Genomic DNA, 135,146 nt, shown 5'->3' with positions numbered 1-135,146 from the left:
CCACAACTACTGAGCCCGCATGCCGCAGCTACTGAAGCCTGTGCGCCTAGAGCCTGTGCTCCGCAACGAGAGAAGCCACCACAGTAAGAAGCCGCACACTGCAATGAAGAGTAGCCCAGGCTCGCCGCAACTAGAGAAAGCCCACGTGCAGCAATGAAAACCCAACACAGCCAAAATAAATAAATATTTTTAAATGAATAAATAAATAATAAAAAGAGAAAACAATAAAATTAATGGTTCTTGGAAAACAATGTGAAATGCCTCTATCTTGGGAGTGGTGAGTTTTATCATCCAGAGGATTTAGGAAGACAGAGTATAAGGAACATGGAATATGGAAGAAAATGTAGGTTCCAGTCCTGGTCTGCTCACCAGCTGTTTGGCTTTAGATACGTCACTCAACCTCTCTGAGCCTCAGTTTTCTCATCTTGAAAATTATTCCTATCTCACAGACTTGGTGTGAAGGTCAAATAAGAAGATAAATGATAATACTTCTTGGGCTGTAGAAGGCAACCTGGATCTTAATATAAGTATTAAGTCTATCAGATTTGATGAAGCTACTCTTTTGCTGCAAGAAAGGGGACCCCCTTTGGCCACTTCCTGGACACAGTTTCTGTGGAAGCAGGAGTCAGAGGCCTTTAGCCAAGTTAAATGAATGATGGTTGATCCTGCGAATTTATTTCCTACTCCAAGTTTTATTTCCTCTTATCTACACATCTACATGTCAGGAATAAATTTTTTTCCCTACAATATCATTTTTTGATGGAAACTTCCAGACTTACTCAGATGGGAAAAAGGAGGGGGGAGAATAAAAGCCCACATTTCTTCAGGATTTCAATCAACAACCTCATTTTCTTCTAACAGTTGAAGTGAACTTCTTATGAATAATGGATGATAACCTGATGAATATGCACACAGCCTATTATGCCTGTGAGGTTTGGTGAATAATTTATGAGCTAAAATGTTCCTCACCTTGTTACTGTACAAAAATTACGGAAAAAAAAACCTTATTTACCCTTTGGGCTGGTAGGGTGATCTGTCAGAGTGACAGCAGCCCAGCAATAATTTTACATCATTGCTAAAATTAAAGTAAATAGAATATATGCATTTCAGGGTGGGAAGTCTATAAAAAATGGAGCATGCCCAGCCACGCTCCTTGCCACATGCAAATTTTTCAGAACTCTGGCTTCTCACCTTAAATAGCCCTGTATTGTTAACAGCACCTTTTCTTTGATGGCCCATTCTTCTCATAAGGACTTCAATATAACCAGTCAAGGTGGACAATAGCTTCCTTGTTTTAGGAAAGCTGGCTAACCACAAACTATTGACATTGTAAAATTAAAGACATTAGAGATTTTTAAAAAAGAAAGTCCTAAAAGCTTTCAGAGAACAAGCAGATAAACACATGGCGGGCGGGGGTGGGGGTCGGGGGGCGGGTGGAGGCTGGGCGGGACCCGGCCCAGAAGCACTTGAAAATGCATTTGCATTGCTGTCTTTCCTCACAGCTGAGAGGTTTTTTTCCCTGCTGACCAACCTGACTCCCTGCTGTATCATCCTTCAACTCACTCCCACCACCTGCCCAAGCCTCCTTCCCTTAGCAACAGCAGAGATGCCTTTAATCTGGTGATTGGAGGGGGGAGGGGCAAGATTAACTACGCAGTTAAGGAAGGTGTTTGGAAAAATATGCCTGGATCCTGGAGAAATGTGGTTGCTCCAGGGCAAGTGTTGAAGATTTGAAATTGGGTCAGTTCTCAAACCAGGTAAAACAGGATCCTGAGGATTATCTACTTAGATTCCAAGAGCTTTCTAGGAATAGAGTACGGGGCCAAGGGAGATTCTTACTGTCAACAGAGCATCCGTGATATGCTAGGTGCTTGGAGGAGACTGGGTAAAAGAGGAAACATAAGGCCCTGTCCTATATCTGTTGGGTAAACCAATATAGTCTCAGGAAACAGAATGAAAGGCCTATTAACTACAAATTATATAATGAAGTTATTGGAGCAATGATGTAATTAAAATAATAATATTAATTAGAACAATTCAGTATTATTCAAGAAGACCTCTTGAATAGAGTTTGCAAAGAAAGAAAGAAAGAAAGAAAGAAAGGACCCAGGGCTTCCCTGGTGGCGCAGTGGTTGAGAGTACGCCTGCCGATGCAGGGGACACGGGTTCGTGCCCCGGTCCAGGAAGATCCCACATGCCGCGGAGCGGCTGGGCCCGTGAGCCATGGCCGCTGAGCCTGCGCGTCCGGAGCCTGTGCTCCGCAACGGGAGAGGCCACAGCAGTGAGAGACCCGCGTACCGCAAAAAAAAAAAAAAAAAAGGACCCAACTGAATGGAAAAATTGGAGGTGTACATGGCCAGGCTTTCCTGATCTGGGCCCTGCCTATCTTTCCAACTGCATTTTGTGCAATTCTCCCCTGTCACTTGCTGTGTTCCAGCCACATTGATCCTCTTTCAGTTTCTTGAACAGCAAATTTATTCCTGCCTCATTGCCTCTGCTGTTCCTTCGGTCTCCTGCTTATTACATCTTTTAAACTTTGCCTTATATATGACTTCCTCAGGGAGGCCTTCCCTGCCCCCAGTGTTATTCTCTCTCATATCACCTTCTGGTTTTCTTAATCATCACGTGTAATGATATATTTCTGTGTTTATTTTTTGTTTAACATCTATTTCCCCGGAAGACCATAAATTCCAAGAAAGCTGTCTGTTTTGTTTACCACTGGACACTTAGCATCCAGCCCAGTGTTTGGCACATAGTAGACAATAAATATTTGTTGAATAACTGTAGGCTCAGAGGCATGGGAAGTGGAGTGAAGGAGAAAAAAAGAAAATGTGCTGGGCTGAGGATACTGTTCATGAGTTTTCTTTGGCATGGCATATCACTAGTGACATCTTCTCCCAACTCAGCCATGGAAATATCTGTACTGTTGACATTTTTTTCTGATTATAAAATATATACTTATTCTAAAAATCTTATATTTCAATATTGCAAAAAACAGAGACTGTATTGCAAGTATTGGTGAGGGTGTGGAACAACTAGAATTCTCATACATTACTAGTAAGGATATAAATTGGTTCAAACATTTTGGAAAAGTATTTAGCAGTATCTACAAAAGTTAAACATATACCACAAACCTAGCAATCCCACTCCTCAGTATCTACCCAGGAGAAATATGTGCGTACATTCACTAAAAGACTTATGCAAGAATGTTCACAGCAGCTTTATTCATAAAAGACAAAAAGAAACAACCCGAATGCCCATCAGTAGTAGAATGGATAAACTGTGGTATAATTATACAATGGAATATATGCAGCGATAAAAAAGAACAAATAATACTGTTAGACACAACAACATGGGTGAATCTCAAAAACATATGCTGAGTAACAGAAGCCAGACACAAAAGAGTACACATGCTGTCTGATTCCATTTATATGAAGTTCAAGAACCAGCAAAATTAAGCTATGGTGATCACTGGAAGTTTACTTAACAAGGAATACAGGGGAGTCTTCTCAGCTGTTGGAAATGCTCTACATCATGTCGTGGGTGGTGATTTTGTATATATATATATATATATATATATATATAGTGTGTGTGGGGGGGGTACGTGGGCCTCTCACCGCTGCGGCCTCTCCTGTTGCGGAGCACAGGCTCCGGACGCGCAGGCTCAGCGGCCATGGCTCACGGGCCCAGCCGCTCCGCGGCATGTGGGATCTTCCCGGACCGGGGCACGAACCCGTGTCCCCTGCATCGGCAGGTGGACTCTCAACCACTGCGCCACCTGGGAAGCCCGATTTTGTATATATTTATAAAATATATATATGTGTGTGATATAATAAAATATAATGATTATAATAAATATATAAATAATATATGTAATCTATTATATATGTAGATGTATGCAAGTAATATATGTAGATAATATTTTATATATATATAAATAATTCATCAAGATGTACATTTAAGATTTGTGTACTTTGCTGTGTGCATGTTATACCCCAATAAAAAATTTCAACAAAAACGTAGTATATGTTCAGCATCAAAAATTTAAGCAGAAGTGTATACAATATAAAATTAAGGCTTCCTTTTCCCAAAGAAAACCACAATTAACATTTAAAAAAATAATCAATTTATTTACTTTTGGCTGTGTTGGGTCTCCGTTGCTATGCGTGGGCTTCTTAGTTGTGGCGAGCGAGCGGGGGCTACTGTTTGTTGCGGCGCGTGGGCTTCTCTTTGCGGTCTTGTTGCGGAGCGTGGGCTCTAGGTGCGTGGGCTTCAGTAGTTGTGGCTCACCAGCTCTAGAGCGCAGCCTCAACAGATGTGGCACATGGGCTTAGTTGATCCACGGCATGTGGGATCTTCCCGGACCAGGGCTCGAACCTGTGTCTGCTGCATTGGCAGGAGGATTCTTAACCACTGCGCCACCAGGGAAGCCCCACAATTAACATTTTGATGTATGTGTCCATGAACCCCTTTGATCACATCCATTTCTTCCTTCATACTATCCCTGATGTTCGTGTCATCCAAAGCATTTGATTTATCTGTGTGTAGCACCAAACCAAGTCACATAGACTAAGAGTTTTTGTCTTCGTGTGACAACATTCAGTAACAATACTGAGCCTCTTCTTCACATAAAGAGCAGTAGGAAATCCGAAAATTAGTAAGTCACAATCTGTGCTCTTGAGGAATTTACAGTCTGAGAGGAAGGACCATAGGGACTACAGACCAAACAAAAACGCCCAAGAGCTATACCACCATGTCATGTATTAGTTTCACAAGGCCAGTTATAACAGGTTAAAACTGAGGCTTCCCTGGTGGTGCAGTGGTTGAGAGTCTGCCTGCTGATGCAGGGGACATAGGTTCGTGCCCCGGTCCGGGAAGATCCCACATGCTGCGGAGCGGCTGGACCCGTGAGCCATGGCCGCTGAGCCTGCGCGTCTAGAGCCTAAAAAACAGATTAAAACTGTTGTACAGATATTTCCAAAGTTTTTTCACATACAGGCTCACAATTAAACTTCTTAACTTTGTGAAGTAATGATTATAGGTATCACCCTCTTTATGTTAAAAGTAATGAAGAAGTTAAACTACCTGCCTGAACTTCTAGTGGAAGAGCTCTCTTCTCCTCTCCCCTCCCAGTGCCCTTCCATGGGAGGAGGCGTTAAGCAGCAGTGGGCTGAGGGCTCCACCTCTATTCCCACACTACCTCTAACTCATCTATGCTTAGCTCATCACAAGGGGGGAGGGGTGGCAGTGGATGAAGGGGCAAAGGGGAAGCAGCCCAGGCTGATGGCAGGCTGCCTCAACGTTGGGATCCACAGCTTACTGGATTTACAGTGCTCCCTCCTCCCCAACTCGCCTCCCCTCATTCTTTCTCTTCCCCTTTGTTCTTCCAACTCCTTCTTCTTCTTCTTTTTTTTTTTTTTATTTTTTTTGCGGTACGCGGGCCTCTCACTGTTGTAGCCTCTCCCGTGGCGGAGCACAGGCTTCTTTGTCAACTACTTCTCCGTCCATTTGCCCTCAGCCCCAAACGGTGCCTCGTCTTATTCCTTCCCCTTTCCATACCTTCAAGAGCCTCTATTAAATAAACCAAACCCTCCTCGCCATCACCACCACCAAAGCAGAAACTTGTTTTTTCTCCGTGCCACAGAACTTTGTCTATATTTTACATTTCCTAGTCTACTTGGTCAAGAAAGCAGGAAAGCTGTCTTTAGTCAAGACAGCCCACAACTGCTCTTGAGGTGGGGGTGAGGGAGCTTTCAGGCCCAGGGTCCCCTCCGTGAGATGGAGCTGGGGCACAGCTGCTCAAAAGGTTGGTTAGGCCCTGGCTGAGCGATGTCTGCGTTCCCTCCCTTTTCTCGCAGTGAGGTTCCGGCCTGGGGCTTGGGAATGGACATGGACTTGACTTTCAACGTTGAGGAGGGCAACTGACTAACCCAGAGAGGAAAGGCGGCCGCTGGGAGTCACGGCCCCAATCCTAGGCTGACGGGAATGTGGCACAGGGTCCCCAGTCCGGACTCCTGTGCTCCCGCGCCCACTCCCGCACCTTCCAAAATGGAACGACCTGAAGCGGCACCTCGGACGGGGCTGCGTGACCCGCCCCACCGGCCTTCCACTCCTGTCCGGGGAGGGCGCCTCTGGGGCCTCCGGGGTGGCAAGGGTCTGAGCCCCCCGGCTCCCCGCCCCAATCGCTCGTTCTCGCCTCCCCAGATCCCCTCCCTTCTTCGCCGTCCCGCCCAGCCCGCCGCCCCCGGCGGCTGGCGCGCGCGGTGCAGCATGCGGTAAAGCTCTTTGCATAAATTATGCTCATGACGCAGCAGCTAAAAAAATCCAAGTAGCAGAAGGAGGGAAAAAAGGGGGGGGGGGGAGAAAAAGGAGGGGGGGCCGTGGAAGGGGGGGAGAGGAGAAAAATATATATATATACCTGACCGCCCCCCACACTGCTCCCCCTTCTCGCTTCCCGCCCGTCCCCTCTCCGCCCAGCGCAGCCCGCGGGGTCCCCTTCGGCTCTGCCCAGCCCGGGCTGGGGGCCCGGGGGCGGCGGCGGGTCCAGACCGGCTCCCGGGCCGAGCCGAGCCCAGCCAAGCCGCACTGGCTTCTTTGTCTGAGGGCGGCGGCTGCCCCGGCCCCGGCCCCCGGCCCCCTGGCTCGAGCTGTGAGATGAATCTCTAATCGGTTGACGCCGGGCACCCGGGGCGAAGGCGGCTCGGGCTCCGGTAAGTAGCGGGGTCCGGGGCGGGGAGGGGTTTGCACGGAGGGGGAGGGGGCCGGGCAGGGGAGGTTTCGGGTTTGGTTAATATGCAATGCCCGTAATTAGCATAATTTATATATTTATGATAAAGAGAAAAAATGCCGCGGGGCCGCGGCTCCTGGATGCTGGGCCGGAGCGGCGGGGAGCTCTGGGAGTGGGATGGCTAGCGGCCGCCTGCTGTGGACCGGAGACCCCGGGGGTCGCGCCCTCGCCTGCCTGCCTGGGCTGGTCTGGACTGAGGAGAGGAGGGGGCAGCCGCCAGGTGGACCCCGTGGGGAGCTTGGACCTGGCCCCTCCCCATTTCTGCTCCTGGAGCCCAGGTGGGGTACGGACCAAGGGGACGTTTTTACAAGACCCCGTGGCGACCGCGAATGGATTCTCGCGCCACTGGAGGACCTGGACGCCTGGGTTCCCAGCAGTTAAGGTCAACTGAGGCGGCCAGAGCTACCTGTCACAATTCTCTCCAACCACAGTGCACCGGGAGGACTGTGGGTCTCGGGGTTAGGGAGCTGGGTGCTGCGGGAAGGGTGGCGGAGTGGTGGGAGTGTCACCGTATAGCTGAGCATGAGCACTTCATAAATATTTAGTGACAATATTATTATTAACAAATAGTCATCATAATGGACCTGATATGTGCTTCCCTGGGCATTCTCACCTGGCAAGGCCGGGGGAGCCCCAGGGTGCCTTGTAACCTCCATTTTAGCGTTGGGATCCCCTACTTATTTGTCATTGGAAGCCCCAAATCTTCACAGAACAGCCTCATGTGCGGGCGCGTGGGGGGGAAATAAAACGCGGTCGGGCAGCCTTCGTGGGCAAATGAAAAGAAGCTCTTTGCAGAGAGCTAGAATCTGCTCTTCCATATTCCTTGTTCCAAAAGTAGAAGGCTGGTCTTCAATTGTTCATAGGCAATATCCCACCTCCCTTTTCTTGATAATCTAAGGCAGCCACCATTGACCAGCAGGGCCTTCTGAGGAATAATTTTGTATATTCCTTTTTTTTTTTTTTTTTTAGCGGTACGCGGGCCTCTCACTGTTGTGGCCTCTCCCGTTGCGGAGCACAGGCTCCGGACGCGCAGGCTCAGCGGCCATGGCTCACGGGCCCAGCCGCTCCGCGGCACGTGGGATCTTCCCGGACCAGGGGACGAACCCGTATCCCCTGCATTGGCAGGCGGACTCTCAACCACTGCGCCACCAGGGAAGCCCTGTATATTCCATTTTGATTGAAGTCCGGGTTGGTTCTCAGCGTGGTATTTCTGTGACCTGGTACTTCTTTGCATATCTGCGGTATACCTTCATCCATTTGTTCATTAGTGCAACAAAAATATCCACTCTGTGCCAGTTCTGAACAATACAGACAGAACTTCCCCTGTCTTGGAGTTTTAATTCCGGTTTGGGAGTGGAGGTGGGGACAGGCAGATCATAAATGTGAAAACAAACAAGATAATATAGAGTGATACTGTGTGTGTGTGTGTGTGTGTGTGTGTGTGTGTGAGAGAGAGAGAGAGAGAGAGAGAGAGAGAGAGAGAGAGAGAGAGAGTGAGAGAGAATGAGAGTGAGAGAGAGAGAGAGAGAGATGGGCTATTCTCTTCTTGGAGTTACTACCTAGCAATTAAGAAATGAGTCAGGGCTTCCCTGGTGGCTCAGTAGTTGAGAGTCTGCCTGCCGATGCAGGGGACACGTGTTCGTGCCCCGGTCCGGGAAGATCCCACATACCGCGAGGCGGCTGGGCCCGTGAGCCATGGCCGCTGAACCTGCGCGTCTGGAGCCTGTGCTCCGCAGCGGGAGAGGCCACAGCAGTGAGAGGCCCGCGTACCGCAAAAAAAAAAAAAGAAATAGAAGAAATTTGCTTCTCTAAGGTTTCTCTGCATTGTGAAGGAACTTGGGACAAGATCATATCCCCCCCTCCCAAAGATTTACTCACTATAAAGTCATAGTAGTAATCTTACACATTTTTTATAACACTTTACAATTAAAAACATTTTATATGCATGCTTTACTTCAATTTAAAGCAATTACATAGTGTTTGCTGTGTGCCAGGCCCTGTTCTAAGAGCCTTCCATAAATGTTATCGATTTAACAATAGCCAATGGGGTAGGTACTATAATTTAGCCCCATTTCATAGATAACGAAACTGAGGCTTTGAGGGGTTACCTGAAACAGAAGCAGTACTCAATGTGGGTCTTCTGCCTTTAAACCCCAAGCTCCTTCTGTGTCAAAATGAGGGTCAGTCAGGCCACAGATGGAGTGGGACTCGGGAGAAACTGGACAAATGACGGAAGGCTTGGGAATGAGGAGCTGGACCGGCACGTTAGGAAGGGGCGAGTGTGACTGGGGTTCTCCAGAACTTAATACTACTTTGAAATCGTTTTTAAGCAGCCCTAGCATTGGGAACGAGGGCACAAAATTTGAAATAGGCTGTGTGTTTTGAGGAGGAGGTAGGAAATATGAGCAGGCTAAATGATATGATCCGACATCATAATTTATGTTTTCCTCTCATATTCATTAACCTCTGTTGTGTACCAGGAATTATACTAGACTCTGGGATATGATGATAAGTGGATATGCCTTCTTGGTCCTTACAGTCTAGTGGGGGAACATACCTACTTGTTATTGTTCACGTTTCATTTGCCCCCTCCCTTCCCCCTGCCTGGGTGAATCAAGTTTGGGCACAAGGGGATGGGGGCAGAAACTAAATCTATCCTATTAAACTAGACTTTACTGTTTGACTATATATGTGTAAGATTACAAATGGTAGGTTGGGAAAGGAGAAGTAAGGTTGTTCACGACTTTCCTATCTTTTGCCCTTTCCTCCCCTTCTGGCCCATGTGTGTGCCTAGCCGGTCTACCAATAGCTTGGCAAGTCATTTATCTCTGTCCATGAATCGGGGTGTGGGGAGGGAAGTTAATAAATTAAGCCTGGAGCAGAACTGAGAGCTTCCATTTTCCAGTGTGTCCTGATCCTTGGGGGCCAGAGCAGCCCCCGTCAGCCTTCCTCCCATTTCCTGAATGGAGGCTTAGTGTGGTGTCAGGAGGACAGGAATCTGGAGCAGGTGGATGTGGCCTTGAAGTTTGAATCTGCCACAGACTCTCTGTGCCCTTGGGCAAGTCACCTGACCTCTCTCAACCTCCATCTTCCTGTAGATAAAAATGAGAGTCATAGTAAGAATACCATGTTAAGCATTTTACTTACAGATCTCATATCATCATCATAACAACCCCACAAGTCTTGCCCATTTAATCAGCATTTTAAAGATAAGGAAATTAAACTTCAAAGAGATTAAATCATTTGCCCAGGATGGCACAGCTATTTCATGACCAAGCTGGGATTTGTTTTAGGTTTTTATCCTAAGCCTATGCCCTTACCTCTCTTTGATCATCAGCTTTCTCATCAATAAAAATGGGGATCGTAATAGCTAATTTTTATTTGTGCTTTGTACGATATAATTCCAAGATAAGCTCTCTTATTATTTATCCCTGAAAAAACAGAGAGTAATCCGCCCACCTGCAGACAGTGACACAATTGGTCAAGCTTCACTATGTGTTTGCTCTGCGGTCTCATGGGGCTGGTGTCAAAACTGAATGACAATAGTTAACATTTATTGAACCCTTATACAATTTACTACAATGCTAGCTATCCCCGTTTCAAATATGGTAACTGAGGCATGGAGAGGCTAGGTCCTTGTCCAAGGCCTCACAGCTAAGAAATGGTGAAACTGAGAGGTGAACCTAGGTTCCTAACTGCTATACTAAATTTAAATGAGATAATGTATGTAAATTTTTATAATACCTACCATCTTCTGAGCACTTACTGTGTGCCAGGGATGGATCTAAACTTTTTACATGCATTAATTTATTCAGTCCTCATAATAGCCCTATGAAGTAGGTGTTATTACTCTCATTTTTACAGATGAGGAAACTGAGGCAGAGAGGTTAAATCATCTGACCCGAGTCCCACAGCTAGTGAATATCAAAGCTGAGATGGTGAACCCAGAAGTCTGTCTCCAAAGAGTGCTCACTGTAATACTATGTGTAAAGGGACTGGGTTCCAATAAACTATTTTTTAAATTTATTTTTTAATTGAAGTATAGTTGATTTACAATGTTGTGTTAATTTCTGTTGTACGGCAAAGTGACTCAGTTACACACACATATACATTCTGTTTTATATTCTTTCCATTATGGTTTATCCCAAGACCAATAAACTATTGATGATGATTATTTTTCAGCAAGTGGGAAGGGAAATCTATGTCCTGGGGCCAGAAATGGAGAAGGGTGGGAGGATAGGCAGAAAATCCATCAGACAATGAAAACCTGAAAGAGGTAGCAACCTGCCTGGAGACTCACGACTTAAGAACAAGGCAGACGATGCTTGCCAAGCAGGAGGGGAGGCCGTCTCATGTTTCTTTACACCAGCTACTACATCCGCATGGACCATGGTGGTAGTGATAAGAAGTGGGGGGATTCTGGGCGCACTGGAAGAGACAGCCAACACGATTTGAAGGAGTTACTATTAGATGTATAGGTAGATGTAAGAGAGAAGGCAAGGATGATGGCAAGGCTTGGGGCCTGAGCGTCTGTGGAAGGATGAAGCTGCCGTTTGCTGAGATGGGGAAGGGTACAGGCAGATGGAGCAGGTCTGGGGTAGAAATCAGGAGTTTGGTTTTGAACATGTTGAGTAGGAGATGATGTGAGCAGTCAGTAGGTAGTTGGATATATGAGTCTGAAGTTCCCAGGTGAGGTCTAAGCTGGAGAGTTAGACTTGGTGGTTGTCAGACTGGGTGAGACCGTCTTGGGAGCCCAGCTACCAATCTATACTAATCTCCTGCTTCCTGTCCTTGTGGCCTTTTTAGATGGCAGCTCTGCAGGAGGTAAGTAGGTGCACAATTTAAATATAAATGTGGTGTAGAGCTGGAGATGCTGATGTCAACAAACAACCTTGCTGGAGAGGATTATGTCAAAAATTTGAAAGGTAATTTCCCATAACAAATGTGACTTTCTTTCCCGTGAATACCAGTAAAACTCATTCCAGCTTAACCAGCCATTCTTTCAATACAAGCAGAGTGCTCTTCACCCCCAAAAATGATTATAATGAGAAGGTACTTTACACCTTGAAAACCTCAGACACAGTAAGTGTAAAGTGATTAAAAGCACAGAAATGAGTCTGAGTTAAAAGTCTGAATCCCGGGACCGCCTTGGTGGCACAGTGGTTAAGAATCCGCCTGCCAATGCAGGGGACACGGGTTCAAGCCCTGATCCGGGAAGATCCCACATGCCGCGGAGCAACTAGGCCCGTGCCACAACTACTGAGCCTGCGCTTTAGAGCTCACGAGCCACAACTACTGAAGCTCACACGCCTAGAGCCCGTGCTCCACAGCAAGAGAAGCCACCGCAATGAGAAGCCTGCGCACCACAAGGAAGAGTATCCCCCGCTCGCCGCAACTAGAGAAAGCCCGCGCGCAGCAACGAAGACCCAATGCAGCCAAAAATAAATTAAAAATTAAAAAAAAAAAAAAAGAAGGCAAAGGAGGAGGCTCTGTCTGGGCACTGCTTCCTGTCCTAGCTTTAACCATGATCTATGTGTGTACTGGAGTTCTACTGCTGGGGTGATCATAAGAGCCCCTTCTCTTAAAACAGACAGTCGATCATCTCTCTTCACTGCTGTCAGGCTGTGGGCACTGCATGGCATCATGAGCTCAAAGGAGGCCATCCAGACGTACTATTTACCACAGTCATTGGGGTGGAAACCCTAAAACCCCTAGGGTGAGCCAGCAATTGCACTCCTAGGTATATACCCCAAAATTGAAAACAGGTGTTGCAACAAACACTTGTACACAAAGTTTCATAGATGCCCTATTCACAGTAGCCAAAAGGTAGAAGCAACCCAAACGTCCATCAGCAGATGAATGGATAAACAAAATAGGGCATATCTATACGTTGGAATTTTTTTTTGACATATGAGTTTATCTACTAGACCAGCCAGATGGAAATATGTGATAAATGGATGGAAACAAGGGTCATAAAATGAGAGAGGCAGGCATTTTTAGACCCATTTTGGTTTAGACATTCACCTGGTTGGACTGTTTTTTAACATTTACAATAAAACTTTTTTTTTTTTACCACAATAAACAATGTATTAAAACTACTTCCAGGATTGTCCAAATTATTTTTTAATCATTATTAACATTTTTCATATTTATTTAAATGTTGTTTCCTTTAGCAAATTTATCCAAAATACTGAATTTTCATTTTAGAACTTGGTTTATATTTAGATAATAACAGAGTTCCCAAATTGGCTTTCATCAGGATACCTTTCTCTAAGCTCTAGTGGTTGATACCTTCTCTTTAAAATATATAAGCATCTTTTTTATTATGTTGTCATTCTCAAAGATACTCTGGAGAAAAAAATATGAATGAAACTCGTAGGAATTCTTCTTCATTTCTGTTAGAGTGTAGCAATTTATCATCTTACACACAGTGATCTATCAAATGGGTGAGGCTCAGTTTCTTGTTCTTTTCAGACATAGTTGATTGCAGCTCACAGAGTAACACCTGCCTACAACTTCTTCACTTCCTTATTAACAGCTGTAACTGGGACAGGTCATTCTTTGAGTGATACATTTTGACTAGTTTTAGCCTGTGAAGAAGGTCTTCTTTCTCCCGAATCTCCACCTATTTTGCTTTTTCTTCATTTAATCCTTGTTTGGGAAGAATTCTCATTCACAAAATCATTTTGGAGACCTCTGCGTGACCCAGTATCCAGTGATTTAGATTCACTTGCATCGATATTCTTAAAAGTATTTTTCAAATGTGTATTTTCTTCTACCTCACTATGTGTTTAAAATTTTCTTGAAATTCCAGTTTTCTTCTGCTAAAGATGCTGGCTTCTCTGAAAAGATCTGATTTTTTAAAATTTTTATGTATTTATTTATTTATTTTTATATAGCAGGTTCTTATTAGTTATCCATTTTATACATATTAATGTATACATGTCAATCCCAATCTCCCAGTTCATCGCACCACCACCACCCCCCCACACTTTCCCCCCTTGGTGTCCATACATTTGTTCTCTACATCTGTGTCTCTATTTCTGCCCCGCAAACCAGTTCATCTGTACCATTTTTCTAGGTTCCACATATATGCGTTAATATACGATATTGTTTTTCTCTTTCTGACTTACTTCACTCTGTATGACAGTCTCTAAGTTCATCCACATCTCTACAAATGACGCAATTTCGTTCCTTTTTATGGCTGAGTAATATTCCATTGTATATATGTACCACATCTTCTATATCCATTCATCAGTTGATGGGCATTTACGTTGCTTCCATGACCTGGCTATTGTAAATAGTGCTGCAATGAACATTGGGGTGTATGTGTCTTTTTGAATTATGGTTTTCTCTGGGTATATGCCCAGTAGTGGGATTGCTGGGTCATATGGTAATTGTATTTTTAGTTGTTTTTTTTTTTATAGTGGAACTCTTTTTTAAATTTATTTTATTTTTGGCTGCGTTGGGTCTTTGTTGCTGCGCACAGGCTTTCTCTAGTTGTGGCGAGCAGGGGCTACTCTTCTTTGCGGTGCGTGGGCTTCTCATAGCGGTGACTTCTCTTGTTGCAGAGCACAGGCTCTGGGCACGCGGGCTTCGGTAGTTGTGGCGCACGGGCTTAGTTGCTCCAAGGCATGTGAGATCTTCCCGGACCAGGGCTCGAACCTGTGTCCCCTGCATTGGCAGGCAGGTTCTTAACCACTGTGCCACAAGGGAAGCCCTATTTTTAGTTTTTTAAGGAACCTCCATACTGTTCTCCATAGTGGCTGTGTAAATTTACATTCCCACCAACAGTGCAAGAGGGTTCCCTTTTCTTCATACCCTCTCTAGCATTTGTTGTTTGTAGATTTTCTGGTGATGCCCATTCTAACCAGTGTGAGGTGATACCTCATTGTAGTTTTGATTTGCGTTTCTCTAATAATTAGTGATGTTGAGCAGCTTTTCATGTGCCTCTTGGCCATATGTATGTCATCTTTGGAGAAATGTCTATTTAGGTCTTCTGCCCATTTTTTGATTGGGTTGTTTGTTTTTTTAATATTGAGCTGCATGGGCTGTTTATGTATTTTGGAGATTAATCCTTTGTCCCTTGATTCATTTGCAAATATTTTCTCCCATTCTGAGGGTTGTCTTTTCGTCTTGTTTATAGTTTCCTTTGCTGTGCAAAAGCTTTTAAGTTTCATTAGGTCCCATTTGTTTATTTTTGGTTTTATTTCCATTACTCTAGGAGGTGGGTCAAAATGATTGTTTTTTTCATTCTTGACCTTAAGACACTTTACCACGCCATTTAATTATGGGAATTAAATGAAGATCTTGTTTTCCTTAATCGTTCTCTAAGTGTTGCACTCACAGATTGTTTTCTTGAACTATTCGTGTGGGGGAGGTGTTGGATTGGCACAGACCTGTGGAGCGCTGGGTAAAGTCACAGCTGAGTCTGATGGACTTTCCATCTTGGAAATGAAATCTTGGTTTACCTGTGCTTCCGCCTTCCCCAGAGAGTGCGGAGAGCCCATACAATGGAATTTTTTCACAGTTCTTTTCTGTGAAAAGAAATGAAGCACTGATACATGCTGCATCACAGATGAACCTTGAAAACCTTCTGCAAAGTAAAAGAAGCCAGACACAAAACGGCCCCATATTGTATGATTCCGTTTATATGAAATATTGGGAATAGGCAAATCCACAGAGACAAAGCAGATTCGTGGTTGCCAGGGGCTGGGGGTTGGCAGGGGAAGCACTGCTCATGAGTATGGGATTTCCTTTTGGATGATGAAAATGTTCTGGAACTAAATAGTGGTGATCGTTGCACAACATTGTAAATGTACTGAATTCCATTGAGTCATACACTTTAAAATGGTAAATTTGATGTTATGTGAATTTTACCTCAATTAATAAGATAACAAAAAAAAAAAAAAAAAAAGGAAAAGAAACGAAGCAGACCCAGGGATAGAAGAGGAAGAGGAAGAGAAAGGTGAGGAATCCGGAACACTTCTCCGAGCTTCGTGTCCTCATCCATAACATGGCGATACTAATGCTCCCATCCCCCAGCTGGCACGAGTAATGATGTGAATTAGTGTTCCGTAAAATGCTTAGCACAGTGGGCACCCAGAATAGAGGTTAACTTACTCTTTTCTATATAAGTGCCTAAAACTAGTTGTCCCCTTGATTACCTCTGTTTCTTGTGACTGTGGTTTGTGGCTCCAGCACGACCGCCTGTTTCTCACAAGGGCTTGTTTCACTCTGTCTCACTGCATGTGGCAGCTGCTGCACCATCTGGGATGTTGTTCTGCCTCCCATGTCAAGGCCAGTATGGTTCTCGGACCACTGCCACAGAATCCCCTGAGTGCTGATTTTGGGGCACCCACCTACTAAATCAGACTCTGGGGATGTTTGGTCTGGGGAAATCGGGGTGGGGGGGTCCTGCATTTTTGATGTGTTCCAGGTGATAATCAGACACATTCGTCTGAGACAACTGTTGTAATTTATTCCTATCTTTACCATCTCTTCCAGGAAGTCCACTCAGACCCCTCCCCTGAGACATGCCCTGATACCCAGTGTGCTCCTTACTTGTGTCTGGTTCTGAGAGTCTGGGTCAAAGTCACCTTGGGCTCTACTGGGTCTGCTCTTTCCCACTGGACTGGGGAACTCCCAGGGAAAGATGCCTGGCCCCCTCTTTCCTCTTGTCACACTCGCTCCTCTTGAGTGTATGTTCTCCTAGGATGCTGTAGGAAGTGAGACACTTTAGTTTTAAAGTCCTTAGAATCCTATTTCCTTTACTTCTACACATACCTGGGAGACCTTAGCTTCTCTCTCTTCCTTCCATTCTACTTCTGACTTTCTGAGATGGCATGGAACTTTTATTACTATGTCGCATCAGCCTTTGCTTTTCCCATCCCATCTCACCCTGCAGGATGTGTAGGTGTGGGCCAGCCCCACCCCACCCTGACAAGTGACCATGGATCCTGGAGCCGGGCCAGACTCATCTCTGACTGTCAATGAGCAGGTATCTTCTGGGGCAGGAAGAGGTGGGGGAGTGAGGGTAATGGACCAAGGAGGAAAACTCCATAGAGCCCCTCGTCTGTTTCTTACCAGAAACACCCGTCCAGATCGTCACTTTACCTATCCAGATGTAGTTGCCAGCTAGGATTTCTCAGGGGCTGGGTTTGAGGACTTAAGCTGTGACTTTAAAAAGTGAAGTTAAAATGTGAAAATATGTATAAGTTAACATGGGGAAAGATTTGGATATCAGGGAATTAATTTTTTTTCTTGCTTATATATCATTTTCTAATTTTTCTTGCAATGACCTTTTATTACTTATGTAATTTTTTTTTTCTTTGGAGAGCGTGGTTTATGGAATCTTAGTTCCCTAACCAGGGATCGAACCCAGGCCCCTGGCAGTGAGATGCCAGGGAATTTCCGACTTATGTAATTTTTAAAAGGAGAAAAAAGATTAACTAACATGTCTTAAAATGTGATGGGAGTAAAGTCCTTCACAGGCCAAGTTTGAGTCAGAAAGGGAACTGCTGGGGGGGGGGGGCGGTTATTGCACTCTTACTCCCCTGATGGGTCACAGTGTTGCTTTTTTCCAGCAGTCTCTGGCTGGATCCAGTTTTCAGGCCTAAGGAGCGTGTTGTGGGAGTGTCTTCAGGCCTAGGCGGAGCAAGGCCTGACACAGAGCTTTTTAATGTACCGGGTGTCCCTGACTCTTGAATGGCCCAGTTGGAAGCATGTCAGTGCTGGAGGTAAAGCACTGAGTGCTGGCTCTTTCAGCAGGAAAGGGGACCCAGTGTTCCGAGGAGGCCCAGGGGCTGCCTGCATTGCTGGGCGTGGGGGCTCTGCTCCAGGTCGGAGCACGCCCACAGCAGAAGGCACACTGGAGCTGCAGGCCCACAGGGTACAAAGCTCCAGTCCAGGAGGGCCAGTGAGAGGCCACGTCTTCAGGATTCCTGACCCTCACTTCAGGAAGTTGGCTTGGAGGGAAATCTTGGCCCGTACCCCAGAGTTTTGGAAATAAAGGAACCATGAGCTTAAAAAGTTACTCAGTATCGTGGAGCATTCATTTTCCACTCCTATAATAACTCAAGGGACGTGAAGAGGGATTTGCTTCTTGTCCCAGCGTAAGCTGTGGATATGGTGTTAGGGGCCATCGTAATCACACTCCAATATCCTAGCAGCCAAGAAGACAACCTTGCAAGGCTGTGGGAGAGGACTTTACCACTCCCTGAACTGAACCCAAGAGAGGAAACAAACAGAAATGTCCCCAAGTGGTCTGGCTCTGTGGGACTTTTCCTAGCTTGTGTCAGGCCCTTCTCCCTGTCACCAGGGCCTACTTTCTCCTAGTACCTCCTTCCCTGGAATCAGGGAGCTGCAGTCTGCTCCAGGCTCTGGAATTCTCACAGGGCACACAGTCCTTGAGCCAGGAGGTCTGCATCCTGACATGCTCTCTCCTCTCTCCCTCAGCCATACCCAGAGCTCCGGTTCCCCAGGGCTGATCCGTCCCTCCCCCCAGCAGTGTCCCCGTCCTCTGTTTGCAGGTCATCGTGATGTCAGGCCATGAGACCATCCGAGTTCTGGAGGTTGGAGTGGATGCCCAGATCCCTGCTGAGGAGGAGGGCAAAGCACTGGAAGGTGTGGCCGCCGAGGGCTCCCAGAGCGGAGGCCCCACCAAAGCCGGTGAAGCTGCTGGTGAAGCTGGGCCAGACAACCCAGACTCCTCCGCAGAGGCAACTGGTACGAGGCTACCTGCTCCCATGTGGCATTGCTCCGCCTGAGTCCCCTCCTGTGTTCCCCCCTGGAGAGCCAGCACGAAGCCGGAGGGGGCTAGGTGGCTTTAGGGTCTCACTGTCATCCTGTCCACTGGACAGCCCCTGGTCACAATCTGTACTGTTGGTCAGCTCCTAGGCCACTCCTTGTCCCTGGAACTTTAGCTCTGGTTTCAGTCACTTACAGACCTAAACTGAGATGGGTCAGGGTGAGGGGATTGAATTAACCTCAGAGAGGGCTGCCGGGTCTAAACCAGACCCTCAAGCTCAAGGCGGAGAGGACTAAGCCTTCAGGATCCTGACGGCCCTTCCAAATCAGTACCTTTTGTGGTAGAGCTGGGTGGTGCCAGGAGTTGGGGATGGGAGGCCATCACACCCACCTTGGACTAAGGATGTGTGTGTTAGGGAGGGCCTTGTAGAATCCCAGCCCCTCACTCCCAGCTGGGCTGGCATGAGTCTAGCCTGGTGGGCTTATTTGTGCTCTTATTCTCCAAAGATGACTTCAGGGCATGAGTTTGATTCTCCTGCATGTGGAATGTATGTGGCTGATTGACTCACGCTGTCTCCCCTGATGACCCTGCAGTACAGCTGTGAGACCGCCTGGGCTGTTCTAGAAGCTGGGGCTGGTCCTAGGCACTGCTCTCTGGGCACAGGGCACCCTTTCATTGACTTTCCTCATTAACACCTTATTAACACCTTTTGCAGGAAGCCTGGGGCCTCTCTTGCCAATTCCCCCAGAAAGCCATGATTCATCTCCCCTTGCTTTCTGCTGAACTTCGCCCCTTCCCTAGATTGGAGATGTGGTTGGGGGAGAGGGTGTGGGCCAAGAGGGGGAGACAAGAAGAGAGCAAAGAGAACAGGCAACTCTTTAACAAAACCCCTGCCAGATCTCACCTCCCTCGTTCTACTCGCAAATCAGTGTGCAGATCCATTTGGGACCCTGGTAACCCGGGTTATCTTTTCTCCTTTTGAGTAAAGGAATGACAAGAGAGGTGACCATTTTCCCCTAGCCTGGAAAGGTTCTGCTTCCTTGTTGAGGCCAGGATGAGCCACCACCTGCTCCCATGGGCCAGTGCCCTGGTGAGCAGACAGGAAAGACAAGGATTCTCCATCTCGGCCACCCTTTCCATTTCTTTCCGGGTTTATCCACAGTGCCTTAACTTCTTTTTACCCTTTCATCCATCTTCCGTATCTCTGGCGCCTTAATTCTGCTCCTTATCCAAAACCTGCTCTCAGGAATTGATCAGAGATCAATTATTTACAACTTAGCATGAGCGTTCATGATAGTGTGCATCTTCTTCCAGAGGTTTGTATACTTAAGCTTTTCACCAAAGTCTTCTTTATAAAGGAATTTCAGCCATTGTCAAGCAGGGAAGGGTGGTATGTTGATGGTACCTCCTAAGGAGCTGCCAGCTTAAACTGTGGCTTTGATGGGACGTTTCTGTGTATGTAATATTGAGAAGTGTTTCCTCTTAAAACAAAATAAAACTAAGTAATAGGAAACTTTCAGGATGAAAAAAGAATCTAGTGATTTGTGTCACTCTAAATTATTACCCAAACTTTGTCACACATACACATTTTTATAGGTGTGGCCCCTGAGGGCAGGCTAAGTAGCATGACACTTACCACCATATTATTTCATATTCCACGTCCTTTATTGACAGATTCACTCATCTGATTCTGGTTTTGGCTATTATCAAACTGTCTGATTTTTCATTGTCATAAACAGTGCTGCTTTGAATGGCCCTTTAATTTTATTTTTCTTTGAGGTGTAGTCCACCCAAATTCCTTTTGAAGAGAAGCCAATTGTTTACATAGGAGGAAGTCATCACACGGAAAAATACAAAATCTTGCCGTCAATGAGGGAAAAAGTAATTGGCTATGAGGTACCACCTATGCCTATTAAGCCAGAAAAATAAATAAACAGTGATAAAACCTAAATTGGGTGGTGCTGTGAGAAACAGGTACATTGTTGATGGTGCTATAAACTTGTTCAGTCTTCCTGAAAAGCAGTCTAGCAGGAAGCTACAAAAACCCTAAATGTAGGCAGACCCTAGGGCCCATGGTCCTACTCTGGAAATACAGCATATCCTAACGAAATGACTGTACACATGGTAAGCTTTCATCACTCGTGTCTATCACATTCCCATTTCCTCACTTTCCTTTTTAGGTTTCATTACACTTTGTCAAGCAAAATATTTTTTAAATTTCCAGACGTTCAGATTATCCTTCTCTGATTTTTTTTTTTCAATAGTTAGAAATGTATCTCCCCTTCACAGTGGAGATAAATCTGCCATTTTGTTTTCTTTAGTATTTTATAAGGCTTTTGTGGTCGTTGCTTGTCTCTTTCATTCTTTAAGCAATCTGGATTTTTAAATTATATACTGTAAACAGTCTAGTCCTTAGTTAGGTTGGTGCCTTTCCAGATTAAAACACAGGCTGGGAATGCAGCCTTGGAAGGTTATCTAGTTCAGTGGTTCCCACTTTGTCTGTGTGCTGTATCACAAGGGAGCTTAAAAGAAAAAGAGAGAGATGAAAGGTTCCTGGCCTCCACTCCTGGACATTCTGACTCAGTAGGCCTAGACTAGGGCCTGGAAACCTATACCCAGTCAGTATTTAGAAGCCACTGGTGTGATGAATTGGGAGATCGGGATTGACATATATACACTAATATGTATAAAATGGATAACTAATGAGAACCTGCTGTATAAAAAAAAAAAATTAAAAAAGAAACCGCTGATCTGGTCGAACACACAACACCTAGATTCTCTTTAATGTCTCACCATATATTAAATAATAACCCCTCTCCGCATTGTTGTGTGGCTTTAAAGAGGTTTCCTGGTACGGGTCCCAGTACCTAACTAAATCCAGGTGGCAAGAGGAAGCTCTCACCTGGGTGAAAAGTTCCAATGCATAGGAAGTTCCTTTAGAACTTCCTAGAAGCTCTCACCCAGACTTCAGACCTCAGGGAATGGCAAGAAGAAAAGCTGCCTGGCCCGGAGAGCCCCGTTAATCCTGAGTGTATCCAAGACATGTCACTTCCAAGACTTCACCCTACAGGAGTCCTGCCCCTTCCCCAAGCCAGCACCTGCGTCCAAAAAGTAGCCTGAAGGTTGAACAATGATCCAGTTGCTGGATGAGCCAGTCGATCCCATTGATTCTAGCTCCTTCTCTCCCTGACACGTGTTCCTTTCTACTACTGATTATGTGATAGGTCCTAGCATCCTACAGAGCCAGGAGATGAGAGACTGATACCCAGCTGTGCCTGGGTCTGCATTTTCTTCATCCACCTGTGAGAAGAGGGTGGCCTACCTTCCAGGTCTGGCACCGGGCTCTCCAGCCTCCTATTCTCACTACCCATAGCTTTTGGGAAGCTGCCTCTGTGGGCCAGGGAAGGCCAGTGATTGGCCTCGGGTTATGCAGAAATACAAGGTAGGGCTGAGGGTCCTCACGCTCACCCAGGCTCACTCCTTGTCCCTCTTTGTCCCAATGCCACGTGAAGTGAAGTCACTCCCGGGGATGCCTCCGAGCCCTGCCCCTGCCGTTGCCACCTTCAGCCAAGCCCCATGCCAGCCTCAGGCATCGCAGACCCTGACGCCACTGGCTGTACAAGCTGCCCCCCAGGTAAGGGCCACCCCAGGGAGCTGGACAGAGGGCAGTGGGCAGGAGCAAGGCATGGGATAGCCAACATGGGCTGGCCGTGGGATCTGGGAACTTCATGAGGCAGGACGGGGAAGGGGCTGTGGCTCGAGGGAGGGAGTCTCCTACTAGGTACCCCTGGCCTCTCCCCTGCCCCAGGTCAGGCCCCCTGGGAAAAGTAGATCTGCATTTGCCAGGTAATCTCCTTGGGTTCAGGAAGGATTATAGAGATTACATTAACTCCTTCAAGTCATCTAATGACTAAGTGAGTGAATACCCTTGTCAGCCCCTCTAGGGGATGCCTAGAAGAGTTCATGGCTTTTTGGTCCTCATTTAGAGCCAGGGGCAGCCCCAGCTCAGTGAGAAGCTGTCTCCAGGGGCCTCCAGGCATGCTGAGCTCCCTGTGACCTTTCACTGCAAGCACAGTTCTCCAAGGCATCCGTCAGGATTGTCCTCCATCAGAACCTCCCGGAGGCCCCTGTGGGTCTTGACCACTTGGTTCCACCAGCCCCTGCCCCCTGCTTCCTGGCCACAAAGCATTGGTCCTGTGGGCAAGGGCCTGGGGAAGGCTTGGGAGGCACCAGACCGTGGTGGGAGAGGCCTGTGACCCTTCCTGGCCCTTGAGCAGGGCTAGGCCCTGTCCCTGATATGAGCTGCTTCTCTGAAGGCGGTATAGTCCAGTCCAGGTGCCCCCTTGGGCGGGGTTGGGCCTCCAGCTAGGGCTTGTCTCTTCCCCGCCCTCATGCGGCCTTTTCCCACTGCCCTCAGAATGCTTTGTGTGTGCTCAGCTGGGTCTGAGAGACCCAGTGTTTGCGCTGTCGATGTTGATTTTGTATTTTTTCTTTTCTTTCTGAAATCTCGTTTGCTTTTGCAGGTCTTGACTCAGGAAAACTTAGCCACAGTTCTGACAGGAGTTATGGTTCCAGCAGGGGCAGTTACTCAACCTCTTCTTATCCCCATCAGTATTGCAGGTCAAGTGGCTGGTCAGCAGGGGCTGGCCGTGTGGACAATTCCTACAGCAACCGTGGCTGCCCTCCCAGGACTGACCGCTGCTTCTCCCACGGGGGGAATTTTCAAGCCACCTTTAGCCGGTCTCCAAGGTAACGGCAACTCTCCCCAGGACTGCACCAGGCTCCCCACCACCTTACACTACCATCCCTGCACGTGTGCTTGCCATGTTGGACTCCAAACCCGCGGCCCTCCCAGGGCGACAGCCCTGGAGTCTGGATCTGGTGTCCCAGGCACCCAGCCACAGAGCTGCTGCACCACCTTGGGACTCTAGGCCATGGTACCCTGCTGGCCCAGCAGGCCTCTCTTCCTTCAGCCAACTGTCTGAGACTACCCCTCCCCCCTACGCCAGAACTCACCCCGTGACCAGCCTCCTGAGAAGGACTGCAAGAAGATTCAACTTCTGGTTTTCAATCTACACCTCTCCAGGCCCAAGGGAGGGGGGATGAGAGAAGTTGGCGTGTGCCGCCCCCGCCAAGATCAAGTGAATCACAGCTGCCTGTCCCCCCTGCCCCAACCCCCCCTCGTTCTCGTGCCAGATCCCTTGGGATTGGAGCCTCCCTGGGCTACGGCTAGGCGTTTGAGCACCTCTGTCTCTGCCTTGCTCCGTAGCAGCTGCCGTGCTGAACGCCGCTCTCCCGGCACCTGTACAAGCTGCCCCACCGGCCCAGGCCTCCTCGCCCACCCGGCCCCGACCGCCAGCCCAGCCCCAGACGCTGATCCAGACCCAGCCGCTGCTGCAGACCACACCTGCCATTCTGCCGCAGCCCACTGCTGCCACCGCGACTGCCCCCACCCCCAAGCCAGTGGACAGCCCCCCACAGATCACCGTTCAGCCTGCAGGCTTCGCGTTTAGCCCAGGAATCGTAAGCTGCTGCCCCCACCAGGGGCTAAACGGGGATGGACCGAATCTCTGGCCAAGGGTGAACCTGACCCTTCCCTCGGGGGAGGAAGGAGGTAGAGGACCAGCCCCCTGAACACGGCTCTCTTGCAACACTTCGGCACAGATGGGCTCCTTCTGAGGCCTTCCCCTGCAGCTGCCAGCCCATCCGTCCCAGACAAGAGCAGACAACCTCTGCCAAGAGGGCTGGGCAAATCCTCCAGAACCTGAACCACTGGACCAGCCTTGGAGGGTGGGATGATGTCTGGGGATTGCAAACTTGTGAGCTGTCGCTAAGGTGGAGTTAGAGGCTGTTAGATGTGACTAGAGTCACATCAGCCCCTCCAGTCTGGCCTTTCTACTCTCCCAGGGCTAGCCCAAAAGATCAGCCAGAGTTACTCCTCCATGACTGCGACCCCGCCCTTCCCTGCTCACCCCCTGCAGCCCCTGGCCCTGGACACTGTTCAGCTGGTGGACTTGGGCCTGCAGCCCACATTTACCTCTGCCCAGCATCCATCCCCCCTGCCCCAGTACCCTCGGCCCTCTTCCCTCTGCCTTGGGCTCTTTCTCGCCCCATCGCCTCTGAGCAAGGCTCTTCCTCCACCCACAGATCAGTGCTGCTTCCCTCGGGGGACAGACCCAGATCCTGGGCTCCCTCACTGCAACTCCGGTCATTGCCAACGCCGTTCCCAGCATGCCGGGGATCAGCAGTCAGATCCTCACCAACGCTCAGGGACAGGCAAGTGGTCAAAGCCAGGCCGAGGGGTGGGGACTGGTGGAGATGCTGGCTGTGGACGAGGGGCAGGACGTGGGCTGAGGGTCATGGGAGCTCAACTAGGGTGACGAGCTGCTGTTCATACCTCTTGTGTGACAGCTCTCTGCTGATGCTGAGGCCAGGCAGGGGCGTAGCCCCCATCCAGCCCTGGTGGTACTCACTCTAGCTGGGGGTTTTCGTTTACGGAACACTCACTTTGTGACCAGCCTCTGTGCTAGGTGCTTTCTCGTACATTATCCCACTTCTTGTTGAGTACACACCTACTGGGTGGAGATTTTTATTCCCGTTTTACAGGGGAGAAGGCTGAGGTTCAGAGAAATTAAGCCGCACCGTTAAAATGTGGCAGAGCAGGGATTCACATCCAGATCTGTCTGAATGCACATGCAAACCTACTCCTGCCCCACCACGGCTCTGGAGAGAGAATAAAGGAAGCGGCCCCTAGAGTGGGAATCCTTCACTTTCTGTGAGGACACAGGCCCAGAGGGGTTAAGTGATTTGTCTCAGTCCCTTCCTGCCAATGTGGGGATTTGGGTTGGGGGTGGACCTGGACGCTGCCCTCACACTTGGGGTCCCTATGTTTCCCCCCAGGTTATTGGAACACTTCCGTGGGTAGTGAACTCGGCCAGCATGGCGGCCCCAGCACCAGCCCAAAGCCTGCAGGTCCAGGCTGTGACCCCCCAGCTGTTGTTGAACGCCCAGGGCCAGGTGATCGCAGCCCTGGCCAGCAGCCCCCTGCCTTCTCCCGTGGCTGTCCGGAAGCCAAGCACTCCTGAGTCCCCCGCTAAGAGTGAGGTACAAGGGCTGGGTTGGGGGATGGGGGCAGGCAGTGCCGTCTGGCATGGGTGGCCTCCCTCCAGGCTGTGAGCGGGACGACACTATTTCCTGAAGCCCCTGGGAAAGCAGGGCACCTCCCCAAAGCCGGGGGAGATTCCAGGGTAGAAGGTTCACACGAGTCCACGCATTCTCTGCCTGGGAAAACAGCACCACCGTCCCCTGACCCCTTACCTACACACACCCAGCATGTGTATATGTGCCCTCAGAGGTCAATAGCACTCTGAGAAAGCCAGGCAGGGGTGGTCAAAGTAAACTGGGCCTCGGCCAGCTCCAGGGTGAACAAATCGCTCGAAAGGCCCTGGGAGGTTCGTTCTGTACCCTCTCCCCCTTCACCCCTTCATCCCTCCACCCCTCCGCCCTGCACTGTGGCATTGATTATTCATTTATGTGTTCATTCTAGGAGCAGTTTTTGAGTGCCTACTATATTCCAGGTGCCGAAGATGTAGAGCTGAATAAGATGCCCTTCCTAACCTTAGGTAGCCCAGCATCAGAGACAATTATAAGTCAGCGTGGCAAAGGCTGTGATAGGGTCAGGACAAGGTGCTTTGGGAACCCCGAGAAGGGAGCTCTCAGCAGACTGGGGAGTTTGACAAGGCTTCGTAGAGTAGGACACTGAACGAATCTAAAGGGATGAGTTGGATGAGAGAGTGTTCTACCTCCAGAGAATTGCAGGAAGTACAGTGTGCCAGAGCAGAGGTTCTCAAACGGGAGTGTGCGGCAGAACCAACTGGAGGGCTTGCTGGGATGCAGATTCCCGGGCCCGACCCCAGAGCCTCTGAGTTAGTAGGTCTGGAGTGGCGTCCAAGAATTCACATCCCTAACGAGTTAGTGGTATGTAGCTTCCCAGCTTCATTGAATAACCTCTTAGCCTCATCTATAAAATGGAGGTGATAAGAGTACCAACTTCAGAAGGTTATGAATGTTAAAGGATAGATTACACATAAGGCAGTTTATACTCTGGTACACAGAGAGCACTTGAAAAATGGTGCTTTTATTGTCATCACTCATATTAGGTAGTGGGGAGGCGCGGGAGGGTTTTTAGCAGGGAAGTGGCTGATTAGATTTGCATTTAAAAAATTCCCTCCGTTATCCAGGTGGAGTCAAGAATTGGACTGTGGTGAGACTTGAATCATCGTCCCTGTTAGGAGACAGCTTAAACAATTCTAGCCAGAGACAAGGAGCTCTGAACAAGGCCCTGGGGATGACGAGGGAATGACTTGAAGCTACCAGGAGGTAGAATTCAGGGAACAGGACCCATCCTAAAGGAATCTGCACTTTCAGGAAGCTTTAAAAAAAATCATACTAGGGCTTCCCTGGTGGCGCAGAGGTTGAGAGTCCGCCTGCCGATGACTCAGGGGACACGGGTTCGTGCCCCAGTCCGGGAAGATCCCACATGCCGCGGAGCGGCTGGGCCCGTGAGCCATGGCCGCTGAGCCTGCGCGTCCGGAGCCTGTGCTCCATAGTGGGAGAGGCCACAACAGTGAAAGGCCCGCATACCGCAAAAACAAAACAAAACAAAAAAGAATCATACTAAAAATACTAATTTCATATATTTATAGTTTCTCCTGATTATAAAATCATTACATGTTATTTATAAAAATTCTAACATTATGTGTGATGTCAAAAGGTAAAAATCCCTTCTAACTCTACTTCCAGAGATGACTTCTGTTGACAGTTTGCTTTATATGCCTCAAGATTTTTTTTCCGGGTAATTCATATGTCTTTTTAAAGGAATTATTCCATAAAAACTGTTTTTCATCTTACTTTTTTTTCTTTCACTTAGCACTGTGACTCGGAGCTCTTTCCATGGCAGCAGTTAAGAGACAAACCTTATTCTTTGTCATGGCTGCACAGTATCTTAATGTAGAGAGGTCTCAGAAGTCATTTGCCAGTTCCCTATTAATGGATATTTGGGGCCTGGAGGCTCTAGAATCAGGTTTAGGTTTCTCCTTTTTTTTTTTTTTTTTTTTCAGTACGCGGGCCTCTCACTGTTGTGGCCTCTCCCGTTGCGGAGCACAGGCTCCGGACGCGCAGGCTCAGCGGCCATGGCTCACGGGCCCAGCCGCTCCGCGGCATGTGGGATCCTCCCGGACCGGGGCACACCCTGCATCGGCAGGCGGACTCTCAACCACTGCGCCACCAGGGAAGCCCCGAGGTTTCTCCTTTGAGGGCAGAGATTTGAGAGCAGTGATCTCAAGGGCGGACACTTGTTGGGGCTTTGACCAGGTGTGCTGAACCTTTCTGAGCCTCTGACCTGCCCGGGTCATAGACAGCAACAAGGCCCCGGCTTGGTGGGGCACGTTCTATGCTTATTTTGGAGGTCATTATCATTGGGTGGGTGCCAATGCGTAGCTTCTAGTCTTGCTTTTTGTGGGGCACAGGTAGGAGTGTGCTGGGTGAGTGAGGATTCCATGCCCACTTTTTTAAAAAAATTAATTTATTTATTTTTGGCTGTGTTGGGTCTTCGTTGCTGCATGTGGGCTTTCTCTAGTTGCGGCGAGCGGGGGCTACTCTTCGTTACGGTGCGCAGGCTTCTCATTGTGGTGACTTCTCTTGTTGCAGAGCACAGGCTCTAGGTGCACGGCTTCAGTAGTTGTGGCACCCGGGCTCAGTAGTTGTGTGGCTCGCAGGCTTAGTTGCTCCACGGCATGTGGGATCTTCCCGGACCAGGGCTCGAACCCGTGTCCCCTGCATTGGCAGCCGGGTTCTTAACCACTGCTCCACCAGGGAAGTCCCTCCATGCCCACTTTTGCCCTGCCTCTGGCCCCACCAGAGACTCCACCCCCTGAAACAGGCAGGCGGGCAGTGGGATTTGTTGGCGCTTCTCCTCGCAGGTGCAGCCCATCCAGCCCCCGGCAGCCATGCCCCAGCCAGCTGTGGTCATCGCCAGCCCAGCCCCAGCGGCCAAGCCAGCTGCCTCTGCTCCTATCCCGATCACCTGCTCAGAGACCCCTACTGTCAGCCAGCTGGTGTCCAGTAAGTGGCTTCTAGAGAGGCTGTGGAGAAGGGGAGAGGCATTTATTTGACCTCATTAGATGACCTCATCAGATGACGCTCTCCTTAATAAACTTCCTTGAGTCCACAGGGGAAGGGCACAGGCCCATTGCCAGGAACTGGCTTTCTTATTCTCATTCTGTGGAGCTGCATTCTATGCATGATGATGGTGGAGGCTGCTTAGCCAGCTGTCTGGCTGCTTCTCTGAGAAGCCAAGCCATTGGCTGTCTCCCTTATGGTCTCTCACCCAGCATTTGAGGAATGTGGATGGCCAACAGGTGTGCTTGGGGCCAGGCTGGGGAGAATGGGGGAGGGTCAACAGTGAGAGCTGGAAGAACTTGAAAATAGGCCTCTACCTCTATACACATTGGTCCTGGCCCCTTACCCCCAAGGTTTATATGTCTTGGGGACAGGGGTGATGAGGGTCTTAAGGGTACATAGGTCTTTTGTCAAATGTCCTTATCCCTCACTACAGCACCAGGCTAGGCCAATGGGCAAGATAAGCAGTGAAGGTTGTCTGTCTTACACACACCCCTGCCCCCTTCCTCTGGCCTAGAGCCACATACCCCGAGTCTGGATGAGGACGGGATCAACTTAGAAGAGATCCGGGAGTTTGCCAAGAACTTTAAGATCCGGCGGCTATCCCTGGGCCTCACGCAGACCCAGGTGGGTCAGGCTCTGACCGCGACGGAAGGCCCAGCCTACAGCCAGTCAGCCATCTGCCGGTGAGTAAGGCTGCCTTGGACAAGGTCAGGGCACTCACAGAGGCCCAGGTGATCCGGCCCTTTTCCATATTCTCCCTGGCTTCTGCCCTCTTCCGGACAAGGAAAGCTGTTCTAAGGGTAGACGTGAACACCTCGAGTAGCCAAAGTCTTTCTGGGGGCCCTCTGAAGTTTAGCCCCAAATCCTGAGCATTTATATTGTCTTTTATGGGAAAGCCAGGATCATAATCCACTTAGGAATCCTAGAGGGACAGGAGAACAACTTACGAAATTAGTCACAAAAGCGGGAACTTCAGTTCTGGCTTGGTTCTCAACTCTAACCCACTATCACCCCATCATGCTCCCATCTCCCCCTCTTTTGAGGCATGACTATAAAGTGATGTAGCTGATTTTTCTGTGTGCAGCGTACAGACCGGTTCTGGTGCCGGTATTAAAGGAGGGGTAGGGAATTCCCTGCCGGTCTAGTGGTTAGGACACTGCTAGGGTCCCAGGTTCAATCCCTGTTTGGGGAACTAAGATCCCGCAAGCCACATTACATGGCCCAAACCAAACAAACAAACAGAGAAAAGAAATGAAGGATAGCCGAGGGTTTCAAACACGAAAAAACACACGGTTCAGGGATGGCCAAGAGGTTTCATCTGCCCGCCAATTATATAGATTAGACTAGAGTGACTATTAGACTACCGTGGCATGTTGGGAATTCTGTAGTCGCATCGGGGCTCAGCCAGAAAGAGTATTCTGTCTTAGAGATGCTGCAGTTGGAGGAGGACAGTACTTGCAACATCCGTTTGGCATCTCTGGAGGCCTCTCGAGATGACTCCTTAGAGGGCCTCACCAATTTGGATACGAAAGTTCTGGAATGGTGCTCACTAAAGCAGTTGCCCTGTTATCATCGCACTACTGAACCGAGGCCATGGGAATGGTCTCCCTGTTATGACCTGGGATACAAGACAGTCTGAGGAGTCTGGGCTTGGCCGAGCCAGGGCGTTTTAGTGGGGGTGGTGAGGGGAACACTGAGCACAGCCCCACCAGCCCCAAGAGGAGCAGCCCCTTGTGGACAGCGCTCACGCCCGGTGTGGGGAGTAAGACACTCTCACTGTTCCTTCCTGGGCTTGGGTCACCTACAGGTTTGAGAAGCTGGACATCACGCCCAAGAGCGCGCAGAAGCTGAAGCCAGTGCTGGAGAAGTGGCTGAATGAAGCCGAACTCCGGAACCAGGAAGGCCAGCAGAACCTGATGGAATTTGTGGGAGGCGAGCCCTCCAAGAAACGCAAGCGCCGCACCTCCTTTACCCCCCAGGCCATAGAGGCTCTTAACGCCTACTTCGAGAAGAACCCGCTGCCCACAGGCCAGGAGATCACCGAGATTGCTAAGGAGCTCAACTATGACCGGGAGGTCGTGCGGGTCTGGTTCTGCAACCGGCGTCAGACGCTCAAGAACACCAGCAAGCTGAATGTCTTTCAGATCCCTTAGGGCTGAGCCCCCAGCCCTGTGTTCCAGCACTTTGTACCTTCCCTTGGCACCCGGCTGCAGCCACCGCCCTGCGGCATCTGTCATTCTGCCACACGTGGCTGTGTTTGCCCTGGGTCGTGAGACTACACTGTGCGCCTGTGTTTCAGCCCCCTCCCCCTCCCCCCATATCGTCCACATCCTGGGGAGGGCAGTGGGGCCCGTCTGAGACCTCCAGGCTTGGGCATGGTCACGCCAAGGGAGGGGATTTGTGGTGTCACTTGAAGAAGCACTTTGCTAATGTGGTTTTTGAAGGGTGAATTCTGGTTGGGAACCGGAAACTCCCCTCTCTGGGGCAGGGCTGCTGCAGCCTCTGAGGACGACTGGCCATTAGCTCTTGTTTCCGACAGCATTCTCTTTCCACTCTCCCTCCTCCTTTGCTCCTCTGGCAGGTACGGTGGCTAGTCCAGCAGAAACACAGCCTCACACCCCCCCCCCCCGTCCCCAACCCTCTGCCTGCAGGTACACTGTCCCCTGAAAGAACCCAACACATACAATTCTGAAAAGGGTGATGCGCTGCTCAGAAGGTCAGATGCCATGTCTGCCTCGACCTCAAGGTCAGAAGGTTTCCACAGCCCTGGGGCCAGAACATGTGATCTCCTCTCCCCATCTCTCCCTGGTTCCTTTGGGAGGGTGGAAAATTGCCCTAAAACAGAATCTTTTCTTTTGTAAATCATGTTGGAAGGAAGCAACAGTGAACTCTAGCTGTCCTGGAGTTGACCTGGGTCTATAGCAGGTTGGGAACTTAGTAAATAAGGCCATCTGCCCAGATTTTAATCTGATCTCTGTCCCTGGCCATCTCCACATCAGAATGGTGTGGTTAAGAGAGCTTGCAGCCTGGAAAATCCTCCGGCCCAGCTAAGCAGGCACTGGGTTGGGGGGTGGGGGGGTGGAAATGAGGAAAGGAATGCTGACTCTCTCTTGTCCTCACACTCACCGCCCCCCCAGTCCTGGGCCCTTCTCAGAAGCAGCAAATTAAACAAGAAGCCAGACAGCAAGGCCCTGGGGAAAAAAAGCCAAGATCCAGAAAGAGCTGATGGCAGCCCTGGAAGGTCTCTTTGTGGAAAGTGACTTAACTCTAATTTTCTTTGGAACTTGAAGTCTTGGATACTGGAGGAGAAATCTAACTTTGTCCAGAGTCTTAGACCACGTGTTTGTGTAAGCAGTCCCCACAGTGTGCTTCTAAGCTAAGAATACCCCTGGAGCAGGCTGGGGTTTGCCTTCAGAGAGGGTAGCTATGGTACATTGGGGGTTGGCATCTCATCCGAGCTGTTAAGTGAGTTTCCCAGCCTCACTGTGGCTGGGCCTCCCGTGGAATTCAGTAGGGGATCAGGAGAGCACTGCAAGGTTTACTGAGATGAGCCCAGACTTGCTGTGTAGACTAGACTTAAAGGGTCACACACAAGTCACAGGGGTGAGCCGCCCCCTCCTTTCACAACTCCTGTCCTTACAGAGCCAGGTCTCTAGGTCTCTACAATAAACCCTGAAGAGGTGACTGCCAGGCGAGGGCACATCACCACCTCTGTCAGACACTGGTGCAGAGCCTAGCCTCGCTTCCTCTGGCATGCTGTATTTCCTTTCCTGCCTGCAGCTGCTCCCTCCCAGGCCCTACAAAGCCACTGTGGCCACCCTCTTGGTAGCTCTGCCAGTGAGAAGGCAGTTGTGTGTCCAATGGCCCGCTCCCGCCTACCCCACGCCACTGCATCCTGACCAACGAAACGTGCTCGAGTGTGGTGGAGGATGAGGAAGCAGGTGGGCACCTTGTCTGCCCCAGCCTCCCGGGAGAGACTACGTCTCCAAGGGTAAGGTTCCGCACTCAAGTTCAGGGTTATCAACCTGTCTCAATGAGATGACGAGCTCACTTGAGAGGGGTGTTGTAAACAAGGTTTCAGTAAGAATAAAGTAGCGCCAGAGTTTGTAAAGGATTCGATCACTTACAGTTCAATAAATTAGACAGATATAGGTCTTTACCCTCAAGCCCTTGTGTTCAGATATGCTTTCTTTTTTGGGAGAGACAGGTGGGTCGTGGCTGGTGCCCTGGGAGTAGCATATAGCCCAGGGCGTGTCCGTGGCAGTGGATATGCGGGAGGACACCATCTGTCCTGTGACACGGCAGGAAAAAGCGGATGCACTGCTGCTCTAAATTAGGCCTGGCCATGCTTTCTTAGCTCCTCCCGCATCTAAATGTGTCTTCCCAAGGCTGGGCTAGAACTAAAGCATTTTTTCCTCTGCTGGAATGACGAGTCGGTCTTTCAGAGGAACAAGTCCAGGGGCAGAATGTTTGCAGGCTGAATTCCCCAGGCAGGGGGGTACAGGATGCCCCTGAAGTGTGCCCAAACCAGAGCTCACCGGCCTGATCTCTGCTCTTGTTTCCCCTACCACAGGGCCCCCAGAGAGCAGCAGTGGCCCTGAGGTGGGTTTTTTGTTTTGTTTATATTTTTGTTTTGAGTAGCATCAGGTTCTGAAGGGAGTTGCTATCAATTTTGTTTTGAAAGCACCTTTCTGGTTATCAGCCAGATCTCAGTGGCTCCTTTACCATGGAAAGGCAGGAGAAAGGGCAGAAATGGCTTAACTGTTTGCATGTGTTTTGTTTGTTATTGTTTCAAAGACCAAAAATTTCTATGGCTTAATGAATTGGCTGGGGCCTTTGACCCTGCACTAATCAAGGCATTTTATCCAGGTGGGGTCCAGGGAAAGAATTCAGTCCAATGGGTTAAGGAACCCATTTGACTTTGGAATGAGAGACCCTGACATTTTTGTGTCCTTGGAAATCCAATCACCTTCCGATGCCTAGATTCCCTTCCTGTCTCCTAGGCCAGGCTCTGACGCTGAGGTTCTGACTGATCCCGGACGTGGGACAAAGTCTGCTGAGAACTGGAGTGAGGGGTCAGGAGGGGAGAATGGGGGAGAAGCACTTGATGTAGTTGTGTGGAATAAACGGTATTTTTTCTTTTGTACTGGTCTGCTTGTTTCTCTTCTACCTCTCAGGGTGATGTGAGGGAATCAGTGTCAGAGACCAGGGGAGGAGCTGGCTTTGCTGTCAGAGTCTGTGGCCGGGAAAATCCCATTGCAAGAGGATCAGTGCCCTGAACTCCTACTTCCCCGCCCAGGCCCTCCAGCCGGGACTCTCCTCATTGGGTGCAGGGTCAAGGGGATATGCCCTTTTTTTTTTTTTGCGGTATGTGGTCCTCTCACTGTTGTGGCCTCTCCCGTTGCGGACGCGCAGGCTCAGCAGCCATGGCTCACGGGCCCAGCCGCTCCGCGGCATGTGGGATCTTCCCGGACCGGGGCACGAACCCGTGTCCCCTGCATCGGCAGGCGGACTCTCAACCACTGCGCCACCAGGGAAGGCTGGGGATGTGCCCTTTTTCCTTCTAGATCACCCCCTGATACCTAGGACCCCACAATTCCCTGCCAAGCCCACTTTCTAGCCCCTCTTCCCTGGGTAATAGTAATAGATAATAGATTGTGCTGTTGGTGTATACACTCCTGGCCCAAGATGTGACCGAGAGGCAGCTGTTTGTCAGAAAGCTGGGTGGATGGAGCTTGGCTGTGCAGACTGAATGCTGATACGTATACACAAAGCCCTTTTAAATGTGAGGGGGTGCTGCGAGGGGGAAGAGAAGGCAGGCTGCAGGCTGGGGGCCAGGACTGGGTCACATTCTAGCACAGAACATCAAGGAGTCTTAGAAGTCCAAATTCAAACCTGGCCTTCCCGGTCATTATGAAGGTATGCTTATCATGATAGGAGGCGAGAACAGTCACAATTAGGTTGATTATGCTTTATAAAAATTTAGATATATGGTAAGTGGGTCTTCCTTTGTGCTTTTCCCCAGGCCTGCAAATGTTATGGGCAGGCCTGCCACCTGAGCTCAGGGCTGGGAGAGCATGGCTGTAAAAAGGGTCTCTCCCTCCTAGGAGTAGGGTTCATGCCATGCTCCCCTGCAACCCTCCCTCCTCCCCCCTCCATCTCCTTGGTACTGATGAGGTCTGGGCTACATAATCTAAACTGGTGACGACAAGGCATCACCTTTGATTCCACCCAACCGGCATTCCTGGGCCAGGCACTGTGCTGGGCTCTAGATCATGCTCCGCCCCCCTCCCCAACCCAAGGGACAAGAGATGCCTAAGACGCTGACATCAGGCTTGGGGATCAGAGGGGCTTTACAGCACTCGACATAATGAGGCCCAAAATGACACAGAAGCCAGCACTCACCTCTGCATAGATCTCACAACCCTAATATTGGCTGTCCACACTAGACTGCAACCCCTCAGGACCGAGGCCAAGGGCACAGAGCAGGTGCTTGATAAATATCAGATAGATGACTGAATGCATTTGTACCCTCCCTTTCAAGGAAACAACAGGAGCTGAGTCCCTGACTTCAAGCTACTGGGAGAAAGCAGGTACAGAGGCTTCAGCATCAGCGCTGCAAGGTTTGGACTGTGATGTGTGGGAGTGAATGGAATCTGGGCCGCAACTGGCCCTGAATGGAGAGAGGCATCTCCCAACAGCTCCCAGCAGAAGAGTCAGTGGAAGCTGTTACCACTGGCTCAGACCAGTTTGAGTGTGGTTCTTGGCAAACTGGCCCAGGAAATCTTTAAAGGAAGAGGGGTGGGTTTGTGGAGGGACTGCAGTTTCTATTCCCAAGTCTGGGATGTTCCTCTGGGCTCCTGAACCCAACTCCAATGGGTGTGTGTGCAGGCTTCCCCACACCAAAAAGCATTTCTCAGGCACTAGCAGTGTGTCTGAGAGCTCAGTTCAATTCTGACATTACCTACCCAGAGATGGCATCAGATTCCACAGGTAAAGGGCTCAGTCCCAAAAGACTGCCTTATACTTCAGATGCCTTTTCTCTTAACTGCAGGGTCCATCAAAAAAGCCAGACTGGGCCTCAAAGGCTTGCTGTCTGGAGTGTAGGAAGATGTGAAGAGTTAAAACTAGATAGTCACACATGAAAAGATGCTTAACATCACTAATTATTAGAGAAATGCACATTAAAACTACAGTAAGGTATCACCTGACACCGGTCACAATGGCCATCACCAAAAAATCTACAAACAATAAATACTGGAGAGGGTGTGGAGAAAAGGAAACCCTCCTACACTGTTGGTGGGAATGTAAATTGGTACAACCATTATGGAGAACAGTATGGAGTTTCCTTAAAAAACTAAAAATGGAACTACCATATGATCCAGCAATCCCACTCCTGGGCATATACCTGGAGAAAACCGTAATTTGAAAAGATACATCCACCCCAATGTTCATTGCAGCACTATTTACAATAGCCAGGACATGGAAGCAACCTAAATGTCCATCAACAGAGGAATGGATAAATAAGATGTGATACAGGGATTCCCCGGTGGCACAGTGGTTGAGAGACCGCCTGCCGGTGCAGGGGACACGGATTCGTGCCCCGGTCCGGGAGTCTCCCACATGCCGCGGAGCGGCTGGGCCCGTGAGCCATGGCCGCTGAGCCTGCGCGTCCGGAGCCCGTGCTCCGCAACGGGAGAGGCCACAACAGTGAGACGCCCGCGTACCGCAAAAAAAAAAAAGAAAGACTATCCAGGGAAGTGGGACTGAAGCAGTCTTGACCCCGTTAAGAGGTGAGTTTTATGAGACAGTATTCCACGAGCAAACAAACGCTTGTTAGGAGCGTTTAGGTAAGTCAGCCAGGGTGTGGGTGTGGGTTCAATAAGACTAGAGCCAAAGCTCCACCCACGCCGTAGGGTGCTGACTCGCTTACTTAGCGGACGCCAGAACTCAGGTAGCCCCAAGGAGGGACGTTTGAACGCACGCCGTTTCCTCTGCCAGATCCCCCCGCCCATCTCCCGCGGGCAGAGAGCCGTGGCGTAGCTAGCCTATCATCACTGCCGAGGCCGGCGAAGTCGCTTCTTCATTGGCTAGCGTCAGGGTGATACACGTTCTTCGGACCCGAGAAGGAAGAGGGCGCCATGATTGGCTGGCGCTGGGGCGGTGGGCGGTGGAGGAACCTGGCGAGTCTGGGATTCAAGCCGGTGCTGAGCTTTCTCCACCCATGCTTTGAGGCCGTGGGGGGCTGCAGAGGGCTGGGAGTCGACTCAGCGGAAACCTGGATTTGGTTCTAAGAGCCGTGGGATTGAGAAGGGGTGACCGGAAGTGATTTTGGGACTGACCGGAAGCGAGGCCTGGAGGGGAAAGGGAGACTGGTTCCCGGGAGGGAGGGGGGGTTTCCCGCAGAAAGGGGCGGGGGGAAAAGGTGGGAAAGCGGCGTGGGCGCGCAGGGTAGGTAGCGGGTCGCTGCTGCTGGTCTGTTTAGAAAGCAGCGAGTGACCACCACGAGTTCAAGGAGAGAGCCCAAAGAGTGGGAGTGCGAGGAGTCCAGGGTTGCCTTTGGGCAGTCAGGAAGAGTGAAGCCAAAGGACCCTCGCGCGGCTCCGGAGAGCTGGGCGGGGGTGGAGGTGAGGGTGGGGGTGGGGGTAGGGATTTTTGGAAGTCAGGGCAGCCAAGAGCGAGGAGACAAGGGTGCGGGAGATTAGTTGTGTGGGCAGTGCGGGTGGGGCTTGGGGGCGGCTGGTGAGTACTGCGGGGGAGATCTTGGTTTGGAGTTTTCTACAGTCTTGCAGTCTTGCCCCCGTTGGGTAGAATCACACTGCTCGCCTTTGTACGAGAAACGGTGTCTCCTGAGGCAAGGAAGGAGCCAGGATGGCCTGGGCTCTGAAGCTGCCTCTGGCCGATGAGGTGATTGAATCCGGGCTGGTGCAGGACTTTGATGCTAGTCTTTCCGGGATCGGCCAGGAACTGGGTGCTGGTGCCTATAGCATGAGGTGAGTGAGATTTTCCCAGACCCTGCACCTTCTGAATAACAAAGGCAGGATAGAGAATAAGGGGGGAAAAGAGAGAGAGGTGTATAGAGTTAGAGAAGCTCTCAGTGGTTAGAGAAAACGAACTTGTTTCTTTTGTTGTTTTGAGTAGTGAGTATTGCGGTAGAAAGGGAAAAAGAGATAACAGGCAGTGTCAAGAATAGCCCTTGATTAGCAACCAGATGAATGTTGAGAGGCTTTTGTGCCAGTGTGGGTGACTTGGAGACTGTTGGTGTGTGTGCGCGTGTGGATAGGTTGCACTGGACTTGTGTGAAGAAGAGGCCACGTTGAACATGTGAGAGGTGTTCAGGGAGTTGGGGCTTAATGATGAATGTTGGTTGACTGCTTATTGGGAGGAAATGTGAAACCTTTAATGAAGAAGTCCACACATCTGTATCTTAACCTGCTTTGAGGCTTTACTCAATTCTAGGGTTTCTGACTTTTGAAACATAAGCTGTGAAATGAAAAAGTGTCAAAAAGAGCTCTTAGATGCTTCTAGACCTTCATGTATCAAGCCAAATGTTGATAAGAAATAAAAATCTCCTTTGAAAGCAACATAACCTCCCATGTAATATATTTTCATGTGTTACCTACTTCATTCCCCCAGTATAGTTTGTTTCATTTACAAGGTGTGTAAGAGCCATGTCTGGAAATGTTGAAACATCTGCTTCTTAATGTTTGATGGAATATAATTGGGTTTCCAGATACACTGTAAGGCTTAATCTAAATGAGTCAAAGAGACTTTAGAATTTAGCACTTTAATTAGGTTTATGAATTTATAGTGGGAGGATGCCTTTTATGGGGAAAATGGACAAATTTTGCATTCTGTTAGTGAGCTCCTTTGAGTTATAAAAGTGAACTTCCTTTCTTTAACTCTGCTAAGCCAAAGTGGAATTTCCTCACTGAAGTAAAATTATGAATTAGAACTTAATACTTCATCTTCAGGAATCTTTGCTTACAGTTAAAATAATAAAGGCTATCCTTGAATGCATATTTTAGTGATTTTCAGGGAAATTTGAGTTCTATCATGCAGTGCTCTTAGCCTTGAGAAATTTAACTCTAATTTTGTCTGTCCTTGTTTACATAAGTCTTACCATAAAAACAGAGATTAACTTGGTCTGAAAGTAAATGTCTTGACCCTGAACTTGCACGTCAGTATGTGACATAATAGTTGACAATTTATGCTGTTGTTCGTGTAAAGATTACTGCTGCAAAAAGTTTAGTTTTGTCTAGGTTATCAGAGTTAAGAATGGAGATAATTAAATGTAACAGTACTTGCTATAAAAATAGTCTGACATCAACAAACATTTGGGTATCAACTATGTGCTCTCTCTGCCATGCAACTTTACATTTATGAGTGCCTTCCTATTCATATCCTGAGTGGTCCTCACAAGTATTAGTAGAATGGCTTGCATATTTACACATTTGGAATTTTTTTCCAAGATCAAATCAACAAGAGTTTTCAAACATCACTTTACGTTTTCTCAACAGCGCAATGTGCAAAAATTTTTTTTCTTTGCTCTCTTTCACCTTGCTCTTTTTCATGCACTTTACTGCTGTCATGATTCTCTTGTCTCTTACACACATTTAATTATTTGCATTAATTTGTGTTAATTAGATATTAAGTTAGTTCTCAAACTTTAGTGTTTATGAGAGTCATCTGGAAACTTATAAAAAATAGTTTACAGCGTCCCATCTTTGGTGATTGTCTGGGGCACAGACCAGAAATATAATTTCTTTTTAAAATAAATTATTTTTGGCTGCATTGGCTCTTCGTTGCTGCACGTGGGCTTTTCTCTAGTTGTGGCGAGCGGGGGCTACTCTTCGCTGCGGTGTGCAGGCTTCTCATTGAGGTGGCTTCTCTTGTTGTGGAGCGTGGGCTGTAGGTGCACGGACTTCAGGAGTTGTGGTTCGCGGGCTCAGTAGTTGTGGCTTGAGGGCTCTAGAATGCAGGCTCAGTAGTTGTGGTGCACGGGTTTAGTTGTTCCGCGGCAAGTAGGATCTTCCCGGACCAGGGCTCAAACCCACGTCCCTTGCATTGGCAGGCGGATTCCCAGCCACTGCGCCACAAGGGAACCCCTGATATTTTAAAAACAAGTTCTTAGATGATTTTGATGCACATAGTCCAGGGACCACATTTTGAGAAACACTGATTGGAGGAGTTTTTATACTCAAAGACAATGATTCTTTGCTCTCCCTGTTTCTTTTTTTAACTAAACCTGTGATTACTTTTCCTAAACCTTTTTTAGGGAAAATTTTCTCTTTTGGACAGCAATTTGTTTTGTAAAATATTTTCCCTAATGTATTTGTTTTACCTTGATTTGCTTCTACTGCATCTTATAATGGTTTTGCTTCACATCTATTGGTCTATATTTTATAAAAATTCATCTTAGCTGGATTCCTGTTTTTGATTCTTGATCTGCCATTGCATTCAGTGATTGTATTCTTTTCATAAGTGGTCCTTTAATAGTCTCCTTACTTTTATCCTTACGTTTTAATACATGGCACAAACTTTATATTTAAAATAAAGCAAATTCCATGAAAATATGCTGAGTGAAAGAAGCCAGTCACGAAAGACTACATATGATTCTGTTTCTTAGAAGTGTACAAAATAGGCAAATCTATAGAGACAGAAAGTAGATTAGTGGTTGACTGTAGGAGAGGAGGGAATGGGGAGTGACTGCTAATAGGTACCGGGGTTTTTTTTGTGGGGGGGGGGGCTGATAAAAATTTTTTAAATTTAAAGATTGCATAACTCTGACTACAGTAAAGACAATTAAATTGTACATTATAAATGGGTGAATTGTATGGTATATGAATTGTATCTCAATAAAGCTATTATTGAAAGAGTAAACATTAAAATTTTCTTAAAACTTTTTTCTTTCATTTTTTTAAGGTTGAGGCGGAATTCATATTACAAAAAGTTAACCATTTTAAAGCGAACAATTCAGTGGCATTTAGTATGTTCACAGTGTTGCACAACCACCACCTCTGTCTAGTTCCAAAACATTTTCATCACCCCAGAAGAAAGCCGTATACCTGTTAAACAATTGCTCCCCATTTCTCCCTCCCTCCTCTCCTTGGTGCCCAGTAACATGCGTTCTGTCTCTATGCGTTTACCTATTCTGGATTTCACATAAATGGAATCATGTAATGTGTGACTTTTTGTGTCTGGCTTCTTTCACTGAGCCTAATGTTTCCAGGGTTCATCCGTGTTGTAGCATGTATCAATACTTCAGTAATTTGTTCCTTTTTGTGGCTGAATAATATGCCATCGTATGTATATATCACAATTTGTTTAACCATTCATCCACTGATGGACGACTATTACAAATAATGCTAACATAGCACTATGTTTATAAAGAAAATGTTTATAAACATTTGTGTTCAAGTTTCTGTGTAGACATTTTTTAATCTAAGTATAATTGACGCATAGCATTGTATTAGTTTCAGGTGTGCAACATAATGATTCCACGTTTGTATATGTTGCGAAATGATCACCACAATAAGTCTAGTTAACATTCATTACCATACATAGTTATAAAATTTTTTTTTCCTACGATGTGAACTTTTAAGGTTTAGTCTCTTAGCAGCTTTAAAATATGCAATACAATATTGTTTTTGTTTGTTTGTTTGTTTTGTTTGTTTGTTTTTGCGATATGCGGGCCTCTCACTGCTGTGGCCTCTCCCGCTGTGCTCCGGATGCGCAGGCTCAGCGGCCATGGCTCACGGGCCCAGCCGCTCCGTGGCATGTGGGATCCTCCCGGACCGGGGCACGAACCCGTGTCCCCTGCATCGGCAGGCGGACTCTCAACCACTGTGCCACCAGGGAAGCCCAATATTGTTAACTATATTCACCATGCTGTACTAGACGTATGTTTTCATTTCTTTTGGGTATATACCTAGGATTGGAATTTTTGAGCCATATGATAATGCTACACTTAACTTTTTAAATTTTATGTAACTTAAAGAGGTTTTTTTTTTTTGTTTGTTTGTTTTTAAAGAGCAGTTTTCGGATCATAGCAATATTGAAAGGAAGGTATAGAAATTTCCTATATACCCCCAGCCTCTACACATGCATAGCCTCCCCTATTATCAACATCTTCCACCAGAGTGGTACACACTCTGTACCTACATTGGCACAGCATAATCACCCAAAATCCGTAGTTTATCTTAGGGTTCACTCTTGGTATTGAATGTTCTGTAGGTTTGGACAAATATATGATGACATGTATCCATCAATGCAGTATCATCCAAAGTATTTTCACTGCCCTAAGAATCCTCTGTGCTCTGCTGATTCATTCACCCACCACTACCCCAACCCCTTGCTACCATTGATCTTTTTATTGTCTCCATAGTTTTGCCTGTCTGGAATGTCATATAACTGAAATCATACAGTATGTAGCCCTTTTCATATCTGCTTCTTTCACTTAGTAATATGCATTTGACGTTCCTTCATGTCTTTTTCATGGCTTGATAGCTCATTTCTTCTTTTTTTTTTTTAGCACTGAATAATATATCATTGTCTGTATGTATCAGTTTATTTATCCATTCACCACTGAAGGACATCTTTTTTTCTTTTAATAAATTTCTTTCTTTATTTTTGGCTGCATCAGGTCTTTGTTGCTGTGTGTGGGATTCCTCTAGTTGCGGCGAGTGGGGGCTACTCTTCGTTGCAGTGTGCGGGCTTCTCATTGCAGTGGCTTCTCTTGTTGCGGAGCATGGGCTCTAGGAGCATGGGCTTCAGTAGTTGTGGAGCACGGGCTTAGTTGCTCCGTGGCATGTGGCATCTTCCCGGACCAGGGCTTGAAGCCATGTCCCCTGCATTGGCAGGTGGATTCTTAACCACTGTACCACCAGGGAAACCCTGAAGGACATCTTGGTTGCTTCCAAGTTTTGGCATTATAAATAAAGCTGTTATAAACATCTCTGTGCAGATTTTTGTGTGCAGATACTTTTCATCTTCTTTGGGTAAATACCAAGAAATGGCATTGCTGGATCATATGGTATGAGTATGTTTAGTTTTGTAGAAAACTGCCAAACTGTCCTCCAAAGTGGCTGTACCATTTTGCATTCCTACCAGCAATGAGTGAGAGTTCCTGTGTTACTCCACATCTTCTCAGGATGTGGTGGTGTCACTGTTCTGGATTTTGGCCATTGTAAAAGGTGTGTAGTGTATGCTTAACTTTTTCAAGAACTGCCAAGCAGTTTTGCACAGCAGCTGAGCCATGTTACATTCTCACCAGCAATGTACAAGGGTTCATACTTCTCTACTTCCTTACCAACATTTGTTGTTTTCTGTTTTTTATTAAAGTCATCCTAGTGAGTGTGAAGTAGTATCTGTTATTATTTGTTCTACATTTCCTTGATGACCATGATGTTGACATCTTTTCATCTGCTTGTTGGCTATTTGTATATCTTCTTTGGAGAAGTGTCTCTTCAAGTCCTTTGCCCGGTTTTAAATTGGGTTGTTGTCTGTTGTTGAGCTGTAAGGGTTTTTTATATATTCTGGTTACTAGATCATTATCAGATATATGGTTTGTAGATACTTTCTCCCATTCTGCAGGTTGTCTTTTCACATTCTTGATAATGTCCTTTGTTTGATTCACAAAAGTTTAATTTTGATGAAGTCCAATTTATCTATTCTTTTTGTTGCTTGTGCTTTTGATGTCAAATTCAAGAATCTGTTGCCAAATTCAAGTCATGGTGATTGACCCTGTGGTTTCTTCTAAGAGTTTATAGTGTAAGCTCTTATGTTTAGGTCATTGATCCATTTTGAGTTAATTTTTGTATCTAAAATGAGGTAGAGTTCCAACATCATTTGTATGTGGATATCCAGTTGTCCCAGCCGTATGTTCGTTTCTCATTGAATGTTCTTTGTAGCCTCATTGAAAATCAATTGGCCATACATGTAAAGATTTATTTGTGGACTCTGTTCTGTTCCATTGGTTGATATGTCTATTTTGCCAGTACCACACTGTTTTGATTACCATAGCTTTGTAATAAGCTCTGAAATTGGGAAATGTGATTCCTCTTATTTTGTTTTTCTTTTCCAATATTGTTTTTTGCTATTTAGGGCCTCTTGTAGTTCCATACAAATTTGAGGGTAAGCTTTTCTGTTTCTGCAAAACATATCATTGGAATTTTGATAGGGATTTCATTGAATCTGTAAATAGCTTTGGGAGTATTGCCATCTTAACAATATCGAGTTTATCAATCCATGAACGTGGGATGTCTTTCCATTTATTTAGGTCATCTTTAATTTCTTTAAGCAGTGTTTTGTAGTTTTTAATGTACAAGTCTTTCACATCCTTGGTTAAATTTATTCCTACATATTTTATTCTTTTGGATGTTACTGGGACTGCTTTTTTCACTTAGCATAGTGTCTTCAAGGTTTTGCTCAGTGTTTGTTTCATAAAATGGTGTTAAATTTTGTCCAGTGCCTTTTCTATTGAGATGATTGTGTGGGGTATTGCATTGAGTGATTTCCTTATCTGAACTACCCTTACATTCCTGGGATAAATCCCACTTGGTCATAGTTTAGAATCATTTTAATGTGCTGTTGGATTCAGTTTGCCAGTATTTTGTTGAGGATTTTGTTTCTTTATTCATAAGGGATATTGGTCTGTAGTGTTCTTTTCTTGTATCTTTTTCTGGCTTTGGTATTAGGATAATGTGGCTTCATAGAATCTTAGGAAGTGTTCCTCCTCTTACCTCTTTCTCTTTTTTTGGAAGAGCTTGAGTAAGAATGGTGTTAAGCCTTTATTTACTTATTATTTTTTTTAAAGTTTATTTATTTATTTATTTGGCTGTGTTGGGTGTTTTGTTGCTGTGTGTGGGCTTTCTGTAGTTGTGGCGAGCGGGGGCTACTCTTTGTTGTGCGCAGCCTTCTCATTGCGGTGGCTTCTCTTGTTGTGGAGCACGGGCTCTAGGCACGCAGGCCTCAGTAGTTGTGGCATGCAGGCTCACTAGTTGTGGCTCGCAGGGTCTAGAGTGCAGGCTCAGTAGTTGTGGTGCATGAGCTTCATTGCTCTGTAGCATGTGGGATCTTCCTGGACCAGGGCTTGAACCTGTGTCCCTTGCAATGACAGACAGATTCTTAACTACTGTGCCACCAGGGAAGTCCGTTGTTAATTCTTTAAATGTTTGGTAGAATTTACCAATGAAGTCATCTGGTCCTAGACTTTTCTTTGTTGAGAGGTTTTTTATTATTGATTCCATTGCTTGTTAACAGGTCTATTGAGATTTTTAAATTTCTTCTTGAGTCAGTTTTGGTACTTTGTGTGTTTCTAGAAATCTGTTTTATCTAGATTATCTAATTTGTGTGTATATAATTATTGTGTTTTCTTATAATCCTTTAATCTCTACAAGGTTGGTAGTAATATCCCACTTTCATTTCTGATTTTATTTATGTGTGTCTTCTCTCTTTTTTTCATTGGACAGTGTAGCTAAAAGTTTTTCAATTTTGTTTATCTTTTTAAGGAACTGACTTTTGGTTTTGATCCTCTGCTATTTAAAAAACAATATTTATTTACTTATTTGGCTGTGTTAGGTCTTAGTTGTGGCACATGGGATCCTCGTTGAGGCATGCGGCATCTTTTGTTGTGGTGTGTGGGTTCCAGAGCACACAGGCTCAGTAGTTGCAGCGTGTGGGCTCTCTGGTTGTGGTGTGCAGGCTCTAGAGTGTGCAGGCTCAGTAGTTGTGACACATGGGCTTAGTTGCCCTGCAGCATGTGGGATCTTAGTGCCCCAACCAGGGATCAAACCTGTGTTCCCTGCATTGGAAGGTGGATTCTCAACCACTGGACCACCAGGGAAGTCCCCTCTACTATCTTTTAAATTCTCTATTTTTTCCTGCTTATCTTTGTTATTTCCTTCTTTCTGCTAGTTTTGGATTTAGTTTGCTCTTTTTCTAGTCCCTTAAGATGTAAAGTTAGTTTATTTGATTTGAGGTCTTTCTTCCTTTTTTATGTGGGCATTTACAGCTATAAAATTCCCCTTAAGTACTGCTTTCACTGTGTCCCATAAGTTTTAGTATGTTGTGATTTCATTTTCATTTGTCTCAAAGTATTTTTAAATTTCCCTAGTGATTTCTTCTTTCATCCATTAGTTGTTTAAGAGTGATCTTAAAAAAAAAAAAAAAACTGAGCTAATTTCCATGTATTTGCAAAATTTCCAGCTTTCCTTATTTTACTGATTTCTAGCTTTCTTCCATTATGTTCAGAGAAGATAGTTTGTATGATTTTGATCTTTTTAAACTTACTGAAAAGTGGTTTATGGCCTAACGTGGTCTCTCCTGGAGAATGTTTTATGTGTCCTTGAGAAGATAATATATTCTGCTATTGTTGGGTGGAGTGTTCTGTATATGTCTGTTAGGCCTGATTGGTTTATAGTGTTGTTCAAATCTTTTGTTACCTTATTGATATTCTGTCCAGATGTCCCACTCATTATTTAAAGTAGGGTATTGAAGTCCTCAATGATAGAAATGTCTATTTATCTCTTCAATTCTATCAGTGTTTTAGATTCTTATTTTGGGGGGCTCTGTTGTTTGGGTGTGTACATGTTTATAGTTATTCTGTCTTCTTGATAAATTGGCCTTTTAAATCAATATAAAATGTCTTTTGTGTGTGTCTCTCTTTTTTTTTCTTTGTGTGTCTTGTAACAATTTATGACTTAAGTTCTATTTTGTCTGATACTTGTATAGTCACTCCAGCTCTCTTTTGTTTACTATTTGCATGGAATATTTTCATTTTTTTTTCATTTTCACCCTATTGTGTGTTGTATCTAAAGTGAGTCTTTGTAAGCAGCATGTGGTTGGCCTTTTTTTCTTACATCTTTTCTGCCAATCTGTGTCTTTAATTGGTCAGTTAATCCATTTGTACTTAAAGTGATTAGTGATAATGAAGGACTTATTTCTGCCATTGATAGTTTTCTATATGTCATATCTTTTTTTGTTTCTCAATTCCTCCAATATGGCCTTCTTTTGTGTTCGATTTTTTTCTATTGTACCATTTTGTTTCCCTCTTCATTTTCTTTTTTGTATATTTTTAAAGTTACTTTCTTAGTGATTACTCTGGGAATTACAGTTAATATCTTGAGTTTATAGCAATCTAATTTGAAATGATGTCAACTTAGCTTCATGAGCATACATTAAACTACATTTATTGTGGTGATCATTTTGCAGTATATATGAATATCAAATCATTATGTTGTATACCTGAAACTAATATAATGTTGTATATCAGTTATATCTCAATTAATAAAAAAGCATACATTAATTCCATTTCCCCTCTTTATGTTGTTATTGTCACAAATTACATCTTTATGCATCATGTACCTGTTACTGTAGATTTATAATTATTATTTTATGCATTTGTCTTTTAAATCATATAAGAAACAAATAGAGGAGTTACATACCGAAAATACGGTATACTATCTTGTGTATTTATCTATATAAACTTTGTAATGATCTTTTTAAAAATATGAAATCATTAAATTTAATTTTATTTTATATTGGGGTACGGTTGACTTACAGTGTTGTGTTTCAGGTGTACAGCAAAGTAGTTCAGTTATACATATACATATATCCATTCTTTTTCAGATTCTTTTCCCATATAAGTTATTACAGAATATCGAATAGAGTTCTCTGTGCTATACAGTAGGTCCTTGCTGATTATCTGTTTTATATATAGTAGTATATATATGTTAATCTGAAACTCCTAATTTATCCCTCCCCCCACTTTTCCCCTTTGGTCACCATAAGTTTGTTTTTGAAGTCTGGGAGTCTGTTTCTGTTTTGTAAATAAGTTCATTTGTGTCATCTTTCTAGATATCATATGATATTTGTCTTTCTCTGTCTGACTTACTTTGCTTAGTATGGTAATCTCTAGGTCCATTCATGTTGCTGCAGATGGCATTATTTCATTCTGTATTATGGCTGAGTAATATTCCATTGTGTATATGTACCACATCTTCTTTAACTATTCCTCTGTTGCTTCCATGTCCTGGCTATTGTAAATAGTGCTGCAGTGAACATTAGGGTGCATGTGTCTTTTTGAATTATGGTTTCCTCTGGATATATGCCCAGGAGTGGGATTGCTGGATCACATGACAGTTCTATTTTTAGTTTGTTCAGGAACCTCCATAGTATTCTCCATAGTGATTGTACCAATTTACATTCCCACCAACAGTGTAGGAGGGTTCCCTTTTCTCCACACCCTCTCTAGCATTTATTGTTTGTATACTTTTGATGATATAATGATCTTTATTTTTTTGTATGACTTTGAGTTACCACTTAGTATTCTTTCATTTTAGCCTTTCCCTTTCGTTTCCCTTTAGTATTTCTTATAGGGCAGGTGAACTGGTGATGAATTCCCTTAGCTTTTGTTGAGGAATGTCTTGATTTCTCTTTTATTTTAGAATTCTTTTTTTTTTTTAAACATTTCCCACGTATGGCTATTTATTTATTGGGTCTTTATTGCTGCATTGGGTCTTTGTTGCTGTGTGCGGGCTTTCTCTAGTTGCAGCGAGCGGGGGCTACTCTTCTTTGTAGTGCACGGGCTTCTCATTGTGGGCTGGCTTCTCTTGTTGCGGAGCACGGGCTCTAGATGCACGGGCTTTAGGCACATGGGCTTCAGGTGCATGGGCTTCAGGCACACGGGCTTCAGTAGTTGTGGCATGTGGGCTCAGTAGTTGTGGCTCGCAGTTTGTAGAGTGCAGGCTCAGCAGCTGTGGTGCACAGGCTTAGTTGGTCTGCAGCATGTGGGATCTTCCCAGACCAGGGCTCAAACCTGTGTCCCCTGCACAGGTGGATTGGCAAGTGGATTCTTAACCACTGCACCACCAGGTAAGTCCTATTTTAGAATTTTCGGTTGATAGTTTTTACCTTCAGCACTTTAAATGTATCATCCCCGGCCTTCTGGCCTCTATGGTTTCTGATGAGATATTGGCTGTTAATCTCATTGAGGGTCCCTCATATATGATGAGTTACTTCCTTTCTGTTGCTTTGAATATTCTCTTTGTTTTTCACCAGTTTGAATATAATGCACTCGGTGTGGAATTCTTTAGATTTATCCTGTTGAAGTTTGTTGAGCTTCTTGGATGTGTAGATTCATGTCTTTCATCTATTTGGACTGTTTTTGATGATTTTTTTCTTTAAATTTTTTTTTTCCTCTTTTCTTCCTGGGACTCCCAGAATATGTGTGTTCATACATATGATGGTGTACCATAGGCCCTTTACACTCTGTTCATTTTTCTTTTTCTTTGTTTCTTTTTTGGTCATGCCACATGGCATACAAGATCCTAGTTCCCCAACCAGGGATTGAACCTGCACCCGCTGCCTTGGGAGCATGGAGTCTTAACCACTGGACTGCCAGGGAAGGCCCTCTTCATTCTTTTTTTAAAAATTTATTTAATTTTATTTAATTTTAATTATTTAAAAAATATTTATATATTTATTTATTTTGGCTGCACTGGGTCTTAGTTGTGGCATGTGGGATCTTTTAGTTGCAACATGCAGACTTCTTAGCTGCAGCATGCAGACTCTTAGTTGCTGCGCGTGGGCTTCTTAGTTGCAGCATGCGGACTTCTTAGTTGTGGCATGGGAACTCTTAGTTGCAGCATGCATGCGGGATCTAGTTCCCCAACCAGGGATCAAACCTGGGTCCCCTGCATTGGGAGCGTGGAGTCTTACCCACTGGGCCACCAGGGAAGTCCCTTCATTTTTCTTTGTGCTCCTCAGCCTGAGTAATTTCTTTCTTTCTTTTTTTTTTTTAAACAGAGTCTCAAAGAGATATTTATACACCCATGTTCATGACAGCACTATTCGCAATAGCCAAATATCAGAAGTTACCCAAGGCTCCATGGACAGATGAATGGATAAACAAAATGTGATATATACACACTACTATATATAAAATAGATAACTAATAAGGACCTATGGTATAGCACAGGGAACTCTGCTCAATACTCTATAATTCAGTCTGAGTAATTTCAATTTTCCTGTCTTCAAGTTCACTAACTCTTTCTTTTGCCTGGTTGAATCTGATATTGAACCCCTCTAATGAATTTTTAATTCCAGCTATTGTACTTTTTTGTACAGAATTTCTGTTTGGTTCCTTTTTATACTTCCTGTCTTTCTGTTGCTATTTTGTACTTATTCATACATTGTTCTCCTGGTTTCCTTTAGTTATTTGTCCATGGTTTCCTTCAGCTCTTTGAACATATTAAAGACAGTTAACTTAAATCTTTGTCTAGTAAGTCTAGTATCTGGGCTTGCTAGAGGATGGTTTCAGTCAATTTCTTTTTACCTGTGAATAGGCTGTATTTTCCTTTGTCTTTGTATGCTTCGTAATTTTTCTTAATTGAAGTATAGTTAAGTCCCTGTGTTATGCAGTAAATCCTTGTTGCTTATCTATTTTATTTATAGTAGTTTGTATCTGTTAATTGCATACTCCTAATTTATCCCTCCTTACTCCCTTTACCTTTTGCAAACTGTGAGTTTGTTTTCTATGTCTGAGTCTGTTTCTGTTTTGCCTATAGATTCATTTGTATTATTTTTTTAGATTCCACGTATAAGTGATATCATATAATATTTGTCTTTCTCTGTCTGATTTACTTCACTTAGTATAATTTTCTCCAGGTCCATTCATGTAGCTGCAAATGGCAATATTTAATTCTTTTTTATGACTGAGTAGTATTCCATTGTGTGTGTGTGTGTGTGTGTGTGTGTGTGTGTGTGTATCTACATATATCACATCTTCTTAAACCAATCATTTGTTGATGAGTACTTGGGTCCTTTCCATGTCTTGACTATTGTAAATAGTGCTGCATGTATCTTTTCGAATAATAGTTTTTGTCTTTTCTGGATATATGCCCAGGAGCAGGATTGCTGGATCTTTTGGTAGCTCTATTTTTAGTTTTTTGAGGAAGCTCCATAATTTTTTCCACAGTGGCTGCACCATTTACATTCCCACCAACAGTGTAGGAGGGTTCCTTTTTCTCCATACCCTCTCCAGCATTTATTGTTTGTAGACTTTTTGATGATAGCCATTTTTACTGGTGTGAGGTGATACCTCATAGTGGTTTTGATTTTCATATCTCTAATAATTGGCAACATTGAGTATTTTTTCATGTGCTTGTATGCTTTGTAATTTTTTGTTGAGAACTGGACATTTTGAGTATTGTAATGTGGTAACTCTGGAAATCAGATTCTACTCCCTTCTTAGAGATTACTGTCATTACTGGATGAAAGCTGCAGTTGTCTCTAAGTTTAGTGACTCTTCCAAACTAGTTTTGCAAAGACTATATTCCTTGCTGTATATGGTCACTAAAGTCGCTTCTGTTATCTCCACCCCATCAGTGACTTGAAAGAGATTTCCTTAAATGCCTGGATCCAATAAGAAAAGACAAGGAAAAAAGAGAGTGTTCTCTTTTTTTGAATCTCTTCATCTCACTTTGTTAGGGAAGCCACTTCAGCCATGGGGGTTGAAACAATGGTGAGCCTCTTTGCCAGCTCCTCAGCAGTCAAAAGCAGTGATCAAGACACATAACCTTGGGAGTTCCCTGGTGGCCTAGTGGTTAGGATTCTGGGCTTTCACTGCTGTAGCCTGGGTTCAGTTCCTGGTTGGGGAACTGAGATCCTTCAAGCTGTGTAGTGTGGCCAAAAAAAAAAAGAAGGAAAGAAAGAAAGACACATAACCTTTATTTTTGGAGGACAAGATCCCTATTGCCCACCCTAGCACCAGCAAGCTGCAACAGGATCTTGGGCTGTTGTTCCCACTGCTGCCTCCCATGGGACTGGGAGCTGGAGGATGATAGGTGCTATGCCAAATGCTGAAATTAAATAAAATTTACCAGCCTCTTTCTTCATCAGGCACTCCCTTGGATGCTGAAAGTGTTGGACTGGATTCCAGAGTTTCAAAGTAATTAAGCATTTCTTGCCAGCTCAATAGTTCTTTTGGTGAAAGGACCAATTCCTAGAGCTTCCTACTCTGCTATCTTCCATGACCTCTGTCCTTAATCTACAATAGCCTTTTAAATGGTCCAACCCTGCTTTTAACTCTGCACGCACCACCCCCCACCCAGTCTATTGTCTACACTGAAACCTTTGTGTGTGGATATTTTGTTCATTTAAATAAAAAATAATTTCAGACTTGTGGAAGATTTGCAAAAATAATCTGAAGAATTTCTGCATACCCTTCATCCGGATTCCTTAAATGTTAACTTTTACTAAGTTTGCTTTAGCTTTCTGCCTATCTCTTTTCAGACACCTAGAATTATTCTTTTTCTGAACTATTAAAGAGTAAGTTGCAGATATGATGCCCCTTAACACCTAAATACTTCAATGTGCCTTTTTTTGAAACAAGAAATTCTCTTAATGCAACCACAGTACGATGATCAAAATCAGGAACTCGACACTGACACAATACCATTATCGAGCTATGGAACTTATCCACATTTCGCTAGTCATTCATGTCAGTCATCTGACATGTCTTTCTTGTCCTTTAATCTAGAATAGTTCCTGAGTCTTTCTTTGTATTTTCATGGCATTGACAGTTCGATGAATACAGGGCAGTTATTTTGTAGAATATCCCTCACTTTGGGTTTGTTGTTTTCTCATGATTAAATTCAGTTGATGCACTTTGGGTAGTAATACCTAAGAAGTGATACTGAATTCTTCTCTGTGTATCATATTAGGATGCACATGCTATTGATTGGTTCCATTACTGGCAATGTTAACTTTGGCCATTTAGTGAAAGTGGCATATGCCAGTTTTCTCCCTTGTAAATTTGTCTTTTGTAATTGATAAGTATCTTGTGGGGAGATACTTCAAGACTATGTAAATATCCTATTACTTTTCAAACTTTTACCTATCAGTTTTAGTGTTTATTGATGATTCTTGCCCTAATCAGTTATCATTATGATGGTTGCTAACAGATGATTTTCTAATTATATCCTTCCTTCTAAATTGGTTAGTTGGCTTTATACTGTATGAAAGAGCTTTTCCAAATACGTGCATCCCTATCTTCATAGCAGCCCTATTTACAATAGCCAAGACTTGGAAACAACCTAAATGTCCATCAACAAAGGAATGGATAAAGAAGATGTCGTATACATATACAATGGAATATTACTCAGCAATAAAAAAAGAATGAAATAATGCCATTTGCAGCAACATGGATGGACCTAGAGATTATCATACTAAGCAAAGTAAGTCAGAAAGAGAAAGACAAATATCACAAATAAGTGATATCACTTATATGTAGAATCTAAAATACAACATAAATGAACATATCTACGAAACTGAAATAGACTCACAGACTTAGAGAACAGACTTGTGGTTGCCAAGGGGGAGAGGGAGGTGGGGGAGGGAAGTATTGGGAGTTTGGGGTTAGCAGATGCAAACTATTATATATAGGATGGGGGAACTGTATTCAATATCCTGTGATAAACCATAATGGAAAAGAATATGAAAAAAAAATTTATATATATATGTGTGTGTGTATATATATATATATATAACTGAATCACTTTTTTAAAAAAAGAGCTTTTCCTTCTTATTTATTTTTATCAGTGTAGCCTCATAGATTCTTACTTTATTCAATAGATTGCAGTCTTTTACTATTTACCTGTATATTTTGATCAATTGTTCCAGATTTGGCCAGAGGAACCCCTTCAGGCTGGCTCCACACAGCAGCCTGTAAAAATTAAAGTCTTCTTAATGCCTTTTGTCCTAACATAACTATCAATAGCACCCTCCTTCACTCACCAGTGTCCCTGTTTGAGTGATAAATTATATGATTATCTTACTTAAAATGTAAACCAGATCATGTTACTTTTCTCTTGGAAACGCTCCAGTGATTTTGCATCTCACTTTGAATAAAAGCTTCAGTTCTGGCATTGCTCCACATGTGGTGGTGCCTCTGTGACCATCTTGTCCATGTCTACCCTTCTCCTTGCTGCTGACCCCAGCCACATCTAGCCTTCTTTCGGTTCCTCAAATGCTATGCACACCCCCACCTCAGGGCCTTTGTATTTGCTGTAACTCTTCCTGAGATAGTCTTCTACATTCCTCACTTCCTTTAGGTTTCTGCCTAAATGTCACTTTATCAGAGAGGCCTTCTCTAACTACCTTCACATAAAATAGCAAGCATGTCCTTCCGCTCACACCAGCACTCTGCCTTCTCTGTTCTTTATCTTTTCTGCAGTATTTGATGTGTTATTCATTTGTTTGCCTCTTTCCCCAACTAGAATAAATGTTCCTTGAAGGCAGAGACTTTGTTCTGTTCTCTGTTATATCCCTAGTACCTTAGAAGAGTGTCTAGTAAATAGTTTGTGCTGATTTGTTGAGTGAATGAACTGAACTCACTCTCACTCTGTTTTGTTTCAAAGGCAAGTACAATAGTATAGCATTTTCTGAGGCAGCTGTTTCTCTCCATTCACACTGATTTTTGTTCTTTTTTGGTGTTTCTTTTTTGCTGTGCTACTTTTTCAGTACTGTTTACTTTCCTTTTTTGCCCCTTCAGCTGTCACCTATCCATCTTCCAAAGCTTCATCTTTTTGTCCTGAGTTAATCAGTCGTTACTAACTGTTCCTTTTCTTTCCCTTTCATTCAGAGTCTCTTATGATGGACAGATGAAATTCCTCCCTTTGTCACAAAATTTATCCACTACTTTTAAAAAAAATGGCACTGCTGTAAAAATATAAAGAAGTGAATAAGAATGTTTAACTCCAAATTCAGGATACTGTTGCCTCTGAGAGTTGAGGGGGGCTATAACTGAGGAAGTATACAGAGGGCTTTAACTGTTAATGCTCTGTTTCTTAAGCTGAGTGGAGTATACACAGGTATTTGTTATACTTTTTTTTTTTAAACCTTTTTATATGTCTGAAATACTGCATAATAAATTTAAGTAAAAAAGTCTCTACTGCATGATCTATTGCTGGCTAGCTTTCCTCATCTTTAAAATCATCCTATCCCATTTGTTGTTTTGTTACTAAAGGTCTATAAATGTTTCTTTTTATATATATATATAAATTTATTTTATTTATTTATTTTTGGCCGTGTTGGGTCTTCGTTGCTGCGCATGGGCTTTCTCTAGTTGCGGGAGTGGGAGCTACTCTTCGTTGCAGTGTGCGGGTTTCTCATTGCGGTGGCTTCTCTTGTTGTGGAGCAGAGGCTCTAGGAGTGAGGGCTTCAGTAGTTGTGGCACACAGGCTCAGTAGTTGTGGTGCACGGGCTTAGTTGGTCCGCGGCATGTGGGATCTTCCCGGACCAGGGCTTGAACCCGTATCCCCTGCACTGGCAGGCGGATTCTCAACCACTGTGCCACCAGGGAAGCCCCTATAAATATTTCTTTGCTTTCTTAGTTTTCTTGCCCTCTTATAATTCTTATGGAAGATGACCTACAATCCAATAATGTTGCCATTCCTTACTTATTCTACTTTATTACCTTCTTTTTCTTTTTTCCACCTCCTCCTATCCTGCCCTCATTCTTTATCTGCCTTGTTGGCAGTAGTTTCCAGTTGTAGCTGGTAGTTGACTCTCACTATGCATCATCAGGCTAGAATCTGGGAGAAAAATTCATTTGGGACTTTGGATACACGAATCAGCGTTCTCATTTTTATTTCACCACTAGTTCATGTTTGGTATGCACAGCAATTCCTGGTTGATTCAGTTAGTCACTAAGCAAATTTTTATTCACCCATTTAACAAATATTTGAGTGCCTTCTATGTGCTAGATTTTGTACAGCTTGATTCTGTAGCTTTGAGTCTTTATCATATGCTCCCTTATGCAGGTGCTGTGTCTAGTGCTATGGTGATTAAAAGACAAATCAAGCAGGTTCTTGTTCTCTATTTGCTTACAATTTGGTAGAGAAGATAAGCCTTGAATATAAATATGTATGATGCAGGCTAGAAATTGGTATGCCAGAAACACTTATAAAATGCTATAGGAGTTCAGAACATAGAAATACTACTTCTACCTTCTGAAGGTGGTATCTCAAGAGTAAGATTTGGTCATGCAAAGTTAGAGAATCTATTCCAGGCAGAGGGATTGTAGGAATAATGGAATTGCTGGATTATGAAGTTTGTGCCTCTTCATAAAAAATAATACTAAATTGTTTTTCCTGGTATACTTTAAGTGTTTTGGTTGTTCCGTATCCTAGCCAATACTTTATTTAGTCAGAATTTTAATTTTTGTCAATCTAGTGGGTGTGGATTTTATTGTGGTTTTAATTTCTATTCTCCTGATTTCCTGTGAGTCTGAGCACCTTTTCATATGTTATGTTATTTATGTTGTCTCCTGAGAAGTAAATATTCAAGTTTTTATTTGTGGGGAGCAGAGGGGTTGGTCTTTTGTATATTAATTTATAGGAATTTAAAATATATTTTGGATCCTCATCTTTTATCATTTATGTGTATAGCTGGTATCTTCTGGTTTATGGCTTATCATTTCATTTTATGTGTCACTGGTTCCAAAGTTATTAATTTAGTGTATTATAATTTATCAGTCTTCTCTTTTATGGTATATGACATTAATGTCTAAGAAATTCTTGCCTACTCTAAGGCCATAGAATTATTCCTTTTTTTTTTTTTTTTTTTTGTGGTACGCGGGCCTCTCACTGTTGTGGCCTGTCCCGTTGTGGAGCACAAGCTCCGGACGCACAGGCTCAGCGGCCATGGCTCATGGGCCCAGCCGCTCCGCGGCATGTGGGATCTTCCCGGACCGGGGCACGAACCTGCGTCCCCTGCATCGGCAGGCGGACTCTCAACCACTGCGCCACCAGGGAAGCCCCCAGAATTATTCTTTTATATTGTCTTCTAAAAGTTTTACAGTTTTGCTTTTCACACTTAAATCTTTAATCCACTTAGTTTTTTTGTTTTTGTTTTTGTTTTGAGTGCACCATGCAGCTTGTGGGATCTTATTTCCCCAACCAGGGATTGAGTCCGGGGCATGGCAGTGAAAGAGCCAAGTCCTAACCACTGGACCTCTAGAGAACTCCCAGAATTGTTTTTTTTTTTGGCTGTGTTGGGACTTTGTTGCTGCGCGGGGGCTTTTCTCTAGTTGCGGAAAGCGGGGGCTACTCTTCATTGCGGTGCGTGGGCCTCTCATTGAGTGGCTTCTCTTGTTGCAGAGCACGGGCTCTAGGTGCAGGCTTCAGTAGCTGTGGCTTGTGGACTCTAGAGCCCGGGCTCAGTAGTTGTGGCGCACGGGCTTAGTTGCTCCGTGGCATGTGGAATCTTCCCGGACCAGGGCTCAAACCCGTGTCCCCTGCATTGGCAGGCGGACTCTTAACCACTGCACCACCAGGGAAGCCCCCAGAATTGTTTTTTTTACTTGAATTTTGTATTGGGTATTGTTAAGGATCCAGTTTCATGTTTCCCCATATAGATATCCAGTTTTTCCAACATTGTTAATTAAAAAGTCAGTCCTTTTTTCACTGACCAGTGATAATCAGCTCTGTCATAAATCAAATTTTTGTATATGTGGGGTCAGTTTATGGGTTCTGTATTCGTGAAATAGTTTAATTTGTCTATCTGAGTCAATACCATTCTGTCTTAATTACTAAAAACTTCGAAATAATATTTGATATCTGACAGGGTAAATTTCTTATGTTTTTTCTTCTTAAGGAGTATCTTGGCTATTCTTGGTTTTGTTAATTGATAAAATTTTAGAATCAACTTGTCAAGTTGAATCTGTTGGGATATTGAGTGGGATAGAATCTGCAGATCAGTTTGGGAAAAATTGACATCTTTATAATATTCAGTCTTTCAGTCCTTGAACATGATATAACTCTCTATTTAAGACTTACCTGAATATTTCATAAATTTGTCCCTACTTTCATTACTCATTCAGATTCTCATTATTTCTTACCCAGACTGTTGCCTTAGCTTTAAACTGATCTCCCCCTATCTTTTGTCTCCTTTTTCCAAGAGGCAACCTAGCATAGTGAGATCTGGAGCTAGATTTAGGAGTATGAATTCTGGTTCTATCAGGATTAGACAAGTTCCTTAACCTCTGCTGCTTTAATTTAAAATAGAAATAATAATAATAGTACCCACCTCATGAGGTTCTTATGAAAATTAAATGAGTTAATATACGTATTATAAAACAATTAGGACAGTGTTAGGCAAAGAGTAAATGCTCAGTAAATGCTAGCTGTTATTATTGCTGTGATTTAAATTCTAGTAGTCTAACTCCAGTGCCTACACTCTGAATTCCTATACTTTACTGAAAGGAAGATGAGTTCAAGATACATTTTTCAGATAAAAATTCATAGGACTTGTTAATGGGCATGAGATAAGGGAAAAGTATCAATCTAGGATTCCTTCAAGGGTTCTAGTTTGAGCATTCTGATGAATCGTTTGGCATCCAGTACAAGGGTGGGAGGACTAGGGGGAGGGGAGTTAGGCTGAGCAGGTTTGGAGGAAGATTGAGAGTTCTCTTTTGGACCTGGCCCATTTGATATCCTTGAGAGACATCAAAGAGGCAATGTTAGATAGGTATTTAAATATGGAATTTGGAGTTCAAAATAGAAGTCTGGACCTAGTAGATATGTTTGGGAGTCATCAGAATAAGGTATTATTTAAGTGTATGGGAATTAATGAGATCATCTGGGAGTGTAGAAAGAGAAGAGCCAAAATCAACTCCTGAGGTTTTATGGAGGAAGAGGGGTTGCCACAAGGGAGTTGAGGAGGCATTGCTGGTGAGGTAGGAAGAAAATTAGGAGAGGATATTCAGGAGGCCAGAGAGGAGAATAGCCAGTGTAGGAGTTACAACTATGGTTTTTGGTTTTGTTTTTTAATATTTATTTAGGCTGCACCGGGTCTTAGTTGGGCACGCGGGATCTTCGTCGTGGCATGCGGGATCTTTAGTTGTGGCATGCGGACTTCTTAGTTGCGGCATGCGACCAGGGATCGAATCTGGGCCCCCTGCTTTGGGAGCTCGGAATCTTACCCACTGGACCACCGGGGAAGCCCCAGTTATAGCTCTGTTGAATGCTGCTGAGAGTCGAAGTAAGATGAGCCCAGAGAAGTGACTTTTAGTTTGGCTACATGGAAGTCATTGGTGACCAAGACAAGCCTTTCCATGGGGAGTGAAAGCCTGTCATGGTTTGAGGAATGAATCAGAGATGAGGAAATGGACACTCAATACATATAGATAATTTTAGTTATGAAAGATACAAAGTGTAGTAGTAGTTGAAGGGAGATGTGAGAAGAGTTTTTTTTGTTAAAGATGGGAGATACTCAAATGTGAATATATGCTAATGGGTATAATCCAATAAAGGGAGATTGATGGTACATGCATGGAGACAAACAAGGGAATAAAGTTCTTGGGAATTGAGAATGCATGGATTGTAAGTCTGTGGGTAAGGATTAGCCTTTCCTAGGAGGAGGAATTTTGCGTTCATTGTATCAGGAGCAAAAGAAAAGATGCTTTCAAGGCTTGTAGGTTTGGTAGTGAAAGATGCTTAGAAATATCGTATGAAAGATTTAATTAGTAAAATTGTATGTGGGGAGGCAGTTGTAAGTAACATGCAAATACTCAGAAGCTCTTCACAGGGGTGGTAGACAGCCAAGTGCTCACTAGAGATTTGATAATAAATGATAGCAGCATTTTCTGGACTATTCATCCACAAGTATAACCCAGTCATTGCTGAGTAACCTAATTATGATGACCTGGATTTTCTAATGGGATTATTACTATTCCTATTATTACTGTTGTTGTAATTATTTAAACAGTATTTATTGAGTGCCTACTACGGCCAGGCTTTGTTAATACTAGGATGACAAGACAGATGAGGTCCTTGCACTCTTTGGAGTTTGCATTCTTATGGAGGGAGGAGTAGTAAATAGATAGGTAGGTAGATAGATAGATAGACGGATATATAGACAAGGAAATTTCAGAAAAAAGTGCCCTGATGAAAATGCGTACAATCTGCTTTAGGTAGAGTGACCAGGAATGTCTCTGTGTAGACCTGACAGTATAGCAGAGACCTGAAGGATGAAAACGAACCAGGCAGGCAGAATTCTGGAAGTTCAGCTTCTGGACAGAGGAATCAACCATTGCAAAAGCTTTGAGCCCTTTTTGTGAAATCAGTTAATTGACACTATCGTTCTGTTAGTGTGAATTGCACAGATAGCCATGTGCGGAGTATTAGCGTGCCTCACCTTTAGAAGTATCTTCGGAGCGTTGCACAGGAGCTCTCGATCACATTTTTTCCTCAGGAATGTTTTGAACAGGTGCTGCTTTATGCCAGGCATTGAGTGATAATAAAGAAGGATAAAACTTGGATAAAATTTGTTTACTGTTTCCTCTCTGCCTAAAACAGTGCCAGGCCCATAAGTGCACACAAAATATTGAGTGAATGGATAAATAAACTTGGATTTATATTTGCTATTTACTAGCCGTTTAACCATGGGCAAATTATTTAACATCTCAAATTACTAGATCCTCAGTTTCTTCAACTGGCAAATAAGGAGGGGAGACAGTTGCTCCTACCCCACAGTGTTATTGTGTGGATTAAGTGCTAGTTTACATGTAAAAAATCAATGGTAGTAGTTGAGTGGGAGTGGAGGGGAGCAAGGGAAGAGAGCTACAGTTTGTCAGCTGAAACTTTTAAAGAGGGAAAAGAGAGGTGGGGAGTATAATGAGAGATGAGACTGAACAAGTAACCTGGGTCGTTTGGAAGGGCCTTGAGTGCTGTGTTGAGGAGCTAGTGCTTTATCACGATTTCATTGGGAAGCCACTGAAGCATTGTAAACAGAGTAGGGACATTTTAGATTTACATTTTTAAAGGTTACTCTGGCTGTAGATTGGAGGATAATGATAAAAAGCTAGTTATCATTCCTGAGAAGGGTTGAAGCTTAGTGAACTGGGTGTCTTTTGCTCTGCATATCCTTAGAAATGCAAATTAATTCTCTATCATCTGTTTATTCATCTATCTACCTACCTACCTATCTGCCTTCTGTCTACAAGAGGAGGGGAGCAAATAACAGATCTGCTTTGACTGCATCATCTCCAGGGAATATGTTGGCCATTTTAGAAGAAAGGACCTTCCTCAAAGATGTGGTCTGAAGGAGGAGAAATTTTCATAAGCCCTGCCACTGTGAGCATAAAGGGGAGAGGGATAGCTAAAGTCTTTTTACCATTTCATGGGACTGGTATTCTGATACTTCTAGGATTTCCCCAAAAGTCATTAGTGGTTAAAGCGTTAACAAACAGAAAAATGTCTGTGTTTGTCTTTCACTGCAGGGAGGAATGGGGGACTAGGGAGATTGTCCAGCTTTGAAGCTAGCTAGCTGGGCTTGGTAGCGGGGATGGAATGAGCGAGGCAGAAGAACCTCAAAGGTGGTGAGTGATTCTTGCTAGTGAAGAGGGAGGGAAGCTTAACTGCAAAACAAAGACAAAAACACAAACAAAAACAAAAGAACTGGTAGACATTTTGGACCTGAAAAGAAGCTTTGAGGTTCGGCAATATAGGGGCTAAGCGTGGTTTCCCTTAGTCACAGGAAAACAAGAACAAAAAACTATTGTTGTTTTCCCAGATAGGTCATAATATGATGCTGGATATCAGATCTTTGAATACTGAAATGGGAGCTCTATTTTTTTTATCTCAAAACTGCCAGATTCCCTGGAATATAGAACCCATGGTTGTCAGCCATCACCTAAATGGGAAGAGTCGGTGATTTCAGAAATTTAATGAAAGAGCCTGGTACTAATGATGCCACAGGTGATGTTTTCAATTAGCAGTGTTTTAATGAGATTTGTAGGCTGTAGGAGCTAATCCTGTAATGTTGGAAAAAAACAGAAAGCAGGCCTATATCTGGCAAATCTCCTGAGGTCGGGCTTTGCTGATTCAGGTTGCTTTGACTAAACTTTTAATATCTCACAAGCTCTCTGGAAGTAAATTTGTATCTGATATTGGTCAGATACTTTTCAGCTTCCAAAGTAAGTAAGGCTTCTACACAGATTTGAAATGAGAAGTTTTTAGTGACTTTCTAAGTTAAAGGAAAATAAAAAACATTGCTTATAGAAGGAAATAAGTGGTAATTGGCAAATAATTCAGCATGGTAGAAATGAGGGAGATTCAAGAACTTGGAGGGGGACTTCCCTGGTGGTCCAGTTGCTAAGACTCCACACTCCCAATGCAGGGGGCCCGAGTTCGATCCCTGGTCAGGGAACTAGATCCCACATTCTGCAACTACAGATCCCGCGTGCTGCAACTAAAAAGATCCCGTGTGCCGCAACCAAGACCCAGTGCAGCCAAATAAATAAATATTTAAAACGACAACAACAACAACAAAGACTTGGAGGGAAAAAAGAAATTAGCTTCATTTTTGGGTAAACTTTGAGATGTACATAATAAATGACAACAATTCAAATTTCTGGTCTCCTAACTGCTGAAGAATGGTTTATACCTAGAAGCATTTCTTAAAGTGTTTAAAGAACATTAAGCCCAGTATTGAGATCTGGGAAAAAGTGCCAGAAACAGTATTCATAAAGAAAGACTGTCAGATGACCAATATCTCTTTAAAGGACATCATCAGCATAAAATCCAGATGTGTTGTTTTATCTACTGCTTCCTTGTGTTTGGAGGTCATACCGAACAGTCCCTTTTCCAGGTTTGAAGTTGAAGTTTGAAGTTCCAGGGGAGTAGAGTTAAGCTACTCAGGGTAGAGTTGTATAAAGCACCTACCATAAATGTAGTAGGCCCTGTTGAGTTACGTAATCTTTACTATTTTTAAATAATTCATTTATGCTTCCTCAAGTATGAGTAATACTGTAAGGACAATGAACTGGAATGTAGGAAAACACTAGGTGTTTGTAGAATAATTTAATAAGATTTGTTGCTGTGCAGAGATAGAAATTTAGATGACAGTGATGCTCTGTGCTCTGTAAGGGGATCTTATCTATAACTTTTTTTTTTTGCGGTACGCGGGCCTCTCACTGTTGTGGCCTCTCCCGTTGCGGAGCACAGGCTCCGGACGCGCAGGCTCAGCGGCCATGGCTCATGGGCCCAGCCGCATCGCGGCATGTGGGATCTTCCCGGACCGGGGCACGAACCCGTGTCCCCTGCATTGGCAGGCAGACTCTCAACCACTGCGCCACCAGGGAAGCCCTATAACTTTTTTATTTAAATTAATTAATTAATTTATGTTTGGCTACATTGGGCTTTGTTGCTGTGCATGGGCTTCTCTCTAGTTGTGGTGAGTGGGGGCTACTCTTTGTTGCGGTGCGTGGGCTTTTCATTGCGGTGGCTTCTCTTGTGGAGCACGGGCTCTAGATGCATGGTCTTCAGTAGTTGTGTCATGCAGGCTCAGTAATTGTGGCTCACGGGCTCTAGAACACAGACTCATAGTCGTGGTGCACGGGCTTAGTTGCTCCACGGCATGTGGCATCTTCCCGGAGCAGGGCTCGAACCTGTGTCCCCTGCATTGGCAGGTGGATTCTTAACCACTGTGCCACCAGGAAAGCCCCTCAGACTTCACTTTTGATGAAACCTGGTATCAGCATTTTTGGCAGCCATGTTACATTGCTTGTCTCACAGATAATTTTTTTTTTTTAAGTCCTGGTCTTTCTCACATATATTGGGCCATTTTGTTGTTGCTGTTGTTAGTACCAAGTGCATGACTTTATATTTATCCTTATTACATTTTATCCTGTTAGATTTAGCCTCCTATTCCAGCCAATTAGAATTACTTTAAAAGTTGATCCTATCATATATGAAATTGCTTTCCCTTCCCAGATTCCTGTCATTTGCATATTTGATCATCGTCCTCTTTAGTGTCCTCATCGAAGTCATTTATTTCTAAAACATGTTGCAGGGGACAGGTTTCTCTGGGGTCCTGTGGCGTATCACTAAACCTTCTTCTAGACTTACCTGCACTCTAGGTGCAGTTGTGTAGTTATCTTAAAGCCACTTAACTTATAGAATTCATATTTTTCACCTTCAACAAGGATATCAAGAGAGACTGGTTTATGCATTGCTGAAATCCAGATATATTTATGCTTATAGCATTCCCTGGTCAAACCATATTCAAAAAGGAAAATGAGATAGTTTGGTTATGGCTTCCAGTGATTCTTGGTGCCCTGCCTAAATAACTCATAAACTATTCTTTGAATAACCTTTTCTGCAGTCTTGCCTTGGACTTCATATCAGATCGCTCTGGTATAAGGTAGGAAGAATATACTCTTTTTTCATTTTGAAAATTGCTACTACAGACATAAAAAGCTAATATGATATTTGGCATTATCAGAATCATGAGATTTGTCTGAGTTTACACACAGAGTGTCACCAATGGATCTCATCTGCACATTCTTTGATTCTCCTGGTATATAATTTCATCCAGGTATATAATTTCATTCCAGGTACTTTTTGATAGTCTTATGTATCATGATCTATTAATCCCATATTTGGTGGTCTTTTTCTACTCTCAAGATGGTTTTTCTTTACAGAAAAGATAGAAGAAAAAAAAGGAATTGAGATGTTCTTCTGTCTCTGCTTTATATTAATTAGTAATATGCCATTTACATCAAAGAGTGTACCTGTGCCTTCTCTGATTTGCAAGCCTCAGCACATTCTGGGCTTCAGCTCCAGCTTGCTTCTTATATATATTGTTGCCACTTTCTAAAAAATGGTTTCTTTCCTTTTATATATTTAGTTTTCTTGTGCATGTCCTTCTAAGTCTGAGTTGATTGGTGACCTTTCCATCCAGTCTCTTGAGATACCTCCCTTCTTTTCTCCCTCTATCTCAGATAATGTGGGATTGGCAGATTTCATTTTTGAGAACTTTTTCCCATCTCAGACCTTGAGCTTGAGTCCTGTCTTCTTCACTGTTTGAAGCCTGCTCTCACTGTGCTCCTTCTTCTTCCAGCCTACCTGGTTTGGTTGCTTTCTTTTGAGCCTCTCACCACTTCCTCTTTTCTGATCAGTTTCTCTTTCTGAACCTAAGTTGATTGGTCAAACTTAGGTTCAGAATTATAATTCTACTTATTCTGCCATCTGGGTGATAGAACAATTAGCAAGGCAAATTTTTTACTATATATGCTGCTTTCTAGTTGAATGAGATTTTTCACCAGATGTTCAGGTAGCAAAAATCTTTTACCACTTTGTGACAGAGGGCTCCTACCAAGAAAGTCAGTTTAATTTCACCATTACTCGGTAGTTAGGGCATCTCACTGGCTTCATGTTAAAACTTGCAGGGCTATCTTTCCTGGCCAGGTATCCTCCCTGATCTGCCCTTCCATCCTTCCCACAAATCCAAGGAAATCAGTCTGCTGTCCTCTCCTCTTTAAAAGTGTTATTACCAATTATTTACTGGATGTTTTTTTCTTTTGAAGCTGACCCCAGTGTAGGGTGTAGTCTTTTCAGTTCTTGCCTTTTCATTCTGTAACTAACATAGGGATATTGACATGTTTTATTTCATGTTTTATTTTCATAGTGGTGGAGTCTAAATAAGTGTTATAAATAGGGAAGTTAGAAGTTCATGGCATTTTTTTAAAAAATAAATTTATTTATTTATTTTTGGCTGAATTGGGTCTTTGTTGCTGCGCGTGGGCTTTCTCTAGTTGCAGTGAGCAGGGGCTACTCTTCATTGTGGGGCTACTTCTCATTGCTGTGGCTTTGCTGTAGAGCACGGGCTCTAGGTGTGCAGGCTTCAGTAGCTGTGGCTTGCAGGCTCTAGAGCACAGGCTCAAGGCACACGGGTTTAGTTACTCTGCGGCACGTGGGATCTTCCCAGACCAGGTCTCGAACCCGTGTCCCCGGCGTTGGCAGACGGATTCTTAACCACTGCGCCATCAGGGAAGCCCAGAAGTTCATGGCATCTTATTGTCCCAAGTTAGTTTCTAATTTCCTTAGGTGCTGTGGACATCTGTCTGTTTGCCTCTTACTCAAGGTAAAGTTCATCAAACCTCACCCTCTCTTTACTCCAGGCTCTCTAGAAGAGGGTTTCAAGAAATGGTAAGCCTGGGGGAGAAGGTTAAACCATAGCTGTGCATTAGTAGAGACCATTAAGAGGCTGTCTTATGTCACAGGGTAACTTATACCTCAGAGGACCCTGAAGCAGCTCTTCATGGAATCCCAGTTACATACAGGAAAGATCATACCTGATACTGTTTCTGTTCCTCAGTTACTTCCACTCAAATGCTTTCTGCTAGGCCTCTACTCTCAGGTGTGGATTTCTGCTTAGCAGTGCACATTTTTAACATATACTTATCTTTAACAGGTAAGATTTCTATATCCTTATATTTGATCAGAGATACTGTGAGATGTTGAAAATTCGAAAATGATCAAAATGTATTAGGGCTGGACTTCCCTGGTGGTGCAGTGGTTGGGAATCCGCCTGCCAATGCAGGGGGCACGGTTTTGAGCCCTGGTCCGGGAAGATCCCACATGCCGTGGAGCAGCTAAGCCCGTGCGCCACAACTACTGAACCTGCGCTCTAGAGCCTGCGAGCCACAACTACTGAGCCCGTGTGCCTAGAGCCCATGCTCCGCAACGAGAAGCCACTGCAATGAGAAGTCCACGCATGCAACAAAGAGCAGCCCCCGCTCACTGCAACTAGAGAAAGCCTGTGTGCAGCAATGAAGACCCAATGCAGCCAAAAATAAATAAATAAAGTTATTTTTAAAAAATGTATTAGGGCTGAATATTCTGGAGAAACAAATAAAAATATAAATCATGTCAACACGTGTTTACTAAACACACAAAAGAGAAGTTACTCCCTTTAAATAGCTCATGTTTCATTGGAATGAATAAGTATATGAGGCAATCAAAGAATATAATAAAATGCTGAATTATACATGGGTAGCAACTACTTAGAGTCCACTAGAGTTGGTTTTCCAAATCTGTACTCAATTTATGTCTGAGAAGGAGCAGCCTTCTGTATTTCTAAAATTGTTTCTCGCTGAATTTGTTATAGTTTTGGTGTAAACAGGGGCCTAGAGCTGGGTTTGCCAGTGACCTTTAGCCCCCACCTCTGGGAATGTGGAACTGAGTGGTATTCTTGCTCCTGCAGCAGAGTGAAAGCAACACAGTGTGGTGGGAACATGAGTAATTCAAATATATTTGAGCATTTTAGATTTTAAAATCTCTCATGAGATAACACAGTTTTGTGTATTTCGGTTGGCTGTGCTGTTTTGAGGTAATTTTAGGGGTAGCTTTTAGAATCAATTTTAGAATTCCAGCCTCAAGTGACAGTCCTTTGCTTAGTCGTGAGGGGTTAGGTGTAATGCCATATTATATTGAGAAGACTAGGAACTGTTGTTATATATTAACTTTACTAGGCACTGATACTTGAGAAGAAAAAAACCCCCTACACTCATAATGTTTCAGCTGTTGCTATGTTGCAAAATCCAGTTTGCCTTGATTCCTGGTAATAGCCACTAATCTTTCAAGGAATTATCAGCTATGATGCATTTGAGGATGATAAGGCAACAAAGTCTCCTAAAGACTAATCTCATGTTTCTTAATTTTGTAGTGTTTTGCTTTATTTTCTATACTGTTTGCTGTGGGAACAGTGGTAGCTTCCTGATTTTGAGAAGAGGAAGAACTGGGACAGTACTTTTTTAGAAACCCCAGTGCTTCTGCAGTTTTGTATAATCTCAAGGGAACAATAGTATGTTTTGCCTGACAAATTAATATGGACAGAAAGAATTCCCCACCTTCTCCACTCTTAACCCCACCCCTGTAAGCAAAACACACACACCTTCAGGCCTAAGGAAGAGGAAAAGCACCCTTTGTTTTTCTTGCCTTTGAAATACTTTTTAGCAACAAGAAACCTGTGTTTCATAAACACTGGTTTATATCTCTGCTGACTGGATTCAACTCATAACATGTCTTTGCTATTAGACATCAGCAGAAAGAGAAATTTCTTTTTTTTCTAGCCCTCCCTTTTTTTTTTTTTTAACATTCATGCCATTAAATTTTTATTGTACCTATGTGTATTCTTAGGTCAATAATGAGAACATTTGCTGCTTGTTTTATATTCCAGTAAGAATTTATAATCTTATATATATGATTCATATGATTGCAGTCACTTTTCTATTAATTGTTGTTTTTGCCTGAATGTAATAACCTTATAATCTAATGTTTGGGGATAATGTAGACTGCTGAGGGATATAGGTGCATATAAGGAATGCCTTTCCATCTCTAGATAGTAAAATTGATTTTGATCTCTTTGTTTTACAGTATAAGCATAATATTTAAATTACAGGTAAAGGTTTGTGTGTATTTCATTTTGAATGTGGGGAATGTTGACAGGAATCACTGGATCCCTGACCTCTAACCCTTTAGAATCTCAAATGGTTTTTTTATGTTATGTATCTGTTGCCTTTCTTTTATACCTGGAAGTACTCTGTGGCCTATACATATTTTTTCTATTTAAAAAAAAAACTTCATTGTAGAAAATTTCAAACATATATAAACAAAACAGTGTAATGAACCCTCTTGTACCTATCCCCCAGCTTTAAAAATTACAACGTTACTACTCTTTTATCATTTATACCATTTCCCATCCTCCAGTCAATAATTTATTTTTTTCTTTTAGGTAAAATTTATATGGATTGAAATGCACAAATTTCAGCTGTACAGTTACGACCGTGTAACCCACACACATCTAAACATAATATAGAACACTTTTCTCTCCCCAGGAAGTTCCCTGTATACCTTCCAAGTCAGTCCCCGCCCTGCTAGCAAGCCACTGTTCTCTTTAATTTTGCCTGTTTTAGAACATCACATAAATGGGATCATGCATGATATATTCTTTTTTTCTGGCTGCTTTTGTTCAGTATCATGTCCGTGAGCTTCATCCATTTTGTTGCATTCCTTGTTTTGCTGAGTAGTATTCCATTGTATGAGTATACCATAGTTTGTAATCCATTTTCTTAATTATGAACATTTGGATTCTTTCCAGTTTTTGCTTTTATGCTATGGACATTCATGTATAAGTCTGTGGTTGGTCTTATATTTTCATTTCTCTTGGATAAATACATATGAGTAGAATTGCTGGATCAACGGGCAGATGCGTGTTTACTCTTGTAAGAGACTGCCTAACCTTTTTCTAAAGTGGTTGTATCATTTTACATTCCTACTGGCAAAGTATGAGAGTCCTAGTTAGTCTACAGCCTTGCCAATATTTGGGTTGTCATTCTTTTTCATTTTAACTGTTCTAGTGAGTATATGTACATATTTTTTAAATTAAAATACATTTTATTTTGAGAATTTCATGGCATGTCTTGAGATAATTTGAAATACTCTTTAATTTGGTACAGCTCTTAAGATCCTTTTAAAGTTTGATCTGGACTGAATGCTGATCACAACAGTTGGTCTCCAAGGCCCAGAATATTCTTTCTCACTAACCATGGCTAGGACTTCTGAGGGGAAAAAAAATTTTTTTTTTAACATCTTTATTGCAGTATAATTGCTTTACAATGGTGTGTTAGTTTCTGCTGTATAACAAAGTGAATCAGTTATACATATACATATATCCCCATATCTCCTCCCTCTTGCGTCTCCCTCCCACCCTCCCTATCCCACCCCTCTAGGTGGTCACAAAGCACCGAGCTGATCTCCCTGTGCTATGCAGCTGCTTCCCACTAGCTATCTATTTTACATTTGGTAGTATATATAAGTCCATGCCACTCTCTCACTTCGTTCCAGCTTACCCTTCCTCCTCCCCGTGTCCTCAAGTCCATTCTCTACATCTGCGTCTTTATTCCTGTCCTGCCCCTAGGTTCTTCATAACCTTTTTTTTTTTTAGATTCCATATATATGTGTTAGCATACGGTATTTGTTTTTCTCTTTCTGAATTACCTAACTCTGTATGATAGACTCTAGGTCCATCCACCTCACTACAAATCTCAATTTTGTTTCTTTTTATGGCTGAGTAATATTCCATTGTATATATATGCCACATCTTATTTATCCATTCATCTGTCGATGGACACTTAGGTTGCTTCCATGTCCTGGCCACTGTAAATAGAGCTGCAGTGAACATTGTGGTACATGACTCTTTTTGAATTATGGTTTTCTCAGGGTATATGCCCAGCAGTGGGACTGCTGGGTCATATGGTAGTTCTATTTTTAGTTTTTAAAGGAACCTCCATACTGTTCTCCATAGTGGCTGTATCAGTTTACCTTCCCACCAACAGTGCAAGAGGGTTCCCTTTTCTTCACACCCTCTCCAGCATTTACTGTTTGTAGATTTTTTCATGATGGCCATTCTGACTGGTGTGAGGTGATACCTTATTGTAGTTTTGATTTGCATTTCTCTAATGATTAGTGATGTTGAGCATTCTTTCATGTGTTTAGTGGCTATCTGTATATCTTCTTTGGAGAAATGTCTGTTCAGGTCTTCTGCTCATTTTTGGATTGGGTTGTTTGGTTTTTTGATATTGAGCTGCATGAGCTGCTTGTAAATTTGGGAGATTAATCCTTTGTCAGTTGCTTCATTTGCAAATATCTTCTCCCATTCTGAGTGTTGTCTTTTCGTCTTGTTTATGGTTTCCTTTGCTGTGCAAAAGCTTTTAAGTTTCATTAGGTCCCATTTGTTGTTTTTGTTTTTATTTCCATTTCTCTAGAAGGTGGGTCAAAAAGGATCTTGCTGTGATTTCTGTCATAGAGTGTTCTGCCTATGTTTTCCTCTAAGAGTTTGATAGTGTCTGGCCTTACGTTTAGGCCTTTAATCCATTTTGAGTTTATTTTTGTGTATGGTGTTAGGGAGTGTTCTAATTTCATTCTTTTACATGTAGGTGTCCAGTTTTCCCAGCACCACTTATTGAAGAGGCTGTTTTTTCTCCATTGTATATTCTTGCCTCCTTTATCAAAAATAAGGTGACCAGGGCTTCTCTGGTGGCGCAGTGGTTGATAGTCCGTCTGCCGATGCAGGTGACACGGGTTCGTGCCCCAGTCCGGGAAGATCCCACATGCTGTGGAGCGGCTGGGTCCGTGAGCCATGGCCGCTGAGCCTGCGCATCCAGAGCCTGTGCTCCACAACGGGAGAGGCCACAGCAGTGAGAGGCCCACGTACTGCAAAAAAAAAAAATAATAATAAGGTGACCATATGTGTGTGGGTTTATCTCTGGGCTTTCTATCCTGTTCCATTGATCTATATTTCTGTTTTTGTGCCAGTACCATACTGTCTTGATTACTGTAGCTTTGTAGTATAGTCTGAAGTCAGGGAGCCTGATTTCTCCAGCTCCATTTTTCTTTCGCAAGATTGCTTTGGCTATTCGGGGTCTTTTGTGTTTCCGTACAAATTGTGAAATTTTTTGTTCTAGTTCTGTGAAAAATGCCATTGGTAGTTTGATAGGGATTGCATTGAATCTGTAGATTGCTTTGGGTAGTATAGTCATTTTCACAATGTTGATTCTTCCAGTCCAAGAACATGGTATATCTCTCCCTGAGGGGAAATTATTTCTAATCTTTTCCATCCATTTTAGCCCCTTATTGTTTCTGAAATATTTTCTCATATATTTACTCTTTGCAGCAAATGTGGTTGCCATTTTATAGATGAAGGAACGAAGACTCAAGAGAGCTTGGCCAAGATTTGCCCAAAGGTTCTAGAGACTGAAAGCTAGGATTTCAAACTTGGTCCAGTACTCTTTAGCACATAAAAATGAGCAACATATTAGAATTCATTGGATGTGTCTCTTTGGTTTGCAAGTTTAGATAAACTGAGAAGTATAAGAAGCTTTTTCTTGGAGGAGATAGCTGGTAGGGATATATCAATATTAGTTGTATTCCACAGAATGTAAACTGACCTTGAAATATATACTGGTCATTGATCTGTGCTTTTCATGTGGTTTCTTGGAATTTTGGTTATTGTTTTAATCCTTAGAGTAGATGAGCTGATGTGGTTATAAAGATTCTGCAGTTGGTACCTTTCTGGGAACAAATACATTACTGAGTGTCCTAAATTGACATTTGGGAACTCTGCATACAATTTTCAGAGCCCTTTTAGGAGTCCCTGTCTATGATTCCTAGAAACACTCTCTTTGGACACTTAAGTGGTTTTAATAGTGAATGTCTGTCATTGCCCACATTGTTGTGGTCAGAGGGATATTACAGCAGGTAATCTGAACTGAATGGTTAGGAAGAAACTTCTCCAAGGTGTGTCATGTTTATGGTTTTCCAAAGCGAATTGCAGTTAAATGGTTTCATTAATAAATCGGCTCTTACACCATTGTCAGATGTTAAAGTAAGTCATTTGTTTGTTTTATTTCAGTGATGTCCTAGCATTGCCCATTTTTAAGCAAGAAGAGTCAAGTTTGCCTCCAGATAATGAGAATAAAATCCTCCCTTTTCAATACGTGCTTTGTGCTGCCACCTCTCCAGCAGTGAAACTCCATGATGAAACCCTGACATATCTCAATCAAGGTTAGATATGGTGTTATTCATTAGTATTATTGCAGACCTGCTGGATTCATGATATTTAATTAGGTACACTTATATGTAAAAAGTACATCTTTCTAGTGTGACCTGTTAAAGTCAAAGCCTCAGTGTCGTATTTGATATATATTACTGGTTTCTTTTGTCTACCTGTCCATTTTTAGTTCCAGTCTCCCTCTTTCTAATCCATGTTCCCTGGACATCCCCAGTGGTCACTGTCTGAGAAGTATTACTGTATCCAGCTCTATTATTTACCAGTTGTGTGGCCTTGGACAAGTTGATTCAATTCTGTGTTTCAATTTCCTCATATGTGAAACTGGAATTGATAATACCTTAGAGAATTGTATCAATTAAATGACATAATTTATGAAAACACTTAGCACTGTGCCTAGCATACAGTAAAGGATTATGGTTGTTACTAATACTAATAATGTTATATACTCTTGTATATTCAACCAACTGAATTTCATTCTTTCTGAATCTTGGGAAGTTAATTTATGATGAATATAATATGTAGTTACTTTTTGTTCTAGGCCAGTCTTATGAAATCCGAATGCTAGACAATAGGAAACTTGGAGAACTTCCAGAAATTAATGGCAAGTTGGTGAAGGTAAAAGAAAACAAGTAAATCATTCCTCTCCATAATATCCTTTTACTGACCCTTTTTGGATTAATATTTTTTCTTTCATAAAGGGCTTGGTGGTATCTCTTACCTGCTACAGTTTGCTAGCAGAGTGGTAAACTGTTGTGTTACTTCTTTGGGGTCAGAGTGAGCCCACCTATTCACGTGGATTTTTCAGAGCTGCAGAAGCGAAAGCTTAGCACTCCATGTCAGGAGAGTCTCATGGCTCATTGAAGTTCTTTTTGGGTGGAATAAAGTAACCTCTTCGAGATCTTTAGAGAATTGCCAGTGTCTCTTTGGATACATGGTCTAGTAGCAAAGAAACCAGAAGCTACTGTTGATGAATAGCAGTTTTCTTAATCTGGACTGACAGTAATGAATTCACAGTATAATTGAGACAGAGGAGTTTGGTCAGCTGCTGTAGAAGATGATGAGAGGGATATTAATAGGCACTTCCACAAAAGGAAGGTTGATGGAAACAGCCCCTACCTACCCTCAGTGTTTACAGGTTGTATGGTGGGTTAGCAAGCAGGGGACTTGGTGAGATTTTCACATGTATCTGAAGAACTGAGCCAGATGTCACACGGTAACAGTAGAGGCGTGTAGAAATGCTTCCAGTGGAGTCCTTTATGCCTAGTTACCAATCAGGGCTGATGTTTAAGCCAAGTTTTAAATATGGTACTAGTTAACTATAATATAGATTATATTTGAGCAATTATAAAGTTTGCCTTGAAATACAGTATGGTATGGGTTTTAGAGTAAAACAGGTCTCAAGAAAAATAATTTTAAGTTGTGTCTGGAAACCAACTGGGGGTGACTCCTGCTAGTTTTCCTTTGTCAGCACTGATTTTTAAGGGATCCTGTTAACATTTGATTTTGTTGCTTCCTTTTAGAGTATATTCCGTGTCGTGTTCCATGACAGACGGCTACAATACACTGAACATCAGCAGCTGGAGGGCTGGAGGTGGAACCGACCTGGAGATAGAATTCTTGACATAGGTAAGTTAAGAGAATCTGTTGCCCAGGAAATGCCTATAACTATGGTCTGAGAATTGGTTTTCTTTCCTTGATGTTTACTTTGATTCAAAATGCTTCAGGGGCTCAATTAACGTGAACCTAGAAGTGGTTATTGATTAAGCATAAGAAATTACTGATATAATGATTCCAAAACTGAAGTTGAAAGTGTAGACACTTCAGTTCTGTAACAGTTGCATCCATAACTTGAGGGTGAGTTTTTGTTTTTTAAATTTAGTTGTGGTAAAATATACATAACATAAAATTTACCATTTTAACCATTTTTTTTTTTTTTTTTTTTTGCGGTACGCGGGCCTCTCACTGTTATGGCCTCTCCCCTTGCGGAGCACAGGCTCCGGACGCGCAGGCTCAGCGGCCATGGCTCACGGGCCCAGCCGCTCCGCGGCATGGGGGATCTTCCCGGACCGGGGCACGAACCTGTGTCCCCTGCATCGGCAGGCAGACTCTCAACCACTGCGCCACCAGGGAAGCCCCCTTAACCATTTTTAAGTGTACATTTCAGTTGCATTAAGTACATTCACACTGTTGTGCAACCGTCACTACCATCCATCTCTAGAACTTTTTTCATCTTGCAAAACTGAAACTCTGTACCCATGAAACAATAACTTCCCATTCCCTCCGCTCCCCAGTCCCTGGTAACCACCATTCTACTTTTTGTCTGTATCAATGTGACTACTGTAGGTGCCTCAGATAAGTGAAATCATTCAGTGTTTGTCTTTTTTGTGATTGGGTTATTTCAGTTACCATAATCCTCAAGATTCATACATATAGTAGCATGTGCCACAACTTCCTTCTTTTTGGGAACCCTTGTGCACTGTTGTGGGAGTGTAAGTTGGTACGGCCACTATGGAAAACAGTATGGAGGTTTCTCAAAAAACTAAAAATAGAACTACCATATGACCCAGCAATTCCACTCCTGGGTATATATCCAAAAGAAACAAAAACAATTCAAAAAGATACATGCAGGGGCTTCCCTGGTGGCGCAGTGGTTGAAAGTCCGCCTGCTAATGCAGGGGATATGGGTTCGTGCCCCAGTCCAGGAAGATCCCACATGCCGCGGAGTGGCTGGGCCTGTGAGCCATGGCCGCTGAGCCTGTGCGTCTGGAGCCTGTGCTCCGCAATGGAAGAGGCCACAATAGTGAGAGGCCCGCGTACCGCAACAAAAAAGATACATGCACCCCAGTGTTCATAGCAGCATTATTTACAGTTGCCAAGATATGGAAGCAACCTAAGTGTCCATCAACAGATAAATGTATAAAAAAGATGTGAGATATATATATACACATACACACACACTTACATACATATATATATTTATACACACATATACACACAATGGAATATTAGCCATAAAAAAAACGAAATTTTACCATTTGCAGCGACATGGATGTCATTATGCTAAGTGAAATAAGTCAGATAGGGAAAGACAAATGCTGTATGATATCACTTATATGTGGAATCTAAAAAATACAACAAACTAGTGAATGAAACAAAAAAGAGTTTTTTTTTCTTAAATCCTAAAGGGAAGGATCTTTACAAACACACATGCAGCCTCTCTTCGTGAATGTACTTTTAATTCTGGCATCTGTGTCTTTGATCTCTTATTGGTTGTCATCTCCTATTGGTAAGCATAGTTGTTAAACAAATCTAAGTACTACTATTTTTATCTGAGAAAACACTGGTTCTCCTACAGATATCTTGATATATATTTGATAAACTGGCTTTAGGATAAATCCAACGTAGCTAATGCTGTGGAGTGGAACCCACTTAATGCTTTCTTGTTTGAATCATTGATACTAAAACAGTAGAAAACTTATAGCATAGTTATGATAATAAATATCAGCCTGGCCTTATCCCCCAGTTTGAATATTAATAGAAGTCAGGGAATGATATTTAAATATATGCCATATGGACTGGAAAGCAAAGTTCTAAAGCCCATTCATTTTTCTTCCCTCCTGAGAATAAGATGTGTCACTCTGTTATAGGATTCTTTGATGACTTCATAAGTCAGCATCAATTGTTACGTTAAATTTTCCCCAGTTAATATTTGTGATAACAACACTTTCTGCCTTTATTCAGACACTCTGCTTTATCCTTCTATGACAATCCTCTTAGTTTACTTCTAGCAGTAATACTAACCTTAAAACTGTAAGTGAAGCAGATTGTAAATTAAATTTTTCATGACACTAGAGCCAGTGTGTAGACTAAATCTATCTTTAAATAGAATTTTGGCACATTAAAAGGAAACTACTTTTAAATTGTCTTATTGTAAATACTTTTTTAAATGGAAAAAAGATACTCAAAAGGAAAGTATTTAGGTCAATTTTAGGTCAAATCAAACTCTTTTTATTGGCAAGAAAAAGGTTTAAGGTATGATACACAAAAATCTTGGTAATTAGGGACCAATAATATAAGAATCGGTGCTTTCTTATTTAAACCCAGTAGCACTCAGAATTGTTCAATGATAACCATTTGTTTCTCAGATATCCCAATGTCTGTGGGTATAATCGATCCTAGGGCTAATCCAAACCAACTAAATACAGTGGAGTTCCTGTGGGACCCTGCAAAGAGGACATCTGTGTTCATTCAGGTAAGACACTGCAGATAGGGCTCCAGTTTTGAAGAGGATCTCTTACTACCAGTTTGGTTCTTAAAGGATAAAACATGTTGAATTTGAAATCTTTACAGGGTTGAATCTTTCAACAAGTGCAGACTTACTCAACATGTGCCTGAAAGCAATGAGGAGTTTCTGAATTGCTCTTCTAATTTCCCCAATTTATTTATTTGTTTCTCTCAAAAATACTTGCTAGTGGTTGCGTAATATTTTATTCTTTGGCTGTACTTACCTAACAATTATTTAGCTTTGAGAATGTTCTAATTTTTCACTATTATCCAAGAAGTTATTTTGAACATCTTTATACTTAGAATTTGATTTGCATATCTGATTATGTCCTTTGGGTAGATTGCTTGAAAAGTCTTATTTGTTAGAGTTTATTTGTATGATAACCAATAGTTTGAGTACTTCTCATCAGGTAGTCACTGTGTTAAGTAAATACTTTTTATACATGATTTTACTTAAGACTTTCAAAAATAATCCTGTGTTGTAAGAATAGTCCTTGAGGCTTAGAGAAAATAACTTACCCAAGCTAGTATTTGGTCAACCAAGATTCCACTATTAAGATTACCAAGATCTTGGACTTTATGCAGTAGCCTAGCAAACCTTTTTCTTCCTATTGCTTGTGAGCTTTCATATTTACTGTGTTCCCAGCATGGATGGTGCCTGTGCTTTCTAAAATCTACCTTAAAGTTCAGGAAAGTTTTACTAACAGAAACCATTTCTCTTTTATGTTAGCTCTGTCTTTTCTGAAACGATTAATGAATGCCTCACAGTAGCTTTTTGTTAACATTAGATCTGTACATTTACTTTGTTTGCATTTGTAAATCGTTTAAGTTTTCCTCATTTCCTCATGAGAGTGTGAATTCTTCATGATCAAAAAGAGAGGAAAAGTTTCTTTGTAGGTGTTTAAAGGTTTTGCTGTTAGTAGTTGCCCCAAAAATGTTGCTGACTGGTTTGGCTAGCTAACAGTACTGAAACCTGGCTGGATGTTGCATTCTTTTCAGGTGCATTGTATTAGCACAGAGTTCACTATGAGGAAACATGGTGGAGAGAAGGGAGTGCCATTTCGAGTACAAATCGATACCTTCAAGGAGAATGAGAACGGGGAATATACTGAGCACTTACACTCAGCCAGCTGCCAGATCAAAGTCTTCAAGGTACTCCTGGGCGCTGTGCTGGCCCTTGGAACTTTCCCTCTCGTCCTTCATTTGCAACATTAGTCACCAAGTGAGAACGTCAGCTTGTCCCATCTACAAAAACTATGAAAGCTCAGCCTAAATTAGAGTTATTGAAATAATTACTGATATGCCCGGTAAAGAAATTTAAATAGGGATGGTCATGGGAGAAGGGGAACTTGGAAAAGGGATCATATGGATATCATATGGATAGATACCTTCTCATTGCGAAAGATTCATTAATACAGCAGTATTCAGAGCACGACACTGAAGTCCCCCTTTACCACTCTTACCCTGACTCCCCAACCTCTCCCCAGAGGTGACCACTGTCAATAATTTCATATGTATCTTTCTAGTTCCCTTCTGTGCTCTTATATACACAGGTACCTAGATATACACATATTTTCTTTTCTTTGAAACATAAATGGGATTTTATGAATTGTTTTGAAGCTTGTTTTTTTCAGTTAACTATGTGCTTTAGAGATGTTTCCACGTCTGTAGCTATAGATCTCTCATTCTTTTTCAACTCCATCACACATTTAAATATCCTATTTTCAGACTTAGATGTAATGATGGATCTTGTCTTTACCTCATTGTACATACCTTTTTGTTTCACATGTGACTATTTTAAGTTCGTAGAAGTAATATTGTTGAGTCGAAGGGTGAGTATGTGAGTTTGAAACAAAATATTTCTCATTTTAGCCCAAAGGTGCAGACAGAAAACAAAAAACAGATAGGGAGAAAATGGAGAAACGAACGCCTCATGAGAAGGAGAAATATCAACCTTCCTATGAGACAACTATACTCACAGAGGTAAAAGGATTTCTTTTGGTGACAATTTCAATCAGTACTTTTTACTCTTAAAAGAAAAATACAATTATTTTGCGATATACAGTTGACCCTTGAACAACACAGGTTTGAACTGCATGGGTTCATTTATACATAGATTTTTTTTCCCACTAAATATGTACTACCGTACTACATGGTTTGCAGTTCATTGAATCCAAGGATGCAGATACAAAGGGCTGACTGTCAAGTTATACCCGGATTTTTGACTGTGGAGGGGGAGACGGTGCTCCTAATACCTGCGTTGTTCAAGGGTCAACTGTATACATATATCATTATGTTGTATACCTAAAACTAATATAATGTTCATGTCAATTATATTTCAATTTAAAAAAAAAGAAACATCACTTCCAGTCTGGTCAAAACTTACTTGTCCTCTTAGTTGTGAGGGCCTCTGAGGAATTAAGATTTACTAATCAAGATGTGCTATTCGACAAATGAACTTATCTACAAAACAGAAATAGAGTTACAAATGTAGAAAACAAACTTACGGTTACCAGGGGGTAAGCTGGGGGAAGGATAAATTGGGAGACTAGGATTGACATATACACACTACTGTGTAAAAAACAGATAACTAATAAGGACATACTGTATAGCACAGGGAACTCTACTCAGTATTCTGTAATGGCCTATATGGGAAAAGAATCTTAAAAAGAGTGGATATATGTATATGTATAACTGATTCACTTTGCTGTATACCTGAAACTAATACAACATTGTAAATCAACTATACTCCAATAAAATTAAAAAAAAAAAAAAGATGTGCCATTTGAGTAACAGTAGTACATCTTTGTGGAATTTTGACACAGAAAGAGTCAAATGTACTTTCTGTGTCTAAGTTGTCCTTTGTTTTTAGTGTTCTCCATGGCCCGAGATCACATATGTAAATAATTCCCCATCACCTGGCTTCAACAGTTCCCATAACAGTTTTTCTCTTGGGGAAGGGTAAGTCTGGGAAATTGGCTTGTGTTTGTCCTAAATATGTATTCTTTCGTTATGTCTCCATAAACAAAATCTTTCCAAATCAATAAGACCTTCTATTTGGTCAGTCTTTGATGGACTTATATATTAACTGAGGTTTGGGTTATCTTCAAAAGAGACTGAAAGAGTTTTTATGTAGCCTTTTTCCCCCTCTATTATTTATTTATTTTATTTTATTTCATTTGTTTTGGCCACGCCACAAGGCTTATGGGATTTAGTTTTTCATTGCCCTTACGGCCCTCGGCAGTGAGAGCGCAGAGTCCTAACCTCTGGACCTGCAGGGAATTCCCTTTTCCCCACTATTAGGAAACAGCATTTATGGTCAGTTTTTAGTGATTCAGGGAATGAATTTTCTGTGTTTTTCCCTTCTCCCTCTTACTGCTTCTCTTAAAGTTATTTCACTTCCTGATCAGAGTGGTCGTTGGGAATTGAAACACAGTTGTGCAAACAGTAAAATCTGTTTGGTTACTTATTAAGAATGATCCCAACACCTAATTATTATGAATCTTTGATAATTGGGGGAAGAAGATGAAGATGAGCTAAAATAATAGATAATAGAAGTATTGGATCCAAGAGTAAGAATGTTTTATGAGATAGCACAGATTCCCTTAAATCTCTAGCTTAAGACTTATGATGATGAAGAATGAGGCGATGAACCCTAGTATGTGTCATGAACTCATCCTTTCATTTTAAATGTTTCTTTAGAAATGGTTCACCAAACCACCAGCCAGAGCCACCCCCTCCAGTCACAGATGTAAGTCTAAAGTTATATAAATGTCAGTTATTATAGTCTAATAGTCTGATGTCTAATAATACTTTGGTGACTGTGTGATTCAGTAGAAATGCCCAACTTTTAGGGAGTATTATTCATTCACTAAGCAAACATTTATTGAATTTTGGCCTGAACCAGATACTGTGCTGTATTTAAGGAACTTTCAGTCTAGTGGGGAAGATAAGGATGGAATTCCATGGATATCTTGCATGGTTAGAGAAAGAAGACTGATGTATAAACAACTTCCAAGCAAACTCAGCCTGTCTGAATGTGGGTGTATTTGGCTGTTGTTACCTAATGATGTAACATTTACCTTTTTAAAGTTGAGTCTATTTAGTTACCAAAAAAAATGCTTTCCCTCTTTCAGAACCTCTTGCCAACAACCACACCTCAGGAGGCTCAGCAGTGGTTGCATCGAAACCGTTTTTCCACATTCACAAGGCTTTTTACAAACTTCTCAGGTTAAATTTGCTTGTCCTTTTGTTTTCCCCAGCATGGGATTTCCTTTACATTCCAGGGCCTCCTGGTATCCCTGTGTTGTTTTGTGTGTAGAGGGGGGAGATCTTAATGCATTTTTCTGATTACATGAATTTCATTGAACCCTTCAGACTTTCTCACCAGCTGCAGCTGTGCTGTGAAATGCTCAAAAAAGAAAGACCTCTTAGTTTAAACTCATTTTAATTTTAAAATATTTATTCTATACAATACTTTAAAATATATTATCCATAAAATATTTTATCAAGGAGCATTGCAGGTAGTCGGAAATTTTCCCCTTGCTATCACTATATTATGTTTTCTTTGCACATTCCACTCTTATTTAGCACCTTCTGTGTACCAGGTATGGTAGGAATACACAAATGGATAAGGCATATTTCCTGATCAGTAACCATCTAGTATCAAAGAAAACCCAAATCAAAATAAAACCCTGAAAAAGGTAAACAAATAGTTGTAATGCAATAGATAAGTGTAAGGCTCTGGAGTTTGGGAACATGTGTGATGTGTGATGCGTGAGGTAAATCTTGAGGGCTGAGGAAGAGTCTGGTGGTCAGACAGTGGAAGGATATTTCAGGCAGGAGGAACAACTTGCTCATTAGGCGTGATCAGCATGATGAAAGCATAGGGTTAAATGAATAAGTTAATTGGGTGGGAATTGAGGTGAGAGAGGATGCAGGGGCCAGGTCATGGAGGGCCTTATATGCCATGCAAGAGATTATGACTGTAGCATACTAGTAATGAGGTGTCGTTGTAACACAGTCCATTTTAAGTCATTAACAAGGAGAATCTTTGCCGTTATCACCCATTTTCTTATATTTATTCCAGGGGCAGATTTATTGAAGCTAACTAGAGATGATGTGATTCAAATCTGTGGCCCTGCAGATGGAATCAGACTTTTTAATGCATTGAAAGGCCGGTATGTAATTAGTGGTAAAATATCAGTGGGGCTGGATTTCAAATGGATTTGGATTCAGGGACTCTTCGCAATACTTTTTGTACAGCTAAATACATCTTGTCGAAACATTCTTTCTGAATGCCAGCTATGTGCCAAATAAAGATGAAAAATATCTTTTCCTGTACTTGATCCAAGGAGGTCCTCATGATATTCCATTTTTCATTCAGTTAAATATCCGTTGTCCCTGTTATGAGCCATTAGGCTTTGGTGATACATTGATGAGCTTTCTGATGGGGAGAGAGAGAAAGATTATAAACTATAAGTATTTTGAATAGTGATAAGTATTTTGAAGGAAAACAAAACAAACAAACAAAAATAAGGTGGTGGGAGACTTCCGGGAAGATGGCGGAAGAGTAAGACGCGGAGATCACGTTCCTCCCCACAGATACACCAGAAATACATCTACGCATGGAACAACTCCTACAGAGCATCTACTGAACGCTGGCAGAAGACCTCAGACCTCCCAAAAGGCAAGAAACCCCCCACGTACCTGGGTAGGGCAAAAGAAAAAACTAAACAGAGACAAAAGGATAGGGACGGGTCCTGCACCAGCGGGAGAGAGCTGTGAAGGAGGAAAAGTGTCCACACACTAGGAAGCCCCTTCGCGGGTGGAGGCTTCGGGAGGCGGAGTGGGGGAGCTTGGGAGCCGCGGAGGAGAGCACAGCAACAGGGGTGCGGAGGACAAAGCGGACAGATTCCAGCGCAGAGGATCGGGCCGACCGGAACTCGCCAGCCGAGAGGCTTGTCTGCTCGCCCGCCGGGGCGGGCGGGACTGGGAGCTGAGGCTCCGGCTTTTGTCGGAGCGCCGGGAGAGGACTGAGGTTGGCAGCGTGAACACAGCCTGCAGGGCGTTAGTGCACCGCGGCTGGCCGGGAGAGAGTCCGGGGAGAAGTCTGGAACTGCCGAAGAGGCAAGAGACTTTTACGTCCCTCTTTGTTTCCTGGTGCACGAGGAGAGGGGATTAAGAACGCTGCTTGAGAGAGCTCCAGGGACGGGCGCGAGCCGCGGCTAAAAGTGCGGAGCCCAGAGACAGACATGAGACGCTAGGGCCGCTGCTGCCGCCACCGGGAGGCCTGTGTGCGAACACAGGTCACTAGCCACACGCCCTTCCGGGGAGCCTGTGCAGCCCGCCACTGCCAGGGTCCCGGGATCCAGGGACAACTCCCCCGGGAGAACGCACAGGCGCGCCTCAGGCTGCAACTTCTCGCCGGCCTCTGCCGCCGCAGGCCCGCCCCACACTCCGTGCCCCTCCCTACCCCCGGGCCTGAGTGACACAGAGCCTCCGAATCAGCGGCTCCTTTAACCACGTCCTGTCTGAGCAAAGAACAGACGCCCTCCGGCGACCTACACGCACAGGCGGGGCTAAATCCAAAGCTGAGCCCCTGGGAGCTGTGAGAACAAAGAAGAGAAAGGGAAATCTCTCCCAGCAGCAGCAGAAGCAGCGGATTAAAGCTCCACAATCAACTTGATGTACCCTGCATCTGTGGAATACCTGAATAGACAACCAATCATCCCAAATTAAGGAGCCCTGTGGATGAAAGGCTCTTGGTGCTGCAGCCAGGAGTCAGTGCTGTGCCTCTGAGGTGGGAGAGCCAACTTCAGGACACTGATCCACAAGAGACCTCCCAGCTGCACATAATATCAAACAGCAAAAATTTCCGAGAGATCTCCATCTCAACGCCAGCACCCAGCTTCACTCAACGACCAGCAAGCTACAGTGCTGGACATCCTATGCCAAACAACTAGCAAGACAGGAACACAACCCCACCCATTAGCAGAGAGGCGGCCCAAAATCATAATAAGTCTACAGACACCCCAAAACACACCACCAGACGTGGACCTGCCCACCAGAAAGACAAGATCTAGCCTCATCCACCAGAACACCGGCACTAGTACCCTCCACCAGGAAGCCTACACAACCCACTGAACCAACCTTAGCCACTGGGGACAGACACTAAAAACAACAGGAACTACGAACCTTCAGCCTGCAAAAAAGGAGACCCCAAACACAGTAAGATAAGCAAAATGAAAAGACAGAAAAACACACCACAGATGAAGGAGCAAGATAAAAACCCATCAGACCTAACAAATGAAGAGGAAATAGGCAGTCTACCTGAAAAAGAATTCAAAATAATGATAGTAAGGTTGATCCGAAATCTTGGAGATAGAATGGACAATAGAATGGACAAAATGCAAGAATTAGTTAACAAGGACCTAGAAGAACTAAAGATGAAACAAGCAACGATGAACAACACAATAAATGAAATTAAAAGTACTCTAGATGGGATCAATAGCAGAATAACTGAGGCAGAAGAACGGATAAGTGACCTGGAAGATAAAATAGTGGAAATAACTACTGCAGAGCAGAATAAAGAAAAAAGAATGAAAAGAACTGAGGACAGTCTCAGAGACCTCTGGGACAACATTAAACGTACCAACATTCGAATTATAGGGGTTCCAGAAGAAGAAGAGAAAAAGAAAGGGACTGAGAAAATATTTGAAGAGATTATAGTTGAAAACTTCCCTAATATGGGAAAGGAAATAGTTAATCAAGTCCAGGAAGCACAGAGAGTCCCATACAGGATAAATCCAAGGAGAAATACGCCAAGACACATATTAATCAAACTGTCAAAAATTAAATACAAAGAAAACATATTAAAAGCAGCAAGGGAAAAACAACAAATAACACACAAGGGAATCCCCATAAGGTTAACAGCTGATCTTTCAGCAGAAACTCTGCAAGCCAGAAGGGAGTGGCAGGACATATTGAAAGTGTTGAAGGAGAAAAACCTGCAACCAAGATTACTCTACCCAGCAAGGATCTCATTCAGATTTGATGGAGAAATTAAAACCTTTAGAGACAAGCAAAAGCTGAGAGAGTTCAGCACCACCAAACCAGCTCTACAACAACTGCTAAAGGAACTTCTCTAGGCAAGAAACACAAAAGAAGGAAAAGACCTACAATAACAAACCCAAAACAATTAAGAAAATGGGAATGGGAACACACATATCGATAATTACCTTAAATGTAAATGGACTAAATGCTCCCACCAAAAGACACAGATTGGCTGAATGGATACAAAAACAAGACCCATATATTTGCTGTCTACAAGAGACCCGTATGCTAACACATATATATGGAATTTAAGAAAAAAAAAAATGTCATGAAAAACCTAGGGGTGAAACAGGAATAAAGACACAGACTTACTAGAGAATGGACTTGAGGCTATGGGGAGGGGGAAGGGTAAACGGTGACAAAGCAATAAAGAGGCATGGACATGTATACACTACCAAACGTAAGGTAGATAGCTAGTGGGAAGCAGCCGCATAGCACAGGGAGATCAGCTCGGTGCTGTGTGACCGCCTGGAGGGGTGGGATAGGGAGGGTGGGAGGGAGGGTGACGCAAGCGGGAAGAGATATGGGAACATATGTATATATATAACTGATTCATTTTGTTGTGAAGCTGAAACTAACATACCATTGTAAAGCAATTATGCTCCAATAAAGATGTTTAAAAAAAAATAAATAAATAAGGTGGTGTCCTACAGAGTACAGAATATAGTCAGGAAAGACCTCTCTGAGGAGGGGGCATTTAAACTGAGTTATGAGAAGGATGGAAGCTTTGGAGTCATGAGGGAAGAACATTCTATGCAGAAGAAACAGTGGGTGCAAAGGTCCTGAACTCAGTTTTACTAAAGAAGAGATTATTCTTAAGTTTGGGTAGGAATTGCTTAAGTGTCTGCTTACAAATATTACATGTAATACAGAGGAACTTCTAGTCTCTGTTTGGGATTTACAGTTTACAATAGGAAGTAGTAATATTGATGGAAAAAACATACAGGTCAGTGCCATAGAACCAAATCAGTGACTAAATAATGAAACAGATTGTGAAGTATTTGTGTTTGTGTATATTACAAGAGATAATTGAATCAAGTTGGAAACTTTTTTTAAAAAATAAATTTATTTATTAATTTTGGCTGTGTTGGGTCTTGGTTTCTGTGCGAGGGCTTTCTCTAGTTGTGGCGAGCAGGGGCCACTCTTCATCGCGGTGCGCGGGCCTCTCACTGTCACGGCCTTCTCTTGTTGCGGAGCACAGGCTCCAGACGCGCAGGCTCAGCAGTTGTGGCTCACGGGCCTAGTTGCTCCGTGGCATGTGGGATCTTCCCAGACCAGGGCTCAAACCCGTGTTCCCTGCATTGGCAGGCAGATTCTCAACCCCTGCGCCACCAGGGAAGCCCAAGTTGGAAACTTTTAAGGAAAGAGGTGAAATTCAAAGGGTTGATGACTGGGAGGAAAAGAATGGATCTTTCATTTTTAAAAGTATTACCTACAGAGGAGCTTCCCTGGTGGTGCAGTGGTTGAGAATCAGCCTGCCAATGCAGGGGACACGGGTTTGAGCCCTGGTCTGGGAAGATCCCACATGCTGCGGAGCAGCTAAGCTCGTGTGCCACAATTACTGAGCCTGTGCTCTAGAGCCCGTGAGCCACAACTACTGAGCCCGCGTGCCGCAACTACTGAAGCCCGCGTGCCTAGAGCCCATGCTCCGCAATGAGAAGCCACCACAATGAGAAACCCGCACACTGCAACGAAGAGTAGCCCATGCTCGCCGCAACTGGAGAAAGCCCGCGCGCAGCAGTGAAAACCCAACACAGCCAAAAATAAATAAATTTATTTAAAAAAAAAAGTATTACCTACAGAGCATTTAGAAATAGGAAGGAATAAGATGATCAGAGCAAGAGGTAATTCAATATTGTTGTCTAAGAAGAAAGAACAGAAAGAAGGCTAAAGACGCTTAGGAGAAGATGAGGGAAATAAGATTTTCTAGTTTATCCTGTTGGTACTTTTAATTATCAATAGAAGGTATGTCTTGAACTGACCCACAAAACAGTGGCTCACACATTTTGAATCTTTCTAACCTTTACATCAAAGGTTACAAACTCAAATGACTACAGAGACCACATGTAAATGAGTGACAGTCAAGTCTGGGGGGTACTGAAGAATGCATGCACCACGCAAGTAGAACAGCTGAGTGGGTGTTTTGTAAGAATGGGGGCCTTGGATCACCAGATCTGATTTTTCAAGGAAAACCAGAGGTTTATATGAGGGCTTCTGTTGGAATGAATTCAGTTAAAACGCGCGCATACACGCGCGCGCGCGCGCCAGTGGAGAGCTAAAATGTAGACACACAAGTTCTTCCTTAAAATGTGCTCACCATGAAAGAGTAACAGCTTTCTTTTTTCCTCCTTAGGATGGTGCGCCCAAGGCTAACCATTTACGTTTGTCAGGAATCCTTGCAGCTGAGGGAGCAGCAGCAACAGCAGCAGCAACAGCAGCAGAAGCATGAGGATGGAGACTCAAATGGTACTTTCTTCGGTAGGTCGTTCTGCACAGGCCAGGACAGATATGAAGAAAAATGAAGAGATGACTTATGAGCATGTGTGATGGGAATTTATCAAACAGCAGATTCAGCATTTGCTAGAAGGAATGGTAATTGCTAATGTTTATTGAGTTCCTAATATATTATGCCAGGCACTATTCTCAGCACGTTTACATGTTTTAATTTTTACAACCGGTGTTTCCTCTTTGCAGTAGATTTTATTGTTCTTGCCAACATTTCGATGAGGAAGATGAGGCTTAGGGATGTTAAGTAACTTGCCCCAGGTCACACACAGCTAGCGAGTGGTTGAGCTGGCATTTCAATTCAGGCAGTCTGCCTCTGAGTCCTTCAGGAAAGTGGGCATTCCTAGTGATCAGATTACATTTAAGACCAGAGACACTCTGTACTGACTGCCTTTGCTTTCTCCTTTTTGCAGTTTACCATGCCATCTACCTAGAAGAACTGACAGCTGTTGAACTGACAGAAAAAATCGCTCAGCTTTTCAGCATTTCCCCTTGCCAGATCAGCCAGATCTACAAGCAGGGGCCCACAGGAATCCATGTGCTCATTAGTGACGAGGTAGATTTTCAGCACAGCTGAATCACCAGACGACAGTGATTTGTCTGGGCAGATGACAGGAGCAGGAACCGTTCTACTGGGGCAGAGTGCTCTGTTTTCTAAGATGAGGTTTTCAAATGTTTTTGTTTGCTTACCTCCTACAATGATGTTTTAAAACTGTGTATCCCCTTGCACGTTTTTAGGTTGACTTAAAATTTTTTGTTTTAAGTTTAAATAGTTGCAAAAGATGTCATTTCTGGGCATATTATATGACATTTAAAAATGAAGTGATTACTTCACTACTCTAGCTATATTCCGTGTAACCTAAATACAAGAGTAATTTAATACTGTCATCTGTTTAAAAAAATACATGAATATACTTTTTTAACAGAATTTTTATATCATTTCTCTGCTTCGTTAAACTCATATTTTCATTCACTTCCCCCACAGAATTTCATCTTACCATAACCTACCTTTATGCTTGAATATCTTTTATTAATTATCCTACCATATTTCTTTAAAACAAAAATTTGCTTCAATAAAAGTAAAAAAATCTCTTCTGAATAGAATTATCACCATAATTATACAATGGATTAAAATAACATAAATGTATTATATGTTTTGATAAGTAATTATTAAACATTAAGAAAAAATTTATTAATGCATTAGTGCATCTAGGGAGTTTCCTGGTAGCCTAGTGGTTAGGATTCTCAGCTTTCAGTGCCAGGGCCTGGGGGTTCAATCCCCGGTCAGGGAACTGAGATCCTGCAAGCCGTACGGTGTGGCCAAAAATAAATAAATAAAATAAAATACAATAAAAGTGCGTCTATTAATGAGATGGATGAGATTACTCGATTCCTTACCCTCCCTCCCACAGACAATTAATTCATCGATAGATACATACTGCCTATTGATTGCTAGAATGAAATAGAGTTCAGCATCAATTCCATCCGTTTTTTTTCCCCTAGATATAAGTGCTGTGGAATCTGTTCCATATAAATTGATAGACAGGAATGGATGGAGTTTGCTGTAACAGCATTGCTGGATTTTTTTTTTTTTAACTTCTGAGTTATGTGCCAAAAATTGCATAGTGATATTATCAAAAATTATTTTGAATCATCTGTCATTTGACAATTTGTGATTAGATCACTTCAATTCTGGTGAAAGGAAAGAATTGAAAATAAGACTTTATTACCCAGTCATTTGAGTTTCCGTTTGCAATTACACTTCTGCATCCTGGGGGCTTTTATACTCCAGGGCAGTGCATCTTCATAGGATTTCAGGAAGGTGAAACTCTTGCCTTTATTTTATAAAATGGGAAAAGGTAGTTTGAGAAGGGAAGTGGGAAAGGAAAACTGAAGAGGTTCTCAGATGGTTTTAGGAAAGAACAGATATGGAAGTTTAATTCCTCCCATATGGGCCTATCTGTATCTGTGTGCCCCTTGGAAAGTCTTGGGGTTAGCCCAAGAAAATGCACACTCGAATTTTAAGAAAGCAGTTTTAGAATGCTTAGCTTTGAAAGCTTTTGAAAACTAAATAGGAGAGAAAACAAAACAAAGGATTATTCTTCACTTATATCTAGTATAATAAACACACAGGCAAAATAAATATAGCAGAGCTTCCCTGGTGGCGCGGTGGTTGGGAGTCCGCCTGCCGATGCAGGGGACGCGGGTTCGTGCCCCGGTCCGGGAGGGTCCCACATGCCGCGGAGCGGCTGGGCCCGTGAGCCATGGCCGCTGGGCCTGCGCGTCCGGAGCCTGTGCTCCGCAACCGGAGAGGCCACAGCAGTGAGAGGCCCGCATACCGCAAAAAAAAAAAAAAAATAAATAAATATAGCAAACCAAGGTTTTAATAATCAGCAAAACTTCTTGCTTTTTTCAGATGATACAGAACTTTCAGGAAGAAGCCTGTTTTATTCTGGACACAATGAAAGGTAATGAAGTAGTAAGGCAAATGCCTTTCTCGAAGGAGTTTGAGGGTTTTTTTTATAGTACTTTGAGGAGAGAGGGAAAGTATTAACTGCCGTATTTGAGGTAAAGAAAGTGACATTATTAGAGATTGTTCCTTTTTATGAATTGGCTTCTTGCCATTATTAGAGTAGACAGTGTAACTGATGACTTCCTGCCATCTTCTTCCACCTTCCATGGACAAAGGATGAAACGGAGGCATGCTGTTCTTATAATGCATGTTTATTACAAGTATTCTGTGATAATTAAGTATACTGCCCTCTGTCCTTCTGTTTTTTCTTTCTCTAAAGAACCTTACCACATATATTTTTCTCCTGCTGTGTTTTAGAGGTAACTAAAGATTATTCTTTTTTCTTTTTTCTTTTTTTTTTTTTTACAGCAGAAACCAATGATAGCTATCATATCATACTGAAGTAGGTGTGGGGCATTCCGTCCTCAGTGGCTGCTGCTGCTTTCGCCTATGGGAACTCCCCTCTCGAAGGGGGTCTTGCAAATGGAGCTCTGAAGGGCTGCAAGAACCTGACCCATCTGACTGTGTCCAGGCCTTGGAGGCAGAATCCCAGGCATCCGTTGGCCCAGGCTCTTAGGGCACCCACAGATTACTGCCCAACATGCATTTCTGCAACGATTTCTTATTTAAAATTTCTGGACCCTATTGTTGTTGAATATCAATAGAAAACTCCACATCATTTAGGGTGTGTGTAGGGCATAATGATGATGAGAATTGTATGATGTTTAATGGAAAGATGTTAAATTTTGTGATATGGAGCCATGTAATTTTTTTTTCTAACATAAAAGCAAACATCTATATTCATAAGACTAGATCCTCAACCTTTTTTGCCCCTGAAAAACCTCATTAAAGAGAAATATGGAGAAAGAAGAAAATTCTTCTTTTGATTCCCCTGTAATTCTATGACTAATAGTAATTTTAGGTAACATTTATTGCACATTTAGTTGTGTGAGGCAGTGTGATAAATTCTTTAAATAGATTACCTTGTTTAAATCCTCTTAATAGCCCTATATGAAGTAGGTAATAATGATCCCTAATTGAAGATGAGGAAATGGAGACAGAGTGGCCGAGGAGCTTGCTGAGTAACAGGCAGCTAGCAGCTAGTGACACTGAAATGCAAACCCAGGCCGTCTGGCTCTTATTAACAGCCATCCGTGACTGCCACCCTTGCAGTCCTCTGTGCTTGCCACCGTTTCCTACTGTGGCTCTTCTGGTGAATTGGATCTAACACTGAGCGAGAACTGAGGAATTAACACCAAAAGGGACAAACCACACCTAAATAATGATGAACAAATCAAGACCTACAAAAAAATGAAAACATAGACACTTTCAAAGCATCATCAGTTACCAGATTCACAGAATTTGAGGTGGTGAAAACTAGGGATTATCTGTAACTCCCCAAATTCACTGTTCTTGAATGACCTTCTCAAACTATTAATGAGTTAGACTAACCTCTGCTTTCTCTTTCCCCTCTCTGCATCTTCTCTTGGTATAGAAAGTTCTTTTACTCATGTAGCGTTCTTTTATATAAGCTTTACAAGAAATTCATTCCCATCCTGTTTGCATTCTTACCATATACTTTAGTTCTTCCTGATTGTGATTGTGTGCTCTTGTGTGTGTGCATGTGTAAGACTATGGGTCTTTTTTCACATGTAAAGTTTTATCCAGAAATCCCTCTACGTGTTATGCTGAGGTGAAAAATGATAATGTTCAAAAGATTCTGTATTGGATTTGAATCTGTGTGTGTGTGTATTTTTAAAGCATTTGATAAAGTTTAAATGTTTTTATACAGAGATTTTCGTTCATTAAAATCCACCTTCAACATGGTCTGTTTTCTTTTGGTTTGAAAGAAATTGAAAATTTTGAAACCAGAAAATTAAGTCAAATGACTTGTTTAAAATCGACCTGGACAACTTGACATATGAGGCCAAAATAGTTTTTTAGTGACTGATTACCAGATGTCCCCATTCTGGGGGGACATTTCTAATTGTATTATGTTCATAGGACTGGTTCTCAGCTCGGGGAAGTCAGCTCTCTCCCCAGCAGGCTGCTGTTTTTTATTTTTATTTATTTATTTATTCCAGTTCTTTCTGAATGTTAGGCTGGGAGGGTTGGACTTTTACGGTCCCTTCTAAATCTGCATCTGTGACTCTTGTTTACTGTAAATGATACACAGAATTCTATTAATATATTTACTATAAATTTACACTTACTAATTTTTACTTGGAGATAGAGGGTTTTTTAAGAGTAGTTTTCAAATTTATATAGAAATGAATTTATGTAAGTTTGTAATCATAGATCCTCAGATTAACTAGAAAATCTCTTGGGCTTTCTTTAGCTTCAAACAAATATTTATAGTGCTAATGCCATATAATTGGTAAGAATTGGTGTAGTGATAGAACACTGTAATTATTCAACTTGCTTTAAAAAATTGCATTTGTTCACTATTGATCCTTGCAGTTAAATGAAAATTTTAAACTAGCTTTTTCATGATGAAAGTAATACACAAAGTGATAAATTCAAATAAAGAAAGGTATAACTTATCTCCTTGTCCCACTCTATAGAGGTAGCCATTGCAAAAAAGTTTCTCTCTTTCACACACACACACACACACACACACACACACACACACACACACACACACACACACACACACACACACACACACACACACACACACACACACACACCCAGATGGGCTCATGTAGTACTAATGATCTGCAGTTTTCTTTTTATGTTTAATATATCCTGAACATCTTTCTATGTTAGGATTTATAGTTTGACATCATTCTTTTGGGGAAAAAAATGGCCATTCCTTACGGATGCCATTTAGGTTAAGCCCATTTAAACATGTATTCTCCTAAGTTTTTTGCGTGTATCTCTAAGATATATTCCTAAAAGTAAAATTTGCTGGATTTTACCTCTTTAACCATGTGATGGTTGATACTTAAAATAAAGGAGATGGTTTAATGTTTCCATTAGGGTGAGGGTATATGAGAAGGAGAATGGTTAGATTTTAGGCCCTCCTGAGAAGTGGAGTAGCATCCTGTTTAACTTAGTATTGTCTGTACTGTTTCCTTGAAGTATAATAGGTTCCATCTAGAAGAATCTATTGTGTAAAGACTTGATAGTTAAAAGGGAGTCATTGGGAAGTAAAAGGGTCACTGCAGAACTCTTAAGGACTGAATACCAGTCACTACGTAAAATGTGGCTATTAAGTAATAAGATTGTCCAATATTATGCCCCAATAATAAGAATGTTTGCCCAAATATATGATTTATTTAAGACGCCACTTAAAGGGAGGGGAAATGGGGGTGGTCATCTTGTCTGGAAAGAGATTACAGTACGACAGATATAAGACAAGTAAGTAGAGTCTGAAAGACCTGAGGTGGTGAGGTTCTCTTGAGGGGACAGACGTGATTCCTGGAAGTCAGGCACTGTCAGGCACTGGGTACGCTGTGAGGGGCAGGGCATGATCTCACCACTGTGAGTTGGAGGAGCATGGCAAGTGAAGAAGGCTTGACATAATGAGCCTCGCCATTTCTCATTTAGGCCTAATGAAAGAGTGTTCTGAAAACCCTTTGTATCTCCAAGTCTCCTGAGAAAGTCTTTCATATAGGGTTGCTGCAGACATTTGGGCTATCTTCAAACTACCGTGAAGGATTGACTGAAGCTTCAGCATTCAGTTTTGAAAGTAACACAAATTTCAGGTGCAAATATTTGAAAACAAGACCGAGTTTCTCCTCCTTCGCTGAAGCTTTTTTCTCTGGCCAATACCTAACAATTCCAGATAACTTGGAACCAGAGAGCTGCAGTTGAGCCTTTTTATCATTTTTCTGAATCTTTAGTTGTCTTACTTGGCCATGGATGGTTCCCCTATGGGAATTTGATCTGTTATGGCCTCTGCTGCTCTGTTATGAGAACTCCCAAGTCTCAGCAGGAATGGCACAAATGCCCCACCTAGCTGCATCTTTTTATATACTAGTTTGTATAAAGTAATCCTGCTTCATTCTTCTGCTTCTCCTAAAAATGCTCTGTTTTCTTAGTCATGAGCTAAGGCTTTTCCTGCTAGAATATTTATTTTTAGTTTGTGATTAAATTATTGTTTCATTATACAAACTCCAAGACTTAAATAAGGAAGAAAGATGCCCTATGTGATGTGAGGTTAATGCCATCAGCACTTGTTTTCCGTTTTGTTAATACTTTATTTCTCCTCTATGCTTCTTTAATGACTTTGTATTTTGCCTTTGACCTTGAACTTCCATCTATTTCTACTTCCTTCTTTTTTCCGCATCTTTCCTCTTCACTTCCAGATCTCCTCTGTATTGTTCCTTATGAATTCTGGCCTGTTCAACAAATTAATTTGGAAATTGCAACGAAGTCTAGCATTTGCATTCTCAAATTCAGAGATTTAAAAGTTGTATATGAATTAAATTTTTCAGTTGGATTAAAGTCAATTTTATAAAGGAACTTGCTATTTAAAAAACACTATTGTATTATTGTATTGTACTATTTTGTATTATATGGGATCTTTTGGGACATGAGTAATAACCAGTTTATCTTGTAAATCTGTGTTTTCATATATTTGCGTAAGATGAGATACACATTCCTCATTTTAATCACTACAGATTCCTGTTTTCTTCCTTTTTTTTTGGCTGTGCTGTGTGGCTTGTGGGATCTTAGTTCCCCGACCAGGAATTGAACCCAGCCCCTTGGCAGTGAGAGCACGGACTCCTAACCACTGGACCGCCAGGGAATCCCCTCTTTCTGAGTTCTAATGTCTAATTTTTCATTTAAGGGTTTAGTTAATATCTTTCCCTAGACATCTTTATAACTTTACTTCAGACTTTCATTCACCTTTTTTAAGCTTATTAAGCTTGACCTCTCTAAACTCACCCTTGCACTCTACCCCCTCAAACCTGTTTGTTATTTTGCTTTTTTAATAGGGTTTTTGTGTGTGTTATGCACATATATAGATAAATTTGTGTGTCTTTTTTTGAAACCTTCCTTGATAAAACACACAGCTTCTTCGATTTTTTGTGCTCTTAAATTGCTGTGGCCCCGTCTTTTTCCCAGATTTGCTCTATTGATCTCTTTCGGTTAGTGTGGAATTAGTCACAAAGAGGTGCCTGTCTCTCTAGATCTGGATTCTAATTAAATGTAAATTAGTAAAGTAACATACAACTTCAGGGCTAAATCTACGAATTCCCTATCAGAAAAACAAATACAATGGCTTAGATTTTAAAAAAAAATTTTTTTAAATATTTATTTATTTTTTGGCTGCATCGGGTCTTAGTTGTGGCAGGTGGGATCTTTCATTGCGGCGTGTGGGCTCTTCCTTGCAGTGCACGGGCTTCTCTCTAGTTGTGGCATGCAGGCTCATTAGTTGTGGCATGCAGGTTTAGCTGCCCCACGGCACGAGGGATTTTAGTTCCCTGACCAGGGATCGAACCCATGTCCCCTGCATTGGCAGGGGAATTCTTAACCACTGGACCACCAGGGAAGTACATGCAATGGCTTAGATTTTACTTAACTCTTTTTCTCTAAGAAGTTCAGCACATAGTATCCTCTGATCTATTCATTTTCAACCTCCCTGGAGAGTGTACTCTTTATCTTTTGTTTGGTAAAGAGTAGTTGATGCAGTACATACTTTGGTGTCAGATAAGCCACTGTTCAAATCCCAGATCTTGCTCTTCCTGGATGTGACCTTGGACAATATAATCTCTTAAACCTTAACTTTCTCATCTTAAAAAGGAGATAATGCTTAATTCATAGGGTTGTTAGGGAGATTACAAAGGATAATGAGTATAAAGCAGTTTTATTTTGTACGTAATATACTTATTCAGTTGCTTAATAAGTTTAGGATACTATTGACTACAAGATCACCTTTACATGTAGACAAGACTGCAAGACAGACGTATAAACACTGCCCAGGACATAAAATCTGACCTTTGGTTTTCATCTTCATCTGTTCTTGATCATCTGTCTTTTCTTCCTACTTGACTTTTTTGTCCCTAAAACACACCCATGCATGAATTATGCATGGTCTGGAACAAAGCAGTCACATTTAGAATTAGATGTCCATTGTTATAATTTACATATTAATAATATTAGCATTTCTTTTCACTTTTCCTTGTATCTTCTGTTCTACTGCACTTAAGCTTAACTTACCTAGTGATTCTATCAAGACAATGAAATATGGTGAATAAGTGACTCTGTGATAAGTAGTTGGGATGTTTGTAAGTCCAGATGATCTTTTTGACTGATCTAGAGATTACTGCCAAATTGGATTCTGCTGTCTCCTCAAAGGATGTGCCTAACTTTGCTTTGGCTGTCTTCTAGTTTGGTGTCATTAACCAACAAAGCTTGGGCATTGAGGCTGATGGTACTCTGACAGATTTCTATGACTGCTCAAATTCTAGATGTGTAGGCATATGAAACACTTTTAGCCTACCCAGCATGGCCTTTAGGCTGCTTTTTTTGTTACTCAGCCCGCTGATTCTACAGAGTCTGGGGTCTTCTCTTCCTTTTTGATTTCTGTGTGGCCAGGAAAAACACATTGCACTGTGTTGCAAACATTTTATACTACTAACTATTTAATCTCCACAAAACCCTATGAGATACATACTTTTATCCCCATTTTGCAGATGAGGAAGCCAAGGCACGGGGAAGTAAGGGGCGAACTGGCACCATTGTAATAACTTACCTAGTGATGCTATCAAGACAATGAAATATGGTGAATAAGCGACTCTAGACGTAACAACTTCTGATTTCTGAGTCTTTTTCCCGTTTTGAAAATGGATTGCACAGTTGTGAAGATCAGAAGTCATGTAAGAAATTTCTGGAAGGAAAACAATCCATCAATACATACTGAGATTACTCTGCATTGCTTGTATTTTCTTTATACCTTGGGCAGGCTGCAGCACGTCATGCTGCTTAAGACTTAGATCCCCTGAGCAAGGATAAGGGGGATTAAGTTCCTTAGGCATGGGAGTGTGGGCCTGGCGAAAGGAAAAGGGGAGTTATAGAAGACAATTTGTTTAGTCACCGAAGATCTGTAGCTGAGGGTCTCCGCTTTTCCTCTTCAAAAGGCTGCTGTGGCGTCAACTCGCTTGCTTTCCCAGGATCCGCTGCTGCGGACTCACAGCCTCCTGAGCCTGTTTGCGGGCGAGTTTCGGCTTTGCGCTGGTAGCCGCCTCCAACTCCCGGCATGCCGCTGGGCGTGGGGCCGGCACGTAGACTCCATTTCCCAGCCTGCCCCGGGGCTCGGTCCGGACGTGCCGGCGCCTATAAGACCCTGAGCGCTGCGGCCAAAGCCTATTGTTAGCCGGAGCCGGGGCGGTTCTGGGCGGCTGCTGCCGGGGGCGCCCGAGTTGCCGGCGCCGCCCGCCCTCCGCCGCCTGCCGGCCGACCTGCCCACCCACCGTCTCTCCCCGCCCTGCCGCCTTGGGAACTCCCAGACCGTCTCCGCGGCCCCGGGACTCGCTCTCTCCTCCCTCCTTCCCACTCGGGCTAGGGCGGCGACGGCGGCGGCAGCGGGGGCGGCAGAGACCATCACAGGAGGAGGCAGCTGCGGCGGAGCCGGTAATGGGCCTGGGGGTGCGGGGCGGAGGGTGCCGCCTTGTCCTTTCTCGGGATCGGCCTCCCGGCAGCTGTGGAGGAGTGGTCAACCCAGAGCCGCGGGGATGGAGGGGTCAGAAATGAGGGAGCCACGAACGGGAGCGGTCGGCGCGGGGGGCGGGGAGCTAGGGCGCCGCTGGGAAGGGAAGGAGTCGGGAGAGGCGTGGGAGCGAGGGGCACGGAGGACGCTGGCCCGGACTGCGGGGGCAGCTTGAGTGAGACCGACGGGCGGGCTTAGAAGCCGGCAGGAATTCGGATGCGGGTTGAGTTCGGAATGGAGTGGAGATGATGTACGATGGAGGGAAGTGAAGGAAGGGGAGGGGGGAAATAGAGGAAAATGTGGGAGGAGTGGTTGGGAATTTGTGAGTAGCAGGCAGGAAGGGATGGGAAACCGGGTAGGGGCTGCAGACGATTGGAATGAGCGGGAAGGTTAGCAGGAATCAGGAAAGGTGCCCCGGAGCTGAAGGGTTCAGCGGGGGTGTCCGTTAAGGGGAACTGGTGACTTGACATGTCCTTTCAACCCAGGTTCCTGATGTCTCCCATTTTTTCTGGCGTTGTGTGGGAAAACGAAAGCATCACTTTCCCTGGTTGCTAGCTTGATCTTTTTTCACAGGCCCAAACACGCAGCTGACTGCCATCCATTCCTTTTAGTGCCATGGTCTTGATTCATCCTTTTAAAGGGGTTTAGAGTGGCAGTGTGACACACAAACCGTTCTTCAGTATGAAACGTTAGAAGTTATCCCTAAGAGACACAGTGTCCCCTTGTCCTGCAGTTTTCAGTTCAAGGTAAATCCATAGTTGATTCAGATTTTCCTTTTCTTTACTGACTTTCCATTTTGCAAATGTCCAAAGCCAGGAGGATGTTGGTGTGTGCCAGATTTATAAATGACTGGATATCCTTGAGAGTTAATGGCTCCTGCAGCATCATGTTCCATTTCTACCACAAAGATCTCATGTCCTTCATACGATGGGAGGTTAAACATGGAAAGCCAAATTCTAACCTTGTGTCAGTGAAGGGATAAAAACCAGGGAGTGACGGATGGAGGGGGGCTTCCCTGAAATACCTAGTTTAAACAAAATGTTTTCACTTGAGCACTTTGTAAGTTCACGATCCTGGTAATCACACGGACACATGGATCCACGAAATTCATAGTATTTGAGAAGCAACTCACAGTGTTTTGTAAAAGGAGAAACAGGACCTGTCATCTTATTTAGGTTGATCCTGACACTTAGCAGCAAGCCTGCCTTCCTCTAACCCTACAGCTGGTAGCACTGACGATCTTACTAGAGATTTTTGGCCCTTGACCTTTAGCAGGTTGGGTTTCACTTGAGTAGAGAGACCTTCCCCTGTGAGATGTACCTTGTCTTATTTTGGACTCATTTATGAGAGAGGCTTTCATTACCTAAACTTTGTCAATACATTCTGCATCCACAAAATTGGGGGGAGGGGCAGTTCCTTTTCTGCTAGTCTCACGTATTTGGGCTTTTGTTTTTGGGGGTGGTTATAGGAATCCACATAGGCCTGAAAAGGCTTAAGTCTAATACTAAAGTACAGATATGATATAGATCTATTTTATTTGGTGCTAGCCTAAAAACTTCTATATACTATGGATCTAAATTATTTCATGTACCTTTGGGAAATGTTCAACTAGTAGAAACACTTGAGAAAAGACAGAAAGACATGTAGCTAGAAAGGGTCAGTTGACCTTTCATTTTACTGGCATAAAAGCTTTTATAGAGGTTTGCATTAGTTTCTCCAAAAGCATTTGTTGTTTGAGTTCGTCATTTTGACAGTTAACTGTCAGTTATGACCTACATTTCCAGTCTCATCGTGTTTATTTCTGTATGGGTTTAAGTGCTTGGAGTATAACTTAGAAGTGTTTTTCTCGAACATAAGCACTGATCCTCTGCCAATGAATAAATAGTTGAGAGAAGTGGGAATGACTGACTTCTAATTGTGGTTTGAAAGGAAGTTGAATTGATGAACTGGAAAGTGGAACCCATTCTTGTTGTTGCTATTTCAGAGAAAGATTTCTTCAGGCCACAGTGGAAGTGGGTGGGAGGTTTCTTGGTGCCCAGTGGACATCTTTATCTAACAAGTCAAGTTCACACCAGAGAGTTGGATGAGGAGAGCTGGGTTGAAATTTAAACTTATATTGGTTGTCAGGACAGAATCGTCGGATTTTTTTTTTTTTTTTTAAGAATGGGTTAATGGCAGAAAAAATGATGCTAACATCCTGGATAGGGTAAAGAGAGCTCAGTCAATATGGACATTATTTACATATATAGCCATTCAGACATTTTAAGGAAAATACTTTTTTTCTAGGTTTCACATCTTTTTTCTACTTTCTTACCTGCCTCCTGTCATTGCCCAGAAACCTTTACTCCAGAAGTGGAAGTGAGGAAGACGTAGAAAAAAGAGAGAAAGAGAATAGAACAAGCAGCCTGCAATCCTGGCTGCAAGAGAGTGCACAAAAAGTGACCTGAAGAGAAGGGATACCCTGAGGGTACCTGGGTTAAGACAGTGGAGAATCCTCATAGTAAAAGATGATCTTGGACCAGACCCAGCCTCCTGCAGGAAATACTCAAAGGCAACCACACTACCAGAAGCAAAGGGACACCTGAACAAAGGACAGGGTGCACATTTGCTTCCAGTTGTCAATCCCCGAGTGCTTCCAGGCTGAGGAAAAAGGCACTTCCTAGTAGCAACACTAACTGGATCTTAGTTAAAACTGAAGCCAGACTTACGTCCTTTCTGAGAAGGATTTTGAGCTCAGTCTGCTTTTTCATGTGGTCGATAAGATTTTTAAGTGGGGAGGAAATATTAAATTCAGTGGTCAACATTCTTTTATTTTTTTTATTCCACCCACATATGTACTCAATAGCAAAGGTCTCCCCTCCCCCAGTAATAGAATGGAATGAGAAATTTGTTAGTTAATAGGTATCTTTAAGCCCAGCTGAAATCTTAACCCATAAAAGTCCTTGGCTGTCTCCATTCTTACCCATGTCCTAGGAATGTGACCTCTGATGGTAAGATCAGTAACCTGAAGAACAAAATTGATACTTTGGTTTCATTTTTAAATTTAATTACAATTCTTATCTAGTGCTTGATTATTTTCTTTCTGGCCAGTTTATTTCAGGAATGTGCTTTTCTGAGACCTATGATGACAGGTTTCTTAGGTGCATCTTGTGACTTGAATGCAGAATTTTGATGAGATTTGGCTAGATAAATTAGGAAGTTCCTAAAGTACTTATTAGGTCTGGTTGACTGTGTAGAGCTGACCCAAGAGCAGGCAAATCGCTTCCAAGAGACAGTCCAGAAAAACAGCTCTGTAGCAGGCATCTCTTGACACCACAGTATATTCTGGGTAGCTGCTCTGCAGTAATGCAGCCCTGGCTTTCTGGGCAGTGTTGTTATTCCTGCTGCATAATTAGCAACTAGTGAGATCATAGTCTGGGGAGATTCTGGCATTACTGAGGCAAAAGCAGGGAGGTTTCAGATCATCACTTGTGGCTCCAGCTTTGACAGCGTTTCTGCTGAGCAGATTCATATCCTTGGGAATTTAAGTCCAAAGATGGAGGAGAAAGATTTGTACCTGGGAAATGGAATATCCCAGATTCCTTGGTTGTGTGGCAGCATGTTGAAAACACTGCCTGCCATGTCAATGTAACCAGAATAAATTGTCACTCCTTCTGCTGTTTGTTGTGCCCTTGCTGGTTTCTTTATTAGAGGGCAAAGATTGTAAAGCTACGTCTTCCTTGCACAGAGGATGATGGTAGGTCAGCTGAGCCCTATTTTATGGAGCAGTAGGCGATTGGGAAAGAGTCTGGGTTTTGAAGCCAGTGCAGATTCTAATCTTCAGTCCATTCTTTAGAACCCAATTTGACCTTTTTAGGAGGCTGGTGAGACACTTTACATTTGTGAAGATCTGGGTAAAGCATTTCCCTGACTGCCAAGGTACTTTGAAATTGAAAGCCTAGAGCAGTATTTCCCGAAGTGTGTTCCCAGGATCATTTGCCCCCCACCAAGATGCTCTAGAAACAAAGGGTTCCTTAATCATGGGTGCAAAACGCTGCATTCTATTTCCTCCCACCCTTCACCAGGTTCATTAGCATATTAAAAGCCTCTAAAAGGTCTTCCATAAGCAGTTTTCTAAAGTATTTTGACACAGCGGTTCCATTTCCATGTAAAAGCTATTAATATCTATGGAACTAGTTTATTTAATGGATACGCTTTAGGAAATGCCAGGCTATATTTCCACTAGGAATAATAATTGGATCTAGTCTAGGTTTAGGCACAGCCTAATTCTGCCTTTGATCCCCAGTCCCTCCTGCTGACCCCGTGGAGAGCTCTCCTGGGTGAGCAGAAGAGCAGCTACTGTTACCCCAGGGCTAATGAAGCCTAGAGGCCAGCCGGCTTGGAAGCAAAGGCCTTCACTCCACTGGGAAGGTGCTGCTGCTAGTCATCTCATTATCCTAAGAGTGACTGAGACTGGAGGGCTGGGGAGAGACAAAAGTAGGAGAGTGCTGGCTGGAGAGAGATGACGTTGTTTCTAGAGAGCAGACATCAGTGCTAGCTCGGGTGCTTTCTTCAGTTGGAGAGCCGTGTGTATAGACTTGGGAGGGGTCTGTCTTAGGACAGGAGTGCTGATTCCTCTTTTCCCCTGGGCAGAATCCTAATGCACCTGGCTGACTGGTGGTGAGCAGGGGCTTTGGGGCCAAGTGGTGGGTTCCCCAAGGAAACCCCTTTGAAACCAATGGATGCATTCACGGGCTCGGGTCTCAAGAGGAAGTTTGATGATGTGGATGTGGGTTCATCAGTTTCCAACTCCGATGATGAGATCTCCAGCAGTGACAGCGCTGACAGCTGCGACAGCCTCAATCCTCCCACAACTGCCAGCTTCACACGTGAGTGAGCTGCTCCCTCCCTGCCTACCTCCATGTACCCCAAGCACTGGAGCCCATTGCAGCTCTTTGAGACACCCTTTGTCCACCTTGGGGATTTGCCCTTATTCGTAATCTCTCCCACACGTAGCTCAGCCTTGCTCTTTGGAGGACCTCATTGCTCTAATATCATAGACTTATATTAAATGTGAATTATTCTAGCTGATTTTACTTGTGCTGTGCTTTGTGAGTCCCCAGAATGGGTTGGATTAAACTGAAGAAGGAGTTGTCTAGGAGTCTACGCTTCCCCACTAGAGTCCTATAGAGTTCCACAAAATTGTAGCTCTAGCAGGACATAAATGCTTACTGCCTGGACAACTGGGGCATCTCCACACTTGTTAATTCTTATGGTTCAATTAGTTTCTTGGAAAGAACTTCGGATTCTGTAGATCGGGGGTTGTCTGTGGGCTAAATCTGGCTCACTGCCTGTTTTTGTAAATAAAGTTTTATTGGAACACAGCCACACCCAGTGTCTACGATGGCTTTTCATGCTACAGTGGCAGAATTGAGTGGTAGTTGGCAACAGAGACCTCATGGCTTGCAAAGCCTAAAATATTTACTACCTGGACCTTTACAGAAGAAGTTTGCCATCTCCTGCTATAGAGCAACACTATCCAGGGGGTGTTGCCTGGTCGTCTAGTGGTTAGGATTCGGCATTTTCACTGCTGTGGCCCGGGTTCAGTCCCTGGTCAGGGAACTGAGATCCCGCAAGCCATGTGGTGCGGCCAAAACAACAACAAAACACAATCCAAAAGAATGTTCTGTTATAAAAATGTTCTATATCTGCACTGTCCAGTATGACAGCCATTAGCCACATGTGGCCATTGAGCACTTGAGTTGTGATTAGTGTAACGGAGGAGCTAAATTTTAAGGTTTATTTCACTTTAATTAATTTAAATTGCCCACATGTGGCTAGTAGCTGCTGTATTGGACAGTGAAGCTATGTAGATTGTTACATCCTGAAAAGATTACCTAGAGATTCTCTTCCCAGCTGATGTCTAAAAATAGATTTTGTGATCATCTGTTTGGGTGAAGTCAGTCTGGAGGCAGTGGTATGGACCAGCAGATGGTCAAGGTCCCTTCCCACTGTGCTTTTAAGATTTGAAAATTAGGAAGGTCTCTAGACCTTCTAAAAGTGCTCCTACAGGGAGCACTTTTGGAGAAGAGTTGAGAGCCTAGATGAATGAGAAAGAATGAGGTCCCCAAACAGGCCATCTCTGGGTTAAAAGTTTTCTTTCTGTGCTCCCTTCTCAGCCACATCCATCCTGAAGCGGCAGAAGCAGCTGCGGAGGAAGAATGTGCGCTTTGACCAGGTGACTGTGTACTACTTTGCCCGGCGCCAGGGTTTCACCAGCGTGCCCAGCCAGGGCGGCAGCTCTCTGGGCATGGCCCAGCGCCATAACTCTGTACGCAGCTACACGCTCTGTGAGTTTGCTCAGGAGCAGGAGGTGAACCATCGGGAGATTCTCCGTGAACACCTGAAGGAGGAGAAGCTCCACGCCAAGAAGATGAAGGTGCCTAAGGGGTCTAGGGTCTGGTACTTCCCATGTGCCAAGATAAAGCAGGAAACCGTCTAGGTCTATCATGTGGTATTTTTGTTTTGTTTCGGTTTTGGACTGTTGCCTTTGGTACATAGAGATTCCATATCTTTCTAGTGAGAAATCTCAGATTTGGATTCAAATGTCAGTCTGAGATGCCATTCTTTTTGTCTCTGGTAGGGAGTCTAGCAGAGATAGCAAAATGGCTTCCCTAGAATTCTCTATTCTCACCCGCTCTGCAAGTGTTTTTAAAGTTTAAGGTGTGAATACCTGACGGTATTCAAGTCTGCCACCCCTGGACCCTGAGGAAGCAGTGTTTCAGTTTCTCGTCAGATGATTGTCCATTGGCCTGATGCACAGAACAGGTTTGGGGTCTTTTACATCCTCTGAAAGGATCCTGCTGATTCTGTAACTCCCATTGCTAGATGATAGTTTTTCGGGTATAAACAATAGCATTACCAAATAGTTATTTCGATCTGTTTAGTACTGGGCCTGCAGTCTGATGCCGCACCAGCTCTTCAAGTTTAGGAGGAGAACAGGGCTGGAAGACCCATCTCAGATGGCTCTTTATAGCTACACGTTTGCTCTCGGCACTGCTTGGCACTCCACAGCCATAGTTGCCACCAGTCTGCAAAAATTGCCCCCAGAGTTCCTAGTTCCAAATTTGGAGAACACTGCTTCAGGCCTGGCCAAGTTCTTCTGGGCTCAAAGTATGCGGACCCACATTAAAACAGGTGGCTGCATTATTTCCAGGGTTGTGGGTGAAATCCTAATGAGACACACCAGAATGTGGTAGGGTTGGAGAACTGGTGGCAGAGGATGTATGTGAACCAGATCTCGCTGCTCTCTCCCTTTGAGAGCTCTATGTCTGCTGCCCGAAGTCTACGCCTAAAGACTTAACACCTGTTTTTCTAACTAGAAGGACATTCAGGCTTCCCTTTCTTCTGTCTGAGGAATTCCGTCACTGACCCTATCACCTTCCTGCTGCTATAGCAACAGGTGGGCAGATAAACACTCTTGTTATCATTTGTAATGAAGGTTTTCTTCCTATTCCCTAAGAAGAAACATCTCCCCTAAATCTGGTAGAGGGATGACATGTCAAAGCAGACACCCTGTTCTGTGTCCTCCCTTGTAGGAGGTCTAGGGACAAAGCCAGGCAAACTTGAGACTGAGAAACAGGACTGCTACTTATTAAGCAGATTTAGTGAGCAGCACAATGGTGGCATCTAATACATCTTCTGTGTCGAGAGAACACCCTTACTTTGCTCCACTTTACTCTTTTCTTAGAAATTTTTCCTTCCTTAGCACTCTATAGGGGAGGCAGTTGGTCTCAAAAAATATACATTTTGCCTCTCCCATATGCCATCTAATATTTGTTTTCCCTTTGGACTTCCACCCCCTCCAAAAAAAAAGCTGCTGCTGCTTTGCATCAGTATTAGTACCTATCATTTTTCTAATATTTTATTACTTTTTTTGGCCTTTTATCCATATGGAATTCATTATTATGAATAGTATGAATTGGGAATCTAACTTACTTTTTTTTCAAAAGAATATACAGTTGTCCCAATACCGTTTAATGACTAGAAGAGTCTTTTCCTTACTGATTTGAAATGCCACCTCTGTTAGAATATATTAAATTCTCATATCTACATGGGTTTCTTTCTATTGCATGTCTCATCTCTTTCCTTTGAGAGGATAGCAAGGAGGGAGGGTGCTTCGGAGGAGGCCAACCCTGGTGAAACAGGCAGGAGCAATGCTAAAGTCTGTGGAAAGGCCCCTCGTAGTTGGCCTGCCTGGGACAGAAATAATAGTCTAGGGGATCCCCAGAAGCACCACTTTATTTCTCTCATTTCTCTTATCATCTCCCCCCAAACAAACAAACAAACAAAACAGGTGTATGCCTTACTAGCCAGGTCTCTTGCATCACGTCTCTCCCAGGAGTTGTTCCTTTACCAGCACTTTTTTGGCTGGCTGATGAAAAAGCCAAACCTGCCAAAAGCTTGGCTTTTATCCTGCTAGTACCTTCCAGAGCCCTGGGGATTGTGAGGCCTCGTTTTCTTTACCTGAATTCTCTAGTGAGTTTTCAAAACTCATTCAGCCACAGATTGTCTTCAGCCTGTCCTTCCACTAAGATCCCCTTTCCTGGCTCTCTGTCCTTCTTATCCAGAGAACCCAGATTTCTGCCTGCAGAGAGTACACTCGGTATCATGTATGCCACCCTGCCTCACACACAGACTTTTTGAAACCAAATAAAAAAGGATTAGGAAGGAGAAAGAGGGAATTCCCTGGTGGTTAGGACTTGGTGCTTTGACTGCCGAGGGCCCAGGTTCAGTCCCTGGTTGGGGAACTAAGATCCCACAAGCCACGCGGCACGGCCAAAAAAAAAGAAAGGAGAAAGAATATATTTCTTCTAGGCGTGGCTTGGAAGTGAGGGCTTTCTTGACAGCCATTAATAACTTCCTCATTTTTTTTCTCCTCCACATAAAATGAAGCTCTTCTGTGTATGCACAGATAATTATTCACACTGTGGGGATTCAGGTTCATTGACAAAGACTGGTAGGTAGTCTTGTGCTATACTTTAATGTACTCTTCTTCCCACAGTGTGGTTTGGGGTCCTTTAGGGTGCAAACTGAAGGGTGTTTTGCAAGGTTGTTTACATCCAAGGAACATACAGCCATTGAAATACCTTCTCTTCTTCCGTGTATGAGAAGGCAGGTTAGCCGAAGCTAAGGGACACAAGCCTGGGAATGGAGGGTATATTTGTGGGAAAAGATCATCTTCTGGGAGGGAAGGTGAGACAGAGGTTTTACGAAGCGTTGATCCAGAAAGGTGATGTCCCTTGTGTTGACGGGCTGGTGTTAGAGCTGCACAGGCTTCCTGTCTTCCTGCTCTAGAACTGTTCTCTTCACCGACTCTATCCTGTACGGTAGCCACCAGCCATACTAGTGGCTGTTTATACGTAATTAAAATTAAATAAAGGTAAAAGTTCAGTTTCTCAGTTGCACTAGCCCCATTTATAGTGCTCGGTAGCCACACGTGCGTCGGGATGGGCGGCACGGATATCTCCGTCACGGCAGAAAGTTCCCTTGGCCCAAGCTGCTCTAGGTGCACCCGGTGGGAAGGCTCCTGCTGATAGTGCTCTGTCTCTTGGCAGCTGACCAAGAATGGGACAGTGGAGTCGGTGGAGGCCGACTGCCTGACATTGGATGATGTTTCAGATGAAGATATTGACGTGGAAAACGTGGAGGTGGATGATTACTTCTTCCTGCAGCCTCTGCCCACCAAACGGCGACGGGCCCTGCTGAGGGCTTCTGGGGTCCACCGCATCGATGCTGAAGAGAAGCAAGAACTTCGAGCCATCCGACTGTCACGGGAAGAGTGTGGTTGTGACTGTCGACTGTATTGTGACCCGGAAGCGTGTGCCTGTAGCCAGGCTGGGATTAAATGCCAGGTCGGTCCACATTTTGCTGTGATAGTATATCCACCCTAGAGTCAGGGGTGTCTAGTGTGGGTGCCAGTGAATGTGGGAGATGCCCATGCACAGGTGAACACTTCAGTTCTACAGCCCTCCTCCACCAACAAAGAAAACAAGTATGACGGGATTCTTAGGCTGTGGAGATAGCAATGATCTTTTTTTTTCTGTGTATCTCACTTCAGAGGTGATAAGCAGCAGTTGCTGGCACATGGAGGAACGGGGGTTAGTGAGTTTAATATTTAATAGCTGTCCTTGAATGTGGACTGATTCCTTGAGGTAAGTGGAAGCAGAGAACTGAGGTAGGCCTTTAGATTTTATCCTACAAACACTTATTCACAGTACCTCTACTCCAATTTTGTAAAAATCAGAATAGTCCTCAGAATCTAATTCAGGATCAGATTTGGGCTTAAATCCATAGTGTCCTAAGAGATAGAAAGCGTCATCCCCCAGAGGGCCTTCTGACAAGGGACAGTTTGGAAGACACATCTCAACTGAAAATGGCAGTACCATCCCAAAGAATGACATTTATCTGGAACCTGTATACTGAGGCTGTGGTGCTGAGTCCTTGTGGTTGGAGTTATCTTAACCTTTTCTTTCTTATTTTCAGGTTGGTATCAGATAGCTATAGCAGGTCCGACCAGATAATGCTTTTCAGACTGAGTCCTGTAATGAATCACTCTGTTACACACAGACCTGAGGACAGTCCTAAGAAATGGATTGTTCCTAAGAACTGGAAGGGAGAGTTCTAGAAGCTGATTTCATAGGAAGACACTGTATTTGTACAGAAGACTTATTTGTCTTCTCACATTTTTAATTTTATTTTTGATACGTATGGGGTGTTTTCATTTGGGGGATTCAAAAGGGAGATAAGGAGGTAGAAAGCATCTCCTTTCCAGATATCCCTGGTGTAGAAGTTAATTATCTTGATAACTACTTCCAAACCAAGCTGGCCAACCATCAAGGGAAAATGAAGCAGGTAGTGAAAAGCTGGTCATTATTTTGTTCAAACCTTCAGTATAGCACCTTGGCAAAGGCACCTTTGCCTAGTTTCCCCATTATGTATTGCTTTGGACTAGCGAGATCTTCTACCTCCTTTCCCATCCCTGTCATCAAAGAACACAGTAGGCTTGGGCCCTGGCCTTTTGTTTTCCTAATAAAGTAGGTAGGTTCTGGAGAAGTCTCTGAGGCATACCCATTTCTTTTCTCTGTGAACTGTCAGCTTTCAGAGAGGTATCCCTGGTCTTTTGACTGGAAGGGCCCTTTCACGTGATCTTTGTCTTCTTTTTATTTAGAAGAGGAAACAAAGCCCTAGAGAGAGAAATGACTTTCTTGAGGTCACACTACTAATTAGTGGCTGTGCTAGAATGGAAAGGCAGGTGGTCTGATAACTCCCATCTAGTGCTCTGGTAGCTCACGCTGCAGCTTGTGTTTTGAATTGGTTGTTTCTCTTGTAAGAGGACCTCAAACCCTGACTCCCTGTGTTCGCCAGCTAACGTCTCGTATCTCATCTGGCCTCAACCTCCTTGTCCCCTCCTCAGGTGGATCGCATGTCCTTTCCATGTGGCTGCTCCCGGGACGGCTGTGGGAACATGGCTGGGCGCATTGAATTCAACCCAATCCGGGTCCGGACTCATTACCTCCACACCATCATGAAGCTGGAGCTGGAGAGCAAGCGGCAGGTGAGCCGCCTGCCAGCCCCAGACGAGGAGCCCTCCCCCGCTGCCAGCTGCAGCCTGGCGGCAGCACAGGGCTCAGAGACACAGGACTTCCAGGAGTTCATCGCTGAGAATGAGACGGCGGTGCTGCACCTGCAGAGTGCGGAGGAGCTGGAGCGGCTCCAGGCGGAGGAGGACCCGAGCGGCTCCAGTGCCAGCCTGGACTCCAGCATGGAGAGCCTGGGCGTGTGCATCCTGGAGGAGCCCCTGGCTGTTCCCGAAGAGCTGTGCCCGGGCCTGACAGCCCCCATCCTCATCCAGGCTCAGCTGCCCCCAGGCTCCTCCGTGCTGTGTTTTGCCGAGAACTCAGACCAGCCAACTGCCTCAGCCGTGAACAACCCATCCTACTTGAACAGTGGGCCCCTGGTCTACTACCAGGTGGAGCAGAGGCCAGTCCTGGGGGTGAAAGGAGAGCCTGGTACGGAAGAAGTCCCGCCCTCGTTCCCCAAGGAGAAGGATCTGAGTGTCTTCTCTCTCCCGGTTACCTCACTGGTGGCTTGTGGCCCCACAGACCCGGCTGCCCTCTGTAAGTCAGAGGTGGGGAAAACATCCACTCTAGAAGCTCTAGTGCCCGAAGATCGTAACCCCGAGGAGCCTGAGGATGAAGACTTCCGCCCCTCTTGGTGCCCCTCAAACCTCCCCTTGCGCACGGACAACGAAGAGGGCTGTGTGGTGGAGACCGCACGGCAGAACGAGGACCGGCCCCCTGAAGAGCCTTCCCTGGAGCTCCCTCTGGCAGTGTGACACAGGGATGGAGATTATGCCTCTTACCCATTCTCTATTTATTCCCTTATTTTATCTAACACCATTTCAAAAACAAAACTGTAGAAGCAGCTGCTGCTCCCATGTTATTTTATTGGGGTCTTTGGGGAACGGGTAGGAAAGGATTGTCTGTACAAGTATTTTTTACAGGGCCAACAGAACCAAGGAGACCAGCCTCAGCTCGATCTGGGGATAGAGTCTTGGGGCAGAGGAGGCTGCATACTGAGCTTTCTGGGCCGTTGGAACCGCACTACGATCTCACAGGAGAAGCTGGGTAATTCAAACAGCTGTTCACGTAGGGACCAGAACACAACAATTGGAACAGCATGACAGAGCCCCTTCCCTCTCCTGAGCTCCAGGCGGGGAACAAGCTCATTTTCCTCAGTGGTTACTCTGATATCCCACTTTGGTGTATCATAATAATACAGTTGGAATCAGCTGGTTGAGTCTAGAGAGGAGGGGATGAAAGGGTCTCTGCTTCTGTACAAAACATCCAGGATCTATATAAATTTAACCTGCGTTCCCTGGGCCCCTATTTGGTAAATAAGTTAATATTTGACATGTTTGGTGTTCTCTGACCTGTTCCCCACACTGGGGATTCCTGGTCTTAACTTGAATTGTTTCTTTCACATGTTCTTAGGTACTAGAGTTAAACTGGTCTTGTTTTTTTTACCCCTCTGTCCTTTTTCCTTTGCAGGGAAAGAGCTAGGTTGGCTGGGGATGTGGCATCGAGAGCCTGAGTCCTCTGTGTACGTCTAACCCCAGCTCCATCGGGCAGCTTTAGTCTGGGGCTCACACGTCCCACGGGAGGCCTATGTAGAGCATTAACCTGTGCCCAAAGGAGGCAGCAGGAACAGGCTGCTGTCTAGAAAGATGACTTTTTGCCATGCTTGCTTTTTCACCCAGGTTGTCCCCCCTACCCCAATTTGAGCTTTAAAGGAATGTAGAATGTGGCAAGTTCACCAACTAGTTTTTGTTTCCTTTTTGTATCTGCCCTCATGGTCCCTCTTGGATATACAGGGTTAGAGTTATTATACTGTATTCTTATACTGTTCACCCCCAATAACTGCAAATGCTTATTGGATCCCTCCCATCTCGATATATAAAGATTGGAGGCCAAACCAGTTCTTAAATGCTACATACAACTTCCAGGTTCTGAAGAAGTCAGGTTCTGACTGTAACCTTTGAGGTCTAGAGTGGGACTCACATTCAGTGTGTACCTGAATTAGGGGGGATATGGTTCCTGTTCTCTTATGTCCTGCTTACGTTCCTGGATGTCCTCCATTGACCACCACTGAATTCTTTTTACTAGCAAAGTTACCTTTGCCTGTTTTATTTCATTCTCTTTTTTATGGCCTCTGTTTGAAGAGGGAGGCAGTAGGGAGCAAAACACTCTTTAGCATCCTTTACACCATGCTTCATTACTGCTATGGTTTATTAACCAGAAAAAAAAAAAGTAAAAAACTTTTTTTTTTTTGCTGGAGGAGCTAACTGTTCCTACTTCTCTTGCTCATAAAGCCTTTTCTTGTGGGATCTTAAGGCCCTGGTGTCTGAAAGCAACCTTCACATACATTGCAGCAGCATTTCACCTATCAAACCTAAACTGAGCCTGAAAGACCTCGTATTTAACACAGTTACATCTTTTAACGCATTCTGCCTCTCCTGTTCATTCCTGTTTTTGTTGGGTTTTACATTTGCAGGGGAGTTAATAAGTCATAGGCCCTTATCTCTCCCCATTCTCTAGTCTCGAAATGGAGTTGAGAGTCTGAAGTACCTGAGATCTAGGTGCTATCCCGAACTGAGCTACACTCTGCCACCTTAGACTGGTCCCCTCAGATATAAGACTGAAGTTTAATTGGGAATTTGGAGAAAAATCTTTCTAGAAGTTTGTGTTGGAAGGTGAAGGTAAGCGTTGTACATTCCCTCCTTAGGAAGGCTCCAGCCTAAGCTAGGGAGTGGATTTCACCTGTTCAGTAAGACACACATTTGGGTTCAAACCAAGAATTTGCATCTAACTAGACTCATTGCCAACCTCCAAGATAATTTGATTTTTCTGAAAAACTAGTTTAATATAAGTCCATCCCTTCATTAACTCTGCAATTCTGACTCACCTATCCCAAGCTTTTAAATGCTAAATATTAACGTTTAGCATTAACTGTCTTGTCAAGCAAAGGGCCTCTTCTACAAACCTGATCCATCTCGTTTCTGGTGCTACCTGAGTTGGACAGAATTATAGTTCATGGTTGCTAGAAAGGCTAGGCCTCTGATCACAGAGGCAGAGAGCTTCAGTCCTGCTTAGTCTAGGCCTAGATAAAAAAATGATTATTACAACGCTTAATTATTTTCCAATTTCCTTTCTCACATACTGTACGCAGGTAGTATTTCAATGTGAATCCAAAGCTAGTGTCTGGTTCTCTGAAAAAAAAATTTTTTTTTTTTTTTTGCCTTTTAGGTCCTTTACATTGTGATAATGCTGTATTTAAAGAGAATATTTAAATGTAATATTAAAGAAATATCCAAAAGAATGGTGTGTTATTCTTTATCTTGGGAGACCACAAGTCAGTTACTTGTTAGAGAAAAGATGCTTCTCTAGCATTGTATATAAAACCAATTAGGTCAGTTAAGGATTAATGTTAACAATAGGAATGTTTTATGGTGGAAAAATAGAACATTCTTTGGAGCATCAAGAGCTTGACTTGCATCATATGCCCTAACATACCTTTTCAGCTGAAGCAGGCCTTGATCTGTGCCCTGCTGGAGCTTTTCCCTCCTCAGTCCCTACTCTTGGGGCCCACTTTGTAATTCCATTACTTTACACACACACACACACATATATATATATATATGAAATTCTCTATTCCTGGTTACCATCTTAAAATCCAGCAAGAGGATCAACTTCAAATTAGCTCCTTTGTCATTTCCATCCCATCAAAAGGTTCTATTCCAACCAGTTATCTTGCCATTAGTTAGCTTATGTCAGTCAGTCTTGTAAAAGGAGCCTTAGTAAAATGATTAGGGTATGCATAAGTAATTTCCAGCAACTGGTTGCAGGCAGTCTTTACTTGAGCTTAAAAACAGTGCTTCATGCGTTTACAATAAGTTACTACAGGTCACTGATGCACACAGACAAAAGCTGAACCCAACTTACTATCTCAAAGTAGACCTCTCCTGGTCTCTGGGGCTGGGCAGTAATTAGTACCTTACAGGATTGATCCACGGCCCAAAGGCGGCCCCTGTCAGCTACAGTTGGATCGCTGCAACACAGTGGAAGTAGCAAAGCGTTTAAGATCCACAGGGGCTGTAGCCCAGTCCAGAAGTTAAGAGAGGTAGGGGAAGGCTGTAAACACTTGATTCAAGAAGAGCTTGTATTTTCTTTTATCTTTCCATTAGAATGTTCCCATAAGTTATTTACTTAAAAAAAAAAAAAAGTTAAGGTGCTCAAAGGATTTGAAAAAAAGGGAAGTGGTTAGCCCTGTGAGGGAAACAAAAAATAAAAATCCCTATTTTTGGTCATATCAAAGTGCTGACGGAGGCATCAAAGTACATGCATGGATATAAAGGCTCCAGTTTAAGTAGTGCTGTTCCCCTCATCAGCCAGAAACTGTCTTGAACAAAAACAGCTGTAACGGGGCTTCCCTGGTGGCGCAGTGGTTGAGAGTCCACCTGCTGACGCAGGGGACACAGGTTCGTGCCCCGGTCCGGGAAGATCCCACATGCCGCGGAGCAGCTGGGCCCGTGAGCCATGGCCGCTGAGCCTGCGCGTCCGGAGCCTGTGCTCCGCAACGGGAGAGGCCACAGCAGTGAGAGTACGGCAAAAACAAAAAAAAAGCTGTAACGAATGTGGCAGTGGGTAAGTCCTAAGCCAAATGAGGATTCCCACCTGGGGCAAAAGCTCACTTCCTGGGACCCGAACTTAAAACACCATAGTAAAAGCCCAGTACAAAGCCTGCAGCCAGCTCCAGCAAATTCTGAGGAAGTTGGGATGACACCTCTCGTGGGCCGCCCCAGCAGGAGGGTTTCTTTCAGTTCCAGCTGCCACACGGGCACCTGCTCCTCTGCCTTGCACACGCCTAACAGGGCACACACTCTTTGCTGACAAGTGCTGTTTGGTCCCACGCTGCTGGACTATGTGACTGCATGCAGGACAATGCCACCTGCTCCTTGTCGGCTCAGCGCCTTGTCCCAATGTAGTTGATGGAAAGCAGGACCACATTGTGTAGCAAGAGGGACAGCTCAGCTTCTGAAAACAACATCAACGTTAATGGTTTGGCCAGGGAAGAGCCTGCCTTCCAGCTACCTTGTTATGTGGGGCTTGACACCAGAGGCAGAAAGCCAAGTACAGGGAGGTGTGACATTAAGAGGCCACTGTTCTCAAAGTTCCCCTGCTTCATTCCAGTCCCTGCATGCACACTTTCTTTCCTTCCACCGAATATCTGTATCTACTTGATTCTCATGTGATGGCAGTAGAAAATTCAGAGATGGTAATGGTACTAAACCCCACTGTCACCCTTCGGAATTTTCCGGTAGAAGCTGGTCCTCCAGGGACATTTCTCAGCCCCAAGGAGATTAGTAGGCCTACCCTGATGTTCAGAGGCTTAGAAGATATCGAGGCCTAGCCAAAGGTTCCAAACAGGAGACCCATAGGTCTAATACCCACCCGCAGATACTTTCTGTTTAGGCAACTGAGTGTTTTCATTCTGAATTTGAACGCCTTGGGGCTGGTGCTTCTCCCAGAGTTACATGGCGAGGTCTGGAGACATTGCTGGTTGTCAGAACTGGGTGAGGGGGTGCTACTGTCATCTAGTGGATAGAGGCCAGGGATGCCTGCTGTATCGTCTTATAATGCACATGACAGCCTCCACAGCAAAGCATCAGCAGTGCCAAGGTTGGGCAACCCTGCTTCACACTCGGGTTCCCATAATCCGTAGTCCTCCCTCTTGTCTTGCACAGTCTACTTCATTACCTGCCTAGCCCCTGTAGGCAAGTGAGTCTGCGCCCTTTCAATTAGACATATATATTAGATAAGGGTCTCACACTACTTAATAATTAACTCCCAAATAAAACCTCAGAATAAAATACAAAAATGACTTGGATCTTAGTGGCATAACCACAGGCATTTGTCTCACCTTTCAGGCTGCAGGAAAGCTGCAGCCATTCTCCCAGCCAAGTTCGACACCTCTCTTCAGCAATATGGGTGGAATTCAGGCCACGAAGATAACAAGCCTAGATTGCTCAGAAGAGAAACAATCCTTAATGATCACAGAGCAAGTATGCCAAGGAAGTATAAACCCACAGAGAATCCCAAATCCCCTTTAAATAAGTTAAAACCTCATCCCCACAAGAAACCTTTCACCATGGCAATATGAACTCTGATGGACAGGATGAGAAGCAAAAAGCCCTATACAATCTAAAACAATAGATGTAAAGTGTAGTGTCCTTGCTTTTTGAAGGGCCAGAAGAAAACATACATAAACCAAAATTATTGTGGGCAACTCCTTCCCACTAGTTAAGTTCACTCAGAAAAAAAGACATAGCAATGAGGTGAGAGAATAAAGAGCCTGGGTTCTGCTGTAACAAGCAAGACAAGGAGCTCCCTGGAAGCTCCCAGCCCCGTGAGCTCAAAAGCCCACCAAGGACTGCAGGTTGATATTGCAATCAAGCACTTACCGACTTCACCTCCTGCGCAGTCAGCTGACCAATCCCCAGCTTTGCCAAAGCCTTGTCCAGTTGGTGAATCACAGTGGTATGAGTCTTTAAACGGTATCTCAACAAGACAGGAGGCAGATAAGGTGTGAGAAGCATTGCTCGACTCAAGGCTTTCTGTGACACAATATAGGGGGAGAAAGTCAACTCGGTGTTACTGCAAGTAAGACCTGAAGCGAGGTGACGCCATGGAATAGAGAAAGCCTGAGTGCTCACCATCTGCAAAGCATGGAGCTGGTTCATGCCCAGAGGACGGTTAGAGAAACACTCTCTCAGAGCCAGGATATCATGTATTGCTGGGTGGGTACCACGTTGCATCTTGGGAGAGGTAAGAGATGGGCAGATGTTAGGAAGGTCCAGACTAGCCTTCTTACGCAGTTTTAGTGCACGCTGGATCTAACAAGATTCCTGGTTTGCAGGAAGGGTTAATTGGAGGAATACCTTGGTGCACAATTCTGTCATATGCCACCGGAGTCCTGAATCAGAAATGAGAGGGATGACCTTTTCTAAATAACAAAGAATTTCTGGGTGGGACTGCTTCCGGAGAGCATGATAGATATCTAAGAAATCAATTTGTTGCTTTGGGGTCCAGAAATGTTGGATCAGCAGTTGCCTAGGAAACAGGTACCTGAAAAGAAAAGGAATCACAAAGTCACTTGCTGAAACGGGCATCTTTCAAAGTGAGCTAAGAAAGCATTTAGCAGACATGAATGCTTGGAGGAAGAGATGGAAACACTACTTCCCTACCTTACTGTTCTTTCCTGTAAATGAGTGTCAGACCAAGGTTTAAAGATACACTGAAGCCCAATTTCAAGCAACGTTACTGAGGTTATGTAAAAGGAAGCAGTAAGGGAACAGCCTTGTATGCAGCAATCAGATAAATGACTCCTTTTGAATCAAAGCATGTGATGAACATATTTTGGACAAAGCTGCAGACAGAGCTGGACTTTGTATGTGATGTTGACAACCTCAAACTGTTCACAGTCCCTATGTGTATACAAAATGGAATTCCTCTAATTCATTTCTCTATACGGGCGGTGGTTTTAAAACATGGTTACAAATTCCCTGGCACTCCTCTTATTGAGAAGTGAGGTCTGTGCCTCTGGTTTTTAAAATCTGGGTGAGTGCATCAACCAACAGAATAGAGCAGAAGTCTTTGTGACTTCCAAGGCTAGGTTATAAAAGGCCATGCAGGGCTTCCCTGGTGGCGCCAGGGAAGCCCCATGCAGATTCTTATTTGCTGGAACACTCATTCTTGGAGCCCTAAGCTGCCATGTAAGGAGTCCCGCTGCCCTGAAGCCACCACATTACAGAGGCCATATGCAGGCACCCTAGTTGACAGTTCCAGTCTTCCAAAGCCATCCTGGCTAAGGCACCAGACCTAAGAGTGACCTTAGACTGTCCAGACTAGTCCATTCACCAGTTTTAACTATCACTGAGAGACACGGGAGAAAAATCTTTCCGCCACCTGAGTCCTGCCCAAATTCCTGCCCCATAAAATCATGAAAATGGTGGTTGTTTTAAGCTATTAAGCTTTGAGGTTGTTTGTTATACAATAGATAACTAGAAAAACATGCAAGGTCATAGTTTAAAACTGTCATCTTCAGATATAAGGTAAAGTAATAAAGATTGGTATTATCAGAATATGAAATGCATTTTTCTCCTGAAGAAAAAAATTTGTCCCAAGTTGCTATGCCTCTAAGAGAGTGGGTTGCTGCCTCTAGGGATGATGGAAAAGATCATTATCTTATTTCACATCACACAGGAGCAGCTAAGAGACAGGGAGAAGCCAGGCCACCTACTCCTACAGCCGTCGCAGTAACCCAGGTGGCTTTTATGAACCTTGGGCTAATGAGAAAATTGGAGCAGAAGTTTGATAACCTCTGCCTAACTTCTGAAATGGAAAGTTCTTAATTTGTAATTTTAAAAAAATCTACATATCTTCAGTATGCCGGAGAGACAGAACTCTGTACTCACATTAGCAAGAAGACCAGGTAGTTGGCAAAGGGTGGAATGGAAAGAATACCTAGGAAAAGACACTTGGCGACGTCTCGACGGAACTAAGCAGAAATAAACACAGATGCAGTTTTAACCCAAGTAAGTTTTTAGGACAATGGACAATCCCTCCACCCCACTGTGCAGTAAACTTCTATTAGAGCCCAGGTAAGGATCAAGGTTATTTCTATCTACCTCTAGTTGGTAAGTTCCTTAAGGACAGGAGCCCTGATCTGTTTACTTTTGTATCCCAAACAATGTCTAGTACAGGGCCTGACAGTATACCAAATCCCTAAGTAAATTCTTCCTGATCTGCAGAATGGTCCTAGATTCTTACTCTCAGCTTCAAAACTACCATCAAGTTATCACCAAATACTACTTTCCTGCTGCCTTTGGATCCTTCCTTGCAGATTTTTATATGTTCAGAAATGAACTGGACTTTACTGTTCACTTTTATTCAGAAAGTGTTCCAGAAACTCTACGGAGCTCTGCTATGGAGGCTCACAACTCTGAATGAACTGATTCTGACAAATGATCTGATCTCATGGCAAGGGGCAACAGCTTAGTCAGTGGTGAAGAAAATAGGAACGAAAAGACTTGAGCTCTGGGTTAACTTTAATTATATCACCGTGAACTTCTGGACATCTGCCCTTGGCGCATACCTGTCTCAAATGCTCCATCTCCCGGTATGAAAGTTGATGAAACTTTATATTGTGCTTCCACATATTTGTCTTTATTCTTCTAGCCTTTTTGGCATCAGCCCATAACATCTGCAATCCTACCTCATTAAAGTAGAGGACAGAGTGTGATGTTATCCCAATCTGATTACCACAGCCTTTTGTTCCATGTTCACCCACAACACACACTTGTCCCTCCCTCCCCAATGCTACTCTAAATCAAAGCTTTAAACTAGGTCACTTGAAACTCTTGTGAAGCTGACCTATATTTCGTTTCTTATCCTTCTCCCCTCTGCCCCCTTCCACCCCCCTGCCCCCTTCCACCCCCCTGCCCCCAGCATATCACCTCTCTTCCTGCCAAGCTGGCGTTCTGTGATCTACCAGGGAATGGTCTCCCTCTTCTGGTTCATTACTCACTCCCTTTTTAAAATAAAAATTCAAAGCTCTTTAACCTCAGGAAGTCTTGCTCAATTAACCCTTTGTATATCTCAACCAGATATTAACTTTTCTCCTTTCTAGAACACTTTTATAATTACTGGAATTCAACATATTTCTAAGATTGCATTTTCACTTCATTCCAAGATAATCCTTACACTGACCTAGAACTTTAGTTCATAAAAATGTTTTCCTATTTATGAATGAAATGGTATAATGTCTAGGTTGGCTTCAAAATAATACAGGAGAAAGCCAATGTATAATTGATATAAGACTGGTGGCCGTGAGTCAATAATTGTTGAAGTGAGGTTGAGAATATGGAAGTTCATTGTATTACTCTACTTCTGTGTTATGTTTGAAGTTTTCTGTAATAAAAGGCTTAAACACAAACAACCAAAATGCTTTCAGACTCTTTTTTTCATTTGATTTTAGTTATAAATTGGGGAGCAGACAAAGCAGTCATTCTTATCTCCACTTTACAGCTTTTGCAAGTACATGAAGCTAGTAATAATTATAATATTCAGAGCTGACAATGTGGGAGTTTACTATAATTGGTGTTATGATAAAAAAAGTAGAGTGGGCTTCCCTGGTGGCGCAGTGGTTGAGAGTCCGCCTGCCGATGCAGGGGACACGGGTTCGTGCCCCAGTCCAGGAAGATCCCACATGCCGCGGAGCGGCTGGACCCGTGAGCCATGGCCGCTGAGCCTGCGCGTCCGGAGCCTGTGCTCCGCAACGGGAGGGGCCACATCAGTGAGAGGCCCGCGTACCGCAAAAAAAAAAAAAAAAAAAATTAGAGTATAATAGTTATAGCTAGCTACACTTACTGAGCAGTCACTATGAATCTGGTCCTAAGGACTTTACATGTATGGATTTATTTCATCTTCATAGCCATGCAGACAATAGGCAGGTTCTATTACTACCCTCATTTTACAGATGAGAAAACCAAAGAACAGAGAGGTTAAGTAACAAGTCCAATCACACAGCTAGTGACTAGTTGGGATTTGAACCCAGGCAGTCTGGCTCCAGAGTGGACACGTGACACTCTACCATCTCCTAGTAACTAGCAGAGCTCTGATCTGAACCGAAACATTCACAAACCAAGTACGTGTAGTGCTATTTCCACAACGTGCTACCCAGGAGAGATCTGTGACAAACATTAGACTACATTTTCTTACAAGCCAAGTCAACTGGTAAATCACAGGGCAGGTCTGTGCAGCTATAGATCTCTGCCCTTGTGCACGACAAATAATTTCTACTATAGTCAAATGTGTGGTTAGGAAAAGTGCAAAAATACCTATAATCCTCCTGGGTGTTGTCAGAAGTTGTTTCTCAACATACCTTTCTAGAAACAACAAGAAGGGCTAACTTACAAGAAATAGTTTAATGCTCAAGCATTTATGAAACAGAAGACATACCAGCTTACACCCCCATCGCAGAGCCTGCAAGCGATCTTACTTATTCTAACTCTCTGACACTGCCCAAGAGCTGATTCAATGGATTTTTATTTTAGTTTTGTCTTTACCTTTCATGAAGATTGTATACAGGACATAGAAGCGGGGGAAATGACGACCCAAGAAACGATGGTATTTCCCATTAATCACTTTTGTCTTGGTCACCACATAAGAGATCAAGCTCTTCACATCTGCCTTTGGAGAAAGGTGAAGCTTTGAAGACCTACAAGGAAGATGAAAGAGACTATCTGGGAACCAGCCTGGAAGCCCCTTCACGCCTGGGGTCCATAATGTAAAACATCTGCTTCAGAGAATGTATGCTAAGACCTGAAACTTCTGAAATCCAAAGATCTTGAGATCATGGAGAGATAAGCAGTCAGACTGAGAAAAACAGATAAGGCAGACGAGAGGCCAGGCAAGAATGGATGTCGGGGAAGTGGTGAGTCTGGAGAGAGCGGAAGGCCTGAGGGGCAATCTGAGCAGCAGGCTAAAGCCAGAGAGGTGAGATCCGGATAAGCAGTAGTAAAATCTGAGCCGAAAAAGGGAGGCTCAGGACACGCGGGGAATTCAGACAACATGGGGCACTGAGAATTGAGAGGGTCACGAAGCCAGCTCTCTAGCAGGGATCCCGGTGCGAATTCTGCGCGGCACAATAAAAATCCAGGGGCCGGGGCGTGGAGCCCTGAGAATTAAGACACAGCATGCAAACAAAACTGAGACACTGGAAGAGCCTGAACGTCAAAAATGCTTTTCTCTCTCCAAATCCCTCACCGAGGGGCCCCCCAGGCCATGCCAGAGCGAACAAACTGCAGCCTCCGGGCGACATAAGGTCCAGGGGGCCCCGCCGAACCCCACAAAGCAGCCCGCGCCCAGCACATTCTGGAGACCGCCATCTTCGCAGTGAGGGAGGGGCAGACGAGAGTAAGTCGTCTTCAGGTCAAAGTTCCCGTACGTTGCGTTCTTTTGACGACGCATGCGCCTTTCCTGAGAGCTGATTGGTAACCATAGACCGTTCGCCTCGCGCTGCCCGGGCGAGGAGCGTACGCTAAGGCTAAGTTCGGAAGGAGGGCCAGGATTGGACGCCGCCGGCACTTCCTGGTTTAGAGGCGCCGGAAACCGGCTGTCCTGGAGGAAGCGAGAGAGTATCTGCTCTTGGTTGGGTTGTGATCCTGAGAATGTCCTCTCTTTGAGGGCCTCATGACCCCTCGCGATGCTCTAGGGCCTTCGGGCTTCCTAGCGCCGCCGCCCTTGCTCGCTGTCCGTTTGCGGACTTCGGGGCCTTGGCGCGGCAGCTGCCAGAGGTCAGTTAGGCAGGGCCTGTGTCTACGGTGCCTCCTGGGGGTTGGGAGGACCCGCGGCGCCCTCTAGTGCCGGTCAAAGTTTTCAGCTAAGGTTGGATGCCTGGAAGCCGCCCCTCTGTGGACGAAGTCCGCTCTTTCCTTTTGTAGGCGTTTTTCAAAGTAGGTCTGTGGGAATAATGTCTTAAGGTAAGTGCCTCCTGAAGACCAAGTTCGGGTCTCAACCTTAATGCCACTTTTCTGAGAGGTTCTCTCCGACCAGGGGGACATATATTTTCTCCCATCACCCTGTGTATTTTTTTTTTATAGCACTTACCGCATCATTTATACATTTGTTTCCTTTGACCGGCTCCCTGAATCACACTGAGGGCAAGCACCTTCTTGCCTTGTTCACTGCTGTACCTTATCCCCACCGCTAGGTGTCATGCCTGGCACCTAGTAGTTGCTCAATAAGCTTTTTTTTTTTTTTTTTTTGCTTGAGGTACGCGGGCCTCTCACTGTTGTGGCCTCTCCCGTTGCGGAGCACAGGCTCCAGATGCGCAGGCTCAGCGGCCATGGCTCACGGGCCCAGCCGCTCCGCGGCATGTGGGATCTTCCCAGACCGGGGCACGAACCCGTGTCCCCTGCATCGGCAGGCGGAGTCTCAACCACTGCGTCACCAGGGAAGCCTAATAAATATGTTTGACTACATTAATTAATACCTGAAACTGGGAAGGTGTCCCAGAAGTGGTATTGCAGGAAGGGGGAGAGTGGGCTCTTGTCTAACACTCGGAAATTAATTGTCCAAGGAGACACACCGTGCTGACAAAGCAAGAGACTTTATTGGGAAGGAGCACCCCGGTGGAGAGCAGCAGGGTCAGGGAACTCAAGAGAACTGCTCTGCCACGTGGTGGCTCACAGCCTCAGGTTTTATGGTGATGGGGTTAGTTTCCGGGTTGTCTCTGGCCAATTGCTCTGACTCAGGGTCCTTCCCGGTGGTGCAGGCATTGCTCATCCAGCGAGATTCCAGCGAGAAGGATTCTGGGAGGTTGGTAAGACATATGGACTGGCGTCTCCTCTCTTCTTTTGATCTTTCCTGAATTCTAGCTCATTAGTTCCACGTTCGTTACCAGGACCTCCTGTTGTAAGATAACTCATGCACGTGGTTACTATCTTGCCCAGCCAGGGAGGGTGGTTTCAGTCAGTGGTTCCCCTAACAACTCCCCCCTGAGAGACTTCATAGTCAAGATACTGCTTGGGAATTGGGGCGGAGGTCTCTTTCTTCTGTAACTACTTTCTGCTGAGGGTGGGCGTAGTCCTGCCTAGTAGAGTAGAAGTGTCTCGCCACCTGATCTAAATTGATCTAAATTCTGTGCCCGAAATTAGCGTTTACCCTCATAGTAACAAATTTAGCTTGACACTGTTGGACCCTGTTGGAGATGAACCTTGTAAACAGTTGAAACACATGGGCCAAACAGGAGGCCTAACAGGATGGTCATCGCTGGGCCCAGAAAAGGAAGGCAAAATTTGGGGTGAGGGCTACAGGGTTCTTCTCATTGGTTGGAGGTGAGGTAACAGGATGGTGCTCTAGGAATCTTGCACTCAGCCTGAAGTTACCATCCTCCACCTGGGTGGGGTCCCGGTTCTGCAGAAGAACTCAAAGATACAGTTATGCACACTCCTTGAGGAGGAACCAGGTGCCTGCCCAAGGCTGAACCACCATTTGACTGTTTCTCCCGTTTTTGCATCCCCTCCCTTTCCTGATTAGCAACTGTTTGAATCTGCGCTTTGGAATTCCAGGAAGGTCAAGGAGGTTGAATGAAGTCTGTATCCTATAAACAAGAAACAGGGGACACAGAAAGGATTTGTATTCTTGAGCCCCTCAAAGTCCTGTTCAGTTTTAATTCAGGAAACTGGGCGACGATGGCTCTTGCCACTTCCTGCTAAAATGGGACATAGTCCTGCCTCAATTTGGAGCATAGACACTGAATTGGAAATATTTCTGAGTTCTGAGCCACTCTCTCACTTCGTCCCAGCTTACTCTTCTGCCTCCCTGTGTCCTCAAGTCCATTCTCTATGTCTGTGTCTTTATTCCTGTCCTTGGCAGGCGGATTTTAAACTACTGCCCCACCAGGGAAGCCCTGGACATGTCACTTTAGTTATGAGCTTATTTCCTCTATAGTAGTACCTATTTTATAAGAGTTCTGTGAAGACCCGAGAAGAAAATGGTTGTGAAAGCTCCCACATCTGTATAATGCTTTATGGGTCACAGAGCTTTATGTTAGCATAGGCTGTTTATGCTTGAACCACTCATGTATTCAGAGGAAAAGTTCTATAAATGGGTGGATTTCTATAAGTATTAGGTATATGGGAGTGGGTGGGATAGAAAGTTGACTAAAACATCATCTCCATCTTCAGACAATTTCTAAGTTCTCTCAACAGCCCTCAATGTATTTCTCAAGAATGTTCAGTTCTAAGACTTCCCTGGTGGTCCAGTGGCTAAGACTCCGCACTTCCAATGCAGGGGGCACGGGTTCAATCCCTCCTCATGGAAGTTCCACATGCCGCTTCTTAAGGCCAAAAAGAAGTTCAGTTCCAAAATTCTAGAACACTCCCAGAAAGAAGGGGCTAAGATCATTCAGACAGTTTTGTGGAGGAAACGAGAAGGGATTTTGCCTGGAAGGATGGAGTAGAAGGAAGACGTTTCATGTGGTAAAACAATATGGCAGGAACACAGAAATTCATTCATTTCTTCCTCAAATATTTATATACTGTTCAGGGCCTCTCCCTCCATGCCCTCTCACCCTACCATACATACACTAAGCCTTGTTGGTTCTGTCTTCTGTTTCTTCAATCATCCAGCTTCCTTCTCTCTTCTGTGCCACTTCCCTAGTCTAAGCGACAAGCCTCTAATCTAGATTACCAGAGTAGGCTCCTTACTGGTTTTCCTTTCATCTATTTTGGCCTCCCTCCAACCAGTTCTCTATGCTGTAGCCAGAGACCGCCTTTGAAGTTGCAAATCTAAGCTTGTTACTCCCTTTTGTAAAACCTTTCAACTTTCCTCTGACTTGGAGGATAAAGTTCAGACTCCTTATCCTGGCCTACAAGGCCTTGCATAATTGATCTCAGCCTACCTTCCCAGCCTCGCCTCACATCTCATGGTATCTCTTTCCCCTTAGCTTTCTTTTTTTTTTTTTATTTAATATATTTATTGGAGTGTAATTGCTTTACAATGGTGTGTTAGTTTCTGCTTTATAACAAAGTGAATCCCCCTTAGCTTCCTATGCTAAGAAACATTGGCCTTTCAGATCTAGAATAGGCCAGGCAACCTTATGCCTCTGGACTTTTGTACATGTCGCTCTGCTTAGAGTTTCTTCCTTCTTCCCTTCCTCTTGGCTTGTCTTTCAGGTTTCAGCTGAAATGGCAACAATAGCTAACATTTATTGAGCAGGTACTGAGTGCCATCATTGTTAAAAGTATTAACTCATTTAATCATCACTATAACTTCATAAGGTAGATACTGTTGTTAGTTCCACTTTATAAATGAGGAAAATGAGGTTAAATAACCTACTTAAGGTTTGAGTCAAGATTTAAACCCAGACTGACTGGGCACGTGAATTACTGCTGCACTGTACATAAACAGCATGGTATAGGAGACTTTTAACCCCACAGACCTAGGTTCCCCAGTTACTCATCTTGTAGCTATCTAAACTTATCCCTTACAGTACTTAAATGATCATAATTAATTAACTGTGGCATTATACATTTAATGACTGTCTTCCCTGTGAGATTCTAAGCTCACTGTATTTCCAGTTCCTAGCACAGTGCCTAGCACACAAGCAGTGCTCATTAAATATTTATTAAATTAATAAATACCTTATATACCTGAATATAAGGTACTGTTTTTCCTCTCAAAATAATTCCTCAGAAAGGAAGTTGCCTTATATTTTGTGTTCTTATAAAGTCTCCTATTATAGTCCACAATGTCTGATTTTTTTTATATATGATATTTTGTTTTGAATCAAGGTATTGCTTGGGAGGATGCAGCCTGAGATAACTTCAGTCAATGCTAGTTCTGCAAGCGTATAGAGGTCACTGGATGGAATCACTTAAAAAAACAAAAGAGGGAATTTCCTAGTGGTCCATTGGTTAGGACTTGGCACTTTCACTGCTGTAGTCTGGGTTAAATCCCTGGTCAGGTAACTAAGATCTCTGCATGCTACAAGCCGAGCCGTGTGGCAAAAAGAAAAAAAGAAAAGGAAAAAAATTTAACACAGATTTAATTAATTATTCTGGGGTTAGGACCTCACAGTTTTTTTTTTTTTTTTAATTTAATTTTATTTATTTATTTTTTTAGGACCTCACAGTTTTGAGTGTTAGATATTATTACTAATAAGCGTTTTAAAAGCAACAGAGGGACTTCCCTGGTGGCGGAGTGGATAAGACTCCGTGCTCCCAATGCAGGGGGCCGGGGTTCAACCGCTGGTCAGGGAGCTAGATCCCACATGCATGCCACAACTAAGAGTGAGCATGCCACAACTAAGGAGCCTGCCTGCCGCAACTAAGGAGCCGTGGAGCCGCGACTAAGACCCGGTGCAACCAAATAAATAAATAAATATTAAAAGCAACAGAAAAAAAGCAACAGAAAGAGGTTATATTTTGGATATCAGGAATATGCAAGCATAGCATGAATTAAAAAGGAAAAAACAACTGTCCTCAAACAATTCAGATATACGTAGGATGACATGATCTGCAAATTGAGCAAGTTGACAATAAAAGTGACTTGAATGATGATGAAGGCACTGATAATTTGAATTAAATTGTTATGAAATTTGAGTGAAAAAGCATTATATCTAAATATTTTATAAATGATTTAAAATATATGTTGCTAAATAGTATTAGACTTAAATTTTCACTAAATTAGTAACTATTTAAAGTAGACTTATGACTATTTCATGTATATCAGGTTGACCAAAAACTATTTTTTTAGTTCTTCTCTTTGGGGAAACAAGGATTGCCTTATATTTGGGCACATATATTAAAATGTGCAGTACATTTTATTAGGTGTTGTTTATTATGTATTAGCAGACACAAAGATGGGCTGATAGGAGCTTGCAGAGAACAAAAAGAAAACTAGCTTGGCTGAAACAAATGGTTATATTTTAGAAATAGTCTGTTTATTCATTAATTCCACAATTATTGAGCATCTCCCCCAGGCCAGGCATTGTTCTTATTGATTGGAATAAATCAGAGGTCAGACAGATAGATTCCAGCCCCAGTATATTTCACACTATAAAATGATTGGGAGAGGGGGTGGGAGGGAGGCTCGAGAGGGAGGGGATATATATATATATATATATATATATATATATATATATATATATATACACATACATATATATATACACACAGCTCTTTCACGTTGTTCTACAGCAAAAACTAACACAACATTGTAAAGCAATTATACTCCAATTAAAAAAAGATACAGTATCAATTGATAAGGAACATATTAAAATAAAATGATTGGGAGATACGTTTGGAATACTAGAGGAAGGGAGGATGCTTGGGCAGACTTATGTGTGAAGATTAGGGATTTGGATTTGATTTGAAAGGTATTAGGGAATCATAATGCATTTTGCCCAAGGGAGTGACAAGATGAAAGGGATGTTTTGTAAAAACTAGCCTGGAGAAGTGTCCTCCAGGTTGTATAAGAGTGGGAAAAGATGGGAGGTTAAGGATACCAGTAAGGTTATTACAAGGGTCTGGAGAAGAGATAGTGAGAAACCATCAGACTGCCCCCAAATGATGACCATCTTTAAGTGGTTCCAGTTTTGTGGTACAATAAGTGGGAACCAATTTGAGCTCCCCAAACCTGTGCGTCATTTAGCTTGTCATCAGCATTTGCTATTAATTCAGCAAACACTGAGGGCCTGCTCTGCAGCCATTCTACTAGGTTCCAGGAAAATAAAGGCAAATACGAGGCAGGCCTTTGCTTCAAAAAACTCAGAGGATTAGTAGAGATGATCGACATTCAAAAATAATTGAGCTCTAATGTGATAGATGCTATAACAGAGAAATGTCAAGGTACAGTGAAAGTTAAAGGAAGGAGTAGTAAATTGCTAAATTCTGGTGGTGGTGGGGTCATCCATGAAGACTTTCTTTTTTGAGGAAGAGGAGGAGAGGCTCATCCCCAGGAGTTGATGAAGGGAAGGGAGAGAAAAGAAGGTCATCTACTTAATTTTGTCTGCATGTATATTTATAGAGCTCATATGTTGAAAACCATATGCAGTGAATAGGGTTAGCCTCTGGCCCATCCCTTTCATTTTAGATGTTAATCTCCATGTCCCAAACTGCTTAACCCCTGCTGCGCAAGGATATCCAATTCAGTGTCGACCTCAGACTTTCCTGTGGGGGGAGGGAAACTGCGAGAGTATCTGGGAGAGGCCTGGGGAGGTGTGTGGCCTTGTACCCACAGCCAGATAGGTCTCAGCCTCTGGCTTCACCATGAAAAGTCAGGTCTGAACTAGATGATGGAGGAGATGACTGGCAGATTGGGAGATTGACTGGCAGACAATAGAGGAAGGGCTTTCTGAGAAGAGGGAACAGCATGTGTGAAGAGCAAAGACTGAAGCTTCAGGGAAAGATAAATCTCTTTTGCTAGTACAGATAATAAACATAGTGATTTGCCACCTCTAGATACTAATTTATTGAGTTTGACAGGCTGATGTGGGGCAGATTATTCTTCTTAAGGCACTGAAAAAAAATCGCGGGATGAAAGAGTTCTTTGTTTGTTTTGTTTGTTTTGGCCACACCTCGTGGCATGCAGGCTCTTAGTTCCCAGACCCAGGGATCTAACCCATGCCCCCTGCAGTGGAAGCACAGAGTCCTAACCAGTGGACCACCAGGGAATTCCCCAAAGGGTTTTAATAACCAATGGTTAATGCAATTTTTATTTTATTGCATCTCAGAGCAAGATTAAAAACTTTATAATTCCATTTATTTTTTATGTGTTAAAAAATTTTTTTAAAGGAAAAGAACAAAGAATATTATTACATTCATCTATGTGTCCACCACCCAAAATGAATAAATAACATCATACCTATTTTCTCCTCCCAAGTTCCATTTCCCTTCCTTCCTTTAGGCATCCCTTTTATACCAGTCCACTTTTAATACTTTAAAAAAATATGTGTACCATATACTACTTGTAGTATATATATATATATAGGATATAGTATTTTTATATGTTTTAAAAATTCATATAATTGGTTTAGTGTGACATTTTTCTGTTTTGTTTCCCCTCAAACTTCTTTTCAGAATTCATCCATATAGAACAAGTTCATTAATTGTAGCTTCTGTGTGGTGTTCCATCACATGAATACACTCCAATTTGTTTATCTATTTGCTGCTAATAGACACGTACTTTGTTTTCAGTGTTTCATTATTACAAACTCTACATCACAGGGAACATCCTCAAACATGCCTTCTTGTCCTTATTAAGGAGAGTTTCTCTTAGACAGTGTTTTTATTTCTTTTTAAGTGTAACACACAATAAGAAATGCATTTTATATCAAGACCCAGTTCATTTATGAAATAAAAGTTTAACAAAATAATACCTATTTTTGCTAAATGCACTCTATTTCCTATTCTATTTCATTTTTGTAAAATGATGGATGTGACCCAATAAATTTATTTCATGACCTACTAATGGATTGAAAAACACTGCTGTAAGGCAGTAGAGTTTCTGGGTCAAAAGATATGTGCATTTTCAACCTCAGTAAATATGTATTGTCAAGTTGCTCTCCAAAGTGATTGTGTCAGTTACAGGTTATGAGAGTCCTAGTTTCTCCACATCCTCACCAATGCTTAAAATGGTCAGACTTTCAGGTTATTACTAATCCAGTAGATGTGAAGTGAATCTCATTGTCAGTTTATTTTGCATTTCCCTGATTACTAGAGAGGTAGAGTAGGTTTTTCTATGTATTATCGGTTATTTGGATTTCTTCTTCTGGAAATTGACTATTCCTGCCTTTTGTCCATTTTTTTATAGAGTTGCTTCTCTTCTTCTTCTTCTTTATTATTATTATTGTTGTTGGTTTGTAGGAGTCCTTTACAGATACCCATCTTTTTCTGATATACATGTATGTTGCAGATACCTTCTCCCCATCTCCCTGTCTGTCACTTGTATTTTAACCTTGTTTGAGATGTCTTTTATGTAGGAGATTTTAATATTTGTTATAGTAAATTTTATCAAAATTGTCCATTTTTCATACTTCTGCTTTTTCTTAATTTAAGAAATTAGATCATGAGGATATTCTATTTTTTTTTCAGATAATTTTGAAGGTTTTGTTTTGTTTTGTTTTGTTTTACAACTTCAGGTCTTTCATTCACCTGGAGTTTATTTTTGCCTGTTCCTTTTCTGTCTTCTGAAACTTCTGGGGCTCACCATTGGATTCTTCATCACATTTCTCTCTAGTGAGAAATCTTAGGCACTCTAGGCATCTTACCTCCTCCTTCTGAGTTTTTCTCCTAGAAATAACAGAATGGGAATATAAATGAAGCTCCAGGCTTAGAAAACTAGCTCTTTGAAGGCCTGTAAAGAAGAAGCAAGTGGCAGAGATGCGGTAAAAGGAGTCATTGGGAGGAATCTCTGCAAAAGATGATACACAAGCGGTTCTTCCTACTTTACACAAAGAACCTAAGGCTCCTGAAGAAGAATTATGCCTGTGGGGAGAAAGAAGAGTTTCTGAGAGGGCTGGCCCTGAAAGAAAGGAGGTGTGGACTTGAGGCAGGATCCTTATGTCCTACTTTTTTTAAAAAAATATTTTTATTTATTTATTTGCTTGCGCTGGGTCTTAGTTGCGGCACACAGGATCTTCATTGCGGCATGCGGGATCTTTTAAGTTGCGGCATGTGGGCTCTTAGTTGTAGCATGTGGGATCCAGCTCCCCAACCAGGGATCGAACCCAGGTGCCCCACGTTGGGAGCACAGAGTCTCAACCACTGGACCACCAGGGAAGTCCCCTTATGTCCTACTTTTAAAGTCCTTCCACATCTACTTTCTTATTTTACCTCTCTCCCCTACCTTCAAGCCCTGTGAGCCTTTTTTTTTGTCTTGCACTAGCAGATTGTGAAACGGAGGCACATAGAGTCACATAGAATTTGTTGGTGAATTTAATGGAGAACCCAGGTCTCCTGATCATCACACTGGAAGGTTTCAGGCAAGCTCAGCTTGAAACCAATTTATGAGAGAAGATTTGTAAGAGAGGAGGCTAGCATTTCCAGAGGAGCAGAATCCCCAAGTACGAGAAGTAGTCTTTGATTTCTAGTGTAATCATTGCAGTCTTATTCATCATCAAAAAGCCTTTATCAGTGCCAGCTTGCAATGAGCAATTAAGGTAGACACTGAACTAAATTTAGAATGTATTGCTCATGAACATGGTCTAAGAATTCATACTCTGAGATTAATATAAGCAGATAACAAAGGACATATCTTTATGACAATAAAGAAGAGGTAGACCAATCTAGCTACTGTGGACAGTAAAGAATTAACGTCAAGCATGTCAGAAGTCACTGCAATTCAAGGAAAAGAGCATCGCTGGGTGAAGAGCAGTGCCTAGTAGGGATAGGTTATAGGGGTTCCAAGTTCAGGGAAACTGTTACCAACCAGTTAGGGAGGGCAGGTCTCTTGCCTTCTGACTTCTTCCACTCCCTTCCACCTGCCACACACATGCCCCACCCCAAGCTTTTCCTCTTCTAGGCAACATAACCCTTGCTGAGGCTGAAGATCAGAGGAATTTTTACTTCGCGTTAGTCTTTGAATGAGGGGACCTTTACCCAGCATCAGTAGGAACCACCCTCAGGAGCTACTTTGCGCTGCCGGGCACGTCCACAGCACTTAGACCAAAAGGACAGAGGTGAGGACACTCCTGGAGAGAGGGTCTCCCCACCCAGCTTTGGCAGGGTCACCCACGATCTCTGCCATCAGCCTTGATGTTTCTTGTGGCACATGGCTCGTTATTCCACCTGCACCATTCACTAAGCTTCTCCTGGGTTCAGATTCTGTGGGAAAAAGGAAGCCCCTGCTTCAAGGTACTCTCAGTCCAGGCACATCTGCATATTCAGCAAGATTCCTAAATGTCTTACCTAGCTGAGTCAATATTAGAAAGACTCCATGGATTTTGGAGTTTAATATCACTCTCATAATATCACTATGAAATGTTCTAATGTAGGAAAATAAAGGATTAATATGTTCACACACACATGCAAATGTGTATGTTGCTAAATGCACACGCATTGCTCAGGGGGAACTCATTGGCCCTGTCTCAGGGTCTTTATACTTGCTTTTCCCTCTGCCTGGAAGTTCTCCTCCAGATAGCTATTCATGAGACTTGCTCTCTCACTTCGGTCAGATTTATCCTTCAAGGTGAGGTCTCCCCTAACCAGCCCCTCTGAAATAGTCCTTACCTCCCACGGCTGGCTCTTGCTGCTCCTTACCTTGCTCTTTAAATTTATTTTTTAAATAGAATTTATCACTGCCTGACATATGCTTACTGACTTGTTCATTATTTGCCCCCCTGTCCCCAGAAAGTAAGTTCCTTGAGCAGGAACTTTGTATGTCTTGATCACTGCTATTTTCCCATGTCCAAACAGTACCTGGCACATAGTAGATCCTCAACGCTGTATGAAATGAATGCAATCAAATGAAATGGAACAAACATATGTGTTCGTGTGTCCTTTTTCTAATGTTGTATGGTGACATTAAATAGAAGAGACCGAGATGTCTTCCTAAACTAACCCTATTCAGCTTTGGAAACTTGGTCATTCTGAATCTCTGACCCCACCTCTTGAGAAGACTCCTCACCAATCTCTTTTTCAGTCCAGGTGACTCACCCTCTAACTCCAAGGGTCAGCTCGTGTCCCAGGCACCCCTGGCCACTATTTTTGGTTTGAGACTCGGCTCGTAACCCAAACTAGGTGTCAGACAGAGCCCTGAGATTTTTGCTGCAACAATAGGGGAAAAGATACTCTGCCTGCTGGTGGGGAGGATTCCATCAAGCCCAGAGCAGATGGTGGCCATCATCCCACCATGCAGGCGGAACCTGTCTAAGAATAAAACCGCCCTGGAACTGAAGTAGAGCCCAGAGTGAGAGGGAGGTAGAAAGAAAGAGACAAGTGGACAGCAGCTTGGTTGATATTATCTGAGTCCCCAGATGAAGCCCTGCCCAAAGCTAGCTATACCATTGGGTTACGTGAGTGATTCAGTTTGCTTTGAACACAATCATTCTGAATTGGGTTTCTATCACTAGTAATCAAAAAACGAAACAAAGGAATTCCCTGCGATCCAGTGGTTAGGACTCGGCACTCTCACTACCAGGCCCGGGTTTGATCCCTAGTCAGGGAACTAATATCCCGCAAGCTGTGAGGAGTGGCCAAAAAAAAAAAAATTATGGGACTTACCTGGTGGCGCAGTGGTTAAGAATCGTCCTGCCAATGCAGGGGACACGGGTTCGATCCCTGGTCTGGGAAGATCCCACATGCTGTGGAGCAATTAAGCTCGAGTGTCACAACTACTGAGCCTGCGCTCTAGAGCCCACGAGCCACAACTACTGAAGCCCGCATGCCTAGAGCCCGTGCTCCGCAACAAGAGAAGCTACCACAATGAGAAGCCCGCACACCACACCAAAGAGTAGCCCCCACTTGCTGCAACTAGAGAAGGCCCGTGCGCAGCAATGAAGACCCAATGCAGCCAAAAAAAAAAAAGGAAAGAAAATCATGTCTAATGCACATTTAGCTGTACTACATCAATTTTCACTTGTTTACTAAATGACACATGCAGGTTTTTACTTAAAACTTTTGAACATTTATATAGCTTACAAAATAATCTTGTATATATGTATCACATATATTTTAAAATTTTTATTTATTTATTTTAACATGTTTCATGGAGTATAATTGCTTTACAATGGTGTGTTAGTTTCTGCTGTATAACAAAGTGAGTCAGCTATACGTATACTTATATCCCCATATCCCCTCCCTCTTGCGTCTCCCTCCCACCCTCCCTATCCCACCCCTCTAGGTGGTTGTATCACTTAATTTTAATATGAGTATGTGAGGTACGGTATATTCTTTTAGTAGGCTAAACTGAAGCTCAGAGAAATCAAGCAATTTATCCAACAACACACAGCTAATAAATAGCAGAGCAAGAACTCTAAGTAGTTATTTGGCTCTAAGTTCAAAGCCTAGTCTGTGGCTCTTCAGCTGCTTTCTTAAGTATCTGTGGAGTTTCTTCCTGATTTTTTTTTCTTTCTCTTAATAGAAGAGAAACTCTCTTAAAGACAGGACATTGCTCCTTGCCTTGAGTCTTAATCCCTAGGGCAGCTCCCTGGAATGAGCGGGGTTCAGTGTGGAGGGTTGGCTCTCACAGATTGCAAGGGTAGAGTTTGCCAGGTCTGTTCTCTCATCAAGGAGCTTGTAATCAGCTGGCTGAAATAATGCATATGTATTACAGTGGTGTTTTTCCACCTTTTTTAGACTACTACAGTAAGAAATTTTACATCAACCCAGTATACACACACACATTATTAAAATAAAGTTTCACAAAATAATACCTACCTTAGTACTTGTGACAGTCTCTGATACTTCCTATTCCATTTTTTAAAAATTCTGATTGTGATGCACTAAATTGATTTCATAATCCAATCATGTATTGAGACCCAGTTTGAAAAGCACTGTTATAGATCACATATATATATAAAGTCAAATCCAAGCAAAAGTTCAATATTTCAAATGCTTGTTAAGTACTAATGATGTGATAGGTGCAGTAAATGATATAAAATTAATGTACAACTGTCTTTATGAGGCTCACAACTTAGTGGCAGAAATTAGAGAATAAACAAATAATTAGTAAAAGAAAAAATATGAGCCAAAAAAAGCACAAAGATTCAGGAGCAGAAGAGGTCACATCCCATGAGAATCAGGAAAGGCTTTAAGGGGTGGGTCGCATTTGAGTTAGGTCTTGAAAAATGGACAGGATTTCAATACTCGAAGTGTGGGTGGAGGTAACAGTAGGAGCCAAGGCACAGGGTCAGGCAAGTCCAGGTTGTGTTCAGGAAAGGCTTGAGAGAATCAGGAAAGGCTTTAAGGGGTGGGTCGCATTTGAGTTAGGTCTTGAAAAATGGACAGGATTTCAATACTCGAAGTGTGGGTGGAGGTAACAGTAGGAGCCAAGGCACAGGGTCAGGCAAGCCCAGGTTGTGTTCAGGATGGAGAGAATATGAAATTCAACTGTAATGAAGGGTTTACATGGTGGAGAGATGGTGAGGTGGAAAGAAGGCTGGAACCATGGTGTGGGGAACCTTGAATGTCAGACGAAAAATCTATTCTGTATTTAAATTTGATAATGTGGGCATTAACACTCAGTTAATGTGTGCTCTCTTCCCCTTCCTTCTCCTCTTCTCTGTAGGCAATAGGGAGCCTTTGGAAGTTTCTAAGTGGGGAAGAGAAAAGATCAGATTGATCAGGAGGACCTTGAGGTTGTTGAGGTCAGAGGAGTGGAAGCCTAAGCAGGAAGGTGACAGCTGAAATAGAAAGACAGGGACAACTGACCTTGTGCAGATACGCTATAGTCATGGCATCGTTTGATGAGAGGGAGGATGAGGAATCCATGAGAACTTTCCATTTTCAAGCCCCAGAAACTGCAAATATAGGTAGATTGTAAGAACAAGATGGTCTGAGTAGAGAGGAGGATAGTTTGGGATACAGCAATGTTGACTTTCCAGCTGGATATCCGGGAAGAGAGACAAAGTGGCAGCTGTAGCTCGGGGAAAGAGGCTACAGAGAGTAGCCCTCAAGACTCATCCTCAGGAAGGTGAAATGGTGCTGGGGCTGTGAAGGGATGCTGCCAGCCTTGGAGTCCTCCCTGAGGATACAGGAGTGAACAGGACAAAGTCTTGGCCCTCAAAGAGGATTAGAGACAAACAGGCAAAGCAATTCCATGGGATA

The 135,146-nt window shown here is 43.5% G+C and overlaps 4 protein-coding genes and 1 long non-coding RNA gene across 11 annotated transcripts; 3 read left to right on the top strand and 2 right to left on the bottom strand.

The window, feature by feature from the left end:
- The first annotated feature begins 14,513 nt into the window (after positions 1–14,513).
- Positions 14,514–33,861, top strand: POU6F1 (POU class 6 homeobox 1). Of its 2 annotated transcripts, none has more exons than XM_082665620.1 (10): positions 14,514–16,787; positions 18,319–18,514; positions 22,054–22,170; positions 23,157–23,285; positions 23,806–24,059; positions 24,684–24,812; positions 25,437–25,640; positions 28,517–28,658; positions 29,233–29,401; positions 30,526–33,861. In XM_082665620.1, exons 1-10 carry the CDS (start codon positions 16,740–16,742, stop codon positions 30,869–30,871), a joined length of 1,734 nt encoding a protein of 577 aa, XP_082521746.1. In that variant the 5' UTR covers positions 14,514–16,739; the 3' UTR covers positions 30,872–33,861. The 2 variants fall into 2 exon arrangements, with proteins under 2 accessions (XP_082521746.1, XP_082521745.1); XM_082665619.1 differs by having other exon boundaries at positions 22,049–22,170; positions 23,060–23,285.
- A 2,987-nt stretch (positions 33,862–36,848) lies between these two features.
- Positions 36,849–91,361, top strand: TFCP2 (transcription factor CP2). Of its 2 annotated transcripts, none has more exons than XM_082665168.1 (15): positions 36,849–37,711; positions 71,979–72,130; positions 72,676–72,752; positions 73,658–73,763; positions 76,283–76,389; positions 77,421–77,573; positions 78,294–78,404; positions 79,294–79,382; positions 80,124–80,172; positions 80,558–80,651; positions 81,511–81,601; positions 86,890–87,014; positions 87,455–87,597; positions 89,458–89,509; positions 89,926–91,361. In XM_082665168.1, exons 1-15 carry the CDS (start codon positions 37,590–37,592, stop codon positions 89,958–89,960), a joined length of 1,506 nt encoding a protein of 501 aa, XP_082521294.1. In that variant the 5' UTR covers positions 36,849–37,589; the 3' UTR covers positions 89,961–91,361. The 2 variants fall into 2 exon arrangements, with proteins under 2 accessions (XP_082521294.1, XP_082521293.1); XM_082665167.1 differs by having other exon boundaries at positions 89,923–91,361.
- Positions 81,739–96,741, bottom strand: LOC309829315. Its single transcript, XR_014297402.1, has 5 exons — positions 96,602–96,741; positions 96,260–96,394; positions 95,503–95,600; positions 86,854–87,024; positions 81,739–81,867 (listed from the first exon to the last, which is right to left on the bottom strand). It is a non-coding gene; the product is annotated as an uncharacterized lncRNA (long non-coding RNA).
- A 5,168-nt stretch (positions 96,742–101,909) lies between these two features.
- On the top strand, positions 101,910–112,132 carry CSRNP2 (cysteine and serine rich nuclear protein 2). Its single transcript, XM_082665466.1, has 4 exons — positions 101,910–102,081; positions 103,372–103,631; positions 106,810–107,106; positions 108,669–112,132. The coding sequence occupies exons 1-4, from the start codon at positions 101,931–101,933 to the stop codon at positions 109,587–109,589; spliced, it is 1,629 nt and encodes a 542-aa protein (XP_082521592.1). The 5' UTR covers positions 101,910–101,930; the 3' UTR covers positions 109,590–112,132.
- A 1,494-nt stretch (positions 112,133–113,626) lies between these two features.
- Positions 113,627–120,765, bottom strand: LETMD1 (LETM1 domain containing 1). Of its 5 annotated transcripts, none has more exons than XM_082665461.1 (9): positions 120,640–120,765; positions 119,940–120,091; positions 117,968–118,083; positions 117,288–117,370; positions 115,752–115,938; positions 115,527–115,628; positions 115,275–115,427; positions 114,734–114,830; positions 113,627–113,847 (listed from the first exon to the last, which is right to left on the bottom strand). In XM_082665461.1, the coding sequence occupies exons 1-9, from the start codon at positions 120,759–120,761 to the stop codon at positions 113,777–113,779; spliced, it is 1,083 nt and encodes a 360-aa protein (XP_082521587.1). In that variant the 5' UTR covers positions 120,762–120,765; the 3' UTR covers positions 113,627–113,776. The 5 variants fall into 5 exon arrangements, 4 of the variants coding, with proteins under 4 accessions (XP_082521587.1, XP_082521589.1, XP_082521588.1 ...); XM_082665463.1 differs by having other exon boundaries at positions 120,676–120,744; XR_014297412.1 differs by having other exon boundaries at positions 113,719–113,847; positions 114,734–114,838.
- Between the last annotated feature and the right edge of the window lie 14,381 nt (positions 120,766–135,146).

This window comes from Grampus griseus (assembly GCF_964374135.1).
Source record: "Grampus griseus genome assembly, chromosome: 11".
In the NCBI taxonomy this organism is placed as follows: Eukaryota; Metazoa; Chordata; class Mammalia; order Artiodactyla; family Delphinidae; genus Grampus; species Grampus griseus.
Note: the sequence above shows the minus strand (reverse complement) of the source record. Positions and strands in the feature narration are given on the sequence as shown.

What these genes read in the sequence shown, in the direction of transcription:
- POU6F1 (XM_082665619.1), top strand. Translation starts at nt 16,740, where the DNA reads ATGGATCCTGGAGCCGGGCCAGACTCATCTCTGACTGTCAATGAGCAG. An exon ending in CTGTACAAGCTGCCCCCCAG is followed by an intron (nt 22,171 to 23,059) that starts GTAAGGGCCACC and finishes TTGCTTTTGCAG; the next exon opens with GTCTTGACTCAGGAAAACTT. An exon ending in AGTCCCCCGCTAAGAGTGAG is followed by an intron (nt 25,641 to 28,516) that starts GTACAAGGGCTG and finishes TTCTCCTCGCAG; the next exon opens with GTGCAGCCCATCCAGCCCCC.
- CSRNP2 (XM_082665466.1), top strand. Translation starts at nt 101,931, where the DNA reads ATGGATGCATTCACGGGCTCGGGTCTCAAGAGGAAGTTTGATGATGTG. An exon ending in CACAACTGCCAGCTTCACAC is followed by an intron (nt 102,082 to 103,371) that starts GTGAGTGAGCTG and finishes CTCCCTTCTCAG; the next exon opens with CCACATCCATCCTGAAGCGG. An exon ending in TCCACGCCAAGAAGATGAAG is followed by an intron (nt 103,632 to 106,809) that starts GTGCCTAAGGGG and finishes GTCTCTTGGCAG; the next exon opens with CTGACCAAGAATGGGACAGT.
- LETMD1 (XM_082665461.1), bottom strand. Translation starts at nt 120,761, where the DNA reads ATGGCGGTCTCCAGAATGTGCTGGGCGCGGGCTGCTTTGTGGGGTTCG. An exon ending in GTATACAATCTTCATGAAAG is followed by an intron (nt 118,084 to 119,939) that starts GTAAAGACAAAA and finishes TTAATGAGGTAG; the next exon opens with GATTGCAGATGTTATGGGCT. An exon ending in CTGCGCAGGAGGTGAAGTCG is followed by an intron (nt 114,831 to 115,274) that starts GTAAGTGCTTGA and finishes TGAGCAATCTAG; the next exon opens with GCTTGTTATCTTCGTGGCCT.
- TFCP2 (XM_082665167.1), top strand. Translation starts at nt 37,590, where the DNA reads ATGGCCTGGGCTCTGAAGCTGCCTCTGGCCGATGAGGTGATTGAATCC. An exon ending in GCTGGTGCCTATAGCATGAG is followed by an intron (nt 37,712 to 71,978) that starts GTGAGTGAGATT and finishes GTTTTATTTCAG; the next exon opens with TGATGTCCTAGCATTGCCCA. An exon ending in TTTAATGCATTGAAAGGCCG is followed by an intron (nt 81,602 to 86,889) that starts GTATGTAATTAG and finishes TTTCCTCCTTAG; the next exon opens with GATGGTGCGCCCAAGGCTAA.